Source organism: Mesocricetus auratus, unplaced genomic scaffold (genome assembly GCF_017639785.1).
Source record: "Mesocricetus auratus isolate SY011 unplaced genomic scaffold, BCM_Maur_2.0 Super-Scaffold_100676, whole genome shotgun sequence".
Classification (NCBI taxonomy): Eukaryota; Metazoa; Chordata; class Mammalia; order Rodentia; family Cricetidae; genus Mesocricetus; species Mesocricetus auratus.
In genome coordinates this window covers 27306707-27450885 of record NW_024429266.1, presented here as the reverse complement: position 1 = coordinate 27450885, position 144179 = coordinate 27306707, and the positions used below count along the sequence as shown (strand labels likewise).

General features: G+C 40.3%; 2 long non-coding RNA genes across 2 annotated transcripts; one reads left to right on the top strand and one right to left on the bottom strand.

Moving 5' to 3' along the window:
• The first annotated feature begins 46835 nt into the window (after window positions 1-46835).
• Window positions 46836-143731, top strand: LOC121137050. Its single transcript, XR_005874255.1, has 3 exons — window positions 46836-46883; window positions 64938-65295; window positions 143536-143731. It is a non-coding gene; the product is annotated as an uncharacterized LOC121137050 (long non-coding RNA).
• LOC121137049 lies at window positions 93954-103777 on the bottom strand. The gene is made up of 3 exons (XR_005874254.1): window positions 103629-103777; window positions 99722-99859; window positions 93954-94324 (listed from the first exon to the last, which is right to left on the bottom strand). It is a non-coding gene; the product is annotated as an uncharacterized LOC121137049 (long non-coding RNA).
• Window positions 143732-144179: the final 448 nt, after the last annotated feature.

Genomic DNA, 144179 nt, shown 5'->3' with positions numbered 1-144179 from the left:
AAGGCGTGTCTTCTCTGGGTGCAGTCTTTTCTCTTGGGTCAGCCAATCTGACAGGAAGGGTAGAGAAGCGCTCCAGTGGTTCTTTATCATTATTTGTCTAAGTGTTCCCCAATAAACACCCATTTATCATTTATCTCGGGTGTAGTGAAATCATTACACTCACGTCTTCAGACCTGGTTAAAGCATGAAATGACTTCTGTGAAAAAACGACCCGGAGTTGGCATCCTTAGAGCGCCTTCGAGGTTCTCCATTACATACATTCTGATCACTGCTTGTCAGATGTCACTGTCCCCACTCTTGCCCTTTGCTCACTCTATTCTAGCCCTGGGATTTCTTTCTTTTGGCTTGCCTCTGTTGTTCTTCGGGCTCCCACTCGTCATTCCCTTGGGTACCTGCAGGATTCAAACTTGTCTCCTTGAAGAGTTTGCTAGGACATTACATCATAAGAATGAGTCCATTGTAAGTTATTGTCTCTCACCTTCACTTTGCCTGTCTCCTATGATCTGGCCTGTGCCCTGCCTCTGTGCCGCAAGCACATTTATGCCTCTGCTCCTAATGGGGACACTCTGTGCAGGGACCAGGGAGGAAGCCCTGGAAGGGAAGGTGCACATATTCCACACTTTCCCTCCAGCTGGGCCTACAAACACAGCATTTCCCACACCCATCCTTCCCCTTAGCCAACCTCATTTTGACACCTGGAAAGGAATAAGAAGGGAGGGTGCTGAGAAGTATCCACACAGACCGTTTGGAGGGAGGGAACAATTTGAGTCAGTCCTTTTTAAGCTGTGACCTTCACAACGCCCTTGAACTCTGGATGCCCCAACACATTCTGGGTAGAAAGCGGTTCCCCATCAAATGTGTTATCTGGAGCCTGTGCAGCTTTGACTGAGCTCTGAGAAAGGCAGCAGTGGGAAATCTCTTCAGTGTCAGATCAAAGAAAATTGGCCATAGCCTTCTGGCCCCTGGGAGCAATGCTGTAGAAAACAATCAAATGGCATGTCATATGGCCTTCGGAGAAGCACATACAGGTCCTGCCTCTGCCACCGCTGCACTGCTGGCTGCTGGGGCCCAGGGGAAATTACTGACTGTCTATCTCAGCTCAGAGGTTGCTGAGAGATTTGTGGTGGCCAGCACTGCCTCCATCTCTATGTACAAACCTATCTAGAAAGAAAGATCCCCTTGGAGCCATGTTAGTCACAATGATTTCTGGATGCTTTGAAGCTGGGAGCTCTTTCTCACTCTCCATCAACAGCCATTCCCCTCCCTCCGTCCCTCCCTCCTTCCTCCCCCCTCCCTTCTTTCTTTCCTTCTATCTTCAGTACCATGTATTGAGCCCAGGACCTTGTGCATGCTGCACAAGTGCTCCACCACAGAGCTGTATCCCTCCACATACTTTGATAACTGGTGAATTAAATCCTAACCACAAATAACTTTGTCCTGTATGGGATGGAAGGAATCTTTCTTCTAGCTCCTAAAACCTTGTCATATGAAAGATTCAACCCCCTGGAATACACTGTGTTTACATAGGAAGTGGCCCTAACCATTACTTATATCACACTCCCTAGCCGTGAGTACCCCGTCTTGTAAAGAGAAGCTTTTTCCTGACAGAAACCTTCCCACCAGCCTGGTTCTAGAGCCGCATCAGTCCCAAATAAACACACAGGAGACTATATTAATTATGAAGCTTTTGGCCTTGCTTGTTTCTTACTGGCTAGCTCTGACTTAAGTAATTACCCCATAATTGTTAATCTAAGTATTGCTCTTACCGGAGAATAGTTCCAGGCTTCCTACCCCATGGCGTTACATCTTGACTCTCCTTGTGTTTCTCCTACCCAGAGTCCTTCTGGACTTCTAGTCCCTCCTATCTAGATTCCTATTGGCCAGCAGTGCTTTATTGACAAAGGACTTCCCCAACACCGTCTCTACAATGCGATTAAGTGGTATATGTGTTATGGAGAAGGATGTTTCCAGAAAGCATTAATTGATGGGGGCCTTTAAGCATGGCCAGATACTGGACCAGACTAAGAGACATTTGCCAGAATTTCATCACTGAGGGCACAAAGTGTGGCTTGGCAGGGAGGAGCTATTGTAGCATGTGACTTGAGCAGATGGTAGGTGACTTTCATGAGAACCTCACAAGAGTGAATGATCACTTGCCTTCTTCGGGTGGGGTAGGTTTGGTGAGTTTGAGGCGAGCTTTCTGTAACTCATCTTTGCCTTTTCCACACATGGCAGTCATTAACCCTTCTGAAGAGATACTGAACAAATACAGTGTGTCTGGAAGGATAACGTGTGTGTGTGTGTGTGTGTGTGTGTGTGTGTGTGTGTGTGTGTGTGTGTGTAGGGGGTGGTGCCGACATTTACAGGTGATTTTGAAGCTTTGTGATTCACTCTTTGAACTTCCCCAGGAGAGTAAGTCATTTCTCAAGCCCTGGCTTACGTTATCTGCTTCTTGAGGACAGGACTCATGTTTCATATGCTGATTTATTAAGAACTCCGTGTGCAGTTTATCGGGTATCTTCTGTAGGGAAGGCACTGTGCTTGACTTATTCAGATTGGGAGAAGAAACCCACAAGATAGTAAAGAGGGCTGTGACAGCAATACCAAGCATTAGCAAATGCTATTCACTCATTCTTAAGCACTGCCCAAGTTCATTTACTCCATCACCAGTGCAATCCTGTTTGTCATTACTGCTGTTGTGTGCTCTCATAGACAAGAATGGAGACACATAGGGGCTAAGGAAGAAGTCAGTCTCCCTAACAGACTGGGAGCTGCCTGGATCAAGTACATACACACCAGAGCCCATTCTGTTCTGCTGTTAAGTAGAGGCTGGGCATCACTAGGGGCAGAGGAAGAGAACTGCTTTTAGTAATCAATTGATCATGACAGTTAAAATTAGAAGTTTTAAGGGTTACAGCAATGGACTGGAGTGGTTAACCTTCATTTTAAGCTTGACTGGGTTCTGAATCACCTTAGGGATATAGCTCTGGGTGTGTTCTGTGATGGTGTTTCTAGAGAATTGTAACTGAAGAGGGCAGACTCACATTGAGTGTGGCAGATGCCAACCTGTGGGCTGGGTTCCCAGACTGAATAAAAAGGACAAAAAGAAAGAGTGAGCTAAAGCCGGGTGGTGGCACACGCCTTTAATCCCAGCACTCGGGAGGCAGAGGCAGGTGGATTTCTGTGAGTTCCAGCCTGGTCTACAAGAGCTAGTTCCAGGACAACCTCCAAAGCCACAGAGAAACCCTGTCTCAAAAAAACAAACAAACAAACAAAAAAAGAAAGAGCGAGGTAAACACAACATGCATTTTTCTGTGTTTCCAGACTAGAAGCTGCCTCACACTCCTGCCATGATGGACTGTATCTCCTCACACCACGAACCTAAATAAACACGCACCCTCCCTGAAGTTGCATTGTAGTTTGACACAACAATATGAAAAGTAATTAGTGCATACAGTAAAAATGTAATTGCTATAAATTACAATGATAAGAAGTGTAGCTCCAAATGACGCTGTAACAATAAGCGACACTTACTGAAAGTAAAACTAAGTATTTATTGTAGAAACTACTCACAAGATACCAAACAAGTAACCCAGATGAGCCAAGTAGTTTTCCCGCTGCCGAACCGGAAGCTGAACTCCGGGAAAAGAGAGCGAGACTTCCTGTGTGCTGTCTTTTATGCCTTCCCCCATAATGCCCCCTAGCCATGCCCAAAAGTGGGCCTGGCTAGTGACGTAGTTCACCGCCTACGTACGTATACGTCTTTACGTCCGGCCGTATACGTCTTTAGTCATGCCTAAAGTGGGTGTGGTTAGCGGTGTGGTAAACCGCCCTTTTATTACCTCATCTGTATGCGCCTCTAGTAAGTCACATGTTTAATGGCGGCATACAGACTTCCTCCTACAATTCCCCTTTTAGTCTAAAAAGGACAACTAACTTGTGTCCATGAACAAAATGTATCAAACATCTATTCTATCTAAACCTAAACTTATCTGAAAGAAACACCCAAATATGAACACCTCCTTCCAATCCCAACTCTAAAATAATTGAAAACTAACACTAACAGGTGTAAACTATCTTACAATATCAATAGTAGGGAGAGGGGGCGTGGAATTCTCAAAACTACTTCCTGCTGAGATGGGACGATGATAATCTCATGGGGACCTGTGAGAAGAAAAATGTTAGTATAACAAAATCTCAGTAGATCAGACAGTCTCTGTATGGCAGGAGATGCTTGATTGAAGTTCCTGACTGGGGTTCTAGTGTTGATTGAAGCTCTCATCTGAAGCTCTGGCCAGATTGTAGAAGATGTGCTGTATCAGTTTCTTGGTCCGGAGTTGTGTAGAGTGATGTAGTTTCAAGCCAGTTTCAGGATAGTGCTTGTCAGGTGGAGTCAATGATGTGGGGCAGTTCAGATGCCTCCAGTCGAATCAGGTGAAGTCAAGGAAGTGGATCCTCATTCTCTTTCTGAAGCAGTTGAAGATTGCTGTCAGGAAATCCCTTGTTCTCTGGAAAACTCAAACATTAATGTTAACAAAGAAATATTTTAACCTTTATATGTATGCATCCTGGAAGAGGTGACAATAGGGAAGATGGTAAACCTGAAGGAAATTAGACTTTATAGAAAAAGAAATCCACAGATAACAGTCCCTAATTTTATTTTCTTCTGTCTTATATCAATGGCTCTTTGATATAATACAGAAATTCTGAATTGTATTTAAATAATATGCTTGAGTTTAGAGTAGGAGAGCCAATCCAACTCCAAAGCCAGCTTCAGTTAAATGAATGGGGACTGAGGTATGTGAAGAAATAAAGATAAAAGGGTACTATGAAAAAACAATATAGAGAGATTTAGACTTTGATACCACACAGTGAGTTACTGTTTGTTTGACAGTCCTCAGGGTAGCTATACATTCTTCTACAGGAATCCATATGTCCAGTATTCTTTGCTGAGTTTACCTGTGAAGACAAAAAACAAAACACTTCTCTTTCCTTTTAGGAGGTCACTTTACCCATGGTGGAATATGAATTTGTAGATGGGCTGTTATCTTCCTCCTCCTGAGATGTTTTCTGTTCTGATCGAATTTTTATTAATTTTGATGGAACCCAAACCTTTTCTTCTCCTGTGGAAACAAAAGCATAACTCCTTCCCCAACGTAACACATATCCTGGTTTCCAGACTGAGTTCATAACATCCTTAAAATACACAGGTTGGTTCAGTTCAGAAGTCTTCTCTGTAGTCCAGTGTCTTTCTGCTGCAGTTTGTCCTTTTTCATCAGCATTAAGAAAATTCAATGTTAGTAAAGCATTGTGTAACCTATGTTTAGGTGTCTTTGTTTTCCCTGGCTGTTTATGAAGCATCTCTTTTAAGGTTCGGTTACTGTATGCCGCCATTAAACATGTGACTTACTAGAGGCGCATACAGACTTCCTCCTACAAAGAAGTTCAATCATTCTCAGTCAGTATTCCAGAGGTGAACTGTTCAGATATTGCTAGAAATAGCTTTCCAAACATGTTGTGCTGTGAGCATATAGATACGAGTTTATATAGAGGAGGGAAATCAAGAAACAAACACAAATAGAGAGTCTTGTATAGTTTGTGTGAAGTCTAATTGCATGTGTGAATAAATGACAAGAGAGGTGCACATACCATATGGTGGAAAAATTATAAAATATGCACTTAATAATTATACATGAAGCTGAATGGAAACAATAGTTTGCTTATTACTGTACAAAGGAAGATGTGACAAGAGTAGGCCAAGAACTCCAGAGCTTCACACAGCAGTTAACCTAATAACTACGAAGTCACAGCCCTGAGTAGAGTTCAAAGATGGCCACCCGTGCTGGACTTCACTTTCCATTTTCCCGTCTCGATATAATGACTCTGATATTAGAGCGAGAGGGACAATCAGACATTATCTGCTCTGTTACACTAGTTGGTGTAATCTTCCACAGAGCAGGTTTGGTGGCCTACTTGAGCATCTCCGACATCACTCTACTTCATGCTACATCATGCTCTGTTTTAAGCCACTCAGACTCTTAATGAAGAATTCCTTCACACTGAGGTGAAATGCCTCCCTGTGACTTTTATCTATTGATACTATTTTGTGTCCTCTAAAATAAACTTGATTGCCTTGCATATGACCATCCTCAAGTTTATGGAAACAAGGGTTATGCCCCATTTCAGGGCTAGGGATGTGTTTTAGTGGTAGAATAGTTGCCAAGCAGGAGTGACATCTTGAATTTGATCCCCAACCCTGAAAAAATGTTTTTTTTAAAGTGTATGTGTATGTGTGTGCGTGTGTGTGAACATATCCCCTTTAATAGTCTTATTTCCCAAGTTGGGCCATCATTTTAAACTGAATTAAACTTCATCATTCCTCATGGCTTCTTGGTCATTCTTCATGTGATCTTTTTTTTTTTTTACTTCTAGTTAGTCAGTGTGGCTTCTACAGTGTTCTACTCAGAGTATGCACTACAGTACTCTATGGTTATTAGTATGTTTCTAGCACTTCCCTGGTGAGTAGTATTGAGTACCTTTTAAGGTGGCCATTTGTGTATCTTCTTTGGCAAAAGGTCTATTCAGGCACTTTGCTCAGTTTTATTTGGATAAGACTTATTTTGTTTTTGAGTTGTATAAGTTTTCCATATATTTTGAATGTTGACTCCTTATTAGTATTTGGCTTGCAAATATTTTCTGTCAGTCTATTTACTGCCTAATATTTTGCTGTCATAAATGTTTGTTACACAGAAACTTTGATGCTCTCCAACTTGTTTAGTTTTGCTTCTATTTAAGCAAAATTTGCTGTTATATCAAAAAAGTAATAGGTAAGACCAATTTACCTTATATTTTCTTCAAAGAAATTTTTGCAGTTTCAGCCTTATATTTAAGTATCCAGCCCCTTTGAACCAGTTTTGTGAGTAATATAAAACAGGTCCAATTTCATTCTTCTGCTTGGGGATATCTAGTTTTCTAACACCATCCAAGAAACTGTACTTTATTCATTGTGTGTTCTTGGCTTCCATTAACTATTACTTGACTGTAAAACATCAGTTTATTTCTGGATGCTTTTTTCTTTTTCTATTCAGGTACATGTCTGTTTTTATGCCACTGTCATGGTGTTTTGATTACTATAGTATAATAATATATACTTTTAATTAAGCATTTTTATTAACATGTAATAATTGTGCATAGTAGTAGATTACCTTAATTTTAACACATCCATAGAAGGTGCTGTGATTCAGTCAGGTTAATTATGATTTCCTTCTCTTTGACTTTCTTATGTTTATAGCTTTTGAACTCTTTTATGGACCCATACAAAGTCTATAGTGTGTTACCAAGAACTGTAGTCACCCTGCTGTGTTATGAAATACCATACCACACCTTCTATTTAGCTGTGGTATAGCATTCACTGTTCAAGCCTCTTTCTATCCCTCCTCTCCTTCATCCTTTCCAGATCCTATACTGCACTCAGGGCAACATTTTATAGGTTCCATATAGGAAAAATAATGTCCAGTGTTTATTTTATTGTATCTGGCTAATAGCATTCAATATAATGCCCTCCAATATCATTGTTTTTGCAAATGGCAGAATTTCACTCTTATAGTTGACTAGCACTCATACATACACATACATATGTAATTTTATTTGCCAGTTCATTCATGAGTGCATAATCTGGGTTAATTCTGTATCGTGCCTATTGTAAACAGGTTCTATAGTGAGCACAGGACTTCAGGCATCTATTTGTTATACTGTCTTAATTTTCCTTGGATTTAAATTCATCAATAGGATAGTTGGAGCACATGGTAGATTTGCTCTTAGATTTTTGAGGAACCTACATAATGGCTGTACTAATTTAATTCTCACCAATAGTGTTTAAGAGTTATATTTTCCTCTGTATCCTAACCAGTATTTGTTAGTTTAAAAAAATCTTTTTTAGCTGGCTGGTGGTAGTGCACGTCTTTAATCCCAGCACTTAGGAGGTAGAGGCAAGTGGATCTCTGTGAGTTCAAGATCAGCCTAGTCTACAAGACTAGTTCCAGAACAGCCTACAAAGCCACAGAGAAACCTTGTCTTGAAAGGCCAAAAAAAAAAAAAAACCTTTTTAAATAATTATCAGTCTCGTTAGAGTAAGATGATATTTCATTGTGTTTTTAATTTGTATTTCCTTATAAATTATTTTTTCTATTTCTGTGAAAAATGGAATTTTGTTAGAGATGGCATTGAATCTGTACACCATATTGGGTAGTCTAGACATTCAGCAATAATTATTGGTCTGTGGGGTATCTTTTTCTTAACTAAAGTGAACTGGAGTGAATGAGAATATCTACAAATAGGAAAAGAGTGGTGCTCAAGGACAATGTCTGGGACCCAACCATCATTTAGGAGCTAAAGATAGTTGGAGTGTGTGTGTGTGCGTGTGTGCATGTGCGTGTGTGTGTGTGTGTGTGTGTGTGTGTGTGTGTGCGTGCGTGCAGCTGAGTGTTAAAGTCAGAGGATTCATGGATGATGGAAGTATGGTATAGTACCATGTTGTTTAGGAGAGCTAAGCCAGAGGATTATCCACTACAGTACTTGCTACTGACTGCTGTCTGTATTGTTATCTGTGTGCATTCCCTTGCCAAGGCTGGGTAGCATGCAAACAGCTTTGTGCTAAGCAGTTGGATGATATTGGGGGGGGGCAGGGAGCCCCATGATACTTACAGTAGTTGCACAAACACTCTAGGATTTACACACTCCAGATCAGACCTGATTTGATAGAGAAATGATTTTGGAAAAGCCTCTCTCCCAACCTCCAGTTGGAACTACCTGACAAACATTTGGGGGGACCTCAAAGAGCACAGCATTTACCCTCCTGTGGGATTCTTCCTACAAGGATTCTGGGTTGAGAGTTGCATTTATTTTCTGGAACATTCTAGTCTGGCAATGCATTTCTCAGATTCAGAAGTTAGTATGAGCTTACAGATATGCACAATGAAGAACTTGTAAAAATTGAATCAGGGTGACAGAAACAAGATGCACACATAAAAATAAGTAGATGAAAGGAAGTGACTGCAGTGAGTGGAGGTCATTTGATGATCACAGAGTGCACAGTCATGAGTTCAATGACTGAGAATGGCCTCGAGCCAGGAAAATGGGCCAAAGGTTGGAGACCACGACAGAGAGAGTAGGACAAGGCTGAGCTGGGACTAAGATAGATGGAGGCTGTCATGGCAGGTATATGGTTCTTTTTGACCTCTGTGTGTGTGTGTGTGTGTGTGTGTGTGTGTGTGTGTGTATGTGTGTGTGTGTGTGTGTGTGTGTGATATGACACCATAACGTGTGACACCCACATGGAACTCTGAGCAAGCCTGTGGGGACACCAGACCTTGAGCAGAGACCCACTTCCCTATCAGCCTGGGAGTAGGCAGCTGTAAGACAATGTTTACTAAAAACACGTTTACTAAAAACAATACAATGCCCGGGGCAATAAGTTCCTGAAAAGGGCTGGCCCACAGGAACCGCCCTGACCTCGACCTTTTCCAAAGACTAACTGCCTCTTCTGACACACCCAAGTCAGTTTCTGGTGTCAGAGCAGAACCAGCCAGGGGTAAAGAGGGAGCAGAAGCTTTTCTGGAGGGAGGCCTTTCTTGGAAAGTTTTCTTGAGCCTTTTTGGGGCCTGTTTAAGTTTTCTTTACACCGTTGAACGAGTCTCTGTGTCAATCCCCGACACCCTCCACACATTCTCGGACACAGGCTGCACAGCAGGTGCGGCACAAGCCTGTCTGTAGGGAGCCACATAGATTGGAAAATGGATCAAGCAGGAGACCCGGCTTGATCTTCTGAGTTCCTTGACAGATGGTGTGAGGACAAGCCGGCCATCTCCTCTCAGGTAGGTCACATTTGACCTGAAATGCTACAGCAAACTTGCAACAAACTGCTAGCATTTTCCAGCATGAGTTCTATGGGATTGTCTGATCACCGGGCAGAGCTGGCAGCGGGATTCTATTGGTGAAGTGTCGCACCTGCTGTGCGGCCTGCATCCGAGAATGTAGCGAGGTGGTTGGGATAGATGACATAGAGACCGGTCGGTTGCTTTAAGAAAAACTTTATGCTTCCCAAGTCAGCTTAGGAGAGAGAAGTCTCTCCAAGAAAAAATGCTTCCCCTTTTTAAGGACTTCTGCCATCCATCTACATACAATTCTTTCCAGACTTCTCACCCTCCTGGCTGGTGGTTTAATCTCCGGCCCCAGAATCAAGGAGACACAGCAGGGGAACAGGAAGAGGCATCTAGCCGTAGGGGGTGTCAAAGTCATGGTTTTTCAGTGAGGGAGCCCTTATCTGAGCCCTATCAAGAGCTTTATAGCACTGAATTGTTTTCAGTAAACATCTCACAGCTGCCTGCTCCAAGGCCGAAGGGGAAGTGGGTTTCTGCTCAAGGTCTGGTGTCCCCACAGTGAAGAACAACGCTATACCTGACTGATATACACAGACCTGCATCAGACATCTCCTTTGACTCAGACTCTGACTACATTGCCTTTTGCTCATATCACTCACCATGCCAGAAAGAAACAATGTTTGTGAAATGCAGCCCTCACTAACTGAGGTCCAGTCACCTCCAGATTGACCTTAATTCTCCCAGCTCTGCACGGCCACCTTGGCTGACTTCTGGTGACACGGTCACTTCATGTGAGTGTCCATTTTTTCCAGCAGCAGATTTCTCTCTTTTCTGCTTGGTGATGTTGCTGATGTGCCAGACTATTCTTTACTTGCTGCCTCTCTGCCAGGCAGTTACATATGGGGACTCAGTCATTTTCAGTCCAGAAGGGCAGAGAACAAACAAACAACAAACAATCGGTCCTGATGATAACCATTTGGTCCTGTCTCCTTGAAGATACGAACCGTTTGCCAAGCTTGCTCCACTGTCTCACTGAAGGGTGATTCCATTTCATAGATATACATGGACGGGAGCAAGAAGAGTGGCTTTCTGTGTATTTATTTCTTTTCCCCTGTATCCACACTCAGAATGTAACTGGATTCATAACTGAGACTAATGAAGATAGTAAGAAAAATACAACATATATAGGACTAACTATAATTAGAAATATGAGGGAGGATGTGGATAAAAAGTGTCAAAAGAATAAAAGAAGATTTAACTAAATAAGGATACATATCATGCTAAATAAAATTCAGTTTTCATGTCTCTACTAATTTATAGATTTATCACATTCTAAAACATGCCATTGGTACTGTTTTCAGAAGTTTTGCAGATTTGGGTAAAATGAAAAGTGATACCTGAGAGAAAAAAAAAAGGCTTAGAAGTCTCTAGAACATTTTCAAGATCTGCTTTTGTAGCTTGTTTGAAAAAGCATTCTCCTATATTCCCGCCCAGCAGACCTATAGGTGTCATCCTTTGCATGGACTCTGACTGTACGAGGTCATGTGACTGGCTCTGGCCAGTGGAATAAAAGGAAATATGACGCAGCAGGTTTAAAAAATGCTTGTTCACAGACACTTGCTTCTCTTGCTGCACAGACCTGAAGAGCATCATAGGAACAAGCCCAGGGGCATTGCCCTGAAGATGAAGGACCATGACACCCCATATGGTCTTTCATAGGACTGGTCCATGAATAAAGCAAGCCATCATGAATTTTTCTGCAACGGCTCTTTTGCCCCAAATTACAACAAATGTCTGACTAGCTTATGTGATTATGATGAATAACAGGTAACTGTAGTGTGTGTGTGTGTGTGTGTGTGTGTGTGTGTGCATGTGCACTCATGAATGTTTGTGTGTGAAGGCTAGTGGGCCCTGGATATAATTCCCTAGGTGAAATACATTGTAATTTTTTAAAAAATGAGATGGCCTTTTACTGTCATATAGCTCTCCAAGTAGGCAAGGCTGGCTGACTAGTGAGCCCCAGGGATCCACCTGTCTCTGCATCCTTAGCCCTGGGATTATAAATGCATGGTACTTCGCCTGGCTTTAAAGAAAAATGTAGGTCCTGGGAATTGAACTCAGCTTCTTCTTGCAAGGCAAGCACTTTACAAACTGAGCCGTTTCTCTAATTTCTACCATTTATAATTTTAAGCTACCAAGTACTGAGATGTTTTCTTACATAGAAAAACTTATTGCTCTAAACTGTAATGTATATCAGTGTATATTATCAGTTTATAGTTGTGAAGTTCTTATGAGACTTACACATAAAAAGATGAATCAACATAACAAATCAGATTTTGAATTACACTTAGGAGGTGAGTGAGTCTTGCTCCATGTTGAAGTCACATTGTGAAACACTAGACTTGGTACTACAAACATGCAGCAAAATTTCCATGCAAAGAAAGAAGATGAAGGATTAATATTATATCCATGAATATATTTTTGATTACATTTGTTAGTTGTTTAGAAGATCAGCATGTAATAGCACATAGCAAGACAAATTTCAAGTTATCATTTTGAAGTAAGATAATCTTTAAGAAGACTGGAAGAAGATTGGCTGTGGTGGCACACGCCTTTAATCCCAGCACTAGGGAGGCAGAAGCAGGTGAATCTCTGTGAGTTCAAGACCAGCCTGGTCTACAAGAGCTCCAAAGTCACAGAGAAACCTTGTCTCGAAAAACCAAAAAAAAAAAAAAAAAAAAAAGAAAACTGGAAGATTGGAAACCATATTAGACATTTCTAAACATAAGGCACTGGGAAAAGGAACAGATTTAGCTAATCCCAAATTTGAAACATCTGTAGTTAAAAGAAAGAATGAAAAAAAAAGAAAAGAAGAAGATAAATTTGGAATTCTGTTTTCAAAAATACTATGTATGTTTTAGGAGACTCATAATTAATGTATTTTTTTCTCCTTTCAAGTTAGGAACAAGTTTAGGTGTAGACAGAAATCAGGGCAATATAATTAAAGATGGGTCTTGGTTTAGATTAAGCCTTCAGTGAGTTTCCTAGTACTACATTCCAGGGGTGAGGTTGTCTACTTTGTCATGGGCAGAGCAAGATGACTATAGGCCTCTCCACTGTCAGAGCCTGCCTAAATTAGTTTTCTTAAAGCAGAGAGCAGACAGAAGAGAAGTAGGGAGGAAATGGACTAGGAAGAGGAAACAGAAGATGACACAGCAGATACAAGCTTGCACTAAGCAGATAAAAGGGGATGGGTTGAAAGCATTTTACTCACTCAATAATCTCATGTGTTTCTTTCCCTCCCTCCCTCCCTCCTTCCCTCCCTCCCTGCCTTCCTCCCTCCCTGCCTCCCTCCCTCCCTCCCTCCCATTCTTTTCTTTTTTTCTTTTGTTTGTTTGTTTTTGTTTTGAGATAGGGTCTCTCTATACAGCCTTTGCTATCCTGGAACTCACTATGTAAACCATGCTGGCTTTGAGCTCACATATATCTGCCTGCCTCTGCCTCCCCAGATGCTGGGATTAAAGGTGTGTGTTACCATACCTAGCCACTATTATTTCTTATGCACTAGGTGAGTAGGTTTGTGTGGTGGCTTAAATGAGAAATGTCACCAATAGGCTCATATATTGAAACACTTGGTCCCCAGTTGGTGGCACTGAGCTGGGAGAGTTGATCATCGAGGAGGTGGAACCTTGCTGGAGAAGGTAAGCCACTGGGCTCCAACTTCCTGTGGCCACATGAATTGGGATCAGTCTGCTTCCTGTTTGTCAGGCTGGCCTCACACATCAGCTGCCATGCCTTCTCTGCCATGATGGACTGTGCCCGCTCTGAAACCATAAGCTGAAACAAGCTCTTTCCTCATCTTAGCTGCCTTTAGCCACAGTATCTTGTCATAGCCACAGAAAAGGAGCTAATCAGGTTTGTGTTAGTTACTTGCTGTTTTGCCAGAATACCCGAGAGAAGCATCTGCTGGGAAGGATTTATTTTGCCCACCGTTTCACAGGCTCTCCGTCTGTCATGGTGTGGAAGGTATGAAGCTGGAGCCTGTGTCAAAGGCTTCTTTCTGTATGTCATGGCAGACCACAAAGCAGAGAGCAGGATAGAGACAGAGGCTAGGCTCTAACTTTCACAAGCATCCTCTTAGTGGCTGGGGTCCATAACCTTCCAACACGCCCAAACAATTAGGAACAAGCATTCAAAGGCTGAACCTATGGGACAGACGTTTCTAAACTACAATGGTCTTTCCCCCTAAGGAAGAGTGAGAAAAGGTGCTAAGAGAGGCCTGGGTGTTATTTCAGGGCAGGAAGTTTTAATTTTTTTGCTTGTGTAGAACACGTTGGTAGCCTGGTGAACCTCATAGACTCCTTTCTCAGAATATTAAAAAAAATCACTTAATGAAGTGCATAGAATCACAAAAAAGAAGTTGTTATAAAACTATTTCAATGTTTGGGAGTTTAGAAAAAATAAATCCTTTGTACTTGGGTCCTTAAATTAACTGCCCCACAGTGAGCTCAAAAGGAAATCTAATAACTAGGGCAGCTGTGAAGTTACAATGATCATAAGTTCATTTCAGTGTATGTAATGGGATATAAAAATATCTATCATTTCAATTGGAGTCAGAGTCACAGATACTGTTAATGTAGATGCCTATATTAAGAGATGGAGGAATGACTAATATGTTTTGAACAAATATGAATACAATGAAATTGAATGTGATTTTCTCTACTGAGTTCAAACACAGCCCCATCATATTTGCTCCCAGGTCCAGTGGGTTTTAAGCAAAGACTCAAAGGGAATTCTCTTCACCAAAGATGTGAGATTAGAAGTTCTCCCTAAATACTGGAAATATAAAAGCTTCATTAGAAGTGAACACAAAAGCTTTTAGCAATAGATGGGTCAAGGACAAGTTGAATGTTTGGGCAATGATAAAAATGTGAAGAATAACTCAACTTCAAAGTAATCAAAATGCCAGAATCATTTGTAGAAGTTGCCTCTGAGGAAGTAAAATGTCCCACACAAATACACGAATCATGTGCCTCTCTTATGACTAAATATTACTTGCATTGAAAATTAGGATAATTTTTTTAAAAAAGTAAATCTTAAATTATTCACATTTTGAATCAATAGTGTTTTTACTTTTATGTATAAGTGTGTATGTTTCATGTATGTGTATCTGTGTGTTTGAGTGGTTACGGATGCATGAGTAGGCCAGAGGTCAACATTGTCTTCCTTAGTTGTTCTCTTAGATTTAAGGGAGAATCTTTCACTGAACCTGGCACTCATTTGTTAACTAGATTGTGTGTGTGTGTGTGTGTGTGTGTGTGTGTGTTTAAATGTTTAAAAACTGCATTTTTAGCAATAAGTCATAATTTAGGTAGGTTTTCTTTCCCCAGATACTGAGAAATCAACCCCAAGCCTCATGATTTGAGTCAAGCTCTATACCACTGAGCTAAATTCCAAGCCCTGCTTCTCTTTTTATTTTAATATAGAATTTCATTAAGTTGCCCAGGTTGACCTTGAATTAACACTATAGTTTAGGCAGGTCTTGAACTTGCATCAGAAGGTAGATTTTACTATAATAAGGATTCCTTAAGGAGACAGAAAGATGGCTTAGCAGATAAAGGTGCTTGCCTTCAAGCCTGACAGCCTGAATTGGTTCTGGAACCCACATGAAGGAAAGAACACACACACACACACACACACACACACACACTGACATTTACATAGATGGAACTACAGATTATGTTAGGTGAAATAGCCAGCCTCAGAAAGACAAATGTGTTTTCTTTCTCATGTGAATACATCTCTCTCTCTCTCTCTCTCTCTCTCTCTCTCTGACTCTCTCTCTGTCTCTCTCTCTGTCTCTCTCTCTCTGTCTCTGTCTCTCTCTCTGTCTCTGTCTGTCTCTCTCTCTGTCTCTGTCTCTCTGTCTCTCTGTCTCTCTCTGTCTCTCTGTTCCTACAAAATAAAGGGAGACCATTTGTGAAGAGGAAGACCTGTGGGAAGTGGGTAGATGAAAGGGAGATGAAGAGGAGCAAAGAGCATGATATACACATATGAAAATATTTTTAAACACCACCATTCTGTGAAAGAATATACACTGATAATAAAAATTTAAAAACAAACACAGAGTTTTCAAACACAGTGTAATAAAATATAAAGTGTTATTAGAGACCATACCAACTGGCAGCCACTTTTTCCTCCTGCTTGAAAACTGCAACAAACAGATCCAAAACAGATACCTTTTGTCCTGAAAAAAAAAAAGCCTGCTTGAACATATGGGGAAAGAGATAAAGACCAGATATTAACACTGATTACTAAGCCTTTATGTTCAAGAATCCTGGAGCTGGCGGAGTAATGGAGCCAGAAAGAGTCTGGAGAAGGTCAGGTGCAGGCTGGGAAATACATGTGTGGAGACCAATAAGGAGGGAACTTTCAGGGGAAGATTAGCTTAAAGACTTGGTATGTTCACACATACTTTTTTCTTAACTAAAATATTACATGTATGTATGTATGTATGCATGCATGTATTTATTTATGGTGTGTGTGCATACATGTGTGTGGGCATGCATGTACTATGACATATATAGAGAGAACAGAAGACAATTTTTGGGACTTGGTTATCTCCTTCCAAGAAGTAGGTCATGGGTATTGAACTTAGGCTATCAAGTTTGATGGCAACTGCCTTCCACTGAGGCATCTTGCCACTAACCCCAAACTCTGCTTTGTTGGTAAGGCTGCCACATTAAAACTTCCCACTTTCCCAAACCTTTATCCAAAAGTCGTATACAACACATACTTGGGGTGGTGGCTTTCTGGAGGTAGTTGGGGTGCTGCCTCACAGGTGGAACAGAAATGAGATTGAAGGTAGAGGGTGGGTAGATGATGTACAGTTTGGTGAAAGCAGAAAATCAGAGTCAGGCTTACTATAAAAATAGTCTTCCAAGAAATATGTAAGTTGAATGAAAAACCAAATCTGTCTCCAGTTTCTCAAGTGTCTAAGCAAATGGCCTTAATTGTGAAGTAATTGAGTCAGTGATGCGGATGACAGCCCAAGGCCTTGCTTGGATGGCAACAAGAGTGAGGTCATTTCACCTAGTATTTCACAAACATCTGTGAAAGCCCACCCACCCACTTTTCCTTCATCTATTTCTTGGATGAAGCCTTAAGATGGATTCCTAGTAGAGATGGAGGGGGGCAGACAGAGGGCACAGGTATGTAGAAATATGAGGACACATGGATGAAAATGGCCTGGGTTTCTGGATGCTGCTTTCTTCCAGTTCACCAGACTCAAAGGACTTTTCTTCTTCCTTCTCTCCCAGGTTGCACAGATAAGTGAGATAACCGTCTGGGGTGCAGCTTGAGTATCTGGAGGACCATCTGACTATGAAAGGGAATGTGCCAGACAGCTATCAAAGCTTCAAGTGAAGAAAGTCACAGACTGGGAACAAACTTGCCAAACAGAACCTAACACCTCAAAGTAAAAATCTTCTACAAGTGATTAAGTGGCATAATTCTGAGGTCAAGGGAACTGGTAGTGCCTACACCTCTCACCAAACAATAATAACAACCTCCCGCCCCTGGGTAGAGATTGATAGTTTGCAAAATTCCAGGTACATGGCCTTGTTTCTTAGAAACAAGACTTGACTTGAAGCAAAAGCACTGGAAAATGATGACTATTTTTACATGCACTGAAAGGAAAAGAACCCAAGATGCATGAAGGGAAAATTTTACTCCCCTCAGTTATTAAATGAAATAAGGAACTGAATCCAAATCTTGTGATGGTATCCTATAGGGCGACCAGTCTATGGGATGTTATTCAGGGAATGAATACTGTCCTCTCCTCCAGTCTATGGGATGCCATTCAGAGACTGGATACTGTCCTCCCCTTCCCTTCCCTCCTCTCCCCTCCCCTCCACTCCCCTCCCTATCATCTCATTAGTAAGTACTCCTGATCATGGAGCAGCCCTGAATTACTTATTGGACAGGTAGGTCACATGAAGAATGCTCTGCTCTGCCTTTCCTGGACTTCTTCTTCAGTTGGAAACTCCTTAAAGGGCTTCCTCAGCGAGTTAGCTGCCTTAAAGGGGCTTCCGTTATTGATTTCTTCCCCAGGTGCTTGCTATCCCCAAATACCCTGACCTGTAGCCTATTTTCATTGAGCGCTGGAATTCTGAATAGATTCTAGTCTTTATTGAACTTGACACTCACTCATTCATGTGTTGGCTGCTGGGTGTGTTGGCATCATTTCTACAAGGTGTACTCCAGAAAGCTGCTCCCCCTGTAGGTCCAAGGCTTTATATGGAAACAGAAGGACAGTGCAACTTGGCCCAGACAGCTGGATTGAGTTATAGGAGTCTGAGGCTTCTGTCTTCCAAGGAGTAACTTGATCTAGTCTTCTTCGCCATCAGCTCTCATCAATGAGCAAATTCTAAGGAACTGCTGGGCAACCCTGGAGTTCCAGCATGGGATTACAAACCTAGGCTCAAAGTGCCTTTAGCCCTAGCTATTTTCCAAGTTCATCATAGTCATCATTGCATGGGGAAACCACTTCCTAAGAGAGATCTACCCAGCACAGGTTTGGATAGCAACCTACAGCTGTTGAAAAACAGTCAAATGTGAGTGAGGGATCCAGGGAAAACACACGTCCCACTCTGATAAGCAAGGTAGGGTGCTGCCCCAGGAACCTGTCCCGACAAGTCCTGACCACGCTCTCAGTCATGTGAAAGGTAACTGGGCTTGTGGCTTCCTCTGTATCACAACTTCAGGAGTTCCAAGAAAAAAACCCTCTCTCTTCAAAGTGGCACACCTCTCCTGATTCTTGTTGCCTAATGTTTCTTTCATGTAGACGCAAACAGATGAATATAATTTGAGGTAAAACTGGACAGTATAATTAGCAAGCAAGAACAAGAAACACCGAAGGAGCAGCAGCTTAGTCTGAAGTCACTGTAGGAGCCAGGCAACCCTAATGTCTTCTTAAGATAAGGTTGTTGTGAAGATGGGGCACAGAATTGGTGATTAGGTTTCCTATGACTGATAGAAAAAATACCTCACACTTAATGCCTTCTTTTGAAACGATGGAAATGTATTGTCTCCTAACTCCTTGTGTGTGTATGTTTGTGTGTCTGTGTGCCTGTGTGTACACACAAAGGCCTCCCCTGCTTCCTTCTCTTGCTTCTAATTTTGCCATTTCTCCCTGACTCCAGATGGAGAAACCTCTCTGTGGTTTCAGGTTTATGTGGTTAGATTGAGTCCACTGAATAACTCAGGACCTTTTCCTCTTACTGTTTAAAAGTATCAAAGCTTGCTAAGTTCTCTTTGTCATAGGATTCAACCTATTTAGAAGAACCAGGGAATAGGCATAGATATCTTTGAGAAGGGGGCCTTATATGTCTACACAATTTCCCACAGATATGAAAGGGAAGAGATCAGGATATTACAATACTATTTCTGTTATCTTTACAATTGTGTCAAATCACCAGAAACCCGGAGGTGTTAAGACACAAAACCCAAATAATGAAGGTACAATTTGGCAGTGATGATAACTCAAAGACAAACAGAATGTTAGACCTGGGTGTTGCCTTAGGAACCATCTGTACAGAAACTAGGTATTCTGTATGTCCCATCAGTGGCCTGGAGTCTCTGGGTTCATTTGTGCATGCACAGGGAAACGTGAACAGTGCATGCATGAAGGTTTGAGGACAACCTTGGGTGCTGGTATCCTTCCCACCTTGTTTGAAGTGGGCCTTTCTGACATTCACCACGAACTGGCAAGCTTCTCCACCTGCAGTCTCCTCAGAGGCACACTGGGATTAGAGACACATGATACCTCATACTGGGTTCCAAAGGTCAGAATTCCAGTCCTCACATTCATGGGGCAAATCTTTTATCCACCGACCTACATAATATGAGAGGGTGATTGTTCCCAAAAGTCTTCCAAAGCATGAAGTCTCTGGCTTCATTGATTGATATCCTTCAAACATTTTTAGCAGCCAATTTTGCTGTTGCTATGACAGACAGGAATTTAGGAAGTCTCCCTTACAGATTATACACATCACAAATTTCTAGGTCTATCCTACCTGGATTTCCTGGATTATACGCAATATAGTGTTAGGGGACAGGTAATTCCAAGGTTGATGTAAAGCTGACTAGATAATCATCTCTGCAGGGCTTTTCCATGGTTGTCACTCGTAAGTATTCATAAGCTTTGGGACCCTGGAAACAGTATGCTACATGAGGAAGGCATAGGACCATGGAAAGGCTGTATTGCTACAAAATTAAAGCATAGAGTTTCTCTTTCAAAGTTCAGTAATTTTAACCCTTTTCTCAGCTAAGCATCATTAGCTAACTATCTTTTCAATTTCTTTGATTTTCTGCTTTAGTTCTCTGCAACTCTTTTCCTGTTCCTCTCTTCTTTCCTTCTCTGAATGTTGACACTTACCTGGTTAAGTTGTCTCTGGGTGGGGCTCTTCAATTAACTGTATCAAAACATAGATATGTCTCCTGCCTCTGTAGAGGTTACAAGCAGGGTTTCAGTATAATTACGTGAGTGCGTATTGCTGTGACTTACTTTGGCAACCTCCAATGGAATCTTAGCCTTTTTGAAATTTTGGCTAAGTTTTTAACTCGTATTTATAATATGAGTAATATTCTACTGCAATAAGAATCCAGAAGCAATCAGAGAAAACAAGTAATTAATTAACTTACAGAAAATGCAGAATGCCATTGCTATACTTGTGTGGGAGGGCATTTTAAGGATGATTCCAAGTGCAGAATCTGATGGGATTTGAGATGCTGCAAACCAGCCAGAAGGGGTCATGCCATTGCCTGGTCAGAGCAAGCCTGGGAAAGGTGAGCACCATACTTCACATATGTTTATGGAAAGCAATGCCCGTAGCTTCAAGGCGTAACTCCCAAAAGTGTAACTCTGCAGAAATCCCATTTTGGTCATTACTGTAATCTGGCCACTGGGCTTTGTATGGAGTAGGTTGCAATCAGTATTAGCTGAGTATATGAACATATTGCTGTTCTTTATATTTGTTTTAGAAATAATTGCAGCAATACGAAACAGTTAACTAAACTATGGAGTGGTGTGTGTGTGTGTGTGTGTTTCTGTATCAGTATGTATGTGTCTGTCTGCCTGTCTGTGTGTGTATGTGTGTGGATCATTTGTTGGCTGTAGAGAGCAACGCATCTGCCAGCAAAGGTTTCCATCAATACATATACTGGCCTCTAAGGATCTTACTCCTCAACAAAATCCTTTTGTGAATATAGAGTTTCCCAAGGTAAGAGCCCTTATTCAACAGGGAGTGAAGGGAGAGGGGAGAGGGGAAGACCCAGTAATATCTGGATGAACCAGCACTGTCATTGTAAAAATGACTTAAGTGGTTTCTTTTTCACACGTTAGTTCTCTCTGTCTCTGTCTCTGTCTCTGTCTCTGTCTCTCTCTCTCTCTTCTGAGACAGGGTGTCTCTGTGTAGCTCTGGCTGTCCTGGAACTCACTCTGTAGACTAGGCTGGCTTTGCCCAGAGATCCTCCTGCCTCAGTGTCCTGAGTGCTGGGATTAAAAGTGTTCACTACCACCCAACAAGCCTTTCCCTTTCATGTCTTAACACATCATTAGAAATATCACTGAAGGTCAAATAGAGCTAGTTCTTCAACTTGCCATTTGGGACCTGTGGCATAAGTGAATCTGGATTTTGATGTCTTTATATTAGCACTAGGAATAATCAAGTGTGTCAATAAGAGAAACCCACTGAAATAAGTTATCAGGTGACGTCCCAGCCTGATTCTGTACAGGGAGCTTTCCATCTAAGCAACTCTGTAGCCAATGCCATTGCTGGGAAGGGGTTTGGGAGATTAGGAAATTACAAGGTTCCATTGTCCTTAAGTCTGTCATCTGAAAAAAGAGTTCCAAATACTTAATTTGGATGCATGCAGCCTAGCAGAAATGGTTGGATGGGACCAGAGCAGAATCCCCACAGCAGCTTGGCCTCAGCCTGCTTGGGATGGTATATGCTATCTGCATATAAAACTCACAGGATAGACTCCAGAACAGCAGAGGCACTAGCTGCATGCTTGCTACTAATGGATATTTTTACTATAGTCTTCCTGCTACTAGAATCTCTGTTCCCATGGCTGCATTCCTAATGGCAGTCAGGAAGTTAAATATAAGTTGCAAGATGTGCGAGGAGAATGACTAGGAAGAGGTGGGACTGGGTAAACGGAGCACACCTGTGCCGTAGAGAAGCAGCCATTTAAAATCAAGTGTTTATAAAACATTGCATACTCAAAGTCAAGCCAAAACAAGTCAAAACAAAAGTACATCTGGCTGCTGGACTGTGAGGTGGTTTTGCCAAGACTTACCTTAAGCCTTTTTCCAAATCCCCACACTGTAAGACATTCCAGTCCTAGCAGGAAAGGACTGGATTTGCTGAGTCCTCATAGATGGGTGACTATGCCAGGCTCTCTGGGAAACTATAACAGAAGGTTTTAGGGGTGATTTTTTCCTTGAAAAGACAATGCATTTCTTCTTTTTTTAATTTAAAAATTTCTTTCTCCCTCCCTCCCCTTCTCCCAACTCCCTGCCTCTCCTCTACCCACCACTCCCCATTCACTCCTCATAGGGGGTAAGGCCTTCCTTGGGGAGTCAACAAAGCCTAGTGTTCCAAGTTGAGGCAGGACTAAGCTGCTCCCCTCTGTATCAAGGCTGAGTAAGTTATTCCTCCGTATGGAAGTTAGGGGGGATTTCTAATGGACTGTCTGTCTCTTGTTCTCTACCTACAGGGGCTTCTGCTGCATTCTTTCCTTCTAAAGGCTGTTCCAAACTTAGGAGTCTGTAGGTGCTTAGGTTGACCAAGCTCGAGTGTCCTCTAACTTCAGTTAGATTTGTGATGTAAGTGGTAGCACAATACGGCAGAGACTGGGGGTTTGCTTTTGTTCAGTTCAAGCATGACCAAATTCTATGTCAGGTGCTAAGGAACCCTCTTCTCTCCTTCTGTCCTCTCTCTCCCCCCTCTCTCTCTCCCTCTTTCGCCCCCCCCCTCACACACACACAGACAAAGAGACAGTCACAGAGACAGACATTCAGATAGACATGAGAGATAGAGACAGAGAGAGACACACAAAGAGAGATATAGAGAGAACCTTTTTTTTTCAAATTAAAACATTCTTTCCTCCTAGAGAATGCAAATGCTCTCAGAAACACCCTCCTGCATTTACGTGTCTTCTTAGGCGATTTACCTCATCTCTTTTCCTGTACCTTCAGTGTTCCCTCCTGCCTCACACCGACTCTGGCTCTGCTGGCTAACCATTCAACCCCATACCTACTGTGTGTAGTTCCGTGCTTAGTCACTGAAGGTGGGTGTTTGTGTACAAGAGGGAATTAAGAACAGTCCTGAGGAACAGGACATGCCTCCAGAGAGCTGTCACCTCCCCAGGACAGTACAGAATCAAATGCCGGCCTCTGGAGGTGAGGGTTGGGGTGCTTTGGGTGGAGAGAGGAGATCTGGCAGAAGAGTGTGAGGTCACAGAAAGCCCTGTGGCACTTTCTTTCAAACTGTGGATTGAACTTAAAGCGTTAAGTGTGCCAGGAAGGTGCACTACCATGGAGCCACATGCCAGCCCCGGGGCTTCACTTTGCAGAATTCTTGTTTGTTTTGTGCAATGTGTTCTCTTTATTATTTTTTAAAAATAATTAACATATTGGTACTTTTCTTTCCAGACCCACACTTTTACTCTGCTGGACTAATAAAATTTTTTACTTTCATTTGATACTGTATTCTGGGGGCACAGCTCAGGGGGACAGTATTTGTTGATTCATTCCCATCATTGTAATAATGACAAAATGCTGTATTCTGAACTTTCCTGTGTATCATTATTTTTGTATAACATGTTCAATCCTGGATATATAATATTTTATCATATAAATGTACTATAGTCTAACTAAAGCTGTGTGTATGTGTGTGTGTGTGTAATTTGAAACTCGGTTTTTGTTGCTCCTCCTTTCTTCTCCCTCATATTCTTGCCAGCTGTATACCCATGCATCCCTAATAGCCTCCTTCCTGTTTTCATGACATGTGTTCTGTTATTCACCCATCATCCCCAGTACTTCTCTCTCTCTCATGTTTCCTTTTATAATTTCATGGCTCATACATACATGCATACATTTATCTGCATATGAGAGGGCATATGGTGTTTTTCTTTATTAATATAATTTCCAGATTCATTATTTTTCCTTCAAATTTCATAGTTGGATGCTTTCTATAGCAGAATAAAATTTCATTATGTCATGCACTATACTTTCATTATCTGCTTGTGAGCATCTAGGTGATTCCACCATTTCCTTGCTATTGTGAATGGAGAAGCAATAAGCACAATGCTGAAGGGCCTCTGTGGAAGGATATGAAGTCCTTTATGTATATGCTCGTGACTGGAATAGCAGGGTCATACAATAGCTCCATTTTAAGTGTTTTGAGAAACCTCCGCACTGATTTCCACAATGGCTGCACCAGTTTACACGTCTCCCAGCAGTGAATAAGGTTTTCTGTTTCCCTAGGCATTTGATGCTCTTTATTTTCTTGATAATAGCCATTTGGACTGGGGTGAGACAGAATCTCAAAGCTGATTTAATTTGCATTTCCCTGAAGTCAAGCCAGACTTTTTAAGCAGCTACTGTTGGGTTTCAGATACCAGTAATAGATGTTTCACTCTGTTCATTTTTAAGGATTTAAGAAAATTGAAAGACATTGTCTCTGGAGCTACTGAAGCTGCAGCTTGGGTTAAAGACACCATAGAAGGGGACATAGATTGTAAGAGGGCAAGATGTATGATTAAAGTGTGTCCATGGCCTGCCAGGGAACAACACGAAACCCTTCTCTTACAGGCTGCTTTCAAAAGAGAACCCAACTGAACACTCGGGATTATTTTGAGGCAAATGGCATATTTGAGAACCGAATCGGCCTCCATTTGTTCAAGGGAAGGTGGGTGGCTTTAGCTGCCTAGGAAACTGGCTTTGAATATGTGCTTCCTGGAATTCTCCACGCGTCTGTTCTGAAAAGGTTCCCCATGTTCCTGATGACGGATTCTTATTATTTGGCATTTACAGACCCCATGCTTTTGCTAACATTCCTAGGATTTCTTTTTTTCATAACAGTAAGCTTTTGTAAAGTCCTCTGTCTCTCAACACTAGGCCCACCTCCAGTCTTCCTCCTCCTCCCTCCTGTCTTCCCTTCTTCCACTTACCAGTCTTCTGCGGACTAAAAAAAATCCAGCTTGAAAGTTAAAATTCACCACAGTTAGGTGAAACTAAACCCAGAGCACCTGCTACAGTGTCTCATATTGCTACTTGGGAGAGCACGTGCAGGTCATGGGTGCTGCACTGGGCTATTAGAAAGAAAACATACACAGCTATTTCTGGTTGAACTGGACCCCGATGAAGGCCCAATACAAAGCAAAATTGTACTAAATGAGGCAGACTTGAGAAAATGCTCACTCAGATCTGGGCTTTGGAAAAGAAAGGACGCAGTAGAAGAACGTCTAGAAAGAACCTCATTTTTTTTTATTATTCATTTATCTGTTCCGCAAATCTCGATTATATTTCAGTATGGTTGACCTATAAGATTTATCTTTCTCAGCAAGGAGTACTGAGCACTTCACCAGGCTGGGGGAAGCTGTATTCTGTAGGGATTGCCTGTCTAGTTGAGAAAGATGAGATTGGTAGATACTGTTGAGAGTCTAAAAGAATATTTATTTCAGGATGGTATTCTCATCACAGGCCTTTTGGGTCAATGTGCCTGCTGTGGTGGGTCAGCCAAGGTAAGATGTTACAGGAGCCCTGCCCAGGGAGACTTTCTTTGTGTGGGAATTCTGTCTGTTACATCATATGCACTCACACACGTGCAATGCATGCCCACACAGAGTTTCTATATACGAGAACCCTGAAACCTTCCATGGAGGCAAGTCACAGGTAGGTGAGGAAAAAAATTACAAGATAATGTAAAATAGCTAGATTTATGCTATGCTGTAGGGGAAAAAACCCACAGGCTTTTAGAAGCTGCCTTTTCTAAAAATGCATTGACTTCTCAGACGGCCCACACAATAACTAAAAGGAGGTTGAAAGCCTGGCATCTCTGCCTTCATTTTGTGTCTGGCAATACAAAAGTATAAATATTAGGAAGCATGGGCCATTGCAGGGTCTTACTATTTGGCTTATCACAGAAATAAAATAGGCAATACAAAAATGTAGATCATTATTTCACAAGAACAAGATATATCAAAGCTAAAAAATTATTTGTGATTTGTTTTATGGCAAGCTGAATAATATCTTAAATGTACCCAGCGAGTTTTCTACATGCAGAATCATTATTTTGCAAAATGTATGCCTCCTTTAGTTAGTATTAAATAAAATTTTCTAGATTTTGTATCTGTTTATAAGTAATGCTTCCATATAATTGCCATCTTTCTCTGGTTTCTTCAGATTCTTGAGAACTTTGCAGAAGTAGGTTACAGATGACATTATGAGTTGGGAGTTCTGGGTAACATGTCAATAAAGAATCAGCAAGAGTTAGACTTATATTTGTGCTCCATGCCAAGAAGCTAAGTGCTTTCATCCAGTTACTAATGCTTGACAGGGATGATGCTAATGATCTACCTGATAGGCTTGCGTTGAGCCTTACTGGAAAGAATACGTGTGAGGTACTTTGCTTCAGCAGTGCATGTTAGATTAACAAAGGGCATTTATGTATGTGTTAGTGTTTGTCTATGTGTAGCAGGAAATATGTATATATATAATCTGTAGATTCTACATTGTCCAGTTTGCTATACAACATGATACAATATGGTTTTTGAAAATTAATTATTGTGGCTAGAGAGAAGGCTCAATGGTTAAGAGCTCAAACTGCTCTTGCAGGGGACCTGAATTTGGTTCCCAGAACCTATATTCAGTAGCTCAAAACTGCTTGTAACTCAAGATTAGGGGATGTAATACCCTCTTCTGGCCTCTTTAGTCACCTACACTCGCATGTACATAACCTTTAAAAACACACATACATCTATACAGAGTTAAATAGAATAATATTTTAAAAGGAAAATTAATTATCAAAGATATTTAACAATATTCTAATAAATATATATTTAATAATATGTCATCTATGCAGAAATAAAATTAGCTCCATTTATCATGTATTTGTGCCTAGGCAATATATCAGTGGTACAATAACAAATTAATATAAAACATACTACACTGTGATTATATATTATTGCTGTGCTTTATGCTCGACTTATGAAGCTTCTATATTTGTGATAAGGAATTTCTACAAGTACTAGATGTTGGTAGCAAAATGCAGTTGTTCTTACTTTTGAATTTAAGAAAAGACTAAAATTGCAAAGGATGCTGTTTACAAGACTGATGCTCAAATGCATAGTAAAATACAAATATCTTACTCATGTTTATCATGCAGTTCCACAGGACTTTATCAATTTCAAAGAAGTCAATTTTGAATAAACACATATAGGAAGTCTCAAACACATATCCCAAGTCTTGAGCAAATGAGAGAAGTTAACAGGTTCTAAACTGCTGAGTAGAATCCCTTCTTTTTGTTGTGTGGATAAAGACGTCTGAATCTATTTCTGGTATATTATAGGACTAAGGATATGAATCAATGCATTCATCTTGTGGGGGGCTGAAGTAGCTCATTATGGTCAAAAAACATATATGGAACAGGGTAGGCAAGAAAAAAAATCCCAAAGGGTTGGGTTGTATTCAACAGAGTCTATAGGAATCATGGTTTTGAGACTACATACATGTTTATGTAAAAGTGTGCATCTACATATTTATTCATGTTCATATACATACATGCATACATAATATGTTTCAGCTAGCATACAGGCCACAATTTTTCTTTTTTAAAATGTGTGTGGGTGTTTTGTCCATATGTATATCTGTGTACCATGTGTGTGCAGTGCCCATGGAGGTCAGATGAGGGCTTTTGGTACTAATGTTCCAGATGGTTGTGAGCGGCCATGCAGGTAGTAAGAACTGAACCTGGGTCCTTTGGAACAGAAGCCAGTGCTTTAAAATGCTGAGCTGTGTCTCCAGCACCATAGACCTCAATTTATCAAAGCAAATTTTCAATAAAAGAGATCAGGAATTCATGGAGGATGGCAATTCCAGCATGGAAACAGTATACTCAAAAATGATCCCGTAGCATTTTGCCTCATTAGAGAGGAAGGAAGAAGCGGGGAGAGATAATGAATAAGTTCTTACCAAATCTGACAAATCAGTGAACATCAGTGAGCTTATACTCGTGCCATCCTGGGTAGCTATATGCCTGCGGCTGAGTGAGACGTGTAGTGGAAGTCCAGTGAAACTATAGCCTGTAAGAAAACGGGATAAGCTGGGCAGTGGTGGTGCATGCCTTTAATCCCAGCACTTAGTAAGCAGAGGGAGGCAGATCCCTGTGAGTTCGAGGGCAGTCTGTCTACAGAGTCAGTTCCAGCACAGTCAAGGCTACACAGCGATACCCTGTTTCTAAAAACCAAAAACAAGAAGAAAAGAAAACAAGATGAGTATTATCTTAAGACAGAGAAGTCTACTACACATCACTAAACAACTGGATTCTTGGCATACAGCTACGGTTTTTAATTCCAATTTAAATTTGGTCCATAAATGATTTAGATGTGTGGCTGTTTTTATATGGAAAGTGGAAGAGAAATTTACCACATCTATAAGAAACATTGTAGTTTGGCAAGTACATAAGAGTCACTGTAGAAGCTGGGATTAATGGTGCATGCCTTTAATCCCAGAACTAGGGAGACAGAAGCAGGCAGATCTCTGTGAGTTCAAGTCCAGCCTCATCTACATAGGAGAAAAACACAAAAACAAACAAGAGTCACCATAGTGTAAGAGTAATCACTAAATACTACATTTATAAGAACAATCTAAATACTTGATAAGGTTCTATTAGAATAACTAATGAAGCAAATAAAATATATTAAATTGATTGGTTCTGCACAATGTGTTTATGAACACTAATTCACGGTTATTAAATTAACTGACATGCAAGTTTCCATAAATAGTGCTAGAATTTTCTAGATTCTTAGCTGGAATATCAAAATTCATAAATAGAATAAGACACTTTAGGAACACTAGGCTTTTAACTTTATTTCAAAATCCAATGGGAGAAGATGACTTTACATGTGTGGACATAAGCCCACTTCTCAGGAGCATCAGTGTTCCTTTTTGGTCAAGCCAGGGATGAAATGAATTCATAGACACTCATGTTTCCATGCTTTGATAAAAACATAGATAGTGTTTGCTTTCTCAGAGGAAGACTTTCAGTGCAGGAAAGCCAGGGAGGGGCTTTTTCCACCAAGGCTAAGACTCTACTTGTTAAGGGTTTCTTGGCTCTTAAGCATGTCTTCACTCTAGTTTTTAAAATTAATACTAAAATCAGTTCCAAAGAAGTGTTCTAGAAGGATCTGCTAGTTGTCTGAATTCACAGTGGGGGATTTTGGACTGAAATTCATCAGTAAGTTTCTAAAATATTAACTTTGGCTACAGAAAGTTTGAATCTCTGTTCATACCCCACACACAGAGAGTGACAGAGGCTCTAGATTGTGTTCACGGGTGTACTGGCTGATTTTGTGTGTCAACTTGACACAAGCTCGAGTCATCAGAGAAGAAGGAGCCTCAGTTAAGCAAATGCCTTCATGAGATCCAGCTGTAAGGCATTTTCTCAATTAGTGATCAATGGGGGAGGGCCTAGCCCATGATGGTGGTGCCATCCCTGGACTGGTGGCCCGGGGTTCTATATGAAAGCAGGCTGAGCATGCCATGGGAAGCAAGTCAGTAGGCAGTTCCCCTCCATGACCTCTGTATCAGCTCCTGCCTCCAGGATCCTGACCTGTTTGAGTTGATGCCCTGACTTCCTTCAGTGATTGGCAGCAATTCAGAAGTGTAAGTTGAATAAACCCAGCTCCCCAACTTGCTTTATGGTCATGGTAAGTCGTAGCAGCAATAGAAACCCTAACGAAAACATGGGCTTTCCTTCCCAGTATGTTTCACAATTCATGTGTGGTTACTAGGTGGTCTGGGATGAAACACTGTTGTTCTCTGGTTGTGCCTGGAAGAGTTGTGAGTATATTGTAAATAATTTCTTGTCCTCACAGGCAGAAGGCATTGAGGCAAGAAGGCTGAGAGGAGAGGAGAGAGAAATGTGAGTCCAGAAATACCTTGAAGCCTTTGGCAGGAGAAAGATATAGATAGATGGATGGATGGATGGATGGATGGATGATAGGTAGATAGATAGATGGTAGATACATGATTTGATAGATGGTAGATACATTATTTGATAGATGATATGATAGATAAATAAAATGAGTCTTTTTTGTTTTTTTAAATTTTCTTCTTAACAGAACATAAATACTCTTGAAATAAAGGCTCTATGTAGTTTTATCTTGGGAGCAGTCAAGGGGCTGTGGTCAGAATTTACACATTATAAACATATAGCCTTGTAGAGCCTGAAGAGAAGCCAGTCTTGGAGTCCTCTGATGCAGTTGTTCAGATGGAGAAGCAATGATGTCCAGGAGAGCCGTTCTTACAGATCCATCAGGCTCAGGAAAGAAGAGGCTTGGGAGTGAGGTGGTGGCCAAAGCGGAGGGTCTTGAGCATCTTTGTGGCTCTGCTTCTTCAATAGAGAAGAGGGCACACTGCTTAGGATGAAGCCAAGCAGTGCTAAAAAAGCTCTGATTGATTGTTCAGCAGGGTGCAGATGAGGGGGAAGGAGATGGCATGGGCTGAGGAAGAGAAAGGAGGAACAGGAAAAGGAAGGAGTCTTTAGTTCCGCTGGCATCTAAATCTGGTAGATGTTTAGACAGCCAATAATTTATTTCTAGGCCCACAAAAATCACTTATTCTGCCCTGCTGTCGACGTGAAATCTCATACACATTTCACTGAAGTGGATTAGATCATGGGGGTGGGGTGATCACCCACGCTCCTTGGCATCACCAGTGTGTCTGTGTAGGAGGCACACAGGGGTAGTAATTTAGTTGAAGGAGGCTGATAAGCTAGCAGACCCACGATGAAATTGAGTTTGAATGGCAAGTTCAGATTTCAGGTTTTTTTCTTTCTTTACTTTTTGGAGCCTCCATTGTGCCCTTATCTGTGACAGTTAAAAAGCAGAAACTCTCCCCAGACCTCTCCAATTTGCCTATGGCGCAGCAGACTCTGTTTAGAAGAAGCCACTGCAATGACACCGTTGTGAGTACACAATGTGTCCTAGGCATTGTGGAGAGCAGAACAGTGGCAACCTGTACACTAGCAACCACCAGTTTCTTCGCAGATATTCGCTTTATCTAAGTGTTTATCTAGTCACTTGGATCCACAGCCACCAACTTCAATTCAGGGCTTCCCCTGGTTCTTTAACGATCTTTCCTGCTGCAGGAATATGGAGTCTCAGATGTTTATGTTTCACCTCTGTGAGTTTGTGTGTGCCCATGCAAGCATGTACAGGCCATAGGAGGATGTCAGGTGCCCTTCTCCATTGCTTTCTACTTATTCCCTTGTGGTATGACCTCCCATTGAACTTGCCACTTTGGGGCTAGGCTTGTGGCCACCAAACCCCAGCCATCCTCTTGACTCTTTGCCCCTGTTGACCACCCCCAACTCTTCACTCCCAGCAATGGAGTTGTAGTTGCACAGATCCACACCCATAGTATGTGCTGGGGACTGAATTCACATCCTTATTCTTGAGCAGGAAGGGCTCTTACCCACCTAACCATCTCCTTAGCCCTGCTTACATGGCTCGCACTGGCTTGCCTCTGTCCTCTAACTATGGCAGCTCTGGAACTTGTTAAGAATACAAAATCTCAGACTAGACTCTAAGTGTAGTGATCCAAAGTCTCTGAGTCCAGGACCCAGCCATCTGTGTTCCACCAAGTTTGCCTTCATGCTAACGTTCGAGCAGCATTACTCTATTTTTCCTCATTCCATACTGTTTATTACTGGGTGAAAATTTGTTTCTGAATGCAGAAATAAACAAACAGTTAATTTCATCCCATACAAGGTGTATTTTGAGGTGCTGGAGTTTTACACATTCAAAAATGTTTCCTGAAGCAAAATGCGGCTATGCTCATGAAAAGGGGGTTCATGGAAAGACCTTAAAAGTAATGACAGGAATGGATGGTCATAGAAGAGTTCATTTCCCTTGGAGGTCTGGGTAGGTGACGCTAACAGCTGTATGACCATCAGGAACCCAGACTCCTCCTGCTGTGGTTGTCATCCTCACAGTACACTGAATTTTGTGGTTCAGGATGGTTTCTTCAGTTCTTCCCATCATGGCAGCATTCCACCCAGTGGGAGAAAGGAAAGGAGAGGAAAGGAAAGGTGAAGAACACCTAAGTGAGTGATGTTGTAGTTATGTTTCTGTTGCTGCAGTAAAATGCCCCAGCAAAAGTAAGTTAGGAGAAGAAAGGATTTATTTTGGTTTTCAGTTTCAGACAACTTATCATTCAGTGAAGGCAAAACAGCAGGAGTTGGGAGCCTGCCTGGCAGTTAGGGAACAGAGAGGCCCCACCTCATTCACACAGGGGAAGGAGAGAGAGACAGAGAGAGAGACAGAGAGAGAGACAGAGAGAGAGAGAGAGAGAGAGAGAGGGAGGGAGGGAGGGAGGGAGGGAGGGAGGGAGGGGGAGGGAGAGGGAGAGGGAGAGGGAGAGGGAGAGGGAGAGGGAGAAGACCGGGCAATAAAAACTCATAGCCAGTTCCCAGTGATATACTCACTTCCTCCTACAAAACATGGTCTCCTTGACAGTCCATAACTTCCCCAAACAACCCCCAACTGAAGATGAAGTATACAATCACACATTCTATGGGGGACATTTCTCACTGAAAGCACAATTAATGATGAGACAGTGTGGTTGCAACCACAGAGAAGGTGTGTTCATAACTCAGGGTGTGCTGTTGGCCTTGGGCATCCTAGTCTGTAGATCTACTCCATTTTCTTTTGTTTCTCTGTCAGGAGGCTGGGTCCTGAAGGCCTCATCTCCTAGGTCCCTGTGTCTGCTGATACTTACCAGGATTCACTCCATGGAGAGCACTTAGGGAAGGTGGAGGGCAGGAGGAAGGGGAGGCTGGGGCATTGTCTCCCATCTGCTTTGACTTCACACAGTGACGATAGTGATGGCAATGCCATGTGTGTGGCTCCAGCCTCAATGCCCTATAGGTCCAAGGGACTCTGCCTTTTGCCTTCTCAGTTCATAGGTGGTACCAGCTCCTTGAATGCTATTTGGCCCCTGAGTTGCTTCACCATGCTGCTGTGTTTGTTCCTTTCACCGCCTGAAATCATTTCCTTTTAAACATCCCAGGTGTGAGCAGTTACAGCAGTCAGACCTCAGCTCTGTCTAGAGGTGACATCATAAAGGAAGTGACACTTGTATGGGGTCCTTAAGAGCTGCAGATTTCCAAGGACATTAGTTCCAATATGTACCCTGAGTTTGGAGGAGAGCACAGATAGAGACAAACCAGAACACTTTAGGTTGCAGAGGACAAGGGGACGTGGCTGAGGATCCCTCAGTGAGACAAACGCTTTTGGAAGCAGGGCATGTCCCCATCCTTGAGACATTATGGAATGTTTAGCTAATACTCCTGCTGTGACAACTATCTACTGTACTTTTATAAGAAACGGAATAGTCTTATTCTTAATCTGAAACACTAAAGCGTACTCTGTCAGATGCTTCTCTCGTCTTGCACCCCTCCCCACCCACCCATTCACATGGGCATGTGGACATGTTCCCACCAAGTGAGTCAGTCAGATAGGAACATTAGTCTACTGGAGCAGATGTCACTTAAAAAATGACACTTCACCATTGCACAAAGCTTACCAATAACACCCATCACGCGGCAGTGGTGCTGATCTAAAGACAAGGGGTAATTTTGGTGAATTCAAAGGAGATAAGACGACTATAATTATAGGGCATTGCTTCTAACTAATCCCAGAAAAAAAAGGAAAGGCTGTTTTGTATCATGTTGAGAGGGGAGGGAGGAGGGAGGGACTTGGCAAGGCGGTTGGCTGTCAGAGGGGAGGAGGTGGGAGATGGCAGCGGGTGGGGTGGTATTCTTGTGACTTACTCACACTGTCTCAGACTAAATGCTTCCTGGCTAGTCAGCAGGACTGTTGGAGGTCACCAAGGAGAGCATTCAAAGCATTTGCTCAGTACAAACCACCTCCTTGCATCCTGACAGGTTTCCTAACCATAACCCTTCTTTCTAAGCCTTCTCAGTTTCCCCTGGTGCTGTGGCATCATCTCACTCTGCTCTAGTGAAGATTCTTCACATCTTGAACTCAACCAGTATTAAAGATGGAACAATTCCTTTGTGTGAGCTGTATGACTTCAGTGGTGACAGCGGCCTGCTTCTGTAACTTAACCTTTCATGTGTTCACATATAGATGCCCTAACCAGGTGGACGTCTCTTATCTTAACGTCACACTCAGGTTCTTCACTGTCCCTTGTATAACATAGCTTCTCAAGGCTGTTGATTGATTAGGTATCAGGGCTGTGAGTTTCCCTGAGTGAGGTGGAAGCTGGTGTATTTTGTGGAGGAAGGAAATGAGCATCTGTAGGGAACCTACAATGCTTTGATTATTTTACTTCAAAATTTATAAACACCACGAAGTAAATATACTCAAATTAGTGCTGAGGAAATGGAGATTTTGGGCAATTGGAGGTAGGTTTACTAAGGTCACAAAGCTCCTAAGTTGAGAAGCTAGGATTTAATCATAGGTTCATTTGATTTCAAAATTTATGTTTCTTTAAAACAAAACTTCACTATCAAAGGACAACCTCCTACCCCTTTCTATTTGGCCAACATCAGACATACTTGCAGGCTATTTTAGCAGTTGGAGACTTTTCTATCAGACTAATGTTGAATATACTCTTAGTGATAAGGTGTTTTAGGGCAATTGCCTGCCATATTTACAAGCTGTGAGATGCTGTATTGTTAAGAGTAACTGATGTTGAAAATGAGATTAACTTTGTCAAATTACTGAGTTTAAAATAAGGAGATTATCTGAGGGGCTCCAGCAAAATCACAAGGTTCCTTAAACAATGTGGAAGGGAGACAGTGATTCAAAGGGAGAACTCAATGTGCCAGTGCAGGCTTTGATGATGGAGCAAGTCTACAAGCCGCAGAATATGGTTGCAACTAAGATCTTGAGGAGAAAGGGTATGATCTATCTATCTATCTATCTATCTATCTATCTATCTATCTATCTATCTATCTATCTATCTACCTACCTACCTATCTATCTATCTATCTATCTATCTATCTATCTATCTATCTATCTATCTATCTATCTATCTACCTACCTATTTACCTATCTATCTATCTATCTATCTATCTATCTATCTATCTACCTACCTATTTACCTATCTATCTATCTTTTATTTTAGTCAGTGTCAGCTTTCCCAGATTTCTAACCTTCAAAACTAAGATAATAAAGTTGGTGTTGTTGTTCTAAGCCACTTGTTTTAGCGATGTTAGGGATCTAATATGTGAGATAACAAGTCAACTTCTGGTCCAAGCTCGCACAGGACATGGGAGCAGGTTTGAAGGGTTTAATGTCAGATAACAGCATAAATGGGAAGGAAAGGATAATCCAGGTGATGTCAGAGAGTAGACCAGAAAGAAGTTGGAGGATGGGAATGACAGGGGGCAAGGATGTTTATCTGCTGGCATCTTCTCTGCTGACTGTTGTATGAGTTTTTCTGGGAGACATGAACAAATGCCTACTTAAGCCCACACAGGGAATCAATGACAAACCAAAATAATGATTCTACCAAAATATAGATCAGAAACCAGTGAGTTTATTGTGGTTAATTACTGAGAATGGATGATCTAAAGGCAGCTGTACCACCAAAAAGCCCATGCCAGCATGGGTAACGACTCACAAAAACTGCATCCCAGAGCTCTCTGCAGGACCAGAAGACATCAGGGGTTTGGAGACTCTCCCTCTATTTACAGCAGGGAAGTCTGGCTTATACAATCTGGGGGAAGGAGAGGCCTTGTGAGTCTTGTACATTCCAGTGATTTCCTGAGCTTTGTGTGTTGCTTACTTCCTTACATCCTAAGGAGCTTCCTTTTAGGATGCAGTGTTTCAGTGAGGAAATTATGCAGTCTGAAGGTTCCTCCCTCTAGGATGTAAATGATTTACTTTGGAGCTAATGCTTCACAATAGCCTCACATGGGGCTTCATATACAGCAGCTATTCCCCTAGAAATCCCTGATGTAACAGAGTGAACAAATGGTGGAGCTAATGATGAAGAAAGGAAGAGGCAGCTTGAGGAGAAAAGGAAGACTGTGAAGAAAGAAAGGGAAGAGCCTATCCATGAAGGGTATCATTGAGGAGAAGAATGCAGGCAAACAGCTTGACCCAAGGTTCAGAAATGCATTTATGCCAAGGTTCATCTTCCAGGGTAGTGTGTCACCTTAAGCACACAAGAATGTTCTTTCATCACTAGCTCTATGTTTATCAACTTATAAATGTATTTACAAAAAAGAAACCTAATCCTCCAGTGTAAGAGTCAAAGGGGTGGGGAGTGGCATTGGCTAAGCATAATGACATTCCTGGAACTGAACTTGTAAAACGTTTTTTTCCTGGCTGTTCAAGTTTTTGCACCACAGAAACTTTGTTAAAACTTGGGAGGATTGTGTGATGACCTTTTCACTTAGTTTGTGTTTGGCTAATGTTATTTTTTTCAACTGGAAAGCTTTAGATATGATAGTAGATGCAGAATTCTCATTGCTAATTCATAAACCATCTCATTTTCCATTAACTAGAGCCAAGATCTTCAAATTGGACAAGAGCTAAGCACTAGTGTTAAGTTACCTGCTTCTCAGCGGTTCAGTCAACATTTAAAAAAATGGATAGTATTTAATCACTTGAATTATAATGTAAATGCAGTCTAGAGACTCCTTTTCTCCAAGCACTGGATATTTTCAATATATAAGAGTCATATCGGGAACAGGGCCTCCTCTCAAGAAGCCTGCTCCTGTGTCTTGAGTGTACACTGTCCTTTACTTAAATGCTTCTTTCTACCTTAATGCCTGTGGCAATTCTACATCACAACTTCCTTTGGGCTGGAAAAATGACTCAGCATGTAAAGGCACTTGCTGTCAAGTCCAATGATGTGGGTTAATCCTTAGAATTCACATGGTGCAAAGAGAGAACCAACCAAACTGTCCTTTGACCTTCATACATGTCATGGAATGTGTGCTCTCACACATATACATGCACACACAGATAAATAAGCAAAAGATTGAGTGAATTAAAAGGAACTAGTTCAAATCATACTCCAACTTCATTTCTTTACGAATATGAACCAGAGTATCACTATAAGACAGATGACAAGTTTTTAATAACAAGAAATCCACGTTGCAGGGATCCCTGATTTTCCACAGAACTCTACCTCTATTAAGTGTGATGTGTCTATGAAAATCATGAAACTTCTCTGAGCACTGATGTACTATATACATTCCTCCTTCTCCTCTGCTTAGGTTTTGTTCTTTGCTAAGTCATCAGGTCCATTATCATTTCTCAACACAGATAGGTGGAGAGCAAAAGCTTTGCTATCTGGGAGCCTACATCTAGCCTACTTCACATAGCCATTATAGCCTGGTCTGCATGCATAGACTGGCTTACTTCTTAGAAGGATATTAATGTCTCACCTGACCTTTCTCAGTGGCTGTCTTTGACTTACTCAAAACATAGATTACTTAGGTATGGTTGGTTTCTGGAATTCAACTGATAACAGTACCTAATATTACAATTAAATTCTGCTTCTAAGGTCTGTAAGGTATACAGTCTCAGGAAAACATTTAATGGGGTGGCTTACAGTTTCAGAGGTTTAGTCCATTATCATCATGGCTGGACATGGCAGTGTGGAGGCAGACATGGTGAGGGAGAAGCAGCTGAGAGTCCTACATCTTCATTCATAGGCAACAGGAAGTGAACTGTGACATTGGGCATAGCTTGAGAATAGGATACCTCAAATCCCACTCCCACAGTGACACACTTCCTCAAGCAAGCCCACACCTACTCCAACAATGTCACACCTCCTAATAGTGCCATTCCCTTTTTGTGGCTTTTTCTTTCAATCCACCACACATCATGACCTTTCTCCTAGTTTTACTTGTTGTACTTTCTTATTCTTAGTACAGAACCACAGGATCTCATAGGTCACCTTAAGGCGAATTGTAGATAAGCCAATAAAAGGGAAAGGACCACTGAGGGATCTGTAGGGCAGCAACAGAGTATGTCCATAGGAAGCTTATTCAGCTTCAGCTGAGAACTAGATATACTGTAAGAAGTAATGAGGAATCCCAACAAACAAAGAAAGGTCAGGAAAGGCAATTTTCAGAAAAATATGTAGCCACTGTTGCAGGTTTTTTCCTAGACAGAGAGAGATCATGGAAATCATAAATAATGAATTACACGATTTTCTCTTGTTTCTCATGGCAATGATAATTTGGCTCCCTCCCTTTCAAAATATCTCTCTCCAATAGTGGAATGGTATCTCTGTGAAAGAGATCTTTCTCCCTTTCAAACAATTTGTTCAAGTTTCAGTTGACAGATAATTTATAGATTTTATTTTTCTTCCCTGAGTTGAAATACTGATTTTGACAGCGGTAAATCATTTGACTCTGCTTTATTTGTAGAGGCTTCAGTTTTGAAATTCCTCGACTCTGAAGATACGGTGCTTTTCTGGAATCTTCTTACCCAAATGCATAATTTTCATTTGTCTTTAATAGTCTACTATCAAAACCATCTCCTTTCATGGCTGCTGTGGCAATCTCGACACCCCCAGATCTGTCTTCATGAGCATGTCTGCCTCATATTCACTGCTGGTGTTGTATTATCTTGTTTATATCCTTTATCACATAACTCAAAAGTTACAAATGTTCTACCTTTAAATGACCCACACTTCAGTCTTCAAGGAAAGTGTCATAGTAGAGTTGGTGTTAGTGCCATGGTGTTAATGCCATGGTCTTCTTCTTGGGAATGTTGGTTTCTTTAAGTATTTTTAAAGAGTTTGTTCACACTTGCATTTCTGGAGCCGCTAAGTAATCCTAGCCAGTCCCACTAAATGCTGCTTCTTTGACCCTGCCACCAACTTGTCTGTCTAATTTCATGAGACAACCATATCAGATACCTGGTAGAGCATTAGTATCTAGGAAGAAAATGAAAAAACTAATGATTTTTAGACTGCTTCTAGACTCAGTCAACTCAGCTGCTCAGGCATTCTGGTGAGCATCCATGATGGCTTTATTATAGTCTGCAAACTGCTTCGTCACATTTTTAATAACTGGCTGGTAATCGCTCTCTTGACTCTTGGTTGCTATGACTAATTACATGAGTTAAGGAGGAACAATGTCAGTTAAAACACTGTTCTGTGATTCAGAAAGGAACTAAAGCAGACGGCATTTGTCATAGTGAATGTAGATAATAAAGAAAAAACACAATTAAAATAATTTTAAGATCTAACTTTACTTTAATAAAGCATAAATTGAAGCAAAAAAGACAAAATGAAACTTGTTTTTAAAATTTATCTGCAATATAAAAACTTTTGATTTTTTAATGTCAGGTTGCTCAATCTAATTCTATTCCCAGGACAATCAAACATTTTGGGGAAACCGTCTATTCTCTATAATGTCACATAGAAATTCAGTCAACTGTATAGACTTCTCCTTGTTTCAGTCATGTGGATTTGTGTTGCATATAGCTAGAATGCTGAACTTCTGTCTTTTAAGCTAAGGTTTCTTACACTGCAAATAGAGCTCCCATGGCATCCTATTTGGAAGTAAGCCTAGGGTGTGTGCTGCTCCTGAGGCATAAGTCAAAGAGGACAGTTAACAATTCTGAATGGAAGTTTGTTATGACTCTACAATGCAAGACCTTAGCAACTGCTGCCCCTTAGACAGAGCAACATGAGATATAAGTATAGTCTTGGTATAAATAAGATGCAGTGAATTGAGTATAACACAAATGAACTCAGGTCAAATGTTATGACCCTGACTGTTTATCACCGTTTGCTACTCAGATAGCCAAGTTTTAACATTATAAACAACTAATACCCATAACTATCTAACCTCTTCCAGGAACTCTAAGAAGACAAACTGTTTTGGAGATGAGAAAATTAAGGCCTAAACAAATCAACAGGATTGTCTATAGACTGTAGCTTATCACTGATAGAATCAACCAACATTCAAAATTTAGTCTCTGGATGCCATTGTTATGCCCCTCACCACTACGCTGCATGATGGTTTTATATGCCATGCCTGGCAATTCTCAAAATCGGTTTTCTAATAGCTATTTTGAATAAACAGCCACTAACTACTTCATAGAAGAAAATGATGTTGTCTTTATGACTTCCATACAATTAGCATAGAGTTCTGTACATATTAGGTATTTAGTAAGGATATTAGGTATTTAGTAAGCCAGGTTAAAGGATATATTCTTTCAAAAAAACGAATACCCTCTTTCATGAAATTATTTTGCTTGAGGTGCTGACACTTCCTGTCTAAATTTGTAAACTAGAAACACAAAAGGAAAATGTTAACTGATTCTCATATTCAAAATAATCACACATCCCTTTGAGAGGATATGAAACACACACACACACACACACATGAGTTTACTTGATGTCTTTAAACATACTTTCAAACAAGGTTCAAATGAATTTTCTACATAAATACACAAATATTTTGCTTCCTACTTTAAAATATAGTTTTATTTATCCTTTGATGATTTCATATATGTATGTAATTTATTTTGATCATGTTTACTCTCCCATTCCTCTTTTATCTCCTTCTTACTCTCTTGGGAATGTCTCATCCCCCTTCCTACTACTTTGTGTGTGTGTGTGTGTATGTGTGTGTGTGTGTGTGTGCATGTGTGTGTCCTGTTTAAGGATGAGCACTCACTGTCAATCACATACTTTTACCAATTATGAATCACTGTATTAAACATTACCCACTGCAAGAATAAGTTTCTCTGACCCAAGTTGAGGAGTAGCACTGAGCTATGGGTATAAACACAAATATTTAGAAGACAGTTTGACAACATGTTCATTTAGCAAAACAACAGTAATAGGTTCTCCCCAAAGGGCCTATGGTCTTCCACAAATTAAGTTTTAAAGGAAAATTGGTCAAGATATTGTTGACTATAGTAAAAAGATAGTACAGTGAGAAGAGTGGCAGTTATGTAGTCATAAAGACCTGAGTGCAAACTCTAACTCTATCCCACTATTTGGTCTTACAAGAATTAGATTAAATGACAATGATAAAACAACTGTTATAATCTATGACATTTGGTAGTCGCATAATAGTTGCTACCATCTGCATTAACTTTGTACCACTGTAACAAAATATCTGAAGAGAATCAAATAAAAAAAATAAAGTTTTATTTTGGCTTATGGTTTTGGAGCTTTTGGTCCCATGGATGGTTAACCTGTTGCTTTGGACCTGTGTCAAGGTAGTGTATGAGAGTAGGGACATAAAGCTGAGATAGGTGATCACCTCAGGAAGTAAAAGGAAAGAGGAGACTTATACTCACCTTTGGGGGCACACCCCCTAACAACTTAAAACCTCCCACTTGGCTCCATCTCTCAAAGGTTGAGGCTGAAGACCAATGCTTACAGGCATCCAATCTTTTGACATTGCATGATGTCATCTAAAAAGTTTTATACTTGAGAACTGTGTAATTGAGTTACAAAAAAACATAACAAAAACCCATTGTAATGCTTTAAGTAAGTTTGTGATTTTGCATTGGACTGCATTCATAGTGATCTTCAGCAGTATGTAGTCTGAGAATGGACAGTTGGACTCACATGTTTACCACGTGGGCCTTTGGAGGACTCTCAGATTCAAATGGTAGCACAACCATGCTTCTTTTCCTGGAATAAATCCTAAATTGTTAATTCCTAAAATTCTCAAGGAAGTGCAAAGCAGCAGGTTTTCTTACCTTGACCGGAAATGGGGGAAATGGCATGTTTTGGCTAAGAAACATACCCTGTATCTAACTCAGCTGTCACTATGCATTTTCTCGCAGCATAATTATTGTCTCCAGACCCCTTGGAGAGACTCCTTCCCTGGGAACATTCTCAGGCAGTTTGCTCCACTGCACACTTCACTAGATTCTACTCTTGATAGTCTGAACCAGCGCTACCACGATTCCAGAGGGCAGTGGAATGAACAGGAGGTTGCTTAGCACCTGGCTAACATGGAAGCTGATGAAGTCTTCCTAATGGAGCCCAAGTCAGGACTGGTAAACTCTCCAAGCTCTTATAGGCCCATGCAGCAAGCACACAGTGCTTTCTGATGAAGTAATAAAGTCTGCAGAAAAGGGCAAAACTTTCTTAAAGTAATTCACATAGTATTTTATGGACAAAAGAATTTATTATTTCTCCTATAAAGTGTCTCTCACCTTGTGCTGTCACCTTATAGACACCTTGAAAAATATGGTTAAATGTTCAGCTTTGCCAACATAAAGATTAAGCAAGCTCAAATAAGTAATCTAACATCAACAAAAACTGATATCCAACATGACCAAGACTCATATTAAGTAAGAACTCTTAAATTACCTCTCCTGTAGTGCTGGGCTCAGCGCCAGCTCTTTCTTCCATGCCACATGACTTACTGGTGTAGTTGAGTCAGAGACTTCGGAATCAGGGCTCCTTCAAATTCTGACTTTGTTGAACGACTTTGGGCAAGTGATTGAACTCTTTGTTTCAGTTGCTTCTTCAGTAAAGTTTAATCATACTGCTTACATAACAGTGCCTTCTTATTTTTATGCATTTAACAAATGTTGATAGAATATTCCAGACAGTAGATGATGAAGCAAAGGTTCTGCTGAAATCCTTGAATTTAGGGCTCAGAGTCTGCTTGCTTGTAACTTCCTGTTGGTCCTAGTTTACCATATGGGATAGTATAGAATGCCTTTTTGCCCCCCCCCCCCCGTTCTTGCAGTACTTTAGTTGAACCATTGTTCTAATACTTCATTTTTGCCTTATCTGGTTAAACAGGTATGGTTCCTTCAGCTATCCTTGGTATGGTAGATGATTCCAGTTGCAGTCCTGGGACCCCTCCAGGAGCCATGGATGGAAGAAGTGTGCCAGATAGACTTTAGTTGCAATACCACTGCACAACTAGTCCTGTCCCTGGCAGTCCCCATGTTCTACAGGTCCCATTCTTTTTGTTTGTTTGTTTTGTTTTTCGAGACAGGGTTTCTCTGTATAGCCCTGACTCCTGGAATTTGCTCTGTAGACCAGGCTGGCCTTGAACTCACAGAGATTCTCCTGCCTCTGCCTCCTGAGTGCTGAGTTTAAAGGCATGCACCACCACACCCAGTTTTCCATCCCATTCTTGACCATTTTACTGCTGCTCTGGAATTAGCCTTCTTACTTTGTACCTTCAATATAGTTCAGTTCAAGTCTATGTTCTGCTTCTTTCTCCTCCACGTTGCTCTTAAACATGTACTGTTGCTGAGACTTTGTTCAGACCAGATCCTACCTCTTCTGACTGGACCACCCCTGGGCGGTGGTCCTAGGCTATATAAGGAAGCAGGCTGAACCATCCACAGGGAACAAGGCAGTCAACAGCATCTCTCCATGGCCTCTAGTTCTGCTCCTGCTTCTCTTCCGGCTCCGATTTCTCTCTGTGGTGGACTGCGATCAGGACACATAAGTTAAATGAACTCTATCTTCCTCAGCTTGATTTTTGTCATGATGTTTATTACAGTAACAGAAAGCAAGCTAGGGACACAGAACTTAAGACAGGCTCTTCTCTAGCAGGTTTGAGGTAAATGCTTTGTTTTAGTAATTCTAAATTCTGGAACTCTCAACTGTACTTATTAATAACCAGTAAGGGAACAAAATTAATTGCTTGGATGATACTGCTAAGATCCTGTTAGCTGTACCAAGACTTTATGTGACATATATACTGCAAATATACTACAGCATATTTCTGTATCAAGAATGTTTTCATTCACAGGGAAAGAATTCTTTTAAGCTGTAATGTTCTGATGAATTGATGTTCTTTTCATAGGATGAATTGGTTATTCCTTTGTCTCATTGTTTTAAAATTCTTTTCCTTCATTCTAAGGAATTTGAACATTCTTTTTCTGCCATTGGTGAAGTGTGCTCTCCTCTGGATGTGTTTTTTTTCCCCTGAAGGTTCACGTACTAGGGCTTGATCCTCATCGTGCTGTGTTGAGGTGATGGGACTTTGGAGAGGTGGGGCCCTTGAAATCATTGGGTGGGCTGACCTAAAAGAGAGTAATGTTGGTGAATGGGCTAGTTGAAATCATTGGGTGGGCTGACCTAAAAGAGAGTAATGTTGGTGAATGGGCTAGTTGAAATCATTGGGCGGGCTGACCTAAAAGAGAGTAATGTTGGTGAATGGGCTAGTTCTTTGCAGAGTTGGTAGCCATCCAGCAAAGCAACCTTCCATGCTTGGCTACCTCAAAGGCAATTGTTTCCCTTTTTACTTCCCTGACTTTAGATGGAAATTTCTGTCCCACCTGGTCCCACAGCTGTTTAGTCCCAAATAAATACACAGAAGCTTATATTATTTACAAACTGTTTGACCAATGGCTCAGGCTTCTTATTGGATATCTCTTTTTTAATTATTTAACCCATTTCTATTAATCTATTTATCTCCATGTTGTCTTGATTTATCAGCGATGCCTGGACCTCTTGCTCCCTTGGCAGCTACATGGCATCTTTCCCTCAACTCATTCTCTATGTTCCACTTCCCAGCCCCTCCTAGTCTAGTAGCCTTGCCTATACTCCCTGCCTGCCTATTGGCTGAAACAGCTTTATTCATCAACCAATAAGAAAAACATATATTCACAGCATACAGAAGGCCCTCCTCCATCACCTGACATATGAAGGTATACTGGGGCTTTAGTAGAGACTGTGCCATAAGATTATCTGCCTGTTTCTCTTCACCTTTTCAACTGTTAGCTGTAGCTCCCATTGAATAGCCATGGAATGTTCCTACAAATAATACTAAGACACAAACAAGATGATTATGTGTTTTCTGTGGCTGCTCCTTAGCTACAGTGAAAGCATTGAAATTTTGCAAATGATTGAGTATTCCTTGGGGCCTGAATTATTTACTCTCTGGTCCATACAGAGAGCTTGCCAACTCTTGCTGTTGCAAACTTGATTTTAACAATTGCCTACATAATTAAAATCTAGCTGAGGCATAATTCATTTTCTCTGTACTGCTGTGCTCTGTATTTTATTATTTATGTGTATTTTTCAGTTTTATAGTGTTATTTGTACATTAATAACCTAATTTTAAAAATAAGGTTATGAGATTTATAAAAACAGACAACATAACTTATGTCTTTTTGAAGTGCCAACTGTATAAACTGTATCAAGTAGCATTCTTGTATCCAGTGGCATTTTCAAGTTATTTCAAATATTCTTTCACATTAATTTGCTGAAAAACTTTCCAATTACACCGAGTCCTGATAAAATTCATCATTATGACTCTGACTCCATAGTCTTCTAGTTTTATCTAACACTGTCAACAGATTTGTTTTCTTTAAAGACAGTTCCGCGTTTCTCATCCTTGAATAAAAATGAAACTCAAATGGAAAATGCACCCAACCACTCTGTCATCTAATGAACAAGGTCAGCAGTTCTTAACCTGGGATTTAAGAGTCATTCCGAGCTGGACTCAAGAGAGATGTGAAGATATAAGGGTCCTCTTAAAAGGGTAGAAAGGTTGAAAGCTTTTCCCAGGGGCTATGCTTCTAACCATCCCTTTCCCATTGTCTGTCTTTCAAATCTGTTTCAGAGGGTCTAAACCTTACCTGCCCTGGTGTATATCACACCCCTTTAACAAAGTTCTTCTTGCCATGAGTTTGAACTAAGTGTTCCTTTTTTTTGAACACAGTGTGTGCCTTATCTGTACTTTATTCATGGAATGTGGAATTTTCTATTTTAAATTACATTTCAGAGTGTACATTGCTTATCTGTTCCTCTGCTATATATCTGATTGTTTTAAAGGAGGGTATGTTGATTGTAAATACACTGATGGAAGATAGGGCACAAATGATTAAGTTATTAATTTTTAAAAACATCATTGCACTACATTATTTTAAATTATGAAAAATGAATTAGTCTAATAGAAACTAGCAGATATGAGATACAGAGTGTAGGTGAAGAAGTCTCTAGCAGCTGGAAAAACGTAACTTTGGCATTGAATGACAGTGAGGCAAAGAGATGGAAACTGCTTGATGCGGGTGGGGTTAGGTGAATGGCAAAGTGGGCATTTTCGATTTGTGGTTTTTATTTTTTCCATTGAAATAAAGTGCAAGATTATTTGGTAAGAATGACAAGTGACATGACTGAGGAAGATGATACAATGTATGCTATAGAGGCTGAAGAAAAAGCAGTGCTTGCATGTGTTAATTCTGTCTGTGGCTATATCCAAATGTTAAATTAAAATTATGGAAAGCCAGTTTCACTACGTTCTTTCATTTGGTCCTAAAGAGCTAAAACTAAAAACAGAGTCACCCACATTTTGGTTTTTCCTCATCATCACATAGAAAGCAAGTTACACCTACCCTTCTTTGAGGTCACCATATGGAGAGAACCACACTTCCCTCAACAGTCCACTTTGAGTTGGATGATAACAACACTAAAAATAAAAAATCTTTATGAAGTAACTTGATGTCCAGTCCTCTGTTCTGTCTCCTTGTCCTCATCTCACAAGCAAAGCAGTCTTGGAACTATCCAGTTACCACTCTGTTCTTTTCCCTTCCTTCCTTCCTTCCTTCCTTCCTTCCTTCCTTCCTTCCTTCCTTCCTTCCTTCATTCCTTCCTAAATAAAATGAGGCTTTTCTGCTTGGCTCATCATAACACTTTATGTATTTACAGAACAGAAAGTGCCTCAATTCTAGAACTGAAGACAAAGATGACTGAGATCTTTAAATTAGGTATGTGTTGGTTTTGTCTCTCTACAAAGATAGTGAAGCAAAAAGGCAAAAATTTTCACGAGCTAGTCATATTCGAGTGTTGGGGTATGTGAAAGTATGAAGGCAGGCATGGTCTTTGAAAGAGAGGATGAAAAGGGTCTAGGGAGAATGAGAATATATAAAAAGAGTAACTGAATGAGAGAGCCCGAAGGATGGGAAATTCCACAGTGTGTATCTAAACTGAAGACATCAAGAGTGAGTAGCTGATGTGGAGTGCTGAAGGACTGGTTTGGAAGGATGACTTTGTGGGAAAAAATGTCATTCTGAGCAGTGGAAACTGAATGATGACAAGAGAGGTAACAGCATCAAACCGTGAAAACAGCGGTGTGTGAGCACACCGACGGTTAACACATTATGTGGATTGCTTACACAGATCAAGAATCAACTGGTGCTGGGCATTGGTGGCTCACGCCTTTAATCCCAGCACCCAGGAGGCAGAGGCAGGCAGATCTCTGTGAGTTGAAATCAGTTTGGTCTACAAGAGCTAGTTCCAGGACAACTTCCAAAGCCACAGAGAAACCCTGTCTCGAAACTGCTCCCCCCAAAAAAGAATCAACTGGCATTTTAGCAGAAAGAAAAATGGGTTTGTCAATAGTTCTTTTCACTCCCTCATGCTACCCAATCCCTAACTCACAAGCAATCAAGTATGTACTTACATCCTGTACTTGATTCTAAACTGCTGGTGAGTGCCCATTCTTATGTCTTCTTAACAGGGAAGATAGTTTCCTCTGTGTTTAAAGCTCAAGTTCGCTAGTTGGTACCATTTCCTTTGTGGTTCTTGTGCTTGAAGTATTGGGTTATTGGTTTCTGATTTCTTCTTGTCCTTTAATGTACAATAATATATTTAGTTCTATTGACCACTCGAAGCTTGGGCTGACTGACTTGTGTTTGTTTGACTCTGGTAACAAAATGGCCCCAAACTGTATAAAAAGTGTGGCAGAGCACAGAGTTCAATAAATCTCATAATGGAGAGGAGGGTTTGTAAATGTTTACTGGAATCATTAAACACTGTCCAGAAAGCTCATAATTACTTTATGAATGATGCCTGTGACCTACTCAAGACGGCCTCTTCTCATTACCTTGTGATATTATCTGTCTTTACATGAAGGTCATTTTTAATTTAGTTGCTAGGAATAACAAATAGAAAAATTCCTGGAAGAAACCCTATTCATAACAAGATTTTAAATTACATATTATACCATTGCTGCATCTTTGTAGATTCCCTTTTGCAAAGATCCTGTTCTCACTTTGCTCAATACCCTAAATTCTAAAGAAAAACTGAAGCAACATAATTAAGACTCTAGGTCTTAAGAAATGAACTTTCTCTTATTTACAAAGTCCAGAATATCTTATGATATTGAGATTACATCAGAATGTGTAATGATCTACCTTATCCTTCAGTTTTATATAAAACAGACACACACATACACTATGAGGTTGGATTTGAAGAAAGAATACATTTTTTGCCTAAATTGTTACAGGAACTAGTCTTACCTGATAACAGTATTTCATTAACCTTTTATTCCACAAGTTTACATCATAAATATAATAATGTTATTTTCAATTAACAAATATATTTTAAACATAATTAGGCATTTTTATAGTGTCAATGTTGATTCCTTGTTCCAGTCAGAGACATGCATCTTAGATGGCGAACACCAGTCCAACACACAGCCTTGTGACCTAATGCTCACAGACTCTAGTTTCCTTCCCTATAAAATGCTTTGAAGTTTTTAACTTTTGAGTCTCCTGAGATGGATTGGTTTTTCTTCCTAGTGGGCTTGCTCTCTGTCCCAGCTCCATTTTCCACGGTGCTAGCCTCTGAATAAACCTGGTTTCCTTCATCACCATCTCCCTCTTCTGAGTATTGCCTTTCTAGTGGCCATCAGCTTGCCGTGAGTCTTGCCACAGCAGCCAGTGTTGATTGTCACCATGATAATCAGTTTGCCTTACAGGAATCTACATGCATGTTTTACTTAATGTGACTGTTTCTTCTTGAATAGAATATATTTTTCATACACAACTACTGTTAAAGATGGAAATCAACACCAGCATTTGGGTAGAAGCCTTTCATGATGTTTTAAAATGTGTGTTAATGGTTGAGAGGGTACTTGGGACACTCATGATCATTAAGCACAACACAATGGACCGATTTAAATGCATTTTGTTCCTCTTAAGCACTCCACTTCTGATAGCCCACAAGAGAACTAGATCCATTTTAACCTGTACATTGGCACAAAGGACTAACTCCTATTCTCTTCATTGCAAAGGAGGCATATACACTTATTTGGGGAAATATATACAATACGAAAAAGGCATAATGATGGCTAAAACATATTTAAAAGAAAATTAATTTTTAAGAAGTATACTTGTGAGAGAAAAGACCAGTGAGATAAATCCTTTTGGCCAATCTGGGACACAAGTATCTGTGGTTTTAATGAATAATAGGGAATAAATGGTAGTTTAGTTTTTTATTTTTTACTGTATTTCATTTTCCTTTTACTCTACTTAAGCTTATACATAGATGGGGATTTTACCTGTTTGAACACACCTAACATTAAGCCCCTGTAAATCTATGTGTGGTTATTGTCATTTTTCTATTAATGTTCAGCAGATCCACATTGGATCTAACAAAAGAATAGTGATAGGTGTTGTGTAGCAATTCTTTAAATTAAAATATCCCACCCTGGTGAGATCCTCATTAAGACTCAGCAAATCTTACAAGGCTCAAAATACAAACAACTGGTAAGTCTCAGGAAGTTCCTGAGACTTACACAATTCATAAGTTGCATCCTGCAGGTCATATATATTCATAAGGATAGTTGGAGAGAAGAGACTAACTGACCTCTGGATTTATCTGCAAGTCAAGTAATTCAGGAAACCCCATAGATACAACTTTAATGTGTCACCCCTGACTGGGGTGTGCTTTTCAGTGATGTAGCTGCCTTTTAGTCATCCATTCTCCTGGATATAAGTAATCTCTCACCCAAACTCCTGTAAGTAACTCCAATAAATTTCCTGTTTTACCAAATTAGACTTTGATGGAATTATTTCTTTGGTTTATCATCGGTGCTCTACATAGGATGAGTAGGTTTTTTAAAAATATAATTTCCTGGGAAAACATTTTCAAGTAAGTAATTCCATTCTAGTGAGGTAAAACTGCTTCCCTTTGCATACCAAATGATGTCAATATATTACCAGTTATCTATTTAATCCATAACTGTGGGGTACCATATTGAGTAGCTAGAGTTGACTCTAGTAATTGGAAAGTGAGATGTTCAATTGTTGTAGTAGATGGTTCAAGTTACATATGAAGTCTCTTTTATAGAGGGACTTGTTTATATATTAACAGTCTCTGGAGTGGCTAAAGAAACTGGTTAATACTCTCAGCATGGATTATCTAACTTACTTGGTTTAAAAGACTTTTTCCATAGGGTAATAATTTGTTTCAGTTTTTACATCACATCAGAAACTAAAATTTTATTTTCAGGCACCATTCTAAGAGGTCTCTACATAGGACTCTTCTCCAAGTTACTGTCAGTAATCTCCTTGCTTTGTTTTTCTGAGGAACATGGCCAATAGATTCAGATAGTTATCTAACAGATTTCTGTATTCAGACAAACTACAAGTTAAACCATTAAACAAGCTTGTTTCATTAAAAGGATTTCTATGAGAACAAATACAGAGACCCATAGCCAGACATTATACAAATAAAGAGGCCTTGGTACACACAGCTCTAAATGGGATGTCTCCGTCAAATCCTTCCCTTCAGAGTTCAGGGAACTCCTTAGAAGAGGAGACAGAAAGAGTGGAAGAGCCAGAGGTGATGGAGGACACCAGGAGAACAAGGCCCTCTAAACCTACTGAGCAGTGAACTCACACAGGCTGAGGCAGCAAGCACAGGGCCAACAGGGGTCTGCACCTGGTCTTCTGCGTATATCTTACAGCTTTCAGTTTAGTATTTTAGGGGACTCCTGAATGTGTGAATGAGTAGGCCTCTTAATTATGGGACTTCTCTTGGAGCTCTTTCCCTTCTGTTAATTTGCATTATCCAACTTTGATGTGACGGCTTTGTTTTATCTTATTTAATTCTATTATATTTGTTTCATTAAAACAAATAAAATAGCCTTTATTACAAGAAGTATGTTCCCAGGCTTTTTTTTTGTTTTATAAAGGGAGAGAGAGAGAAAGAGCGAGCATCATGTATGTCATGAAGTTGCCCATAGAAGCCAAAAGGAGGTGGTAGATCTCCTAGAACTGGAATTACAAGTGGCTGTGAGTCCCATCCCCCTTGTGGGTGCTGGGAGCCAAACCAGGGCTCTGCAGCATTACTCTTAAATTCTGAGCTATCTTTCTGACCTCAGACTGGATTTAGACTTTAATAATTTCTCATTTGGTTGCCAAATGTTATATTGTCACTTTTATATTAAAATATAGATGGGCTTTGTATCCTCTCTGGAAGAAAAACTGGCATGTAACTATCAGGCCCTTGTTTTCCAGCATAACTTGAGATCTACATTAAATAGTTCCCTCCTTAACACAGAGGAAAGCTTCTCTAGTTGCCCACAGCTCCTCCCCAGTCTGTCCTTCACCTATGTTACTGCATGGACTCCCTTTTTATCTGAGTTCACAACCTCTGAGATTGACAGTTGGTTTTTAATCTGAAAATTCTATTTAGTTGGACTGGCATTTATTAAGCAAAATATGTTGGCCCACGACTTTACCTGCCATCTCTATCAAGTTAATATTCTAATCAATGTTTGGCTGCTCCAGGAATCTCAAAGGCAAATTAATGTTGAAAGGTTTCAATACTATACCTAAATGTTTTTACAAGAAAATACAGATTAGTGAGGTAGAGGTAAATCCCATTTAAACAAAATATCATATATATATACATATATAACATATATTATATAACATATGTGTGTGCAAATATGTATCAGTCAACCAAAGCAGTAAGATAGAGGGCATGGAGATATACTCCATCAAAAAAGGAGGGGGAAAGATTCTCCCTTTATCTCCCACCACATAAAAAATAATTAAATATAGTTGTATATACTTCACAGTTAAGAGACAATGTGCTTCATTAATAATTATGTCTCTAATATAGTTTTGAATGAGACTTTATATGACCAAGAGGGTCTTATGGCAGTCAATGTCTGTAATAGATTAGAACATTGTGTGTCCTGAGGGGAGCTCTAACTGGAGAATCCAACAAAAGATCCACAGGATTTTGAATCAAAGCTCAGTACCCTTTCTCAGATTATTCTTCTACTGTAAGAAAAAACAGAATCTGTTTTTCTACTAAGCCTTCTTCAGGGATTCTTTAGAAATATTAATCTTTGATCAAGACTGGTAACACCACAAAGGAACCTGACAAAAACAGATGCAAAAACTTCTAATAGAAGATACCTTCACACAAGGGCATCAAGAATCTTACAGCTAAAGTTCTCTTGAATGTGAGGACCCAATCCAAATCCAGAAAAGGCAAGAGGAAAATTCCATCATATGCAGAGAAAGCAAACACACACTATTAGCACTGGACTTCCCACTGGGAAGCTACAACTGAACAATGAGACAGACTGAAAAAAGTTTATAATGATTAAATTAAAATAATAGGAAAATAGCATGCAGAATAAAAAGCAACAGGGAATTTTAGTTGTAAATGCTTACATGTAACATAGATTCATTGAAATTGTATCAGCAAAGCTAAGGTGTGTATACACACACACACATATACATATATATATAGAGAGAGAGATAGAGAGAAAGAAGGTATATATGAAAAAAGTAAAGAGTGTATTATAGACATGTAAAGAAATGGAAACTATGAGTGAAGAGAGAATCGTGGAGGATAAAATTAAATTACTTAAAAAACATATCTTAAAGGGTTTGTGGGAAACACATTAATTGGATGAGATATTTGAAATATTTAATCCTGAAAGACAAAAATCTTGAAGTTTGGGAACCCAATGAGTCCCAAGCATGAGGGTAGAAAAAATCCTCTATGTTGCACCATATTAAAGCCATAAAACACAAAAGGTAAGGAGAAAATATTTAATTATCTGGCATGAAGAGGCACATTATCTACTAAGAAATAATGTGTGGTCCAGGCTAATCAATTCAATTTGAAAAAGTACAATCTTTGGTCCACAGGTACTTATGATGTTAAAAGTAAAGTAGATTTAATGATTTTGAGTTTTAGGTGAAAAAGTAGAATTGCTGAAACAAAATAAATTAGATAGCAGTGGTGTAGATTTTCTGGTAGTTGTGTGTCCATGGTTCTTTATGTGATGTGCATACATACTGTCATACATCCAATGTAAACACTAATACATGAATTTTTCATTCTTTCCCCTATATGAAGTATGACTGACATAATATGTGCATAAATAGCAATACATTTTATAAACATATCAATAAAACACATTATCCTGATGATGGATATGCTCTTCATTCTTCCAGCCTCAGCCACAGGATTTTTTTTTCTCTGTTTTCCCTACGGCCTGGGCATCCATCTGACTATGGCTGACAAGGCTGTGCTCAGGGAGATGACTGCTACATTTGCGTCAACATCCATGACCTTGTTCCTGAATAAAACACTGTTTGCTTGGCAGCTCTGTTTAATTATGTAAAAACCCATCTCAGCTGTATAGTACTTTCCTTGATACTCTAAAGCCATCTGCAATTTACCATGCTCAAAAATGGCATGCATTTGGTGAAACTACTCATTCCTTACGTTTTCCCATATTACTAAGTGCTAATCACATTTTCCAGTTTGGGCCAGAAATTGAACATCCCCCTTTACTTTTTTATTTCATATTAATAACATTGCCAATCTTCTTGGCTCCCTTTTTTAAGTGTATTGAAAGACTTACCATTTCTTATCTTTTTCTAAGCCATTCTTTCTGATCCAAATAATTGCATTACTCTCTTAACTGCTCCTAATGCTTCCAGTGGTGCTTGCTCATAGAACTATCTGAGCCAGAGGAAAGTATAGTTCATAGTATGTCACTCATCACTCTTGCTCAGAACCCTCTACCAGCTCCAGCTGGTATCTCATAGTCTTTAGAAGAAACCCCCAAATCCTTTCCAAGACTGTTACTAGAGTTGTTAGGGTCAGAGTCTGGGTCCTGGCAGCTCTTACAAGCTAATCTTGGCCAACTGTTCTTAAAAGGCCATCTACACAATTAACAGTGGAACTCAGAAAAAAAGATTTGTTTTTTCAACGTGGCTACATTTGGAAGAAGAACAAAAAGTTCCATTGACAAGCCCCTGCCATGCCCTACTTATTTTTGTGATCTTGACATAAGGTTTAGTTTTAAATATAGACCAATAGATTTTCCTAACTAGGTAGACTTGTTCAAGGTATGGTCCTGTGCATCACCATTGTCTCAGCAACATCTCTCCTGCAAGGAGGTCTGTTTTCAGAACAGTGTAATCTCATTCTAGGAGACAAGTTCTTACTCTTCCTGGCACCAGGGCCTTATCCTTTTCCTTCTCCCAGCATGGGACTCCAACAGTCTGACAACCAAAGCAGGAGTTGGGGGTGGGGGAGGTACAGTTCTTCTTTAGATCTCCATTCTTACCATGATGGCTATGATGGCTATGTTCCCTTGTTATCCTTTTGGCCAAATGGCAGACCAAACACATACATTGTGCCTTTGTCTTGGTATGATCTAGTTGGAAATGCCAGACATATCCCTGAACCAAGGAGCATATTCCATCTATGGCCGCAATGAGAGACACTGTTGCCCCAGAGAGAATCACCACCAGCTCCTATATATTATTTCATTTATTTACTTCTCTATTCCCTTCCTCGTCTCACACTTACAGGTATATGCACCCCTAAGACTTTTATCATTGTTGTGTCGTTCATGTGTAAATAGTCTGGAAGTGTTTCATTGAGTGTGGCAATGTGGACCTTCAGTCTAATGGTAAACACATAGTGGTAATGAAGCATGAGCAGAGGAGGCTCAAAATCACACACAGAACAATTTGAACCAACCATAAGTAAAGAAATGCTTGCTATAATTCTAGAATTTTCCTTTCTTATCTCATTAAGTGCAGTGATTATGAATAAGAATGGCCCCCATAGGTCATATATTTGAATGCTTAGGCACTAAGAAGCTGCACTATTTGAGAAGTATTAGGAGGTGGGACCTTGTTGGAGTAAGTGTGGCCTCGATGGAGGAAGTTTGGGTTATGATGCTTCAAAAAAACCATGGCAGGCTCAGTCTTTCCTCTCTTTCTCTGTCTCTGTCTCTGTCTCTCTCTCTCTGTCTCTCTCTGTCTCTCTCTGTCTCTCTCTGTCTCTCTCTGTCTCTGTCTCTGTCTCTGTCTCTGTCTCTCTCTCTCTCTCTCTCTCTCTCTCTCGTGTGTCTATAGATCAATTAGGATGTCCCTCTAACTACTACTCCAGTATCATGTCTTCCAACATTCCACTATGTTCCCTGCCATGTTGATAATGAACTATACTTCTGAAACTGTAATCAAGCTCCCAGTTGAACGCTTTCTCTTATAATAGTTGTTGTGGTCATGGTGTCTCTGGATAGCAATAGGATAGTGATTAAGACAGTGAGCTACTTGGTGTATGGACATATTGGTATTAGAGAAAACTCAGGGATATTTTATGATTGATGCAAAATTTTCTTTTTCTTTTTTTTTTTGAGACAGAGTTTCTCTTGTAGCTTTGGAGCCTATACTGGTGCTCACTCTATAGAACAGGCTGGTCTGCCCTGCCTCTGCCTCCTGAGTGCTGGGATTAAAGGCATGTGCCACCAACGTTCGGATGATGCAAAATTTTCAGTAGCACTGTAGGAAATATGACTGTTGTGCACATTGTCTTGGTGTCAACATTGATATATCATACAATTTGGAAAAACAGGGATTCATCTTTAGTTTCTCTCCAACCCTTCTCTTTGTAGTATCACCTGTTATTCCCTGCACCTATATTGTATTTTCTTGTGGTTTATGATACCATAGGTATTTGCATACTCTTGGATTGAGCCCACTTAACACATACACATAAACAAAAGCTCCCTATGCGGTTGGATAGTTTTTTTTTCTCAAAAAGTCTTTTCTAGGGATGGAGAGATGGCTTGCCATTAAAGGCTAGGCTCACAACCAAAAAATCTTTTCTAGATGGGAAGACAAAATCTGAACATGAAGTTTCAGATACTCTGAGACTGATAGCATTTTAGGTGTCATTCAAAGCAAACACACCTACAGAAATGCATCATATCTGGGTTAGTAGGGTTGCACCCAAGAACTAAGCACAGTCTTAGTGGGCAATGTTGGGTATGTATTTAGTGGTAAGTTGTCATTGTCTTGTAAGTTTGAGTAAAAGACTCAATTACTACTTTCCTGGGAACACAGAGATTGTGTTTGTCTTTCAAATAAGTGTAGGAATATTTCTGAAGGTCCCCTGCAGCTAATCTGACCATTTGGGGGATCTTAGCATATTGTTATGGCATGTTAGTTACATTTTGTTTTTAGGTACTTACATAAGGAAATCTGTTATATGACTGACCTCATGTTTTGTGGTTAGTGATTCACCATCCTACACCATCATCATTCTTATCCTTGGAAGAAGGGATAGGCTGAGAAGGAAGTGGACTTATTTCTAATAAATATCACTTAAACCTTTTAATGAGTCCATTAAAGTATCTATGTCGAACAAAAGAGCTTAGCACACTATTAATTACATCTATGTTGAGACAGATGGTATTTAAGAGTTCAGAATAATGTTTCCTCGTGTACTTTTGGAAACAAAACATTTGGATAGATTATTTCTCTTTTTAAAAAGTTTTATTTATTTTTATTTTATATGAATGTGTGAATGCCTACATGCATGCTTGTGTACCACATGCATGCCTCATCTACAAAGGCCAAAAGAAGGAATCAGATCTATCTGAAATATAGTCACGGTTGTTATGGGTCACTATGTGGGGGCTATCAAACCTGGGTCCTTTGCAAGAACACCTAGTGCTCTTACCATCTGAGCAGTCTTTCGAGCCCCAACATTTCTAGTTTTATTTGAGAATGTGGTAATCATGGTAACTGGTACTACCAGAAAGTGGACACTTCAACAGTCAAAGCAATTTGCATTCTTCATATGACTTTTGGGGAGAGTCTATATTTGTGTGCAATAAGGTAGAAGTTTAATACCATTTTTCACATAGCAAGGAGACTGAGCTCTTGCCTATTTGGCAATGTGACTGCTTTTACTGTGTCTGATACAAATCGGGGTAGATGCATGTTTTTGAAGACTTACAGCATAGTGTGGAGCATGTCAGCATTAATAAAAATGAGGCAAGAATAGAACTTTGGTGAATTTTTTCTCACATATGACCATGTGAACACATTTTCTAAGGCTTTTCTCAAGGCTTAGGGGTGGGACCTGGGCTAATCTAGGCTTTTGGCTTGTAAGATTCATACAAATACTGGTAAATTGTTCAGAAAAAGTCCCGACAATGCTAATTTTTTTTCTTATGGCAGAAAGGAGGCTTTGGCCTCTTGAGCTCCGAAGGTCCTCATCAGGAGCCCACCGCTTTCATATGTTCATGTGGAAGATGTAAAACAGTCACTTACTTAGAGGTCAGCACCATTTTACTCCTCTTTCTGGAATGCTTTGTAGATGGGATCTTCCTTTCCTGACCACCTGTTCCCAAATAACCATTCAGAGTTTTAATATTAATTATAAATGATCGACTGGTAGTTCAACTGGTTACTAGGTAATTCTTTGACGTTATAAACTAACCCATATTTCTTATCAACCCTCTGCCACATGGTGGTACCTTTATTATCATGGCACTTTCATCTCCTGTTCCTTCTGTGTCTGGCTCATGACTCCTCTGACTCAACCCTTCTTCTTCCCAGCATCCTCCCAGTCTAGCTCTCCGGCCCAGTCTCTTCCTGCCCAGCTATAGACCAGTCAGTTCTTTACTAACCAATGAGAGTACTATATATTTACAGTATACAGAAGGATTATTTCACAGCAATGTTTGGTACTCACCTTCGAGGGATGCTTGGTACTTCTCTTCCTGAGATGCTTTGTAGTCTTACTGATTTCATTTCTCTCAACTTTGGTTTCTATTTTTGCTGTTGTTGTTGAGCAAAATATTTAATTTTGATTTCTATTATGACCCTGGGTATCTCACTACTTTGGTGGGGAGAAGTAAGCAAGAAAGTAAAAATGAGATTCTTTATCAAACCCGGGGGAAAGAAACTTCTTGCATTAGAAGAATATTCTCAGGACAAAGCATCCTAATCGACACAAGATCGGACTCTAGGCTCATCTTCTGTCAGGTATAGAAAGAGACAAACAATGCAAAACCTTCTACTGTCAGAGCAAGCGTACCAGATGGGCTCTTAAAGATCATGCAGTGTGGGGGCATCATTCCAGGTCTACTCACTTCAATTTTCTTCATAACACATCACCATTGATATCATATTTTTATGTTCATCGCTGCAGTGTAGGATGAATGAAAGTGTGGGTCTCTTCTGTCATAATGACTGGAGCATAGAACAGGGCCAGCCCTTTGTCCATGTATAGTATTTAAACTGCAATATCCTAATGCTCTCCTAGGCTTCTGAGTGTGCAGGTTTAAGAAGTTCAATGCTAAGGGATGACTTTCCTCCTGCTCTCACTGCTCTGGTTTGTGGTGGCGTCTGGGTCATGCAAAACAGACCAGATCACAGAAGGCTTAGAGAGTTTATCAAGCCCAGGTACACACTTCTACTACATCAAGCCCAATTCTAGAATAAAATTCTCTGAAGCTGATGTATTGTGTGTGTTTCACCAGTTAATACCTTCCTTAGTTTTCCCTGTTGTATCTCTTCTGTTCCTGCAAAATCTTGCATTTCATAATAAGCCCAGTTTTTCTAACTGTGCTCCCTGGAGTAATGGGAGGTATCCTTGGGATTTCCAGGGAGGATGGAGGCACAGAGAAGTAGAGTAAGGTCATTTATTCTCAGTTTTCCTCAGAGTAATTCTTCTTTTATATATTTTATGTATTGTCTGTCTCTTAAATAATAGTAAAAATATGAATGTTGTTATCTTTGGCATCATTATTTTGGTAAAAAATAATCCCAGGTACTGCTATGTAACTTTGAACATCTGAGTGTCCTAATAGACACTTCCATTTTAAATGTTTGACTGATAGTGTTTGGCTCTTGTGCATTAGAATAAAATTAATCATGTAATATTGTTTTACAAATAAAACAAAGATAATAATGTACTTTTGCTTAGTCCTAATGTGATCACAAAGGGTGATATGTGCTAAGAAAAATAATCAGAATGCCTCTATCCTCTTTACTAGAATTTAAAAATCAGTGCAGACTGTAGAATCATATGGGCTGTAGTGACCCAAAGGAACTTGGGGAAGAAGAGTTTAGGTGGCTTATGCACCTGATTGTAGCTCATTATCATGGAGGTCAGGAACTCAAGCAGGAGCAGAAGCAGAGACCATGGAGGAGAGCTGCTTAGTGGCTTGTTCCTAGTGTCTACTCACCCTGCTTTCTTACATAGTGTGGGGCACCCTACCTAGGGATGGCACTGCCTACAGCAGGCTGGATCCTACCATATCAATCATCAATGAAGAAACTGCCTACACACATGCTCATAGGCCAAGTGGTCAAGCCAATGCCCCTACAGAGCTCCCTCATATAGCTCTAGGCTGTGCCAAGCTGAGAGCCAAAGCTAACTAGAAACTAGAAGAATAGACTTTGTATTACTTGTGTTCATCAGGACAGATTTTTGTGGGCATAGAAATCAGGATACTTGACCCATTATAGATGAAGTGGCGTTTATTTGGGGGAAATGAACTTACACAGGAAACAAGTGACTGTCACCGGCTCCCACTCCAAGGATGCAGACCCTGCCACCCAGATGCTCTTTATGACCCAAAGGTGCCCAATCCTTTTTCTTTTAATTGGTCATGTCCACACCTGTGACCATGTCCAAAAAGGCATGGTCAGTGCTATAGGTGCAGAGGCTGATAGGTCCTGATCTTGAGCCATTGAAGTTGGTCTCCCAGCTGAAGTCTGTCTCTCATTAATGTAGCAAAATACTGCAGGCTATGTGATGTATAAAGAAAGAACCTTTTTTTTTGGAGGAAAGGTTTTGGTGTTTGAAAATACAAAATTAGGTAATTCTCTACTCTTCTTGGAAGCTAGTATTGGGAAAACTACGGTTCCACTAGGACCATAGCCAAGGTCAGTACCTTCAGCGGCTCCCCATCAGGGTCTCCAACTCAACAATCCCAACACCTCTTTTCTTATCCTACCGGCGACCAGGATTCTGTTATACAAACCTGTGAGGGAGACTTTCAGACCACACTAGAGGGTAGCAAGGCCACTGCAGTTTTGATTAAGCGTTCCCCTTTGCAGCTTAAGCTAGGGACTGTATACATACTATTTATTGACTGATCCTAAATAAGCAAAGTTGATGTAGTTTCTTAGTTTGTCAATTCAGTTATTTAAATAATACAGCTTTCTTTATTGACCAGTAGCCCTGCTTTGTTTATATCATAGAAATGCTGATATCCAAACTGTTTAACAGTGTGAATTGATTCTACTATTTCTAGAATTTTAAATGTTTGACTTTAAAAATATTGAAAACCTATGGTTTTGCATCTTAAGATGTGTCAGTGTGAATAATTGAATTTTAGAGTGTTAAAGTGCTTGCTATTCTCAAGATAGATAAATAATAAAGAACCACTGAGATTGTTAAAATGTCCTGTAGTTGTACTTTATCCTCTGTGTTGTGCAGTCTCCATTATGGAGGGTGTCTCTGGCCATTTTGATATACTTGGTATACTTGACTTTAGCAAGTCAAAATTTTTTCATTTTAGCAGAACTCTGAAAGTAAATCACAGAATTAACCGTCCTGAGATCATGCATTTCCAGCATGTTTGCATCCAGATAAATACTCTATAATATTATATCCAAATGAAACTTAAATGGCTGGACTTCCCCCCACCCCATCGTTACCATATCTGTGTTCCCCGACAATCCTGTGTAAATTCCTCCATGGTCAACACCTAGGTTTTATACCTGTATAGCTCATGCAGGGTGTAGATCAAGATTTACATTTGAACGTGTCTGTGATAGAGTGAGTGAGTGGTCAGCTTTGTGATACGCAAGCATCATCAAGAGGACATTTTCCTGGTCCTCCTGTTCAAGGTGATAGGAAGCAGGAACGAGCTCTCGACAGACAGAACAGGGACGGGAAGCAAACTGAGTCAGTCTTATGCTGAGGAATCTTTTGAAGACAGGTTATATGAGAAGAAACTGGGGGTCAAATTGGTTCAGACATAAAGGGGGGATTCTGGGGCTGGACAAAGAGAGGATTTGAAATGACTCCGCACCAGGGATCAAAGTTCATGTAACTGGTTATGGAGGGGGCGCAGGGATCGTGGATTCAGGAGCTGGAGAGGGAGTTAAAGAGAAGTGGGTGTGGACAAGAGGAGTGAAACAGAGAAAAGCAGACATGTAGGAGCCTTTCCAACTGTATTTATCACTTACTACCACCATGGCTGTCTGGGTAGACCAGGACCTCTATCACATGCTTATAATCAAATATGGTTTTATATCTGCTTCTGGGATTTGCTTGTCCTCATTTACTCTCTGTTCTTCCAGTGCACGTTCTCCCCCCTATCTCTTCCCCTTGTTTTCAGAGACTGAATGCACAATTACTCTGATTCAAACTATTACAGTCACAGATACGTTAAAGTCAAAAGAATGGTACTACTGATTAAAGCAAAATATACGAGTTGGTGGTACAAATAAATGATACAAAATTGGTTCATTTCTGTAACAGAGATAGAAGTGCAGGGTCAAGACAATTTGTAGAAAAATGCCCAGTAGAATGAACGAATGAACTGCCTGTGGGCAGGTGCAGGTTGGAGTCTTCCTCATATGGCTTTTGTCTTGCAGTAGTGCTGGAAGGCAGGCATGCTATTGTCTTCATTTCTAAAATTGGGGAGCAGAGACTTAGAGAGGTGGAGAGATTCCTCCAAGGCTATTCAGCTCAGTAGAAGCCAGAAGTCAAGGAAGCTCACTGACTCAGCATTCCTTTTGCTTCTGTCTCAGGAAACCCTAGACTTTGCATGGCTCCGGTGGTGACTTCCGGCTCCCTTGTGCTTCCTAGTGTCCTTCTGAATGTTGATGAAAAGCTCGGTCGTCAGGGTGGCTTTACAGATTGACTCTAGGGAATTCTGTGTGCCCCATTTTTTTCTGGACACATTTCCCTCATTATTTTAATACTACAAATGGGATGAAGGAAATGAACAGACTATTTTTGGATTAATGCTAAGACCCAACCTAATTATTTAAATGTTCTCACATGCATCTCACTGCTGCTGGATTTAATTCTCAAGTCCGTGTTCTTGGGCTCTGTAGCACTTCTCCGCGTGATTCTGGATGCCCATTTTCAGCAGGAGGTCGTTTTCAGAAACGCTGAGGGGATAGAAACAGCATTCAAGTGCTCAAGTTGAGTTGGTAAGGCCAGAGGTTGTAACCTGCTAGGATGTTGCCAAGCGTTGAGGTTTCTGTGTCTTATCCAACAGGCTGTTTACTCATGAGGTCCAAATCTTTCCAGTCTCGGGAAATACAAGTGATCCTTGGCTGAAGTCAACAACCCACCTCCCCACCCCCACTTCCCCGCCATCCCCATCTTCTCACAGGAAGTTATTAAGAATATCATTTTGAAAGTTTATCACGCTTATAAACTAAAAAAAGCTAAACACAGAGACCACATTATTATATGTGGAAGATAAGGCTATTTCAAACTCATAGACTGACACTATCTGGTTCACCCTTTGAGCAACACTGTTAGGAAATGGGTACCCACTAGGAAAGGCTCTCAATGGCTAGGCTGGCTTGCTTTTTTTGTTTCTTTTTTTTCCTTTTTTAAAATTTAAGTTAGAAACAAGTTTGTTTCGCATGTCAATCCCAGCTCCCTCTCCCTCCCCTTCTCCCTCACTCACTTTCTTTGTTTCTTATGGGATAGTTTTGTTACTTTTGGATATATATGCTTGGGGTACATTCATTTAGCCAACACATATTAACTGGGTACCTACTATGGTGCCAGGCTCCATGTAGAAACAGAGAACACACTGCTGACCAGAAGCATATTTTTTTAAATAGTAAGAATATTGCAGTCTAATAAAGGGGAAATAGAAAGGAAGAAGGATAGAAATATGTAGCTTCTAATGGTAAGTGATTTGAAGAAAATGTGAGCAAAGCTTCAAGAGATTGTAACATGAATTAAATCTAGTCTGCAGATCTGGGGTGGGTGTACCTGAGCAGCAATGTTTTGGCTGAGATTTGGAAAACATGGACCTCTTTGGGTTTGGTGGTGGATTAGTATCTGGGAGTGAGCATATACTAACAAAATCATGCTGAGCAATTTTTGCAGTTTTGACTGAAGACAGCAGAGCTCTCTGGCTAAGAGAGAGAAAATCCCATGTTTGCATAGATGCATCCTCATTTGAGTTCGACAACAGTCCCGGTGTCTTCTATGCCGTACATTATCACTTCCTTCCGTGCTCCAGCCTTAACCACCAGGCGATTTCCTTCTTCCTCCCTTTCCCACATGGTCTCTCCTCTCTCAGTGCTACTCAGACTCCGAATGGTTTGTCCCAGTCCTCTGTGCTCTGTTGCTGGCTCCTGCACATAGCTTACACGTTCTAACAGAGAATTCTGAGTTCAACTGTGGCCACTGGAAATGGAGATGAGAAATTTCCGAGGCCAGTACTTCCATGGTTATGGTGAGAAGTACACTGGAGGGTGTCATCCAATGGCAATCCTGCCACCCCCATAGTACACACTAAGTCTGGGTGGATGAGAGCTACCCAAATCTATTCTCATTGGATTATCTTTACCTGGGAAATACATGCTCTGAGAACTTTTAATAAAAATGTCCCCAGCTCCCTTCCTTTATTATGTTTCAGCCCAGCTTTGAGAGGTATAACAGGTAAGCTGAAAGTGAATTTAATAGGAAACTGAGATTTTGTTTCCCTGGCAACGTTAATTCAGTCTTCTTAGAAATGGAAATGATACTGGAAGCCTTTGTTTTTGCATTCCCAACTTTGCAGGGCAATGTGACATGTTGAGGGCCCTGGAAACAGTCCTGAAGAATAGAGTTTGCTTTAGAGTCTTGCCTCATGAAGTTTCACATAACCCCATGGGCACTGTGCACTAGTTGGCATTTACCTTCTTTGCAGAAAACAATGGAAACAGGTAAATCCTCAGTGTTGTGGCAGAGTACACCAACTACACACGCCCAAAGGGTGAGTGACAGAGTATACCAACTACACATGTCCACAGGGTGGGTGAGCAGTTTGTTGATTCAGTAACGAATATGGCTAAGAGGATCATGTGTTGTTCAAGACCAGTGGTCCAGTAGCCCTGATATTCAGGGGCGGGACAGGCATTGGTGTATAGGAATAGTAATCAAGCCACTCATATGGATGCATGCTCTCACCTTGCACACTTGAGTTGGGCGTTTCATTCATACTAGGGTGGATTTCAGTAATTACCCTTAAAGATACAATAATAAGTTTGAATAATACATCCTCAAGAAGTTTTGGTAAAAAGTAATCTATCCCATAGGTAGAGATTTATGGTCACCTTTCTTCTGTGCGGCTTTCTAATGTGGTGTTAGAGATGTAGACTTCTCTTGAGAGAGAGTCAGGATTTAAATCTTGACTGTCATTTATTCGTTTGGAGTCTTGGAGATGGCTTTTGCTTTGTTCTACCCCAGTGATTTCATTTATCGTGTGGCTGTGGAAATGGTTAAATCACACTCAGTGTGAAACACTGAGTCAAGGTCTAGAACCTTGTAGTTGTGTATAGTTTGGGTTAGACATTCAGTTGCATCTCTCTCTCTCCTTCCTTCTTTCTTTTTCCCTTTCTTTTTTTGGCAACTGGGAAATATTGCATATGTACAGACAGCTTTGAAAATTTCCCCAACTAATTGCACAAAAATTTGATGCTCCCATTTTATAGATACTTATTTTACAATATGATGGAGCAGTAACTTATGACTCTGAAGAAGTAGGAGTAGGAGACATGGAGGAGAAACAGGAAGAGGAGGAACGGAGAAATCCAGCAGCTTCCAGTTGGGCACCCCCGCCCCTTCATCTTCCTCAACAAGTTTGATTCATTCCCAGTAACTGGAGACCCTGCATGGGACTATGAACTGCTTTCATTCTGGATGCTCCTGAGTCGGCTCTGAAACATGAGTCCTCAGTGTGAAGTTACTCACAGGTGATTATGCTGCCTTGCATCCTGTGAAAGGAAAACGAGATTACCACCACAGCCCTGGCAACAGTGTGAGTTCAGGACTCTGTGTGGGCGTGGAGAGGTGAGTGACATTTTCTTTTTCAGCCTTAAGGTTATCAAGGGTGGGGAGCAAGAAATGCCTTGCTTTTTACCTGTCTTCCTTAAACATTTGCCATGCACTTCTAGAAAATCAGAGGGCCTTGTATTCACTGAAGACTGTAACACTTACAGCCAGCATCAGCTAAGAGAGCAAATGTTGTGCCTTACCTCTTTGTTAACAACTGACAACCAATTTTACTTGATTGAAGTCATAATTGTTGGGCATTCTTTCCCCTCCTATTCATCTATATACTTCTGCTATTAGTTATTAGTGCACAAAAAGTTTTCTGGCCAAATGTTGCTTGTTCTTGTAGAAAGTCTTCCCTAAAAACAGATACTTGGAAGGACATACTCAGTGTTTGTGATTTGACTTGTGGCATCTCCCAACATCTCTTTTCATATGACTGTTTCCCTGTTATCCCTCTGGTCTCTGACGCTCAGCTATGCTTGTCATCACATCACAGCACCTTCCCTCTTCCTGTGTCCTCACCTAAACTGGTGGCTTTGCAAGCTCTTGCTCCCTTCTTCAGACAAAAATACCATAGTATACAACGTATGCACCCGTGTAGCCTCAGTTTCCCCTCTGGCCTTCTGTACTCTGGAATCCATAGACATTGTTTGTGCCTCACATTTAGCAATTGCACGTGTCATTCTGTAGTGCAGAAATGTGTTTGCACGCATGTGTGCTATTGGTTTCCCTATGCCTCACTATTGTTTCATGATGGTACCTTAGCAAGTTTTACTTTTTTTGGCATGTTTAGTTCCTAGAACAATGTTTATGCAGGATAAATAATGAAAGCCTGCTGTATTCATGAAAAGATAAGCAGTGTCCTGCCCTGGTTATTTTCCTGCTAGAGATTTCTTCTAGAGGGAGCCTTAGTTGAGTTATTGCATTCATCAGACTGACCTATTGCCATGTTTGTGGGGTTATTTTATTGATTAATGGTTGATGTGGTGGTATCACTCATAGACAGGTAGTTCTGAGTTGTGTAAGAAAGCAAGCAGAGAAAGCCAGTGAGCAGCATTCATCTCTGGCCTTAAGGTCCTGTCTTGAGTTCTTGTTTTGGCCTTTCCCAATGATAGACTGCAACCTTTAAAACAAATGAACATATTATCACAACTTTGTGTTTATTGCAGCAACAGGAAAGCAACTAGGATGTGCTCATAGGCTGAAGCAATGTTATCTCAAAAACTAACCAGCTAGGGAATAAGGGAGTTAGTTCTTCCACTATCTTCTCTTCCACATTAAGTAGAGTTTAGAGCAGTGGTTCTTAACCTTCCTAATACTGTGACCCTTTAATACAGTTCCTCATGCTGTGGTGACCTCTAATCCTAAAATTACTTTTGTTAATACTTAATAACTGTAATTTTGTTATTGCTATGAATCATATTGTAAACATTTGTTTTGTCCAGTAATCTTAGGTGACCACTGTGAGAGGTTGACAACTGCTGGTTTAGTAGGATGTAAGGATTTTTGTAGAAGGCAAGACCAGAGAGAACTTCCAGTTCTTTATCATATGTTATTTCTACAACTTTGAATCTTTGCTGTTTTCATATTTTTGTGGGAAGTTCTTGCCAATAGCTTTTCATGGCCTCATCTACTACATACCTCCAGTGTCACAGAGTCATCATCAAGCCTGACTTCTTCATGTGGAAGATCACAATTGAGAAATCCAAATATTGTTAGCATTTAGTGGTCACAATAGTTTGAGATTAAGTTCTACTCTATTAAGAAGATAAGAGTAGCATTTCATTGGCCCTAAGCAAAGCCAACCAATCAGATCTCTTACTTTCTGCTTTTTTCTGGTACCTGTGATATCTGTATGAGATGACTCTTCTATAGGTTCCGAATTTGTAGAAATAAGTGATGGTAAGTCTGTTGAGATGATTCAGGGATATTGAAGACTAATGACCTGAGTTTGATCCCTGGAACCCATCCTGTGAAGGAGAGGACTGACTCCTAAGTTGTTGCTGTGGAATAATCTTTGTACACTATAAATATGTATTGCTCTCATTGTTCATAAAAAGCTGATTGGCTGATAGCTGGGCAGGAAGAGATTGGGCAAGAGAGCCTGACACAGAATGTTGGGATGAGGAAGGGTGGAATCTGGAGTCTGGAGCAGATGCAGGAAGAAGTAAGATGGGCATGCCATACTGAGAAAAGGTACAAAGCCATGTGGCAAAGTATAGATAAAAAATATGGGTAAATTTAAATGTCAGAGTTTCTTCTAGTGCCATACATTTACCTGCAAATTTTAAGATCCCATTTTTTTCCCACTGGATAGTACACCATTGTATAAATGTACCACATTTTACTAGAAGATGTTGGGGAAGTCCTGTGTATATGTCAATAAATTACTGCTGGCCAATAGGAATCTAGATAGGTGGGGCTAGGAGTCCAGGAGGATTCTGGGAAGGAGAAACACAAGAGAGTCAACATGTAACGCCATGGGGGTAGGAAGCCTGGAACTATTCTCCGGTAAGAAACATACTTAGATTAACAATTATGGGGTAATTGCTTAAGTCAGAGCTAGCCAGTTAGAAACAAGCAAGGCCAACAGCTTCATAATTAATATAGCCTCCTGTGTGCTTATTTGGGACTGATGCGGATCTGGAACCAGGCGGGCGGAAAGGCTTCTCTCAAAGAAAAAGCTTCTCTTAACAAGAAGAAACCATCCTGAGTGAGGTAACCCAGTCACAAATAGACAAACATGGTATGTACTCACTAATATATGAATTTTAGACATGGATCAGGGGAGTGCCAGGCTACAATCCCATTGTCAGAGAATCTGGGAAACAGAACCTTCAACCAATTTTAAATTTTGTTTGTATATGTGTATGGGTGGATACGTGCATGTAAGTGTAGCACCTATAGATTCCAGAAGAGGGCATCAGATCTCCTGGACCTGGAGTCACAGGTAGTTGTGAGTTGACTGACTTAAGAGCTGGGAACCAAACCCAGGTTCCCTGGAAGTGGAGTTCATGCTCTTAGCCACTGAGCCATCTCTCCAGTCCCAGCTCTTCCTTTCTTAAGCTGCTTTTGTCACAACAAAGAGAAAAGTAACCAACACATCTGTTGTTCTCAGTGATTCACAGGCATTATCTCATCTTAGCAGTGAACTGTTAGGTTTAATTGTTATTCCCATTTGACAAAGAGGCAGAGTCTTGTAATGGCTGAGGCATTTGTCCATTCTGGTGCAGCTATTGGATGTCAAACCTGAGTCTCAAATCCAGGGCTAACAAGTCTGGGAGCCTGGCTTTTCACCAAGACTCTATCCTGGACCAGGTTTAGGATGATAACCCTACCTTCCTCTGGGGTTTTCTGAGTAACTGTTGGTGGGGGTGGTCTGCAGGCCATCAGATGAGTTCTAAAAGGGATAATACTAATAATAATTTGTATGGAAGGTTTTATCATAGCTTTACTTAATGGAACAAACCTTCAGCAGCATGTAATGTGAATTGTACAATCTCAATGACATACATCTCTTGCAAACATATAGTGAAGTTTGAACCTTGAATAAATCTTGAAATTTTTAGCATATATATTAAATGTTTTGATTTTCTGTGGCAATTCAATTAAATAATTTTAGCATTCTTTTAGATTTTTTCCTATAGTTTCTATAGTTTGAATTTTTTGGGGTGGTTTCCAGATGGGGTTTCTCTGTATTGTTTTGGAGGCTGTCCTGGAACTCACTCTGTAGACCAGGCTGGTCTCGAACTCACATAGATCTACCTGCCTCTGCCTCCTGAGTGCTGGAATTAAAGGCATGTGCTACCAATGCCTGGCTATATAGTTTGGATTTTTAAAAACACTCATCTGGATCTTATAATTGCAAATAATTTAAATTTCTCTTTCTAAAAACCAAAAAGTGCATTGTGACCCCTTTAATGATGAGACTTGAAGTTTTCCCTAACTAGGACATTGATATTTTCTGCGTATCTCTGTGTAACTTGTTGGTATTTTCTGTATATCTTTATTCAATTCTATGATTCAGTTGCCGGGATTCCATCTCTGTAACAGCCATCTTGATTGTTCCAATTCCAGTTTAAAATATAATTGTGGAGTCCAGTAGTCCATGTGCTTAGCCCATCTCTTGTATTTTTATTATTTCACCCTCACAGCATTTTGTGGATGGAATTTGATGGACAGAAACTCTGAAGCTCAGCGGGATGTAGCTCAGTAGTACAGTATATACTTTGCAGGCATGAGGCCTAGGAGTGACTCCTAGCAGTACAAATTAAAAAGAAGAAAAGAAAGAAGGGAGGGAGGCAGGTAGGCAGGGAGGCAGGGAGGGAGAGAGAGAAGGTAGGCAGGGAGGCAGGGAGGGAGGGAGGGAAGCAGGTAGGCAGGCAGAGAGGGAGGGAGGGAGAACAGAGGCTCACATGGTTGTGGTGCCCAGCACAAGTGATGACAACCTGGATTCTGACTCGAGTTGCCCTTTATTTCAAGAGAGCTCAGTTTCTAGTTTTCTTGGGATATGTCTCTTATTTCCCATTAAACATTCCAGTGAACTGCTTAGGAGAGCTTTCATAAATAGTTTCACGAACTCAAATCAACCTTCTCTTTTCAAGTTGCTGATATTTCCAGCCTTTGCCTTCAGCCTGGTGCTGGGCCTCCCCTGCATATCCTTTGTGTTTGGCAGTTGGGAGCATACTGGTTTGCTGTGATAGCGGGAGATTTTGGAATTGGAAGTACTGGTCCTCAGTTCCTCTGATCCCCACAATTATCTCTCTGAGTAATTGCTTTGTGCTTTTTGGTAGAGGGAGACAATAACCAAATTGAAATAAGCTATTTGTGTAAATAATGGGATATTTTTAGAAGTTTATTTTTAACATTTAAAAAAAAAGAACACTTCCAAAAAGACACACCAAACTATAGCCTATATTTTTAACCAAACAGAAAAGTTACCCAACAAGATTGTAGGTTTTAAAACATCATGCCAACACAAACTTGCCCCCTCTTTCTGCTTTCAGAGTCCTGCTGAATTCAAAGGGTACTGGCAACTGCCCCAACTCAGGGTGGGAGGGAGGAGCCAAGAGCAGCAAAGGAAGCCAGCTCCTTCCAGGCTCTCCATGGGTCCTCAGCTTGTCCCCAGGGTTTTCTTTCAATATGGAAGCAATTTGATACCTTGGTAAACAATAAAGAAACAAGCAAACAAAAAATACCAACAGCAGAACCAACAAAAATGAACAAAAGACTAGCAATGAGGGTTGTTGAATAACTATTTTTTTCATATAAACTTGATTTCAATGCAGCTTTTAGGAGATAGCTCATCCAATTAATAATGTACATTAACAGAACAAAATTTATGCATTTAAGCCTTACATAGGTGACTTTTTTAAATTGACTGATTCAGTTCATGAATCTCATACATCTAGGTTCTCTGACTCAACTAGCCAGTTGCGACTCTCAGATTCTTTCCCTTCTGCAGCTCTGACTGTTTCTAGGACAACGTGGCTTCTCTGTCAGTGGTTTGTGGCTACTGAGAATGAAGAGCACACACCTTCAAACACAGACCCAGTACTACTCCAACACACATTGACATTGTCATACTAGTGGAAAAATAAAAAGTGTGTGATGTTCTGTGCTGGAAACCTTGTCCAAAATTGCACTCATACCCTTGACACGACAAGGATTATAGAGGCTGCTGGAAGTTCTCTTGGAACTCTGTCCCAAGGCTGGGGTATTGGGGAAGGACCCCAAGTTTCAAGATCAAGGCAGTTTGACTGTGAAATGCTTTGGTTTGAATTCTGACTCCAACTCTTCATTAACTGGCACAGATTGGGTAAGCCTCTAAAGTTTGTACTTCACCTAGAAAACATGGATAATGTATCAGCCTCTGCTCTACACACATGTTTCTAAGGACAAAGGAGATAATCTAGATAGAGCACCCAGAAAAATGCCTTGTCAATGATAAATACAAAAATAAACGTTAATGATGATTAATATGTTAATTTCCATCTTCTGGAAAAGAAAATGAAGATGTAATAGATGAAGTAATTTATAAAGCCATCTTTTAGTATTGCTTTTGGAATGGTAATTTATTAAAATAGATTCTACATAAAGCTTAACTTTCTGCTGTGGAGAGGCAGTTTGAGATAATTGGTTAAATGAAAATATTTAATGTATGAGGAATAAATGGAAAAGTCAGATCTGTTAAATTTTCAGCTTTATTTTAAACTCTTTGGCAGGAACTACCATATCAACCCACCTTCATGACTTTCTTCGGCTAGAGAAGAAATTTGAGCCTTGGTTTGTAACAGCTTGTTGATCAAGTAGAGGCTCAGCTTATCTGGTCACCACTTATTTCATCAAAGGCCTCTCACTCAAGAAACCATGTAAGAATTCTTAATTCCCCAGTTCTCATGAAGGCCAAGTGCATATAGAAACACCTTCTAATCCACACAATGCTTTCAAAATAAATATTTTCAAATTATTTTATGCAGGTGAACGGTGAAAGTTAAAGATGCTCTTTAGTTCATTGAACACAATCTTGGGAGATCACATGACAGGTTGTAATGGGCCTGGCTCCCCGGTCCTGGATCCATGTTGTTAATCGGCTGCTGGACTGATGGCACTGGAATGAGGTGGCCTGCTCTGAAACCTTCCTGACGACACTCCCATTGTGTACTGTCTTCATGACTGCATCACACCCAAACTCATAGCCCAAAGAGGCTATCATTTATCCCTGTGGGCAGCTTAGTTCTTTTCTTTTTTCTTTCTTTCAGGAAATGAACTCTTTTCCTCAATAAACTATAATAAAATTTTGGGAGTTATAGACCCTTTAGAAAAAAATATTTTCAAAGAAATTCTTACAAAGCAAACACTGAATCAAATAACCATCATTCTCCATAACATTTGACTAAAACAACTTTCTCTGGATCAGTCCTTTGGGGTGGAGGTTCTCAGAAAGCATGTGAATTTAGGAGGAGGTCCCATTTCACTCAGTTAAACTGGAGTGGAGTTTATGTTCACTGTTAGAACTTCCTATTTTAGAAATGGGAAAACTAAGGCTTGGAGCATGTCATCCAACTTTTATTGAGTAGGACTGTATATAAACATGCGCACGCGCGTGTGCACACACACACAGGCACACACACACTCCAGCACACATGCTCATACTCACATGCACACGCACAAATGTCTTGTCTGTCTGTGCTTGCATATTCTCATATCCGCAAATCAAGTCTGAAAGAAAGGCACCACTAATATTCATGTATATAGGCAAAGAAATATCAGAGCTATTAAATAACAAATCCATTTTGAGATAGTGACAGAGCAAGGGTTTGAATATCTTTCTAAGTTTGCTCTGTGACTTCCTTGTTTTCTAGTGTTTCCTTGCTACCTGTATTACTGGTTTGAGAAGGGGTGGGGCGGGGCAGGACAGGGTGTGTTCTGTCAGAGGCACTGATTGCTTTATGCTCTACACTAGGCTTTTAGGCGCCCAGCCACACTGCCGTGCTGCTGAAGGACATTCCCCTACTTAAGTGGCCTTTAGTGTCGTCATTCACAGGGCCTAGGAATTGCATTTAATTCAATGATTTCAGAAAGTTTTTGTTGTTGCTGTTTCTCTGTGGGTTGGAGTCTATGCTAGAACTTGCTTTGTAGATCAAGCTGACCTCGAACTCACAGAAAGTCATCTGTCTCTGCCTCCCGAGTGCTAGGATTAAAGGTGTGCACCACCTCCCCAGAAAGATATTGAATGGAAGGGAAATAAAGTCATAAAAGAAAAGAGACATAAAGACATCTTAGGCTCGGATTTACTCTGTGTATTATGATCTCAGGTATGGCCCATAAAATGACATTATCCTTTTGTATTTAAGGTGTTCCCTCAAGGTGTATTTTGTCACAATACACTTTTCTTGGCAAAAACAGAGCCATAGTTAAGAATGACTTTTCAATTAGAAAAAGTTTCTATTAGTGAAATATTGAGAAACAGGGAGGAAAAAGGAAAGACTCGGCAAAATGGGTTTCATATGGGGTGCTGTGTTAATTTTTAATTCACCAAATATAAGCATATTGATTAGTGTGCTGACATTCATCTATTTTCAGAGTCTCTTTGATTTGGGTCACAACCCTGAAAAAGGAGGTGACCATGCCAAAAGGGGGGGCAAAAGCTAAATTTAGGCCCTCATCAAAGTAGTCCGACGAGTAATATTTCCTTACTGCTCTGCACTATCAAAGGAGATAATGAAATGGAGGAGAGAATAGTTAGGACAGTATACAAACCAGGCAACTGGAGAGCAAGGCTTAAAGGTAAAAACAAACAAAACCCCCAAACTTGTAAGTTATTGAGAAAGGGTCTCATGCTCTAAGGCAAGCACTGCATTTTCCTTATTAGCAGTACGTCAATATTCAAGCTCAAGGTTCTGAGACAAGACAATTAGTGGTATATGAACTCATTATTACTGACACTGAATCCCCAGATGCTGAGTGTGATAAACAAGCAGCTCAACCGAGACATCGTAGCTCATTAACACAAGAGCACCTCCTTCATCATGGGTGCTGATCACTGTAAGCTTGTACAGCAAAGGGCCATCTCTATGTAGCACACTTCTTATTAAAGCTGATGGGTTTGAGTATTGCAGAGTTAGAAAGTTTGGGTATCATAAATTCCATTTGTTGATGGAAGAACTAGACTCGGGCTCCAAGACTCAGAAGCAGCATCATGTCTCCACTCTCCATGTCTAGCCTTATCCCACCAGCCAGTGACTACGGGACACTTTTACTTTGGGGATGAACAGACTGATCTCTAATAGGACTCATCTTCTAAGTGACAGGCAGACCACCTTCTGCTAGACTTTCTGTTATTTGGGGTCATCCCAGGGAGGGAGTCACAGGTAGTCACAACACTTGTTTTGATGCATGTGGGAATTGCTGAGTATACAATAAGTGAGCAATTGCTAGAACTATGCTCAGAATTTTCATGAATGGCTGTCACTCATGATGCTCTAAGGAATCTAAGTACTATATTTCCTACATTATAGATGAAACTATAGAGACAGACAGGAAGAAAGTTTCTAAGTTTGTATAGAGTGGTCAAATCTGAACTAGAACTTACTAGAGTCCTAAGAAATGTGGACATATGTGGACAGGTCACAGTAAGTCACTTGAACCCTGTTTTTCCAATCCCCTTCAATATTTCTTCCCTTGAATGAAGTTTGTCAGACAGAGTGACAGCTCCATGGTTAAGAGGACCCACGTTCAGTTCTCACTCATCACACATATGGTAGGACACAACCATTTGTAACTTCATCCTGGGCATCTGATGCTATCTTGTTTGTACTCTAACAAATAAAGCTTTCCTGAAGATCAGAGGGTGGAGCTAGCCACTAGTTAACCATAAGGTCTGGAGTCTGTACAGACAGACAGGAAGCGATATGGCTGGGCAGAGAGAAGAATATAAAGTGGGAGGAGACAGGAACTCTGCTTCTTTTCAGTCTGGAGATTTCGTAGAGGTAAGAACTCTAGTGGCTGGCTGCTCTGCTTCTCTGATCTTCAGGCAAGCTTTATTTGTTAGAGTACAAAGTACCACCACACACACAGGCAAATATAATATAATACATATACATAGTACAATAATTTTTAAGAGAAGAAATGAATCTTGTTCACTGGCAAAGAAGGTATTCACTAAATGTATTACAAACTTGATTTTTCTTTATTTGCAGAGTATTTTACAAAGAATACTTTGGAGAAGGTGTTTGGATAGCTTTAAAAGAATGCTTGTTCCTGGCCAGTCACTAGCCCCGCTGTCTCTGTGGAAGCCAACACTGCTGCAAGTTTCACGTGGAGACTGGGTCTTGGGTTTCCTCTGGCTTCAGCTATCTCCACTGAGCCAACAAAAGGAAGCTGTGTTCCCATCCTGGAAATCCAGGATACTAAACTCTTGACCTCAGCTCATGTTTTCTCCCTGGTGTTTCAGGAGCCAAGGTCTTCATCAGTAGTATATATGGAGTGCCTTCCTAGACTTACTTTTAATCTTTACAAACTAGTATCTTCAAGTTCAAAAAATTGCTTTATAGAGTCAAATCTTTAGTTATTCAGTGAACAAACTTCTTCTGTCTTTCCTACTTCTCTTCCTTCCTCTCCCCTCCCTCCCTTCCATCCTCAATATTTGGCACACATAAACATTTTAGCAAGCAAAGTACAGAGAACAAGACAATTACCTCCAAGTTTCTGCTTTCAAAGGATGCAAAAGCTAAGATTATTAGACCCAGATAGTTGTAAACCCACATAGTTTAGTTGCTCTGCAGTCAAGATTGCAGTGAGTCGTGGGATTCTTGATGCCCTTCTAGTCTTCCCAAAGGAGCATTTAGGAGATGGTTAAGGAGTCATGATGACTAGCATGGCACTCACCTTGTCCCCTGTGCTACATTTTGCTGTTCTCTTTCTATAGCACAATATCTAGTTTTGGGTCACAGTCCCTTTATTCCCTGACAGCTTCCCTCCTACAAGACATGTGTGTGGTGGTTGCATGCTGTACCTTCTACTTTTCCATCACACAAGTCCTTACTTTCTTATAGAGAATGGAAAAGTTTAAGAGGATTTTTGAAGAGGGAGGGAGGATATGAGACATGAAGGATGATTGGTGCTAGCTGGATTGTCAGGCACTCGGCAGCCATGAGGGAGCCCTCTTGTATGACTGTGTAGAGTCACCTGCTTTCTCTGTAGGCTGTCCTGTCTGCCCTCTCGGATTCTGTTCCCCCGAGTCACAAGTTCTCACTTCTCGATTCAGTGGTACCCAATGACCACAGAGGTGAAAGCTTTTCTTTCTCATCTTTGAGCCCTTTACTGTTAAGGCAAGGGAAGACTCTACAGATTCCATATTGAGATCATGCCACATCTCTTACTAGATCAGAAGCACTGGTTCAGATGTTATAGTGCCCTCCTTACATTTGCGACACACTCTGACCTAGTCCAACACTATTTCTGGGTGCTAACAGGCTCATCCAATGGTTGAGAGACTCTTTACTTTCGAAACCATGACTTTAAAAGTTGGGCAGTAGCCATGTTACATAGGAAGGAAAGTTTTTGGAGTTACCAAAGAGCTCATCCCTAAGTGAAAAATAAATGATGATGGAGACACAACCTACTTACTGCTACAGTGCTCCATCATTGTACTGAGTCATAGCCAACTAACACTCATTCACTTTTTAGCAGTAGAGAAGGTCACTTTCAAGTTTAATTTAAAAAAGAAAGACAGGAAGGATGAAAGAAAGAGAGAGAGAGAGAGAGAGAGAGAGAGAGAGAGAGAGAGAGAGAGAGAGAAAGAAAGAAAGAAAGAAAGAAAGAAAGAAAGGAAGGGTTGTTTCCAGAAATTAGCATTCTAAAACAAACTTGGCTTCTGAAGTTACTCTTAGAGATCAACACTTGAGGGGGCAAAATCGAAGAGTGGAGAAAGATTGGGCAGTTTGAGTTATTTTCTGTTCTCACTCATTCAAAGTGTAAGGGCCACCTGGGAGGGAAACGCTAATGGAAACACAAAATTTGTTTCTTATCTTAGCATTCATGGTAATCTTTTCCCATATAGATTGAAGAACTAGTTATTTCACTGACAGCTATCCTTTCCTATAATCCTATTTGCCTTGTAAATGGAAATTTACAAGAGTGAAATAGCCAAGAAAAATGATGAAACAGTGAAGGTTTTGGATAATCACAGGTTTTAATACATTCTTAAAATTATAGTTTCAAATTATGGTAGTTTTCTTCTGAAGGCAGCCACCATCAGCTCCTTCCTTATCTACACCGAATTTTACACCAAGAATGTCTAAATTGGGCTTTCAAGGATCAACAGGAATTCTCTAAGCAAATGAAGAAGGCAGCAGAGAACATCTTAGTTAAAATCAGTAATACTTCTCAAGGACTACAGCCATTCCAATTCTCCTCTAGCATAATGTTATGCAGGAGATATAACCCATATGCACATTCTGAATTTTCTTCCTTTCTCCAGATTTTAAGCTTTCTGGAAGTGCAACTTTCCAGTAAGATGATATCTGACCAGCTTTGTTTTAATTCTTGTCTGAGTTGATTGGTTGCTCTGTAAGCCAACCTATTCCAGTTGTTTTCAAAAGAAAATTGCCAGGGTTAATCATAATTCTGCAGAGTTCTTGGTATATTTGAAGAGGTGAAATCTACAGGACATCATCAAAATTGATATCTCAGTATCCATCATTTCTCATGATCCATTTCATCTTTCCATTTTTCTTTGAAGCTAGTGTGATTTTACAAAGAGCTGGTGCTGAGTCTTGCTAATAACACAGACCAGCCAGGTGACATTTAGAAATTTACTTAACCTTTCTGCATTTCTATTTCCTCTTTTGTGAACCAGGGATAATAAGCCTGTCTCTCAGAATTAAAAGGATGACATAAAACCACATCAATTGGGAATGACACAGAATAATGCTAAGAGATTCCTCCCCTCAGTCTTCCTTGTTTCTCCCAACTCTGCCTTACTATGCTATTTTTTGCAAGCACTTGGATGATAGTTTTTTATTCCTTTGAATGTAGTGGTCATCATTCTGCATAAACACACCACAGTCCCTGACTACAGTCTGATTTCCTAGAATCCTGGCTGGATTCTAGCAGTCTGGGTCAGAAAGATTCAAGAAGAATACAAGCAGGGAAGATGATCTCTATTTCCCTGGAAGTTTTTAAGAATAGCAACCTTAGACAAGAGCAAGAGATGACCAAGGGAATGCATGTGAGGAGATGTACATGAACTTAAGTTACAAACCGAAGTCAGCGAAGATCCTCTCATGTTTGGCTAAACCCAAGCGTGTACAATTTCCTTGGGCTTTTACTGCTTTTCTAAAGACAAGAGATCAAGTTTTCCTGTCTGCAAATATCCCTGACATTTTGTTGAATATTTTTATGTTTTTTCCATTATAGAATAATGCACAATATTCTTCCCAAACTTGTTTTCTATTCATCTCCTACTGAGGTTTATAGCCAAGAAAAACTAGGAGTCCCCTGCTGCTTCCTTGTTTATACTTTCAGAGCAGAGTGGCACATTGTGTCTAGGCAGATAATGCTCTCTGCCATGAGCACCAGGGATGCTGGATCTTCAAGGATTCAGATTACTGAAATCCTCACAACTGCAGAGCCCCAGTAAGGTTCCTTCAATGTCTGGTTAATGCTTGCAACATATCATCTGTGCAAATTCCCCTGTGCTTGGGCAGCAACCATAGGAAGGGAAGGTTGTCATAATGACAAAATCTACAAATCAAGAAATACATAAAGGAGGACATGTAAGTGTCCAGGGAACAGATGACAAGATGTGACCAGAGCAAGGATGAGTTATTTCTACCATTTGGAAACGGATAGCACAAAGCAATGGCTGTTGCTGGTGGATATGAGGAACTAAGGCCTGGGAGAGAATGATCTAGATAACAATGATTAGGTAGTAACATCCGCATGACCCTGGATGACTATCTGTGTTCTTTAAAAAATGTTTATTCACTTTTATTTCATATGTATGAGTGTTTTGTTTGCATGTATTTATGTCCATCATTTTCATGCCTGGGGGCTACAGAGGCTATTTCTCATATTATCTTCTATGTGGTGCAGTGTATCTTGTTTTATGTTGAGGCTTTTGGTCCCCTTGGAATTGAATTTTGTTCAGGGTAATAAGCATGATCTATTTGGATTCTTCTACATTTATCTATGTAGTTCCACAAGCACCATTTGTTGAAGATGCTGCATTTTTTTCAGCGTGAATTTCTGGCATCTTTACCAAACAATCGAATGTCCATAGGTGTGTGGATTATTATCTGGATCTTCAATTTGATTCCATTGGTCAATGCCTCTTTTTTGTGCCATACCATTTTGTTTCTATTACTATAGCTCTGTAGTACCACTTCAGGGTGGTGATGCCTCCAGCATGTTTTTCTTACTCAGCATTGTTTTAGATAATCTGGTTTTGCTTATTTGGTGTGTGTGTGTGTGTGTGTGTGTGTGTGTGTGTGTGTGTGTGTGTGTATGTGTTTCCATATGAAGCTGAAATTTGTCCTTTCAATATCTATGATGAATTATATTGGAGTTTTGATGGGGATTGCATTGAATCTGAAACTTGTTTTTGGTAAGACAGCCATTTTTACTACATTAATCCTACCAATCCATGAACATGGGAGGTCTTTCTATCTTCTGATATATTCTTCTATTTCTTTCTTCAATGTCTTAAAGATTTTATAATACAGATCTTTCACTTGTGTGGTTAGAGTTCCCCCAAGATGTTTTATATATTTAAGACTATAATGAAAGGTGTTATTCCCTGGTTTTTTTCTCAGTCCATTTGTTATTTGTATATAAGAGGGCTACTGAGTATTGTGAGTTAATTTTGTATCCAGCTATTTTGCCTAAAGTGCTTATCAGCTGTACAAGTTTCCCCGTGTAATTTTTAAGGTCATTTATGTATGCTAGCATAAAATCTACAAATAAAGATACTTTGACTTTTCTTTTTCAATTTGTATCCCCTTGATCTCTTTTAGTTGTCTTACTGCTCTGCCTAGACTTCAAGTACTTTATTGAACAGTATGGTGAAAACAAATAATTTTGTCTTGGTACTGATTTTAGTACAATTACTTTGAGTTTTCTCCATTTAAGCTGATATTGGCTGTGGGATAGCTGTGAATGGTCTTTATTATGTTGAGGTATGTCCCTTATATTCCTAATCTCTCCAGGACTTTAATCATGAAGGAATTTTAGATTTTGGCTATGGACTTTTCTTCACCAAATGAGATGATTATACGTTTTTTGTCTTTCAGTCAATTTATATGGTGGGCTCCATTTATCGATCTGTGTATGTTGAACAGTCCCCGCATCTTTGGGACGAAGTCTACTTGATCATAATAATCTTTTTGGCATGTTCTTAGATTTGGTTTGCAAGTATTTTGTTGAGAACTTTTGAATTTATGTTCATAAGGAAAATTGGCTTGTAATTCTTTCTTGTTGGGTCTTTATGTGATTTGGGTATCAGAATGACTGTGGCCTTGTAAAAAACAAATTGTACAGTGTTTCTTCTATTTCTATTTTGTGGAGTAATTTGAGGAGTATTGGCATTAATTCTTATTTGAAAGTCTGGTAGAATTCTACATTGAAACCATCTGTCCCTGGACTTTCTTTGGTTTATAGACTTTCAATGACTGCTTCTATTTCTCTAGGGGTTATAAGGCTATCTAAATTGCTTCTCTGATCTTGTTTTAACTTTGGTAAGTGGTATTTATTGAGAAAATTATTGATTTATTTTAGATTTTCCAGTTTGGTAGAATGCAGGTTTTAAAAATATGTCATTTGTGATTCTCTAGATTTCCTTAGTGTCTGTTGTTATGCCCTCCCTTTTATTTCCAATTTTAATTTTGACACTCTTTCTATGCCTTTTAGTTAATTTGGATATAGGTTTGTCAATCTGATTGATTTTTTAAAAATAGCCGACTCTTTGTTTCATTGATTCTTTGTATTTTTTGTTGTTGTTTTCTTTATAATTATTGATTTCAGTCCCGAGTATGATAGTTTCTTGCCATCTACCAATTTCTTTTGTTCTAGAGCTTTCAGATGTGCTATTACTACTACAAAATTTGTCTATTTTTGATTTTTAAAAAATCCTATTTTGCATACTAATCTCAGTTCCCTGTCCCTCCCATCTTCCTGCTTCCCCCACCTTCTCCCCACCCAATTCCCCCATCCACTTCTCAGAGAGGGTGGGGCCTTCCATGGGGAATCAACAAAGTCTGTTACATCACTTGAGGCAGGAACAAGGCCCTCTCCTCTGTATGTAACTTGCCTCTTAGAACCACTTTCACTATATCCCATAAGTTTGGGTATGTTATGGATTCAGTTTCCTTTAATTCTAGAAAGTTTTTAATTTCTATCCTGACCCCCTTTTTCATTAAGTAGTGAGTTAATCTGTTTCGATGAGTTTGTAACCTTTCTGTTGTTAATATCCAGCTTTGATCTGTGGTGGTCTGGTAGGGTGTAGGCTGTTCTTTCAATTTTATTGAGTCTCAATATCTTTTGAGACTTGCTTTGTGTTTGGAGAGAGTTCTGTGATGTTCTGAGAAGAAGGTATATTATTTTTTATTGGGATGAAATGTTCTGTAAATATCTGTTATGTCCTTTTGGTTTATAATGTCAATAGCTCCAGCATGTCTCTGTTTAGTTTTTGTCTAGATGACCTGTGTAGTAGTGAGAATGGGATATTGGACTTTTCCACTATCCATGTGTGAGCATAAATATGATTTAATATATAGTAGTGCTTCTTTTATGAACTTGGGTGTCCTTGTGTTTGAACATAGTTGTTAAGAATTGCAATGTCCTCCTAGTGGGGTTTTCCTTTAATCAATATGTAATGTTCTTAGCTATCTCTTCTGATTCATTTTGGTTTAGTCTATTTTTTCCAGATATTAAAATGTTTCTTATGTTCATTTGCTTGGAATATATTTTTCTATCCTTTTGCCCTGGGTTGATGTCTATCCTTGATGTTAAAGTCTGTTTCTTGTATGCAGCAGAAGGATGGTCCTGTTTTGCAACTATTCTATTAGACTATATCTTTTTATTGGGGAATTGAGACCACTGATTTTGAGAGATGTGACTGAGAAGTATTTGTTGATTCCTATTATTTTATTGTTATTATTATTATTGTTGTTGCTATTATGGTGGTGGTATATATGTGTGTTTCCTGTCTTTTGATTTCTTGGTCTTGGAAAATTTGTTGCCTACTTTTTCTTGGGTGTGGTTAACCTCTTTAGGTTGGAATTTTCCTTCTAGCTTCTTCTGTAGGACTGGATTTGTAGATAAATTTTGCTTAATTTTTTTGGTGTTTTTTTCTTTTTTTTTTAAATTTAAATTAGAAGCAAGCTTGCTTCACGTGTCAATTCCAGATCCCTCTCCCTCCCCTCTTCTCCCACCCCCCACCAACCCTCCCAATCCCCCACAAACCCTGCCAACCTTCCACCCAATCCACACTCCATTCCTCAGGGAGTGTGAGGCCCTCCATGAGGGATCTCCAGAGTCTGTCATTTCATCCAGTGAAGGGCTTAGGCCCTCCCCCCATATGTCCAGGCTGAGAGAATATCCCTTGATGTGGGATGGGCTCCCAAAGTCTATTTGTATGCCAGGGACAAATACTGATCTACTACCCAAGGCCCCATAGATTGCCAAGGGCTTTTAGCTGACACCCAAATTTATGGGGTCTGGATCAGTCCCTTGCTGGTCTCTCAGTTGTCAGTCTGGGGTCCAAGAGCTCCTCCTTGTTCAGGTCAGCTATCTCTGTGGGCTTCACCAGCCAGGTCTTTACCCCTTTGCTCATCACTCCTCCCTCTCTGCATCTGGGTCTCCAAGACCTTTATCATGAAGAAGTGTTGGATTTTGTCAAAGGCTTTTTCAGCATCTAGTGAGATGATAATGTGATTTTTGTTTCTCAGTTTGATTATATGGTGGATTACATTGATGGATTTTCATATGTTGAACCATTCCTTCATCTCTGGGATAAAGCCTACTTCATCATGGCGGATGATTTTTCTGATGTGTTCTTGGATCCGATTTGCCAGTATTTTATTGAGTATTTTTGCATTAATGTTCATGAGGGATATTGGTCTGACATTCTCTTTCTTATTTTTGTCTTAGGTATCAAGTTAACTTTGGTTTTTTATAATGGAATATCTTATTATTTTTTCCACCTACTGTGATTTAAGTTTTGCTTGGTAGAGTAGTCTGAATTGGCATCTGTGGTATCTTAAGAGTTTGTGGACTATCTGTTCAGGCCCTTCTGAATTTTAGAATCTCTTTTGAAAAGTCAGGTGTTATTTTAGTAGGTCTGCCTGTACATATTATTTGATCTTTTTACCTTGAAGTTTTTAAAGTTCTTTCTTTGTTCTGTATGTTTAGTGTTTTGGCCATTATGTACCAAGGATACTTTCTTTTCTGGTCCAGTTTATAGGTTATTGTGTATGCTTCTTGTACCTTGATAGGCATCTCCTTCTTTAGGTTATTCTATGATTTCCTTGAAAATATTTTCTGTACTTTTGGACTGTGTTTCTTCTCCTTCCTCTATTCCTATTCTTACACTTGATCTTTTCATAGTGTCCTGTATTTCCTGGATGTTTTGTGGCAGGATTTTTGTTTTTTGTTTTTAGATTTAATATTTATCTGACCGAAGTATCCATATCTTATATCTTGTCTTCAATGCCTGAGACAATGTCTTCCAACTCTTGTATTGTGTTGGTGAGGCTTGCCTCTGAAGTTTCTGTTAGAGTTACTAAATTTTTATTTTCCAGATTTCCCTCACTTTGAATTTTCTTTTTTTATTCTATTTCCACTTTCAAGTCTTAATTTATTTTACTCATTTTCCCCCACCCTTCAATTGTGTTTTCATAGATTTCTTAAGGGAATTATTCATTTCCCTTTCACATAACTCCTATCATATTCACCACAGGTCCTCTACATATATACTATAGTTATGTGTATGTAGTTTTATGGGACTCTTGACTATGAGAATGGGTGGGTCTCTGACTCTTTGGTCTGCTCTTGGGATTCTTTTCCTCCTATTAAGTTGTCATGTTCAATTTCAATATGAACGTTTTTTCTTCATCTTATTATATTCCATTTTATCATGTTTAGCTGTTATCTCTTAGAAGCCTGTTCTTTTCTAATGAGATACATAAAAGGGGTGGATCCCAATGGGAGGGATAGAAAGGAGAAACTGGGAGGCCTAAAGGGAGGGGAAACTATAATCAGGATATATTGTATGAGAAAGGAATGTATTTTCAATAAAAAAGAATCCTTATACTCATAAAGGCTATTTTAATGTCTTTTTCTTGTGCTTCAGCTGTGTTACAATCCTCAGGGCCTGCTGTGATTGGATTGCTGGGCTCTAATGGAGACATTGGTTATTGATTGTGTTTTTACACTGGCATTTAGGCACCTCGATTTAGGAAGATTGTATTTCTAGGTGCAAATATCTGGCCTTGTCTTTGTAAGGTGGGTGTTTGTTCCTTGGTTTCTGTTGTCTTCTCTGATTCTTAGGAGAGAGAGTATATTTGCTTTGTGTTGCCTAGTAGGAAACAGGAATATTGTTCTTTTGGAATCCCGATAGATGTAGTCACTAGAGATTATAGGTAGAATGTCTTTCTAGGTGTTGGGAACTGACATTTAGGAATGGGAATGTGGAAGGCCTGGGAGTTGCTGAGGGGTCCATAGAAGGAAGAAAACAGGACATCCATCAGGGTCTGCTTAGTCTGCTGGGAATGGGGCAGAGAGTGAGAAGAGGGCAGAGCAGAAGGCCTGCTACAGGGATGGGATGAGCCTGAGGGTATGTATGAGGGGGGATGGAGGGAAAGGTGAAGATCTGCAGTTAAGTTAGCTTCCCTTCTTCCCTGGCCAGAGGGGCCGGAGAGTTCCCATAGAATCCCTGCTGGAGTTGGGAACTGGGATAAAGCAATGAGGGAGGACACGAATATCTGAGTTGTAGGATGAAGCCTTTTCCTTGCCAGCCACTTTGGTTTTTCCCTAGCAGTCGCCTGGGCTCTGCCACATTGCAGTCCCCAAATAACACACAAGACACTGTATTAATTATGAAGCTGATGACTGTTTGCTTGGTTTCTTACTGGCTATCTCTGACTTAAGTATTTACCCCATAATTGTTAATCTAAGTATTTCTCTTACCAGAGAAAGGGTCCAGACCTTTTACTCTTCTGGAGGCTACATCGTGACTCCCTGTGTTTCTCTATCCCCGAATCCTCCTCGACTCCTAGTCCCACCTATCTTGCTTCCTTATTGGCCAACAGTGCTTTATTAACATATACACAGGACTTCCCCATTTCTGTGTGGTCCACTAGAGGTGGGGGTAGGAGGAAAAGAAGGCTTCAACGGGTGTTCTGCTGCAGAGCTGGGGATAAGACTGGTAGGATGCTGTTGGAGTAGTTGCGTGGTAAAGATCTAAATTTATCCTGCATGCTTCCTTGGATGGAGTCAATAGTACCTAACTTCAGGCCACCTACACACTTGACCAGCTATTCACAAAAGACTTTTGCAACTGATTTATTTAAGTGAGGATCAAAGCAAGATCCAATTATTTCATTTACTTGTAAGGTTTTGAAATCTTTTCCTTTAGAACATACTTGACCTGTTGAAGAAACTGGGATTGTGGCTCTTCAAATGTTCCAAATGCTGCATTTGTTTCTTTTCTCTCTGTCTGCTCTGCACACGAAAAAATTGGTCAAATTGTTAATTACATTTAATGCTTTTTTTCACAAGGAGCATTTCCTAAGCAGTGGTGTGTATGTTTTAGTGCATTACATCGTGTGGCAAATAGTGTCTGGTATCTCACTTCTGTGACTTTTAAAATGGATAAGTGAGTTCCATCATGAAGATCTCCAGTGTCCCTCCTCACCCATAGTCTCAGCATCAGTTGATGTTCATTCTCTCAATTGATGATATCATTGATAGTTATAAGTAGCATTATTCATTCTTCTACATGCAATAACAATCACTTCTTTTAAAGGAACATTGTTCTTGTTGACTTTGGGGTTTTTAAAGTTTTCATTAAAACTCTTTTGGATCATACAGAAGAGCAAAATATTGCACGGTTTTTATTTCTGCTAACCTGAAGTTCTAGGAGCAATGCCAAAATGTCAAAACAAGGTCATGAAATATTCCTGGTAGTCAGATTGCAAAATTTGAGTAACATATATACCAAAGGAGCTTGGGTTTCTTGGAAAGAGGACTGATTCCAAGTCTTGCCTTGAAAATAGCAAGATGAACCTGGGAAACTTTGTAGTGCCCATAAGCAAAGAACTTACAAAAAAAATTTAGGGGTATGTCAAAAGGTTCCCTTAGGGCAAGTCTGAAGGACCTGTAGCCATTCCAAGGCAGAACAGTTTGAGCACCCGAAATAAAGTGACTGCAATTGACTGCTTCATTGAAAGTGTCTTTAAAGCCCATGATTCTTAAGTGCAACAGACAACAACAGTAACAACAAATGAAGCAGGTAGAGGACCATGCATCCATCAGCCAAAACAAAAACACATCATCCATAGCCCCGAAGGGAAGAAGGACACAGACATCTTACTATAAAAATATATAAATTGCAGGAAAAATTATTAATGATTTGAAAAGGTCTTGTGACCGCCATCTGAAGAGTATGTTGTAGGAAATAAGAGTGGAAACAAATCCAGGGGCTATGCACATTTCTGCTTGTATGTAGAGGAAAGAGCTAGCTTCTGACACACAGATGGCAGATTAGCCTCTGACCTCCTGAGGTGCTTATCACTGGTAGGGAAGATTGTTGACATTACACAATTAGGTAGGATGTGCATAATGAGGAATGCACACAGATGACCCCACTGAAGAGGATGTGAAGAGCAACAGACTGTCCTGGGAGCAACAGAGCAGAGAGGATGCTCACACTGAGTCTCTCAGGTAACTAGGAGTCTGTTGTTGTTCTACCTCAAGGCAGCTTCAGATCCAGCTGGAGCATTATGGAGCCAAAGCAACTGTGGTCAAAACTGACTCAAGACTAGGACAAGATTAAGCAGACGGGAGAAAGGGAACATTTAGTCTAGAATGGAAGAGACAAGCGATGATAGGCTGAAAGTTGACCAGCCTAGGCCCAAGCAGGAGAGAGCCCAGATGTCTTTTGAATGATGACCATGTAATTATTTGTGTGATCATTGCTTATTACTAGCTGCTAAGTGTCAGTTTAGGGAGATTAGAGCCATGAGTTATAAGATAGGATAAAGAGGCGAACATCAATGAATGACAAGCCACAACTGTGTTATGGTGGCTGAATTATGGTAGACTGCTGAGATATACATCATAGAAAAAGAAGTGCAGTGACAGCTTAGATATGTTATCTAGTATTACATAGAAGTCACACCAGATATAAGCACTAGAGATGTTATAAATGCCAGGGACTCAAAAACATATTAAGACATAACTAGGCAGGCCAAAGTAAACAATGGAAAATCACCCTTAATTGCTGAATATTAGGAAGATGGCCTCAGAGTAGACTTTCACACAACCCAAGGGTTCTGCAAATGCCCCAGTTTCTGTAAATTCTGATAACAGGCAAAGTACTGTGAATGCTGTGGACTGTGCCTTTAAGCTTAGATGTATAGAGAAAGCTACCACTTATGGTGGGACTGAAGTGTAAAGATCTGGAAGAGGTGTCTGCAAATACTTAACAAAATGATGGAATTCTTTCCATACTCTATTTGTGATAGCAAAATCAGTATGACCTTCTGATAAAAACATTTAATAGCATTTTTAAAGGTCTTTAACATCTGCTTGCATTTTGATGTAGTAACTGTATCTTTTAAACAGAAAGTTATCAAAAAGAAATATTTTAAAATATGTAAGAATATACACACCGTATATATAATTATATATTTTATATATATATAATTTAAGGAAAATTTGAAAACAACAGAAATTTCTAAAAGTTAGGGAATGGTTATGCAGGGTTTGACCCATTTACATGGTCCGTCATGTAGGAATTGAAGGATTATAAAGTTTTCAGCACTGTGGTAAATATTTATTATTTATGATTAAGTTAAAAATAGGAACTAAAATGTATATATAGAAAAAGAATAGCTAAGGCAGGGAAATCCAGAAAATACTCCTGTAACCAATCACTATATATTATTCACCAAAGTTTTCTTAAAGAACAAGTTATATACAGTGAAATTTGCTGACTTAGGCACAGAGCCAGATAGATTTTGACAACAGTTTTTATTTGTGTCACTATACCCCAAATTAAGAGAAAAGCTGTTTCTTACATCCCATTTGTATTCCTTTCTTCCAATTTCCTGACCCTAGTAAAAACCCATGGTCTGCTTTCTATCGATCTGTAGTTTGCCCTTTCCTAACATTTCATGTAGATCGAATCTTTACTGTTGATAGAGTCTATGCTAGTGTTATGTTTCTGAGTGTCTCCCATGACACCGGGTGTGTGAATAGCTTGCCCTTTTGTGCTTCCTTTGGCATTCCAGTATACAGATGCAGGGCAATTTGGTCCTCTTTTCACTAGTTGCTGGGTGTTTCAAATTTCTCACTGTCACGAGTGAAACTGCACTCACCATTATAGTGCAGGACTGTGTCACCACACTTGTCCCTTCTCTTGGGTAAAGAAGTAAAATGGAGTTATTAGAAACTAGAAACTTGGCTCAGTAGAATGCTTGCTGCTCTTGCAGTAAGTTCTGTAGAATACTTCTGCTCTTGCAGAGGACTCTGGTTCAGTTTCCAACACCCACATGGCTGGTTCCAGTGAATCTGAGCCCTCCTTCTGGCCTCTTAGGGTCTCAGGAATACATGAGGTACACATGCAAATAAAGCACTCATACACAAAATAAAACTAATAAACACGTAAATACAAAACAAAACAAAATGGAGTTATTGGATTACTTCTTGGTTATAAGGCATTTCCAGAGTCAATTTCAAGACAGATATCTTCAGTGTTTGTGTTACAGTTTTCCTAGGTCCTGGAAGGGGACATTGTTGATGCTGCATCTTAACCACTGTAGTGGGTTATATGTAGTGATACTTACATATGGATTTAATACATGTTTCCATAGTGACTAGCAATGCTGGGCATCTGTGGTGATTTGAAAGAAAATGACCTCCAAATGGAGTGGCACTATTAGAAGGTATGGACTTGTTTGAGGAAGTATGTCACTATGGTGGCAGGCTTTGAGATCTCTTTTGTTCAAGCTTCCCTCAGTGTGACTGTCAATCAACTTCCTGCTGCCTGAGTCAAAATGTAAGGACTATCAGCTCCAGAACCACATCTGCCTGCATGCCTCCATCGTCCCCTCCATGGTGATACAGGACTGAACCTCTGAAAAGTAAGAGAGCCACCTCAATTAAATACTTCCTTTATAAGAGTTGCCATGGTCATGATGTCTTTTCACAGCAACAGAAACCTAAGACAGGATCTTTCTATGTTCTTATTTGCAATACACATATCATTGATGACAAGTCTACTGAAAGCCTTCCTTACCACACCCATATTTATAGGACTGTTTTTTATTCTTAAATTCTATTTTTTCTGTATCCTAAATACATAAAGCTACTCATTAGATATGTATTTTCAATTTTTTTCCTAATCCATGACTTTTCTTTACCCTATCAGCTGTGTCATCTTGAGGAGTAAAATTTAAATTTGTGTTACACCTTGCCATTATTTTTCTTTCATAGATTGCATTGTTTGTATTTCATTTCAGAAATCTTTGTCTAACTTCTTATTGCCAAATTTTTTGTCTATCTTCTAGCAATTTCATTGTTTTATCACTGAAGTGTACCATCAGCAGCAGCAGCAGCAGCATTTTGGTTTTTCAAGACAAGGTTTCCCTTTGTAGTCCTAGCTGACCTGGAACTCTGCTCTGTAGGCTAGGCTGCTCTCAAACTCAAAGACCTGCCTGCCTCTGCCTTCAGAGTGCTGGGATTAAAGGCACCACCCACCGGCTTATCTCTGATATTTAAATCTATGATTCATTTCAAGTTTTTGGGGTTTTGTTTTTTTAAATATGGAAAGTGAAGTAAGAGGGTTTTAGATTGTTTTTGGAAATTCTCTCCTATTTCTGAACTTTTGAGAATCTTTTATCATGTATGGTATTGAATTTTCTCAATATCTTATTCTTCAACCATTGAAACTAATTCATCTGGCTTTTCATTTTTTGACAACTAACATGATAAAGTATTTTGACTATTTTTTGAGAGATAAAGCAACTTTTATTCTTGGTCTACACTGTGTTTGTCAATGTCTCAACTTCTGCATGTTGAGAATTTTGATTTGCTAAGTGGTTACTAAGGATGTATGAGGCTGTTGATAATGTAGTTTTCTTTCCACAATATATATATATATATATATATATATGATATATATATATTTGACTTGGGCCTAGTGTTCCCCCTCTTTGCATTCCTTCTGATATTTTCTGTAACAACCTCTCAAGAATTGACATAATGTCTCAGCAAGTTTTGGTACAATTCAGCTATGAATTCATCCTGAGTAGAGCTTTGTTGAAGGGAGGATTTTTAATTTTAAATTCAATTCATCATTTGGTAGTTTTCATGTCACAGGTAGTTTGAATTTTTCCAATTTCTTAATTGCTTTTCAATTTTATCCAAACTGTTCAACCTATTAGCATAAAGCTTCCCTGGCATTTCCTTATCATCCTTTAATGCGTACAGGGACACTAATGGAGTCTCTTTCTCTCTGTTCACATTGTCAACTCTATTTTCCTTTGTTGCTACATCATTTTGGCTACAGGTTTGTCAGTTTATTCTTTTCATCATTTCAAAAATCTCTTTTGCTAATTCCTATTTTACTGTTTCTGGTCTTTTGTTATTTCTCTCCCTCGACTTTCTTTAGATTTTTTTGCATTATTTTAATCAGAAAAAGTCAATAAATAAAACCAAATATGACGGTTGGGACACTATAAAGTAATTTTCCTTTTCAGGTTCCACCAGGGGAAATCTGGGTTTGAACAGAGGACCAGGGACTGCCCTGGTTTCCCAGGACTACAATCAGGAGCAGAACTGATAAGATACTATTTGCTTCTTTTTGAATAAAAACATTTCTCAGTGAAGCAGTGCTACTGTCTGTGAGATTCAAAACAATATATTACTTTCCCACATTAATTTTGATATTAAGTATCTTCAGTTCAGGCCTTAAAATGCCTTACTTTGCTTTCCTCAGCTGGGAAAGTGAAAGAATAACAGAGAATAATCTCTATGTCTAACCTCCAGAGACTATCTTGATAAAAACTATAAAGTGCCCCCAGGAAAACAGCTGTGCCGTGTGATTGCCAAGTATGCTAAGTAGGAGTTTTTCATGAATATCAGCATATTGTCACTAAGTCCCCCGTTTACTTAAGGATGATGATGCTTCATAACTGAAAAGATGTCATCCTTCTCAACAAAGCCACACATGGATGTTTCCTTGGCTACTGAACTGGGCTACCAAAGAGAGCTGACAGTTTCAGTGGGTCTGAAGCCATTATGGTATAGATGTGAAATAGTTCCTACAATGCCTGCACACATGGGCCCCAGCTGGTGGCACTATTTCAGGAAATCCTGGGGCTTTGGGAGAAGGGACCTTGCTCGAGGAAGTGGGTTCTTGGGAGAGTAGGCACTGGTGGATATAGCCGAGTTCTTATTCCAGCCCAAGTTTCCTGTTGATGTGTGAACAACCTATAACCACAAGCTCCTGCCACCAAAGGTCCCAGGACCTCTGAGTGCAAGGGAAAATATAAACACAGTGGAGTTCCAGAAAACTTGTAGGCAGAGGCTTGGAGACAGGGAGAAGGTTGGATCACAAGCCACCTAGGTCAACAGGGACTCAACACAAAACAGTTTCAATCACTCCTACAAGTGACTTTGAAAAGGACGATTTCAATGCACTGAAATAAATTTTAATTGTCTTAAAAGGATAAAATTTTGTAAAATATTTTGTAAAAACGTTAAGAAGAAACTATGACTTAAGTACATGTTAATACTGAGTAATTGAGCCTGAATAAGCAGACATAAGGTGACCTGGGGAGAACAAAAACATACTACATTTGGGCTGAGTTGAGTTTGAGGATAGGGAGGTTTCAAGGTAGAGATGTCCATCAGGGCACAGAACTCCAGCCCACTTCTGGAATTTATGAGCGACTGTAGAAGGGATGTCTAAATAGGTATCAAGGCTAAGAATCTGGAATTCCCCGCTATAGCTGCTTCTACCTAGAAGTCTGTCTCTTTACATGTCTGTCATGAAAGAGAAGTCATGTACAATGATCTGAAAGAGCAATGAAAACTCTAGGGAAATCAGCGCAATGAACAAGAGCTTTACAACAGCTGCAGTGAATACCGCCATTGCTTAAATCTCTGTCTACGAATAAATCACATTTGTGAGTGTTTGTGCTAGTTTCCTGTATTCAGCCTCATGTAACAAAACTGCGAAACTAAAGAAAAAAAGAGAGAAGATTCTTCTGGTAGAAGCACAGACATGAAAAGAACCTAGACTAGGTCAAGGGCTGGCTCAGTGGAGAAAGCGCTTGCTGTTCATGTGAGAGGAGTGCAGATCCCCAGAGCTCACATGGAAGCCTGGAAGGTGTGGCGGCTGCCTGTAACACCAGCACTAGGAAAACAGAGGAGGGCTAGCTCACCTAGCCTGCCACTGAGCTCTGGGTTCAAGTGAGAGAGCCTGCCTCAGTAAGTGAAGTGGGAAACTGATGGGGAAAACACCTTACATTTACTGGTCTCTACATGCTTGTGTTCACACATGCATGGGTACCCACACCCAGCTATGCCCATACATAATGAACACACACACACACACACACACACACACACACACACACACACACAGAGAGAGAGAGAGGGGGGGAGGGAGACAGAGAGAGAGATCTTGAAGAATTTGAAAAGAGAAAATCTGTGTTCGTGCTATTTTATTGTCCTCAAATTCTTTTTGAAGCCATGAAGGACTGTGAGGACTTGCATGATCAGGTCTGGATGTGAGATGAGTTCAGCTTTGCATTTATCAAGGACAACAGCCTAAGTTCAGTTTGGATTCTGGCCCTGTGTCTGCTTCCGTGAGTGAGCAGGCATGAACAAACACAGAGACTTCTCTTAGTACCTTGCATGCAACGGCAACCAAACGTTCCTTTATTCTAAAAAAATGAGCAGTTCTCTCCAGAGAATGTAAAAGGTCAGTGTATGGAGCCTATTTCGAGCTATTTACATGGTTTAAGCTTCCTTCCTTCTACAGATTAGCATTTCTCAGTCTTGATTTCAGCCTTGAAGAAAAATCTTTATTTGGGGTAAGTTCTAAAGAAAATATGCTCATCTATTTCTGAGTTGCTAGAGTGAAGAAAAATCCATGTTTTATGGTACTGAAGAAGTTTCAAGTCCTTTGATATCTTGGATACACACATAATTAGTGGGAGTTTCTCAACTTTACTTCAATCTACCTACTTAATGCTTCCATCAACATATTTGAAAGGCACCTTGATCTCCATCAAGTTGTTGACATATTGGAACATGGAATTAGGAGAAATGTAAATCTTTGTTCAGAACTATGGTCATTCACAATTTGCTCTAGAACAACCCACCCCTTACCCTCTTCGAGGTGAGATTTGTGGGTTTTTTGTGTCGATTCCAATGAAGCAAAATACATCCACAATCTCAAAGTCTTCATGGGATGAGGGACTTTGATAACATTTAGCTGGGTCATCTGCTCAGGCCACATAGGATGGTGACCAAGGTATTGGTTGGGACCACAGTTGTTCTTCATGCAGGCTGCTGGAAGAACTTACTTGTTGGTGCTTATGTGACTGGGGCCAGTGTTTTCTTTCTAACTGCTTCTGGAGACTGCCCTTCTGCACAAACAGAAGGTTCATGACATGGTCATCAGCTTTCTTGCTCCAAAGTAATGCAGAGAAATGTCTGTGTTAAGGGCTTACCTGACTGTCTAGGGCAGTGATTCTCAACCTGTGGTCACGAATGACACTTTCACAGGGGTTGTCTCACATCATGGGAAAACACAGATATTTACATTATGATTCAGAACAGTAACAAAATCACAGTTGTGGTGTAGCAATGGAGATAATTTTATATTTGGTGGTCACCACAACACAAGGAACTGTATTAAAGAGTTGAAGCATTAGTAAGGTTAAGAACCTCTGCTGTAGGATAAGTTGTTACCATGACAGCATCAGTAAGTTTATTTGCCATATAAGGTAATATAATCAAGGAGCGATCTTTCATCCTGGTCACAGGATTCTGCCAGATCCAGGAAGGACAAGGAGTAGGTCATTGGGCATTATGTCATCTTAGAATCCTTGTTTCTGTCAATCCTGAAGCATACTTGCTTCAAATGAGTGAAGCTGTGATATCTGTCACTCTCTCCATCAAGAGAGTAGAATCGGATTTAGCTGGGTAGCTGAGCAAGCCACACATTCTTCAGGCCTTGAACTTTGTACTTGATTTTTTCACCAAAGGCATTAAAATCTTCATCACCCATGGAGCTATTAAGAGACTAAAGGCAAAACAAGAGGTTAAAACTTGAAGAAGTGGGGTCTAATGGGGAGTGTCAGAGATCATTATACATTGAAGTGTTAGTATATTGATCTCTCTTGTTTTTCTTCCTTTCACTTCCTGGCCACCATGAAGTAGGTAACATTGTTCCATCACACTCTACACACTGAGATGCCACCACATGCCACAAAGCAATGGGGCAATTGATGCTGGATGGAAACTTATGAAACAACAAGCCCAGATAAATCTTTCTCTATTCCTTCTTTCCGTCCTTCCCTCTCTTCCTCCCTCTCTCCCTCCTTCCTTTCTTTCCTTCCTTCCTTCCTTTCTTTCTTTTTTTGCAATAAGGGAAAGTTGATTAACATAGGAATTCAGTAAAGCACATGAAAGGTAAATAGAAATTAGGTGTTAACAGAGGATACAGAGACAAATTAACAGTGCAGCCTTGTCTTCCAGTCACTCATCAATAGACTCCAGGGTTGTACCTGATAGAGTCTCCTCGAGTCAAGCCTTCTGCTCCCCAGGTTCCATCTCCTTAGATGCTCTAGTGAAGCCAGGGATGCTGTTTTTCTGCTTAGAATTTCACTCACTATCATGTTTATAAGAAATGTGAAGCAGGGCAATCCAGAAGCATTCTGCTCATGAACAAGCAACGACACCCACAACTGTGTTAAAATTTAGTTGTTTGTTAGTCTCTAGGCTCTGAGACTGAAGAAAATTGAGCAGGATTGAGTTCACTGTCAAATGCCGGGGAGTTGATGTTAGCTCTTATTATCATTATTTCTTCCGAACATAAGTTCCAAGTTCACCATGTAGTGACTTTCCTTACAGCTCCAAGGGATCATTTGAAATAAGGGAGGGCCTTTTCAATTTTTCTCTCCTATTTTGATTATCACATCCTTAGCTCTCATGGAATTTTGTACCAGAGTATCACAGAACCTGGGAGAATGTAGACCTGGCTTCATCCTGCCCTCTTTCCCCACATCTCCCCTTCTTCTTACCTGCCTGTTTTGAATACAGTTCCATGGAAGAACTATGCACATTTGATTCAGCTGTTTTCATTTTGTCTAAGGCAACATTTCTCTTAGATACGTTTCTTACTATGCTGTGTAGTTTATTTCATTTTACCATAATTGGTGGAAATAACTATACAAAGTACTAACTGAATGTTAACATTTGTATTTCTTTGTTTTCCTTATTTAAAAAAAATACCCATCACAACATTTTCTTAACACAACATGTTGATATGAAATTCTAGGGACTTACCTTATTTCACCACCTCACTGTATATTAACCACCCCTGAATCCTTCTGAAGGATTTCCTCATAGGGGCTCTCTAAAGTACATTCATTTAATCCAGCAAAAATCATGTAATTTCTAATATGAGACTTGGGGTTAGACCCTGGGGTGTTAAGATGAGTTAGACATTGTACCAAAGAGTATGATGGACAATGCCACATGTTCTTCTTAGTCTTAAACACACTTAGCTTTCCTGAGCTCATCTTCCCACCCAAAAACGTTCATATATTTATGGCATTGTATTGATCATTTCAAAATAATGGGAACCTGTTAATTTATTTCCCTGGGAATAGGTTTAGCTATAAATCTGTGCAATACATATTATTATTAATATTTTGAAACTTACTTTAGTTTTCTTATTCTATGTACCATGCACATTTGAGCTATAAAGGATTTTGAGGCAAAAGAGCATTGAATGGGGAAAGTAGCCTCATACTCTAGTGTTCGATACTTCCTCTCCAGTCAACAGTGCTGGCGGCTGGACCTTAAAAAGAGGAACTTGGGTCTTGGGTATCCTGGCCTCTCATGTGGACTAATGTTCTTTTCATCAGGATGTAGTTATCTCAGGAGTGGGTTTGATAAAAAAAAAAGGCAAATACACCTCCTTGTTTGCTGATCTGAAGCTTTCTCTACAGTCAGGCTGGCCTGGCTCAAACTCAAGTTTCCTCCTGCCTCTGCCTTCCAAGCACTTGGCTTACAAGCCCATACCACCACACTCCACACTCAACTGTTTTTTTTCTTGTTTCTGTTTTAAAATTCTTTTAAATAGAGTATTGTTGTTGTTGTTGTTGTTGTTGTTGTTGTTGTGTGTGTGTAAGTCAAGTAATCTAACAGGGCCTATAATCTACCCTAGTAAATGAAGACAAAATGTCACTTGTTTTCAAAGAGGCATTTTAGAATTTAATGTACATGTAGAGTAGGTCAAAACTTGCCACTAGATCAGCCCCATATTTTAGTAGTCTAACATAATAAAAGGATATCTTCCTTCTGCCCCACTTCAGTAAGAGATAGCAGAGTAGAGGGCCAGGAAGGATGGTGTCTGAAGGTATGAGGTAGATAGGAGGCCTCCAAATCCTCCACTAGATCCTCTCACTTTGCTGGAAGATGAGGGAGAAGGGAAAGTTGTCCATAGGGCCACTCTTGGATGTCAGTTTGCTGCATATTACATCGTCTAGGACTTGGTCATGTTTTACCTCTACAGGGGAGCCAGGAAAGCTATTTCAGCTTTATACCAGGATGAATTGGAAATGAGTTTGATAATCTCGGTTAGCTTGTCTGGCTGTGGCAGATATAGGCAGAGTGAAAAGTTATGCAATATGGTAGCTACATGGAAAAATAGTACTGGGTATAGACTGAAAACACTAATGAGATTAAGTGGCCACAAAGAGGGGTCAGGTGAAGTCAGAGAAGAAACTCAGAATTCTGTTTCAAAGGCCAGTCAACAGTGAGCCAGGTAAGGAATGTGGCCACACAGTCATCCATTATCAACTGCTTATCTGAAGCTAGAACTCTCTGCTCAGTGCACTTCCTGGCATTCATACAATAGTATCACAGGACCACATTCTTTGGAGAAAAGCCGACTTGGCTCTGGTTTAAGAGCAAAGTTAAAGATATCAACTTAATATTTTAAATGGAACTGATAAAACAAAACATGGAAGAACTTAGAGTTCCGAGGAACTATTGAATACTACTGAATGTCTACAAGCACACATTTAATGAGAGAATAGAAAATCCAAAGAGACCTACTAGGAAGGTAAAGCAGTCAGGCATGGCTCACAACCATAATTCCAGTACCTGGTAGGCTGAGGTGGGATGGTCACCACATATTTGAAGCTAATCTGGGCTACATGGTAAATCCAGGCCAATGTGAGTTACAGAGTATGAGACTCTTCCCTGCTGTGGAACAATCTTTTTGTATGCTGTGAATATGCTTTACTCTCATTGGTTAGTAAAGAGCTGATTGGCCAATAGCTAGGCAAGAAAAGGTTAGGCAGGACTTGTGGGCATAAAGAGAGCATGGGGTAGAAGAGGGTGGAGTCACCAGGAGACTCAGAGAGAAGCAAGTTGAATATGCCATGCTGAAAAAGATATCTCTACGTGTAGAGTGTAAATAAGAAATATGGGCTAATTTAAATTGTAAGGGATAGTTAGTAACAAGTATAAGCTATTGGTTGAACTTTTATAATTAATAGTAACTCTCTGTGTAATTATTTGGGAGCTGGTTGTCAGGAAAGAAAACTTCTGTCTACACTTTCCTACCCACCCCTCACATCAAAACAACAACAGCATTAAAAATCTCCCGGAGTTAATCTGGGTTGCTGTTTTTGACAGTCTAGATGTTTACTACATAGCTTTTATTTCCTGTTTTCTAGTTTTTAAAAATTTATTTACATTTAAAAAATTTTTATGGCCAACCCCAGTTCCCCCTCCCCACTTTCTCCTGGTCCCCACACCTCCCCATCCTACCTCCTTACACTCATCAGAACTGGCAAGGCCTCCCTTGGGGAGTCAACAAAGTCTGACATACCAAGTTGGGTGGAACTAAGCCTCTCCCCACTGAGTCAAGAATGAGCAAGGTATCCCACCATAGAGAATGGGCTCCCAAAAGCCAGTTCATGCATAGGCAAGCACTAAGCTGAGCTCCAGGACTTCAGTTGAAGAGAGGGAGGAGGGATCATATCAGCAAGGGGGATGAAGATCATGATGGGAAGAACCACAGAGACAGATGACGTGAGCTAGTGCAAGCTCACTATCCTGGACTATTTTACAGTTTTAAGGACAGCTAGCATCTGGAAAAATATCAAAGAAACAGGTTGATCTGGGGTCCTTTGCCCTTGTCTTTACACATTTTTTAACATCCAGGGTTGTAATGGTACCTCCTAACCTCCTTCAAAAAGCAGTGCCTATATCCCATTCCCTGATCAGTCCAGTCATTCCATTTCTGTTCCTAGATAGACCAGAGCATAATGTGTAACGTGTTGAAAGAGTACATTCCCTGTCTCTGTTAGTATACATGGACCAGATGAGCTAAGCTTTCTTGTATCAGTTTTGCAGGAGAGCAACAAACCAACAGTATGCATCAATATACATAATCGCATTTCATACAACCTTGAAAAAATACATTTGTATCATTTACTCTTAAACTCTAATGCAGGAGTACCATAGAAGTTAAATAATTGTTTCAAGATTACTGAATCATCCCAATGAAGACATGAGTTTAAATTTACATTTATCTTATTCCCAGATCTCTGTTTTTTGTAAAGCTCAATGATCATGATAATGACTCTATTTTATGAATTATCTTTCTCTTATTTTTTAATTTCATAGTCTTCATAAACAAATTCACATTTTGTGATATGATTCTTGGAGAATCAATGTTCTATGAATAAATGTGTGGTAGCTCAATTTATCTGTTAGGATGCTTTTATATGTTAAAAAACAACAAGCAAGCAGCAAGGCTGCCTGTTTCTCTCATGAGAGGAAGCTGAGATAGAGAAGTTCAGAAGCTGGTTAGTTTAGTAGTCAGTGATGTCACCAGGGCTCCAATATCCATCCTTTATTCTACTTTAAACCACAGTAATTCCAATTGTCCTCCTACAATGGCACCCGGTAGCTTTCTCCTTGCAGGTGTCATAAGCAGATTGCAAAGTTCAAAGGCAAGAAATGAAACTGCTAGACTAGTATCTTGTTTTAGGAATGAGAAAAGCCTTCCCAGAGCCTGAACATACTGCCTTTGATATGTCTTTGCTAAAATGGTAATACATACCCATGCTTAAACTAACTGCTTTCTAAGGAGAAGGAAGTTACTATGCTTGTCACAAGCTATACAGGCTTTGTGGTTACTTAGATTATCAACATGTGAACAAAATTAGAATAAAGATCAAGATAAAATGCATTGCCTTACGATATTTTGAAATCACAAAGATTCCAAATTAATTGATTAGAAACTATATGGGAAAATGTCAAACTAAGACTTGTTCTGTTATTGTGTTGGGGGACTTGTGGATCTCAACTCACAGGAGTAATTTAACACAATACCTGTTTGACATCTTTCTGAAATGGCTTTTCTAATTGCTGTATGACCTCCATTTCAACACACCTGAGGAAGGGACTTGCTGCTTGCAATCTGTTTCCTTTGAGGGCAATTGTTTTTCTCGACATTATTTCTCATGTCAAATAAGTTGCTGTGATAAAATAACCTTGTTGTTTGCTTGTTTAATTGTCAGCCGCAGATGTGCTGTGTAGAAAGAAAAATGGGTTTTAGAGTCAGACAAAGTAAGATATTTCAGTCTGGCCAGTGACTGGTGTCCTGATTGATTTTTGTCAACTTGAGAGAAGTAAACTTCATCTGAGAAAATTCCCCCACAAGATGGACCTATAGGCAAGCCCATGGTGTATTTTCTTGGTTAATGAATGATGGGAGAAGTCCTTCTATGTATATGTTTTTCTGAATGGTTGATAAATAAAGCACTGTTGGCCAATAGGGAAGCAAGATAGTTGGGACTAGGAGTCAAGGAGGATTCTGGGAAATGTAGTCAAGGGTGGAGAGTCACCGTGTGATCCTGGGAAGAGAGGACATATCAGGATGGTGTCCTCGGAAAGATAAGTCCTTATAGAAATATACATATATTAGTAGTCATGGGTTAACACTTAAGACAGAACTAGCCAATGAGAAGCCCTGGACATTGGCTGACAGCATTGTAACTAATAGAGTCTCTGTGTGTTATTTGGGGCTGATGTGGCTCTGGGACTAGGCTGGTGGGAAGAATCCAGTAACAAATGAGTATATGGGTGGGTCCAATTCACTGAGGGCAATGCTACCCTGGGAAAGGTGGTCCTGGGCTGTATAAGAAAACAGGACAAGCAAGCCATGAAGATCAAGACAGTAGCAGCACCCCTTCATGGCCCTTCATCAGCTCCTGCCTCTAGTTCCTGCTTTGAGCTCCTGCACTGACTTCCCTGGTATGGACTGTGACTATAAGCTGAAACAAACCCTTTCCTTGAGAGTTGCTTTTGGTCATGATGTTTTATCAAAACAATAGAAAGCCTAACAGACAACCAGTAGGAAGTTAATGATTTCAGCTTCAAACATGTCCTCTATCGGCTGTATAAGGAAAGCACTTGATTTCTCCCCCTCCCTTCGCAGGCCTTAATTTTCCTAACTGTACAGTGAGTCCTACAGTGGAATCCACTTAGTGAAACTAAGTGAATCAGTATATGCATAGTCTTAACATTTAATATCATTAAAATTAATGATGACCTAAGGAAATGAGTTGAATTCTCTGCAGCTCAGTAAAACTGACAAAGCATCCTTACTTATAAAGTTTATTATAATGACTAAATGAGGCCAAAATACAGAACACAGTCTCTCTCTCTCTCTCTCTCTCTCTCTCTCTCTCTCTCTCTCTCTCTCTCTCTCTCTCTCACCTCTAGCTTTACTTGCCCAATGGCTGCTACTATGCTTCAAATGCTTTATTTCCTTTCCAAATTCATGTTGAAACAAACCTTGTGGAATATCATAGAGTGGTGTGGCCTCTGGGAGGTGATTAAGTCTCATTCTTACTGAACATGTGAACTGCCCGTCCCCTCCAGAGGAAGCAGTAGCAAAATGCTGTTTAGAGAATAGAATGTAGTTCTCCCCAGACACCAATTCCAGCTCTGTGTGCTTGGGTCTAGCTGCCGTGGATTCTCCTCTACTCTTCACGAAACACTCCTTGTAGACGCCATGTGTCTGTGTGGTGCTTGTCTGAAGCTCCCAGAGCTTGACTGCTTTGCACAGTTCCCTGTTTATTGGACCATAATCCTTTCCAGGACAGAGACAAATCTTACTCATTCTACTTTCTGTAATTACAATTCCTGGCACAAAAATTGGTGCTCAACATCTACTTATAACTGAATTCACTTTTCTCCCCTGCTTTCCGTAAAACACAAGTACAGTATAAGGGTTCAATATGTGCAGTTATTGCTATCTTCAGCATTATGTGAAAAATATAATTATTTGCATAGCTAGTTGGATGGAAAATGTAGGGAATGCAAGTATTTGAGACGTCTGTAAAGCTCGGTTCATCTCTTCCCTAACCATAACATCAAATGTCTTCATCTACTATGTCATTCAGTCTGTCCTAGTTTAATGTCCAATTGCTGTAATAAACACAATAACCAAAAGCAACTTGGGTAGGAAAGGACTTATTTGTCTTACATGTCCTCATCATAGTCCATCACCAAGAGAAGTCAGGGCAGGAACTCAAGCAGGAGGCAGAGATAGAAACCATCGAATAAACTGCTTGCTGGCTTCCTCTCCCTAGATTGAAGTTTACTTTCCTATACACCCAGGATGTGCCCAGGCAGCGCCCACAGTGGGTTGGGCCTTCCTACACTAATCATTAATCAAGAAAATGCCACACAGACTTGCCCACAGTCCAGTCTGATGGAGGCTATCCCTCACCTGAGGGTGAGGGTCTTTCTTCCCAGATGATGACTCCAGCTTGTGTCAAGTAGAAAAAAAAAGCGGCAGTGGGCACCTGGAGTTTTATCTACAAAGACAAGCCAATCACTGAAAGGGCTTTATGCCATGTGGACCAGTTTCCTGGTTTTCTCTGCTCTAGCTGGGGCCACATTCTCTGTCTCTGTCTGTGTCTCTGTCTGTGTCTCTGTCTGTGTCTCTGTCTGTGTCTCTGTCTGTCTCTGTCTCTGTCTCTGTCTCTGTCTCTCTCTCTCTCTCTCTCTCTCTCTCTCTTTCTTTCTTTCTTTCTCGAGACAGGGTTTCTCTGTATTGTTTTGGATTCTGTCCTAGAACTCGCTCTGTAGACCAGGCTGGCCTCAAACTCACAGAGATCTGCCAGCCTCTGCCTTCCGAGTGCGGATTAAAGGCATGCGCCACCAACGTCTGGCTGAGGCCACATTTGGAATCCATCATATGTACTGCGGGTAGAAGAATGGTTATGATTTTGCTTTGTCCTTGAAAAGCTTATGGTGCAATGGGAAATGAGGACTGTGGTTTATAAAGCCAGAGCTCCGAGAGCTGCAGACGCGTTCGCTACTTATACAACCAAGCTTGTTCGGGTTAACTGTACTTTCCGTGATTGCCTAAAGTACAAGCTTGATAATTGCTAAACTGCAAAGCATGCTTTGCCCAAATCATTTATTACTGCCCTTCAAATGGTTGCTTGCATCTCTAATAAAACACGATCGGTGTCACATTAAATCAAAACATTGACCCATTCAACTAAGCCCCCTCTCTCTAATGACCTCTTAAGGTAGAGCTTGGGGCAGACCATAATTGAAAGATTCAGGCATTACTCTGGCCTGCCCTGTTACCTGGCAGGATTCACTCAGGCAGCTCTCTGGCCAGGCCAGAGTTCCATGAGACCCAGTCTGCACCCAGGTGCAAAGGACCCCTTTAAAGATCAGACCCCTACGCACTTATGCTCTCTCATCTTCCCTTACTCTCATCCCCTCTCCTATCGCTTACTCCCCTTACCTTCTCTGTCACGTCTGTCTCCCCCTTTCAGTCTCGCTGTAATAGACTATAGTTAACGTGCTCTCCATGGCTGGTGCTGCATCCATCAGGTCGGTTCTGGTTCTGTACCCGCTCGTGTTCCTCCCTCCGCCTCTTCTAATTTCTAACTTTAAACTAATTAACAACATATACAACAATAATGACTTCTAATTTTATGCCATAGATTTAAAGCTTACAACTAGACAACTCTTATGACTTCATGGATTTCCCAGCACAGATTAATTTTAATGTTGCTTAGTGTTCTCTGGGGGAACATCTTACTCTTGCTTATGGATCCTGACATGGGTCTAGCCTCCATATTAGCAGTCCTAAGAAGCTGCTCCACACAATGGTGGCGATTCCTTCCTTTAAGATCTGGGACACTCAATAACTTTTCAGACCCTGCCTACACCTTGCTGGGACAGGGGTGTGAAACTTTGGCTTTGCACTCACTAAGAACCTGCCCGGAAGAACCTTTTTTTCCCCCCAGGAATGAAGTAAAACGAACCATTTCTTCAGGAATGAAGTAAAACGACCCGGAGAGCTGACTGCTTGGACATCAGCTGGGCTGGGCTGTTTGCATACACAGCCTCTCTTATGACACTCTGGCAAGACTTGGTCAGGAAGAGGAGACACACACCAGTGTTTTGATTTCTCAGTCTGCACCCACACCGGCCCTCCCTTCCTGACCTTTCTCTGAACTCTTCCTGAGGTCAGTATTTGATTGGGTCTTTGTTTTATGTTTTGGGCAAGAGTTTTGGGTCAGTTGAGGTCACCTCTCATTTTATCTAAAGCAGTGTGCCCTCCCTCATTCTCAATGGAAACACTTGAACAAAAATACATCTACACATAGTCTTAGTTTTCATTAAGTTTTTGCTCACCAAAGAGGCCACGTTCTTATCCCTGGAGGTGCTTAATGTCTTAAGCAATGTTTTATTAATTTTCTTCCCAAATAATTTCTTAGTCAAACATAAGTTGGCTCAGGTCCTCCAGATTCTGAATCTTGAAGCCCATGGATGTCTTCTGCTTCCTGGAATTTTAACCCAGACATTGTCCTAAAAGATATAATAGAAAGGCAGCATCAAAGAATAGGAAATCCGAATTGAAAAAAAAACAAAACAACAACAAAAAGTTCACATTAATTTCAGTCCTGGTTGTGCTTATTTCTCTACCAATTTTTTTGCAATTTAGTTGAGATAAACTAGCTATCAAAAAAACCCTAAGATGCCAAACTAAATGAAATGATACTGGATTGATTTTAGAACCCACAGTTTTCAACATGGCTAAGCAACACACTTTAAGATTTACCAGGATGAAGCAGGGAGACAAAGTCAGAGGACTGACACACTCCCTTACCTCAATATTAGTACAGTGCAACTATTCACAAAAGAATCAATAGCAAATTAGAGTGATATAAAGAAGGAATATATATTAAACTATATATAGTTTAATAGTAAATTGTGCTCAAAGAAGGGAAATGCAGGTTCAAAAGGCCTTCGAGTACAGCAGGTAGGAGTAATCCCAGTGTTTGACCATGATGTGAGTGGAGGGAATGCTGCCTGAGAACACACTGAAGAAGTTGCCGTGTTAAAACCACTGCAGAGGAACTGAAAGAAACCCAGATTAGAAGGATTCACAAGCAACAACTTGCCCAAAGGAGGAGAGTACAGTGTGATCCCACCAGGTGTGCTACAGAAGGACCCCCAGACGGGGGAGAGCGAGTGAGAGAGTTAGGGCTGAAGAGAATTAAGTTAGGCTGAAAGGCAACTTGGGCTCATGATTTCAGGGCGGCCTTTAAGTTCATTGTGGTGGGGAACTCATGGCGGAAAGCAAGCCACAAACAGCAGTTCATGATGACGGGGCTGTGTGGTGGAGGGAGCTGTTGTTTTCTTTGAATTGGGCTTATTCACCTTCTTCTATACCCATTATTCTTAGGTTTGTTCTTTTCACAGTGTCCCATATTTTCTGGATATTTTGTGTTACGGATTTGTTGGATTTAAGATTCTCTTTGGTAGATGAATCTATTTTCTCTAGTTTATCTTCAGCACCTGAGATTCTCCCTTCCATTTCTTGTATTCTGTCTGTTGTGTTTGCATCTGTAGTTCCTGATCGTTTACCCAGCTTTTCTATTCCAGTAGTCCCCCAGTTTGTGTTTTCTTATTGTCTCTACTCTTTCAGTTTTCAGGTCTTGAACTGTCTGGATTGTTTCCTTCATCTGTTTGATTGTTTTGTTTTTTTGTTTTTCTTGGCTTGTTATCTTTAAGAGATTTGTTGATTTCTTGCATTTTGTTTTGTTTTATTTTTCTTCCATTTCTTTAAGGGATTTTCTCATATCCTCTTTGAGGGCCCCTATCATTTTCATGAAGTTGTTTTTAAGGTCATTGTCTTCTGCTTCATCTGCATTGGGATGTTCAGGTCTTGCTAGTGTTGAATCCCTAGATTCTTGTGGTGTCATAAAAGTCTTTCTGTGTTGAGTGTGTTCTTATACTGTTGTCTTCCCATCTCTTCTTCCAGTGCATACAAGTGGGGTCTCTCCCTCTCCTGGTGGGTGTTGGTTCAAGGCTCTATCCTCTCCTCTCTCCTGGAGGGTGGAGGGGCAAGACAGGAATGACGGCAGATGCTTGATGCTTTGCTCGGCCTCCAGGTCCCTCTGGGGGATTCGTCGGCAGGAAGGGTGTGGTGGTCGCAGGTCAGGGGACTCTAACAGGGAAAAGTGGCCTGGAAGAGCCCCCCATACTCACCTTTCTACTGGAGGGTGGAGGGGCAAGACAAGAATGTCCCTAATAGACTTTTTAACATTTGGTAGTGCCATTCTTTTCCCAATTTCAATCAACTACTACCTAGATTTGAATACTGATGGCTATGTCATTATCAATAGAAGACTTTCTAGATGATGGTCACTCTCAGTAAATTCTTATAAACAACCTAAAAAAATGAGAAAATAAAATTTTTACCATGCTTAGATATACCAAAAAATCTCTGAGTTAATCAATATTCCTGAGGCATGATGCGATTAGAATGGGCTAGGTAACTTAACACTATGCAATTTAATTTCTCTTCAAGATCTAGGTGTGAATTAGACTCTCAGAAACAGGACTATTCTCGGCGATTTGTATTTATGTGAATCTTTCAGCCTGCTCATTGAACACAGCATGCATATTCTATAGACACAAGGAAACTCCAGTATGTTAAGCATGGTAGTCTCCATTTTCTAGCAGGATATTAAGGACCAAAGAATTGCACACAAGTTCACTGTGATATGAGGGGCTTAAAGAACCTTCTAGAAGAGATTAACTTGTGATGAAAGTGCCAAGTAGCCCCATGAGGCTGCTAAACCTCAGGGTATCATATCCTCCCTCTCAATATCTCTCAGCAACTTCCTGTGCACTGCGCCAAAGATCCCATCACTTTAGAATGTGGGGATGACATGCCTGATCCTGGGAGGCAGACACTCTGTTCTAGGGTAGTCTTTTGGAGGCAGCTTCATCTTGTTGCCTGGAAACATATTTCTTAGCTTTCCTGCCAAGAATGTGGGGAGGAAGGTAGGAGGAGCTGTTGGATGCCACCCTTTATCTTCAAAGGATATTCCTTCAATGTCCAATTCCTTTCAGTTGCAGCAGCAGACTGCCTGGAGTATCACGTTCCTCAAAGGGCAGGGAAGAACAGTACAGGTGGGACTTGTTGCCTCTGGTGAGAAGAGAGGGTTTTATATACAGTAGCTGCTATGAAAATCCAAAACATCATTACATCATACATTATCTCTCCTGTGATGGGAGGGGCAAATGCTGAGTTGCAACTAAATCACTCATAGCTGCCAGAACAATGCCTGTGATGGAATAAGCTCTGAAAATTGCTTCTCTTAATTTAATTCGAGTTAAGAGAATTTGGAAACCTAGACTTAACCTAGGGAAATAAGAATAAAAACAGGCTTAGGAGATTAAAGGGAATGACTTTGGTGATTTATTTAGTAGAAAGAATTAACTCATGGTGTTGTCTATTAGTTTTCAAAATGCACTAATACTCTCAGCTAATGTAATCGTCTGAGTAACCCTTTAGTCCAAGTGAAGAAGTTAGGTATCTACACTTGGGCCCATTGTCCATTATGTGTTGTCCATGGAAGACAGTGTGAACTAGAAACTAAGAGCCACCCATCTGGCTCCAAATCCTGAAACATAGAATTATGGGTGTGCTTGGAATAGGATATTATTATTACATCATTTCTAGCATGCTACTTCTTAGACCAAACCACTGGGAGTACAATGACATTTGTGTGTGTTTCAGGGCTTTTGTACTGGGCTTGGCATTCATGTATGAAAGAATTGGGCAGAGCTATCCCTAGGACAGTAGTTATTCATGAAATTCCTATTGTGTGTACACCCATCACCCTGACCTCTCCACCTATCACAGGATCCTGTCACTCAGCCTTCTTCTTCCCTCCCTTGGGAGCAGGAAGATTTTGTCAACAAGTGTGTTTTGGGTTCAGCACTGGGCACCATGGGGAACAAAATAGAGGTTTATTGCAAAGCTCTGGCTCCCAGGAGCCTGAGATGGAGACTAATAAATGTGCACATAGGAAATTCACGGTGCCAGTTGTCTTGGCAGGGGCATTTCCAAGAAAGAAGCGCCAGAGAGCAAGAGAAGTCACAGTAAGCGGGGACCTTTACAGTGGACATCAATGAGAGGCTAAGTAGACCAAAGGGGGCAGGCATGCATCTCCAGCTGGAGGGACATTAGTCAAAGCTTGTCAGACAGTGAAGACTGGAGCAAGAGGGAAAACTGCTCATCTGATTTCTCTTTTGTTAAAAATATGTGCAAGTGCATGTGTGTTCATGTGGTGTGTGTGTGTGTGTGTGTGTGTGTGTGTGTGTGTGAGTGCACAGGTACACATACTTTTTCTCCATACATGCAAGTGGAAGCTAGAGGGTAACTTCAGTTGTTTTTACTTTGTTTTATGAGGCAGAGACTCTCATTGGCCTGCAGGTCACCAAACAGGTTAGACGGAATCATGTAAGCTCCCAGGATCTGTCTATCTCTACCTTCCCAGCACTGGAATTAGAAGCATGAGCCACCCTGTCAGGCTTCCCCCTCTTCCTTTCATGTGAGTTCTGGGAAATAAACTCAGGTACTCATGCCTGCAAGACAAGCACATTACTATCAACCCAGACCCTCAAGCAATTTCTACACAGGAGGGTACAGGAGCAATGGGCAGAGGCTTATCTTTGTTTGATCATATTGCAGGAATGCCATCCTTGCTAGATATGTCTATATGATTGACCATTATACTCTTGGAGATGTGGACTGCTCACACTTAGTGTATTCAATTCTGGGGGAAGAGAAAGTTGTAGGGAGATAGGAGAGAAGGAGTGAGAAGGATGTAGGTTTCTGCTAAACATATTGCCTCATGGGAAAAAGCAGTTCACAAGACACATGTCCTCCCTTATCTTCAGAGGCTGATTTCTGCCACTGACTTTCCACTGGGAGATTTCCCATTTTCTTCTGTCTCTCCTGCTCAGTACATGCTTTTTCTTCTTATGGAATATTTGGTATTTTTAGTCCAAGCAGTTGCTGTGGCAACCACTAGAGCTGAACATTTTGTTTCCCAAGAACAAATGCTTGCTTAAATATAAAAGCTATTTGCTGTTGTTCAAAAGAACTGAAATTTCTAGCATGTAATTCAGATCATGTGAATGAAATTGACATTTCTCTCCTTGTATGGGTTCCCAGCATGGTAATATTCTCCAGGGCCAGGTGAGATATGATTAGTGTTTACACCAGATGTGGTGATACTTTTCAAAATGGAGAAGAAGAAAATATTTTTATGATGCTTTCTTCATGCTCCACCATTTTGGAAGATCTTACCAAGGAGTATTCCAGACAAGGATGCTGGGGAGCACTTCTTCACTTCTTCCTCCTTTAAGGGGGAAGGTGCATTCATAGGCAACCTTGTCTGGCCTTTCAATGCAGAGATGCCATCTCGTTTGTGCTTAGCTTACCTGAAGACAGTACTATCATTGAAGAAAAATGACTTTATGTTCAGTATTTTAACTTTTCTTTACTTTCTAGAAAGTTCCTTGACCATGTCTGAGTATTCTTTTGATTTTTTTTTACCCCAAGAACACTGCATACACACATTATGGACTGTAGACTGCAAATATCTCTATTTTGGTATCCAAGATTCTAGAGTTTATTCTGGCTTCCAGGTTTTTTTCAAGTACATTGGAGTGTAAGAAACGACCTCCTACACATTGAAATGAGAAATTCTTAACACTGGCTCTGTGAACTTGGGTGAAAAATTTTCACAACATTATTTTTGCTAACCTCAAATAGAGATTCATCATTCTCTTTCTCTATAAATATAGATAACAGAATTCTGATGGTCATTTTGTCACTACTTTAAGCCTTATTGCATTATCTTTGTAAGAATTACACCAAAATTTTGTGCCTTTGTATCATTATGTTGAATACACACACACACACACACACACACACACACACACACACACCCTGGGTGGGGTGTCCTAAAAAGTTCTTTTCATGTTGGGAATCATATTTGAATAAAATTGTTTTCTATTATAATGTTATATTTTATATACTTAAATTTTGTTTTGAGAAAATGGTCTACAGGTTTTCCAGACTGCCAGAAGGAGCCCACAATGCACCAGTCACTTCCTAAGGCCTTGTCCATGCAACAGCATGCTGCCGTTTCTGCATTGCTGGCAAGCCAGGTCTGAAGGAATCAGTTCACTGAAGTTTGAGTCACGTTACTCTCTAGCATGATTTGGGTTATTTTTGGTTTTATGAGACAGAGTTTCTCTGTATTGTTTTGGAGGCTGTCGGTCCAGCCCGGCCTCCAACTCACAGAGATCCACCTGCCTCTGCCTCCCGAGTGCTGGGATTAAAGGCGTGCGCCACCAACGGATTTTGTTAAAGATGTGGTGCTTTGGATGAGATGTCTCCTATAAGTCTGTACATTTGAGTATCTGGTCCCCAGTCATTGGCCCTGTGTGCGTAGGTTGAGGAGGTGTGGCTTAGCCAGAGGAAGTACATCACTGGGGGTAAGTTTTGAGAGCTTAAAGACTTGGCCATTTTGCATTTCCTCTCCTTGATTCCTGTTTGTTTTTTTGAGATGTGAATCCTCAGTTCTCAGCTTCTAGCTTTAGTCACCATGCCTGACAGCTGCCATACTTTCCAGCTGTGATGGCCAAGGACTCATCCCTCTGAAATTATAAGCCCTAAATAAAACCCTTTCTATGAGTTATCTTAGTTATGGTGTTTTTTCTCAGCAATAGAAAAATAACTAATACAAGAATCTTGCCTTCATTAGTTGGGAAGATCAAGATATTTTTCTTTGCTGAAGAACCTGTTGGTAACAGTTAACTATAACCCCAGTCCTGCTGTACACTATATTCATAATCTTTGAAAGCTACAAATCTTATTGACATTCAGAGACAATCCCAAGGCAGATGTGGCATCAGGGTATCATCAAAATGCAGAGATCAAATGGAGTATTTGAAGCAGGAAAAGACTTGTGGTGGTTTGAAAGCAATTGGTCCCAAAAGGAGTGGCACTAATAGGAGGTGTGGCTTTGTTGGAGTAGGTACGGCCTTGTTGGAGGAAATGTGTCACTGTGGAGGCAGGCCACTTCCTGTTGCCTGCTGGTCATGATGTAGGTAGGACTCTCAGTTACTTTTCCAGCACCATGTCTGCCTGCATGCCACCATATCCCACCATAATGATAATGGATTCAACTTCTGAAAATGTAGGCCACTCAATCAAATGTTGTCTTTTCTTTATAAAAGTTGTCATGGTCATGGTGTCTCTTCACAGCCATAGAAACTCTAACTAAGACAAGCCTTACTAGGGAAATTACAGTGTTGGCTCAGGGAAAGATGAGGGCAAGTTACCAGAGGTTGTCTAGAAATCAGGGAATTTACAGACCCTTGGGTTATTGTCACTGATATCCTTGTCTGTGGTTACACCAGATAATGTGATTCACCGATGGATACCTGGAAGCCATAGAACAATGTCATACCACCTGTCTCCCAGGCCCACACAATTCACACCACTGCTCATCGCTGCTGTGGGAATCTTTCTGTTTCCTTCCTGCTTTTCAGATCCAGCACTTTGTTTTCCTGGTTCTAACCTTGCTGGTTGGACTCAGGAAAACAGGTCCAGTAACATAACTGGGTACTGCCTTAGCTAGGGTTTCTGTTGCTGTGAGAAAAACCATGACCATAACAACTTGGGGAGGAAAGTTTTTTTTTTCATAATACAACTCTCAAGTCACACCCCATCACTAATGGAAATCAGGGCAGGAACTGAAGGGAGAATCCATGGGGAGTGCTGCTTACTGACTTGCTATCCTGCTTTCTTATATACCCCAGGACCATCAGCCCAGGGGTGGCACTGCTCATAATGGATTGAATCTTCTTTCAACAGTCATTAATCAATAAAACTCCCCCACAGACTTGTTCATTGGTCAATATGGTGGAGGCATTATTGTAATTGAGGTTCTGTCTTCTCAAATGACAAAAACTAACTAGGACATGAATACAGATCAGCCGATGAGCATAAAGCCAGCATACAAGGTGACATACGTGGTTGGTACAATAGATCTTTTGAGGAAAACTTGCAATTTTGTTTTTGTTATCTTGTTGACTTGTATCTATAGAGAATCCATACATGTCTCCTCTGAAGTATAATCTTTACACTTGCAAAGAGTTAAGTTTTTAAACTGACTGTGGTCAGTTTTAAACAGATTGTGGCCTCTTAAGTTCTGAATTTCAATAACTCTGAAGGTGTGGTTTCTTGGAATTCAGTCACTGGAAGTGAAGGTTGAAGTCTCTCTTCATGAATGTTGATAAATGAGCATGTCCTTGGAAAGTAGAGCTTGTTTGCCATTATAGAAGATTTTACTTGAGTTTCCCAGAAAGCTTGTCAATCTCCTCATTTTTTACATGGCATCACATGACAGTGCCTTAGACATAAGTCCTGATTAACACGAAGCATCAAAGTGCGATACGATTAACTACTCTGAAAAATCTGCTAATCTTTTCCATATCCCCTTTTACCACTTCCTCTACTCACTCCATCTCCACATCATCATGTCAAGTGGAGGAAAAACAGGCCAAGAGTGCAAATGTGTCAGGTAGACTCGATAAGTCAAGGCAGTTCAGAGTAGACAAGAGGTACTTTGTTGCTGCCCATAATGACCTGTTAGCCTTCTGGGGGTCATACCACATACCTTCCGAAGAAGGTCAGCTTTCTTCTTGTAGCAAAAGAAACATGGAGGCTAGGGTCACTATGTTCACAAGGATAAGGTCACCATCGCAATGCACCTGGGAGTGTTGTGTTATCATTCATCAATAGGAAGCATGAGAAAAGAATTTTTGAGTAGTCATCAGTGACTTGAGAGATTATTCATTCCAAAGTGAATGGGTTGTGTCCGGATGATGGATCTGGTTGACTAGGACTTTCCAATAAGACAGGAGTTTAATGTGCAACTTCAGATTTTACAGAGGGGAAGTCCCACCTACTCCTTACAGATGAGAGTGAGAAAGTATGGAATTATGACATGTTGGAGGAGGATGCAACAGAAGGACTAATCTAGAGAGGAACGGTTATTCTCTCATGTACAGGGGACAGGAAGGCACAGAATGACAAAGTAACTTGTCCCAGATTCCCTCTTCCCACCGGGTACAACTGCTTCTGGGGGTGGAAAAAATGTTAGGAGGTTGGAAGGCAGGAGTGATGAGTAATCTCAGTCTAAAAGGAGTCTTGATTTTATTGAGATTTACTTTAAATACTGGGGTAGAGAAATGCAGAGTGTCAGCAGCCCCTGCCAGTGGAGACAGATAACGAGCCTGCCTTCCATCAGAGGCAGAAACAGAGATGCACAAGTGCATTTCCTAAGCTCACCACCATTTGCAGCTTTTCAGTAAATCTGCAAATAAACCAAGAGAGTGCAATGTAAACCCGTTTTAGTCTCTAAAATAAGGAATCCTATAGAGAGGCACTGTCCTTATTCCTTCTGTGCTTACTTCAGCTCTGCTGCTTTCTCACCAGGACCGTGGTTTCTCAACTGAGCTGTATTCAATTTTATGATGAGGTTTAGTGTCGTTGCTGTTTTAGTTAATGAGAGTAAGAGACGATGTGGGAGAAAGGCAAGCTACAAATGTTCTTCCCTTATTTCACTCTTGTGTTCTAAAGATTCACTTTGTTCTCAGTGATGGATAACAAGTCCTCAGGGATCTTGGCCACATGTGCACTAGAAATGGAAGAATCGATAGAAAACACACACTTTCCTTACTCATATAAGCCCAACAACACCTCCCTTTGGCTGGAAGGAAGCGGTATTTTCCAAGGCCAAAATGGAAGCTACAAGCAAAGAAAGAAATCAAGAGTTCTTCTGGCTTGGGGGGAAAGGAGAGGGGCATTTGTTGGGTGGGACCTTAGTGAGCAACCTACAAAACAGCCCTGTTTCCACACCAAGAAGGACCACTTGAAGATCCTTGACAAGTGTTCTCAACAGCCCTCTTCTGGTGGCACATGGCTCAGCTCTGTTTTTTGTTCTTTGGAAAACCTTGTTGTTTCTGCTGTGTTCCTGCAGAATCATCCATTGTGTGTACAATGCTGGCCTTACCCCCTGCACTCCTTCATGGTACAGAAGTGCCTGGAGTGGATGGAAATGCATAACTGTAGGTTTTCTGACAGGAAATAGACTCTTGGGAAAGAAAATGATTTGTTCAAGGCTCTCCATCCAGTGAGTAACATGATTGTGACTTAAGTAACTATTAAAAGGTGATAGAAAAGATAGAAAACACAGACAAGAAAATGTTTGGCTTTTTCCCCTCAATCACTGATGTCCCAACTTCCATGTACTGAAGGATTGGTCACTATGCATTTAAGAGCAAAGTTTAAAACTCACTTGAAGTGTCTAAAAATTCAAACACAGCTAATTAAATCCAAAGGAAAGAGCAAATGAAAATAAGTGTTAGAATTCAATGATAGGATTGAGACATTTGATTAAAAACAAACCCTACTTATATTTTCCTAAATCAATTTTCCTAAACTTATATTCTGCTTATCTTTGTACCCACAGGTAAGTAAAGTTCTCACCCATAATCAAGTATGTTTCTTTTTGGAACAGATGGAGATGATTATAGAGATCTATGACTAGTCAAAACTCAGAGAATAAGTCCTACTGGGTGCCCACCCCAGTAGATACATCCACAACCCAACCTCTACACCTTATGTCAAGGTGAAATCATGAGAGAAGGAGCAGAAAGACTGTAAGAACAGAGGACCAGGACACCTGCTGCTAGAGAGTGTCCTGGATATGACAGGAAAACTGCACCCATGAGATCCCAACAGTTTGCTTACCTAAACAAGACACACATAATGACAACAGCAGTTGACATGCTAATGCGAGACTGTAGACCTGGATGAAAATAAATGGCTGTGGGAAAAGGCAGAGTTCATTTGCTCCAGGATGAGCTCTTTGGTGGCTTACTGAATCCCAAGAATTCAGTCCTAAATGAATGTATATACAAGGAACACTAATTGTATGCAGTGGGATACATTTGTACACACACACACACACACACACACACACACACACACACATACACACAATTAAGAAGAGGTCATGAATTTGAGATGGAACTGGTGGTACATAAGAGGATTTGGAAGGTTAGTGGAGGAAATGGTGTAAATACAGTCCTCATGCATGAAATTCTCAAAATATTAGAAAAACACATCAAAAGAAACAATAGCAACAAACCCCTTTATGTCTCAGTAATAAATTATGTATGAAAATATGGCAGAGATGTGGTTAATAATTTTAAAAACTATGTTAGCAAAAGGAAACACATGTGTGGAAATGGCTATTATTGTTCATATTAAAATAGGTGGATCCAGGTTAGATTTGTCAGCTAATATGTAGATTGCTCAGTTAAGTTTAAATAGCAGATAAACAATGATATTTCCTTAGTATGGAGAAAGTATTCTGAATATTGCATGGTGCACACAGTAAAAACCCACCTATTATTTACTCACAATTCTGATTTTATTGATTGTCCTGTGTTTTTATTTGCTAAATCTGACACCTTAAATCATGTGCTTTAAACTAAACATCTGGTCCTGTACATAAGAAATGCAATTATCATTTTAAACCCAACCCTGTTCTAAAGCATAGGCTCACTAAGCAATCATATAAGCTGATCAAAGAGGAATGTTTTTTTATACAGAATACATATCCACTCTATAAGGAAATTTGTTTTTCCTATGGTTCTCAGGGTTAAATCCTAGACAGGCACTCAGACACTGGGCCAGATCCTCAGAGCCCACAAATATATTTTTTCTTTTAATGCATAATCTGAAGAAACAAATTCAAAAGATGTAGCTTAAGTTTCCAGTTTTACATCATTGGTAGGTACCATTAGTGACAAAATACTAAAGGTGCTCTGATATAAAAATCACATTATTTCTATATAACATGTGAAGGTTTCACAATGTCTCCTGACCTTAAACTGAAAGGGTGTAAGACAAAACAGTGAGTAGGGATTGGGGGAGAGGAGTATGGACCATTCTGGAAACTGATTAAATCATCAATTTGCACAGCTGAAACAGCAGTCTTCGGGTAGTATTTATTTAGATATAATAAAACCGACAAACATTGCACCACAGTAGTGTGTTGACAAAGTTAGCTTTGAAGACAATGGAAATATAATGGGAGGAAGTAGGAGAATGTATGAGAATATTAAACGTTATTAAAGTAAGGAGAAATTCATAGGTGGCAGAAATAAACAGCCTCCAAATCAAGAGGAGGGACAATCTGAGGCCACAGAGGCTCAGGGAACAAACAACTCTAGATATGAGTTCTGTGGAATGAATGTTGGGCTTTTCATGCTTGTGAGGTCCAAACCCCTTTAAATAGTTATGAGCAGCAACAGTGAAGTCTCCAATGTATTGCAAAGATGTTCGAAAACAGATTAGAAGAGCACATATGTACTTCAGGGACCTGGGATAGAAAAGAGTCAACCATAAGAATCCTACTTCTCAAAATCACTGGAGAAGTTTCTATGTAATTTAAACATTCTTTATTCAGCTATAAAGGAAAATGAAATTTTCAGGAAAATGGAAGGATCTGGAAAGTATAATATTAAGTGAGATGACTCAAACTTGGAAAGACAAAAAAAATCCACATGTTCTCCTTCATTTATGTTCAAATGAGTAGATGAGAAAAGGGAAAGAAAGAAAATTGAGTAGTACATGAAAAAGGAGCTGACAAAAGCATGGAAAATAGGAAGATCACATAAAGTTAAAAGTAAGTCTACTAAGCAAGGGGGAGCTCTTAGACCCCAGACTGATGGCTGTGTGGAAATCTTGGAACTGATCCAGACCCCCTGAATATGGGTGTCAGTGAGGAGGCCTACGTAATCTATGGGGCCTTGGGTAGTATTTATCCCTGGCATACAAATGGACTTTGGCTGCCCACCCCATGATGTTCTCTCAGCCTGAACTACTGGGGGAGGACCTAGGCCCTGCCCTGGATGAAATGACAGACTCTGGAGATCCTCCATGAAGGGCCTCACCCTCCCTGGGGAATGGTGTGGGGATTGGGTGGGGGGCTGGGAGGCCTGATATGGGTGGGGATGGTGGGGGAGGAGGGAAGGGAGCTGGGATTGACATGTGAAGCAAGCTTGTTTCTAATTTAAATTAAAAAATGAGAAAAAGTAAGTCTAGACATGACAAATAATTATAATAAGTAAGTGATGTGATGAAACTCTACTAAAAGAAATAGTAAAATTAATTTGAAAGACTCCATTATTTATATACCTAAAACAAAAACAGGAAGTTTAAAGCAAATGCATTTTAAAACTATGAATTAGAAAAAAGAAAGCAAATAATACAATGTTTATATCTGGCATCTCTAAAAGTTTAAGGTACAACTATGGATAGTTACAAGGGAATCAAGTTTGTGATTAAAAGAATAATTCTTTAGGAACATATAACAATAGTTACTCATTATAAAGACAGACTGAAAATTGGAAATTCTTAGGGGTAGATTTTCAATTCTTTTTCATAAATTGACAGATGAAGCACTATTAAACTTATAAGCTGTAGATGCTTAGCTGGGCATGGTGGTGGTTGTCCGTAATATGAGATTCTCAGAGGCTGAGGAGGATTCAAAGTTCTGCCTTCATTACAGAGCTAGCTCAAGCCAATTTTGGAAAACTTAAGTAGGTCTATGGTAGTCAATCTGTCAATGTAACTGGATCTGGATTCAACTAACAGGCGAACGAATAGACACACTTGGGAGGGGTTTTCTTGACCAGACAATCTTATCCTAAACACGAGCACAGACTTTCTGTGGCAGCTTAAATAAAAGGAAGTGGAGGATGAGGGTGGGGTGGGAGATTTGCCTCTTTTCTTTTTTGTTCTTGTTGGCAAGTTCATCTACCCAATCGCTCCCAACAGCAACATTGCTTCATTGATGCCAGAGCCCAGCTTCCTCCATCTTTCAATGTAAACAGAAGACCATTGACTCTCCAGGAAACTTCTAGGCCATAAGCACCATATTGGGACTGTTGAGGAACCAGCTTTATGGACTGAGAATGATGGGTTCTTGCCCTCTCCAGTGAGTCAACCTTCCTCTGACTACAAAGACTATATCATGTAAGCCAATCCAATAAATTCTGTTTTTAGGCTATATTCATTCTGTCAATTCTGTGCCTGTTGAATAATACCAGACATTATCTCAAAAGGAAAAGCCAAAAGATGTGTGAATGTTTATGGGCTCAAATCCTGATACCACACAGTGTTTAATGTTAGTATTATTAAGCCTGATTTCATAACATATTTAAAAATGCTTTACTCATAAATAGGGAATTTAGCAGTTATTCTTAATCTTATAAGCACTTTTCCTGAGAAAGAAAGCAAAGGAAATGCTCCCTAATTAATTCATAGATCTATCCTAAAAATCAAAAGAAAATGAGACACAACAATACAAGAGGTAATAGCTGTGCTATACAAACATGAATACAGATTTCATAAAATATAAAGGAACTGAATATGGTCAGTTACTACTTTTAAGTGCATCATGGTCATGGAGGATCTTTTCCAGACATTAGGAAATATGTAAAGTAAATTCAACAACTGATTCAAGGAGAAAAAAATCAGATAAGCCAATTAATAGATTAATAAATTCATTGCTACAATTTAAAACCACAATTCAGTGACCAGAAAAGAAGCAGATGCCTTCACTGGCTGAAGAACTGAACACACATCTAGAGTAAACACCACATTCACAGCCTTAGAGTCTTTCTAAATTTAGAGGTGCCTGCTGCAGATCCCCTCCAGCACTGTGCTGAAGGTCTCATACAACATGGAAGGCAGGAATGGATCCAGGGAGTGTAAAGATCAGACTGGGAAAAATGATATTTACCATCTACAGACATGCTGTTTAAACAAACCTTTCAGAAACTTTGGAAATCTTAGAAGCAGCAGTATCAAAAAATCTACCTATAGCTGAGGAGAAGGGAACTATTTTGAGGCTTGCGTTTCATGGAGTCATACTGCAATGGTCCTCATATACCAGCCATTCCTGCATCAGATTTGGGCTTAGTTTCAAACTCTGTGGGGACTGCCATTTTCTGTGATTGATTCTCTCTCTAGTCAGAATTCCCACATTGATTATTGGGTTGTTGAATGTCTTCCTGGACTATTGCCCATCTCTTCCTGCACTTTCAGATCTGTATGATTGCAGCAGAGGCTTTTAGAAGTATTTTTGAGACAGTATCAATTCTATAGCTGGATGTCATATTAACCAGTACACACTTATGGTTGACACATATTATTTAGTAAAAATAAATCTTACCAACATTAATGGCACAGTGAGTACTTTATCCTTCTCTTTCATTGACTAGAGATAGCAGCAGTTACATTTCTGAAATAATTTTGTAGAAAAGTTCGGGACTTAGGGCTGGAAAACCCATTGCATGCTCAGAGCTTACCGACCTGTTATGAGAGTTTACAAGGTAGAAATGTTGAGGGAAGTGCATCGCCAGTTGCTGTAGAAATCCCAGAATTGAAGAGGTCATGGAGAGAAGCCAAGGGCTGACACTGTGAGAGGCCAGGAGAGGTCATGGGTGAAGGTGCAGCTTTAGTTTCAGTGGAGACTCTAGGATATTAGAGAAGGCAGGATTGTGGAACATTTACAAAGAGCAGAGGCAACTGTGGAACGGAGCCAGCCTGAACTTACCAGACAGACTGTGTGTGCTGTGTTTGGCAGAACCGGAAAAGAGGAGCTACCCAAGTCCATTGGAGCCCAGAAGATTGTGAATGAGTCTAGATGCTAGCCATTGAACGATACTGCTTGACTTTGGTTTTGCTTCAGTGTGATCATTTTTTGTGCCCTGGTTTTTCCTTCTTGCTCTATAAAGGTATTCAACTTATTTTTGATCTTACAGGAGCCTACAGTTAAGAGTCTTTGGGCATTTTAAAGAGACATTGAATTTTTAAACCATTCAAAATCTTAAGAACTGGGGACTTTTAAGTTGTATTTTACAAGAAAGGAAGGCCATGATATAAAATAATGTGTCTGACCATCAGGCTGAAAGGGATAGACTTGTGGCGTCTATTCTTGGTGGTCAACCTGACATGTATACGTGGGAAGAAGGAACTTCAGTTGAGGAATTGTTTCCATCAGGTTGGCCTATGGGCATGTCTGTGTTGCATTTTTTGTTTCTTTTTTGTAATTTAAATTAGAAACAAACTTGTTTTACATGTCAATCCCAGTTCCCTCTCCCTCCCCTCCTCTCCTGCCTCATACTACCCCCTATCTCATCCCCTTTCTGTTCTCCAGGGAGGGTGAGGCCTTCCATGGGGGCATCTTCAAAGTCTGTCATATCATTTGGAGCAGGGCTTAGGTCCTCCCCTATGTGTCTAGGCTGAGAGAGTATCCCTCTATGTGTAATGGGCTCCCAAAGTCCATTCCTATTCCAGGAATAGATACTGATACACTACCAGAGGCCCCATAGAATTCCCAGGCTTGCTGACACCCACATTCAGAGAGTCTGGGTTAGTCCTATGCTGGTTTCCCAGCTATCACTCTGGGGTCCCTGAACTCCCCTTGTTCAGGTGAGCTGTTTCTGTGGGTTTCTCCTGCCTGATCTTGACCCCTTTGCTCATCACTCCTCCCTCTCTGCAACTGGATTCCAGAAGCTTGACTCAGTGTTTAGCTGTGAGTATCAGCTTCTGCTTCCATCAGCTACTGGATAAAGGCTCTAGGATGGCATATAAGGTAATCATCAGTCTCATTATAGGGGAAGGGCATTTAAGGCAGCCTTTCCACTATTGCTTAGATTGTTAGTTGGGGGTCAAACTTGTAGATCTCTGGACATTTCCCTAGAGCCAGATTTCTCTTTAAACCTATAATGGCTCCCTCTATTATGGTATCTTTTTTCTTGCTCTCCTCTTCCTCCCTGACTCAATCTTCCTGCTCCCTCATGTCCTCCTCTCCACTCCTCTTTTCCCTTTCTCTTTCTCCTAACTCACTGTCTCCCCTCCATGCTCCCAATTAGCTCAGGAGATCTTGTCCTTTCCCCTTCTCTGAGGGACCATGTATGTCTCTCTTAGGGTCCTCCTTGTTTCCTAGCTTCTCTAGCAGTGTGAAGTATAGGCTGACAATTCTTTTCTCTATGTCTAATATCCATATATGAGTGTGTACATACCATGTTTGTCTTTTTGTGACAGGATACCTCACTCAGGATGGTTTCTTCTAGTTCCATCCTTTTGCCTATGAAGATCAAGATTCCATTGTTTTTTTTCTGCTGAGTAGTACTCCATTGTCTAAACGTACCACATTTTCCTTACCCATTTTTCAGTTGAGGGACATCTAGGTTGCTTCCAGGTTCTGGCTATTACAAATAATGCTGCTATGAACATGGTTGATCAGATGTCCTTGTTGTATGAATGTGTATCTTTTGGGTATATGCCTAAGAGTAGAATTGCTGGATCTTGTGGTAGACTTATTCCCATTTTCCTGAGGAACTACCATACGGATTTCCAAAGTAGCTGTATGAGTTGACACTCCTACCAGCAGTGGAGGGCTGGATTAATGGATATGTATTGTTTAAATCTGGTTTTGTCATGGAATATCTTGTTTTCTCCATCTATAGTGATTGAAGACTTTGCTGGGTAATGCAGTCTGAGCTGGCATCCGTGGTGTCTTAGTGTTGGTAGAATATCTATCCAGGACCTTCTGGCTTTCAGAGTTTCCATGGAGAAATCAGGTACAATTCTGATAGGTTTGTCTTTGTATGTTATTTGACCTTTTTCCTTATCTGCTCTTAATATTCTTTCTTTATTCTGTATGTTTGTGGTCTTGATTATTATGTGGCAATGTGATTTTTTTTTGTGGTCCACTCTAGTTGGTGTTCTGTAAGCTTCTTATACCTTCAGTGGCATATCTTACTTTATGTTGGGAAAGTTTTCTTCTGTGATTTTGTTGAATATGTTTTCTGCACCTTTGAGTTGGGTTTATTCACCTTCTTCTGTACCTATTATTCTTAGATTTGGTCTTTTCACGGTGTCCCATATTTCCTGGATATTTTGTGTTAGGGATTTGTTGGACTTAAGCATTTCTTTGGTCGATGAATCTATTTCCCCTAGTGTATCTTCAACACCTGAGATTCTCTCTTCCATCTCTTGTATTCTGTTGGTTATGCTTACATCTGTAGTACCTGACTGTTTGCCCAACTTTTCTATTTCCAGCATTCCTTCAGACTGTGTTTTATTTATTATTTCTACTTCAGTTTTCAACCCTTGCACTGTTTGAATTGTTTCTTGCAATTTTTGCTTTGTCTTTTCCTCTTTCTTGCATTTGTTGGATTTTTTGGTTTGTTTTTTTTTCCATTTCATTAAGGGATTTTCTCATGTCCTCTTTGAGGCTCTCTATCAGTTTCATTAAGTTGTTTTTAAGGTGTTTCTCATCTGTTTCATCTGCATTGGACTGTTCAGGTTTTGCCTGTGTAGAGTCTCTAGACTCTGACGGTGTCATATTGGTTTTTCTGTTGTTGGGTGTGTTTTAATATTGCATCCTTCCCATCATTTCTTCCAGTGGGTGCAGAAGGAGTCTCTTCCTCTCCTGGTGGGTATGTGACCATGGCTCTTTTCGAGTGGGTGCGAGCAGGTTCGATACTGTGGTGGCTTTCCTCTTGTGTGGATAGAGGCGGTATTAGTACTAGGGCCTTGGCAGTCTTTGGGTAGGCTGGCCCTTGTCAGGATGGGATCCACAGTGTGCAGTCCCCAGGTCTCCAGCTGGTTCCTGCCAGGGTGGGAGCTGCAGTGCAGAGTACCCTGGTCTTGGCTAGTTGTGCGCAGATCACCAGAAGGCAGGCTGTAAACAGGCCCAGGCCCACCTAGCCCCGTGGGTGGAGAAAGGAACTTGGATGCTGGCATTCTCTGGGTGGGCTGGCTTCTGTTGGGGAAGAATCGGCAGTGTGCAGTACCCTGGCCTTGGCTATTTGTTGTCTGAGTGCTTTTTGTTTTTGTTTTTACTTTTTTTTGGCTTGTAGAGAAAGGAATGGCTTAATGAGATTTCACTACAAGTAGTTACAAAGATCATTCGACAGTGTTCATTGATTTTCTGTTATGTGTCAGCACTATATTGAGCCCCGTAAAGAGCAGTAAATACAATACAAGCAGCATCTGCCCATGTTGGTTACCATGTCATATGAAGACCCAGGAATAAAAGGGCTATTATAGAGACAGGCAAACACTGGCAAAACTTTGACTTTTCTAGCAAAAACTGCCCTCTGACACTCACTTTGTCCTTTTCCCTCTTGGTCATGAAGTTATTCATTAAGTGGTCATTTTGGAGGACCCTGGAGCTCTTGACCTCTGAATAATTGTGTTTCTCAGATGAAACTAACAGGACATGTTCAAGGACAAACCTTGTCCTAGTTTCTGGACCCATATTGACTTCTTGAAGCTACATTTCTGGCAGTTAGTGCTGTCCCCTGCAACCTGCCAGCTATCCACCACTTTGACATCCTGAAGAGGAGGAAAGCCAGAGGTGGCCCTTTCCAAGTCCCTGCCATGGGGTTGAAAAGAACTAAAGTGGCAGAAGCACCATGTGCCATTTGGGGCTTAGCAAACAAAATGGTCACTACTCCATCCCCACCCAAACAGCCAGTCACCACCAGCAGGACAATCAGTCAGCAAGAAAGCTAGTCAGAACCACTATTACGCCACACTGACTGGAGCAGCTGGTTCCTAAGCCTCCACTGACAAACAGGCTGAATCCTCTCTCAGGCAGCAGAACACTTCCAATTCTGATTTAGAGCTCTCCTTTATGAATTAAAGGACTGCAGTTTTCATGAACCCTGTGCCTAAATGGACTAGAATTTACCTACTTTGAGCCACTTTGAAGACTTATGACTTACACACCACATCTTAGTAACATGCTTGTTCCAGATCCCTGTGACCTGATAAGTATCCTTGTGAGACAGTGGCAATATTGATTATTCTGCCACAGTGGGCTCAGAAAAGCTGGAACTTTCTGGAAGTTCCTAGTGACATGTAGGAAAACCTCTTCATAGGAGTCCATCCTGATAACACAAGGTTATTGTTACAGGTGCTGGTGACCCATGAGTTTTAGAGCTATTTAGCAATCACGTGTCTCTGTCACCTGTACTAAAAGCTTTTGGAGCTGGGAAAGTCATTTGACTATGGTTGAACATTACACAATCTGTGCCTGCTTTGAGTAGACAAACCATAAAAGATACAGCAAAGGGTGAGAGAAAAAACTTGAACTTAGAACCGAAGGTTATGAATTAAAGTCCTTTCTGCTGGTCTGCCTTTGAGTACGTATAGCTTCTTTGGATTTCATACCATTTAACATGTTTTCTGATGCTCTCCCATGTAAAATATGCCATAGCTGCTTTCTCTCTGTCACAGCCAGACGAAAGGCTGTGTGTATGCATATGTATATGTGTCTCTGTGTGTATGACCATTCCCATGTTCATGCACATGTGTAATTTTTTTTTTTGGTTTTACGAGACAGGGTTTCTCTGTATTGTTTTGGAGGCTGTCGGTCCAGCCTGGCCTCGAACTCACAGAGATCTGCCTGCCTCTGCTTTTTATCTTTTTTTTATTTAAGATAGAAACAAGTTTGTTTTACATGTCAATTCCAGCTCCCTCTCCCTCCCCTCCTCCCCTGTCCTCCCCCCAGGTTCCCCAGTCCCCCACCCAATCTCTAATCTGATCCCCAGGGAGGGTGAGGCCCTCCATGGTGGATCTCCAGTGACTGTCATTTCATCCAGGGCAGGGCCTAGGCCCTCCCCCAAGAGTTCCAGCTGAGAGAGCCTCCCATATTGTGGCATGGGCACTCAAAGTCTATTTGTACGCCAGGGATAAATACTACCCAAGGCCCTATAGATTACCTAGGCCTCCTCACTGACACCCACATTCAGGGGGGCTGGGTCAGTTCCATGCTTTCCACACAGCCATCAATCTGGGGTGCAAGAGCTCCCCCCTTGCTCAGGTCAACTGTTTCTGTGGGTTAGACCAGCCCAGTCTTAACTCCTTTGCCCATCAGTTCTCTCTTTCTGACACTGGGTTCCAGGAGTTCCGTTCAGTGTTTGTCTGTGGGTATCTGCCTCTGCTTTCATCAGTTGCTGGATGAAGTTTCTGTTTCCCAGAATCAATTTTTACCCTCCTTACCAAACTGATTCTTGCAAAACTCAAGACTCTGAGCACATAAATTCCTATGATGCTAGCCTGACCACTATAGAGTGAGGCAGTAGTCAGTTTCCTACAAAGAATCTTAGTAGCTCAAAGGAGATGTGTTTCATAAAATATAAAGCTCTGGGTGACCATAAAGTATGGTCAGAAAAATGCATAAACTATGTCATGTAAACCACAAAGCTAAGAGGAAAGAAATAAGCCATTGACTCAGGAGATGGGGCTGAGATGAGAAAGAGATATGAATGGCCACTATAGTGACATGTCTTAGTAACAACTCAAGTTAGGAGAATTAGTACACACAATGCCAGTCAGCTCCTTAGGATTTACCCAAGAGGCCCACAGACTATGTCAAAGGTCAACTGCAACTGAAGCTTTAACCTACTGTTTATTACACTGCTGTTCATATGAAGTACAATGAGGCCTTTCCTACTTTTATGTAGCACCTACATTTTCAAGGATGCTTTTATTGGTAATTTTAGTCCAGAGCCTGCTAACACCTGTGGGAAGAGGAGAGCCATCAGAATACTGGACTTGCTTGCAACCTCTGGAAGAGAACCTTGGACCCATACCCGCCAGGAGAGGGAGAGACCCCACCAGTACCCACTGGAAGAAGGGATGGGAAGACAAGAGTGTAAGAACATAGTCAACAACAGAAGGATGCCACAAGAGTTTAGGGACTCTACACCAGCAAGACCTGAACAGCCCAACACAGATGAGGCAGAAGAGAATGACCCTAAAAACAACTTTATGAAGATGATAAGAACCCTCAAAGAGGTAAAGAGAAAAATCCTTAAAGACATGGAAGAAAAAACAAACAAAAAATTCAAGAAATTGAGGAAAAGATAAACCAAAAGTTGCAAGAAATAAACAAATTTCTTAAAGAAAACAAGGAAAGCCAAGAAAAAACAATTAAGTGAAGGAAACAATTCAAACAGTGCAAGCCTTGAAAGCTGAAATAGAGATAATAAAAAACACACAGTCTGAGAGAATGCTGGAAATAGAAAAGTTGGGTAAATGATCAGGAACTACAGATGCAAGCATAACCAACAAAATACAAGAGATGGAAAAGAGAATCTCAGGTGTTGAAGACACACTAGGAGAAATAGATTCATTCATCAAAGAAAATCTTAAGTCCAACAAATCCCTAACACAAAATATCCAGGAAGTATAGGACACCATGAAAAGACCAAACCTAAGAATAATAGGTATAGAAGAAGGTGAATAAACCCAACTCAAAGGTGCAGAAAACATATTCAACAAAATCATGGAAGAAAACTTTCCCAACCTAAGAAAGACATACCAATGAAAGTACACCGCATAGAGTGGACCATAGAAAATTTCCCTTACCACATAAAAATCAAAACATCAAAGATACAGAATAAAGAAAGAATATTAAGAGCAGATAAGGAAAAAGGCCAATTAACATATAAAGACAGGCCTGTCACCTGACTTCTCCATGGAAACTCTGGGGTAAACCTAACAAAACAAGTGAAAGACCTGTATCACAAGAACTTTGGGTCTTTAAAGAAATAAATTAAAGAAGACACCAGAAAATGGAAAGATCTCCCATGCTCTTGAATAGGTAGGATCAACATAGTAAAAGTGGCAATCTAGCTCACAACAATCTACAGATTCAATACAATCCCCATTAAAATCCCAGCACAATTCTTAACAGACCTTAAAAGAACAATTCTCAACTATATATGGAAAAACCAAAAGACCCAGGATAGCCAAAACAACCCTGTTCAACAAGGCAATGTCCAGAGCTATCACTATCCCTGACTTCAAGCTGTATTACAGAGCTATAGTCCTGAAAACAGCATGGTATAGGCACAAAAATAGACAGATAGACCAATGGAATCAAATTGAACACCCCGACATTAACCCATACGCATATGAACACCTGATCTTTGACAAAGAAGCTAAAATTATACAATGGAAAAAGGAAAGCATCTTCAACAAATGGTGCTGGCATTACTGGAGGCTGACATGCAGAAGACTGCAGATATATCCATGTTTATCGCCACGCACAAAACTTAAGTCCAAGTGGATAAAAGATTTCAGTATAAATCCAGCCACACTGAATCTGTTAGAAGAGAAAGTGGGAGATACCCTTGAACAAATTGGTACAGGAGACTGCTTCCTGAACATAACACCAGAAGCACAGACACTAAAATCGACAATTAATAAATGGGACCTCCTGAAACTGAAAAGCTTCTGTAAGGCAAAGGACACAGTCAGCAAGAAAAAAAGATTGGGAAAAGATATTCACTAACCCCACATCTGACAGAGGGCTGATTTCCCAAATTTACAAATAACTCAAGAAGCAAGTCTCCAAAATACCAAAGGATGCAATTAAAAAGTGGGCTACAGAACTAAATAGAGAATTTTCAGTAGAGGAGTCTAAAATGGCTAAGAGACACTTGAGAAAGTGCTCACCATCTGTAGCCCTCTGGAAAATGCAAATCAAAACAACTCTGAGATACCATCTTATTCCTGTCAGAATGGCTAAAGTCAAAAACTCCAATAGCAGTTTATACTGGAGAGGATATGGAGAAAGGGGAACACTCCTCCACTGCTGATGGGAGTGCCAACTCATATAGCCACTTTGGAAATCAATATGGAGATTCCTCAGGAAAATGAGAATCAGTCTACCACAAGACCCAGCATTCCACTCCTAGGCATATACCCAAAAGATGCACATTCATGCAACAAGGACATCTGTTCCACTATGCTCATAGAAGCATTATTTGTGATAGCCAGAACCTGGAAGTAACCTAGATGCCCCTCAACTTAAGAGTGGATAAAGAAAATGTGGTACATTTAGACAATGGATTACTATTCAGTAGAAAAAAATCAATGGAATCTTGAAATTTGCAGGTAAATGGACAGCACTAGAAGAAGCCATCCTGAGTGAGTTAACCCAGTCAAAAGAGAAACATGGTATGTACTCACTCATTTATGGATTTTAGACATTAATCAGGGGAGTGCCAGCATACAATCCCACTGCCAGAGAGTCTGGGACAGCGAGGAGGGAAGGGAGAGGGAGCTGGGATTGACATGTGAGGCAAGCTTGTTTCTAACTTAAATAAGAAAAGGAAGAAAAAACCAATCAGACTTAATACTTGGCTAAACAAGCAAATAATTTACAAGCGAAAGAACTGATCAAAATCCCAAAAACTTTTGAGAAAAAGCATATGTTTATTTCTCTCTGTTATGCTATTGTTTAACTTGCTGTCATTTATAAATTTCTTTTGTTCATTTTTCTTTCCTTTCATGTGAGACAAATTCTCACTATGTAGTTTAAGCTGGCCTAGGACTTACTATGTAGCCCAGGCTGACCCTAAATCAAAACTTTCCTGTATTAATCTCTCTAGTTCTGGAATTAAGGTCATGTGCCTCTGTGCTCGTCATTCCTTAACTTCCTATAAGTAAAATGTGCATGGATGTGTATAGGGAAAAATACCCTTATCAAACTTTCCAGATATGTACAATCCTTTTATTTTTTGAAAAATCATGTTTTTGGAAAGAAAACCAACTAGCCACTGATTCTGTAATGTTTACTTGCATGGTAGGTAGGGGTAGACTTACATATGTGTGTATGTGTCTAACTGAGAAATTGTGTTGTTCTTTAACAAACAGAGCGTGTATTTGATAAGTTTTTCCAATATAAAAATCACGATGCAGTTCTTACACGAACATCTACAGGAGTGATTTTCCATCTGATTAATTCCATAGCCTCATCCCTATCTGGGCTCATTTCCTCACCTCCATTGTGCCTTAGCCCATTTTCTGTTACTATAACTGAATATTCCTGGTTGATAGCTTTCTAAAGTGTAGAGGTTTTCTTTGCTCTGGTTCCAAGGGCTAGGAAATCCAAGGTGAGGGAGGGCCTTCTCATTCGGACATCATCTCATGATCAAGGGCAGCCAGTGGTTAGACAGAGGCAGGACCCTATCTGGCCTTGTTCTCTTCTTAAACATCTGTTAGAGCCATCACAGCGATGTCAGTCTATGACCTCATCTAATTTTAATTACCTCCACAAAGGCTTTGCCTTCAGATACTATTAACATGAACTTGGGAACTGAGTTTTCAACACCTAATCTTTGGGAGAAGATACAAAGGACAACATCCCTCATCTTCCATGTTAACTGCTTGATGAGAGGGATTTTTGTCCATCGCAGTGTCTTTGTCATTACACAACTGTCTCTGGCTTGCTCTTTTACTACCTGAGGATGAACAACCAACTCAAGTGCCAGTGCCAACCACTTGTTGGCACCTTGAAAGACCTCAAAAGGTATTTGATGAATGAATCAAAGAAGAAAACTGATGACTTTTGGTCAGTTCTAGTAACATGCTCGTGGCAACTGCTGACACATTGGGCAATATGTACTTAAAATTGTAATGGAAGTCAGGGAAAATGAGAACTTACTAAGCCAACATTTAGAGATATACACTACTTCAGCATTTCCTTGGTGTGTTTGGGAGCTTTTCTTTGTTGTTTTTGTCTTGAAATCTCATCTGAGGTGATGCTGTTTGTGTCTTATCTATCATATTTATTTTTGCTTCAATAGCAAGAACACATAAACCAGGTTCTATGCTGCTTTTGAATTTTTAATTGCAAAACACAAAGTGGGACAAATTTTTCCATTAATTTATATAATAATAATAATAATAATAATAATAATAATAATAAAACAGCTTTGAGATGCTGCCTAATTTAGGTGTGAGAATTCACTCCAAAGTCCCCAAGATACTTAGGGTAATGACCACAGCACAGAGTCAGGGGAAGACACAAAGGTAAGCAGAGAGAACAAAGAGGATCGAGTGAGGGGGAAGTGAGACAAAAGATAGCAACAATGGAAACTGAAGAAAAAAGAGACAGAGGCAAGGAATGTATCCAAAGGAAGAAATAGAGGAAAGTAGGGGGAAGAAAGTGTACAGAAGAGAATGGTCAAGGACCAGGGAGTGGGAGACCCTGAATTGGAGTGAGTATAGTGGAGAAGGTTCTGGGCTATCCATTTCTGTGGGGAACCTAGTCACTTTTCTTGGTGTTCAGTCCCTCCAGGACAGACCATGGTTTAGAAGAAAGGTTTATCAGCTTTTCCTTATCCCGGTCTTTTATAGAAATAAGAGGGAAAAGTTCACCTGGGTGTGATGGTGCATACCTTTAATCCCAGCACTTGGGAGACAGAGACAGGAGGATCTCTGTGAGTTTGAGGCCAGCCTGATCTGTAGAGCAAGTTCCAAGATAGTCAGAGCTACATATACTACCTCTTTCTTCTCTCTCTGTCTCTGTCTCTCTGTCTCTGTCTCTGTTTCTCTCTCTTTCACTTTCTCCCCCCCCTCTCACACACACAAGTTCAATCATTTGGTTAATTCACTCCCTAAATGCAACCTATCTACCTAAATTTGAAGAAAATTCTTTCCTTGGAATCCCAGAGCCTCTCTGGGTTGGGAGCATCATCTGGCTCCTACCTTGTTCTCCAACTTCATTCTGTTTATCCTCCAGCTCACTCTGTACAAGGAGTCTTGTTTATTGCTTGAGTATATCCAGCATTTTTCTCTAGCATTTGAACTTAACACAATTTGTTCTTTCACTATAGGATGCTGTTCAGCAAATACTTCTTTGGGTCTATTCTTTAGTTTGCTCAGGTCTCTCCATGTTCAAATGTTATTTTTTTCCCAAAAGACAAGTCAAGCAAGGATTTTGAAATCTTTCAGTCTTTATACTGCTATTCTGATTGTTTTGGCGTATCATCAACTTCTGTCTAATCAATTGCTGTCTAATTCCATGCATCCTTTATCCATCTATCCACCCATGAAATTTACTAGAGTTGCTGGCCAGAGAGTCCCCAGGAACGTTTTGTCTCTGCTTCCCTATACTGGGGTTACAGCCACATGCTGGCATGCTTGTTGTTCTCTGTGGGTGCCAGGGATCTGAACTTGTGCAGTAAATATTCACCAGCCCCTACCTGTAGCCACTTTCAAAGAGTTAACACTCAATTATGTGTCATATCTTCTCTCAGCGAACATCCCAAGGTCTAATCAAGACTCAGTGTATCATAGCCGATCATAGCCGATCATAGCCGATCATAGCCGAGGGAATTCCCAACCACTGGATCTGCTCTCCAATCTCCCTCATCCCTAGTTCTGCGCACAGAAAGTCAGTTCAGGTAGTTCTCCGACTTTCTCAAGCCCTGCTGAGCTTGGATTTTTGTCTGTAGCAATTATTTATAGATCTCTCTCTCTCTCTCTCTCTCTCTCTCTCTCTCTCTCTGTGTGTGTGTGTGTGTGTGTGTGTGTGTGTGTGCACGTGAGTGTGTGTTCATGTACAAGCAAGGCTGAGAATTTACAAGGCTGCTTTTGGTATCTCCCTGATTCTCAGCTGTCTTGAGAATCTTTGATTTATAGGGCAGTGTTGTGACTAATGCTATTGGATCAGTTTGTGTGCTTGGGTTGCTAATTTGCTTCACTTATCCTATGTTTTTAAAGAGATAAAATTATTTATTCACAATCATAATAGAGGCACAGGGAGCAAACATTATCCCCAAAGGTCTTATGTAATTGAATCTTTATAGAGATCAATTTTATTTTTTTCATTCAATTACATTATGATTTTAGAGATAATAGTATTTATTATTGCTTAATGGCCAACAATTGGAAGCAGTTAGTGCATCTATTGTCATTCTCTACATATTCATTATGCACCTATTATGTCCAAAGGCTTGTAATATAACAGGAAAACAAGTGTACCCTAATTACACTGGAGCATAATGAAATGCCTTAAGTATAAACACGATGTTAAGTATTAGCATAGAAAAAATGTCATGATGATTTTAGAAAATAGACTGACTGGGAGTGAGATGAGTTTGTGCAGCATCACTCATGAGTCTGAATTCACACCAAGTCATAAGTTAGTTCTTGGTTAATCAAATGCAAGAGAAACAGCAAGGAAAGGCCTTGTTGGGATTATTAATGATTTTATGAAATAAGTTATTTCATCTAGAGCTTGAAAAGCAGGTTGGTAACTGCATACACTCTGAAAAAGAATGTAATGGTTTAGAAATGTGAACAGTAAAGAGATAGCTGGGCATGGTGTTACATGTCAGTAATTCAAACACTCGGGAAGTGGAAGTAAGAGATTTGGGAGTTCTGTGTCAGCCTTACTGAGATACACAGAAAAACCAGGTCTCAGAGACAAACAGACAGACAGACAGACAGACAGACACACACACACAGACACATACACACACACACACACATTTTTCTGCTTTTGTGTTCTTTTTTTAAAAACCAACTTTTAACTGTCCTGCTCCTTGCTTCATTCCTAAACAGCATTGGGAATTATATTTGGTGATTATGATCAGTAGCAATTTACTAACCAGTGAGATTTCCTCGTCAATGCATACTAATCTATACTGTCTCCTCTATTCCAAAGAAATAATGTTCTTGGCAAAGAATCTTGAGATTCTCAAAGTAAGTCTAAACCAGGACACAGTCTTAGAGCCCATTGCTAGTCTTCTGCTACTTTTCTGGACACAAATGACCAAAAAGTTTCATTGTAATGACCTGATTTTCTCTGATTATGAATTAAGACATGGTAACAAGGGGTCCATATGAAACTCATGGTCTTAGGGTAACTATTCAAGCACTAGGGGTTGTGCTTACCATTACAACCTGGGCTCAAAATATACAACACAGTGCTATATTCATAGGGACTCCTTTATGACTACAGACTTTTGGAACTACAAAGGCCTTGGCAATCCCCCTCTGCAATAACAAAACTGAATACCCAAGAGAAAAACACAGATAGGTGAGCCATCAAATAAACAAATATGTAGGGAGAGATATTAGATATCTGTGCCGCTGATCACGCCTACTTTGGGAATGGCTACAGGTGCATATGAACATGGGAAATAAAGAACTGGGAGGAGAGATACTCTTTCTCTTTTTCGGGATTCCAGTCGGGTCTCAGAAGCCACTGAGACAAATCTGGGTTGCCGGTTCCTCTTGTAAGACCTTCCACAATAGTCATCTTTATCCTTCTCAAAGTGTGCGGTTTATATTGCAGTGATATCTGGTTGCAGTGACACAACTATAATTTACCCAAAGTCATAACCAATGATGTAAACTGGATGTGATTAAAAACTCAAGCCTTTTAATGTATAATCTGAGTCTTAGTAATTTTAAGAGCCTTTGTTTATCAACTGTTACAATTTAATTTTACTGCAGAGCTGGCAACAAACTGACAGTTCATTAATCCTCATTATATGAAGAAAAACATAAGTATTAATTATGATATATATTGCACACTACTTTCAAGTTGTATCAAGCAGAATTAATACAACTTCTATTATGGGGAAATTAGGAGGTTTTTTGTTGTTGTTGTTTTAGTCAAAGCAATGGCTTCATTGAACCAGACTGGCCTTTGCCTGAGGCCCACATACCTCTTCCCACACTATCCCCACCTGAATGTGTGGTTGAAATTAGAAAATTAATGTATGTTTGAGTGTTTATTAATGTAGCACGGAAACTACCCACTGTCCAGTGAAGCAGGCACTCTTCCATCATGGAGGGTTCAGTGGTTTAAGTTAGAAGCATCTAGACGGCATTAAGGACTGCATGACCTTTTGTCTTGAAAGTTCTGATTGGTGATTTTTCTGCCAGAAGCAAACAAGTACAAAGTGAACACACTAGAGCAAAGCTTTGGAGCAAAGGGTTGGAACTCATAGATTTCCTGTCGGGCGTGTTTACTCTTCTCAAGCCATACATTAATGGGGCTGACCTTTTTAGTAATTTGATTCCAACAATGAATGGTACGGCCGCAGCAATGCTCAAAGTCTGTCTACCTGATGTGAGTCAGAGAAATGATTGCAACTTTAAATCAGAGAGCATACCTGCATCTAGAACAGGGAAATTCCACAACCTATAAGAACTCCTCCATCCTCCAGAAGGTACCATGACCAGAAACCCTCAGGTCTCAGAGAAACTGGCTGTCCCCGTGCACTTCCATTACACATGGCGTGCAGGTCTGTGGCTCTTTAATTCTTTTGTTGCATCTTAGGTTTGAAGAGTTCCTTACCAATCGCCCCCTTTAGCTTCTTTCTCAAAGAAGTTAAGCCTCAAAAAGGGCATCCCTACATCTTGTGTTTCCTTTGGTGAAACATATGCCCTCCCTCAGCCAAGTGAGAATCCTATCTTGACATCTACATTTGGCCATGTACCTGTGTGCATGTGTGTGTGTGTGTGTGTAGGTCAGGGGCAACTTTTAATATCGTTCTTCAGGCATCAACTATCTTCCATTTTCTTTTCTTTTCTTTTTTCTCACTGACCTGGAGATTACTAACTAGGAAGGCTAGGCTGCCAGTCTCAACCCCCTGGGTTTACAAACTTCACCACCACAAGAAGCTTCACCTTAAGTCGTTGCACTTGCAATGCTAACACTTAACTGACTGAGAAGTTCTCCTAGCCCAGGCATCTTCAGCAGAGAATTCAAGATAACCTTGATGATAAAACCACAACTGGCCAAAATGCAGGAACTAAGTGATCATGGAGTGCCCAACCAATCAATAAATTGCAACTTTTAAAAGTATACATTGAGCATCTAACAGGTAGGTCCAAAAGTAAATGTAGGCTCTTGTGGCTAAACAACCACCTAGTTACACTTTCAGATTGGAAGGGAAAGGACAAGATTAGATTATTTTTATCTTACAACTATAAGCCAACTCATTTTGAAAAGGCTTATTCTCTTCTCTTCTTGGCCATTTCCCTAGGTCATTGAACTTTTTCCTGGAACAATTAGATCAGGCTGGACAGTTTAGCTCTTGGTATGAAACCAGATTCATTTCCTGACTCTCATGTGTTTTTTTTAATCAGAGTTTGCTTTTAAAATAGAGGGCAGACACCAACTTTCTCACAGTGACAGCCAAGATTTCAAACTATTTTTTTAATCATTGACTTGTCTAATGATCAAATCCATTTCTCAAGCTCTGTACGAGGCCATTTAAAACTGTCCATCTGATTTCTCTTGATAGGTCGGAAAAACAGAGTTGAGATGTGGACACATCACACATATTTACTGAACTTCCTCGTTCTTGGTAATGACTTACATTCAATTTCCATCAGTGTAGGGCAATTATTAACTTGTAGGTAACTTTGCCTTTTGGGAAAATACCCCAACAGAACACAGTGGTATAATGTGAATGACAAAGGGGTATTTTATGAGAAGCAAAAATATCCTGTGACCTTTGAGTGATCATTACCTTAATCTGGTACTCTGACTTTGTACCATAAACACTGTAGTGGTGGCTGAACTGTTCTAACAAAAACTCTAAGTGGAGAAATCACCTGGTAGCTCACATTGCAGTTAATCATCAACTTCTAGTAAGCATGCAAGAGGTGGATGTTTCTCAAGGATGTAATTAGATTCAGATTTCTGCACGACCATGCTCAAATATTGTTACTTAGCATCGAAGTTCCTATGTATTTAATTTGCTTCACATTTTAAAACTGTGCATCAAAATAATCTCTCCATGTAATCTTAAATTCAGATATGTAAATATTATATTGCTGTGCTTCTTTTTCTTTTTTTGAGACAGGGTCTTTTTTTTTTTTTTTTTTTTTTTTTTAGACAATGTAGTCCAGGCTGCCATTCAGTCTTTAATAGTCCTCCTGATTGCTAACATTTATATGTGAGTCACACCACCTGGTTTATTCTACTGTCACTTGACTTTTAGACTTTTGACACCTGGTTTCCTATGGCAGAAAACGAAAGTTTAGCTCTGCTAATCCATCCTTTTCATACATTGAAAAAGTTGTATCACACACACACACACACACATGTTAACTTTTGTTACTATGATGAAATACTTGCTCACACCTCAGAATGTTTTAGTTCATGGTTGGTTAGCTCCACTGACTTTGAGCCTTGGTCAAGGCAGTGTGACATGGAAGTAGTGTAAGTCAGAGGAGGCCTGTTTTCCTCACAGCAACCTGAGGCAAAGAGAGAGACTGACAGGAAGGGGTCAAGGTCTCAGTGCTTTGTCAAGGGCATGCCCCCACTGACCTAGATTCCTTCAAGTAGACCCCCAAATTCTAAAAGTTACAGTAGCTCCCAAAAGTGCTGTAGGTGTGGGAACTTACTTTTGACACACGTGCCTTTGTGGGAAAATGAGGAATAGATTATAGCAGTGTTCGTAGTTTACCAGTGCCAGCATCAGGCCTTACATGACTCTGCTGTATTAGAAGATCTTGCAGCTAGACCACACCGAATTGTCACTGCATCAACTCACCTGGATTTTCTAACTCCATGGAATTAATAATAGTGCCATGGTCATCTGCTTCATTTTCATGTCCTGTCACTTATTCTCTTCCAAACTCTCTACAGAGCTGTGAGTTTCCTCTCATTATCATCAAGTATATCACAAAGCTATGCTTCTTTGCATTTTTTATAATTTTTATTTACTTTAAATATAATTACGTTATTTCTCCTGTTCTCTTTCCTACCTCTAACCTGACCCATGCCCTCCCACTCCCTCTCAAATTCGTGAACTCTTTTTCTTAATTGTTTTGTTACATATACATATAAACACTTAAATACTTATTAATACAACCCTCTGAATCTGCTTAGTGTTTCTTGTATATATGATTTCAGGGCTGACCACTTGGTATTGGATAAGGAATGAGGGGGCTTATCTCTGGGGTAGATTAAGTCTCACACCCTGAGGATTCCTTAGTTGTCTGCAGCTCTTTGTCTAGGGATGGGACCCAGTGAGATGTTCCTCTTCTCATTGTCTGTTGGTGTTGGATTATTCTCTTCATATTATTTTGGTATCATGGATAGAGCTTTCGTGTCATTTTTAGGAGACACGATTCTCAGCAGACTTTCTAGTCACCCGAGTCTCTTTATTCCTGAGCCCTTTACATAGGGGTTGTGTTGTAGAGGTGTCTTACAGAGGTTGGGCATCTCATGGTCAGTTGTTCTTTGCATTTTGACCAACTGTGGCTTTTCTGTAATCATCTCCATCTGCTGTAAAGTGAGGCTACACTTACCTGGAGCTTTCAGGATAAGTATTCAGAATGCAGTTAGAAATTATGCTGGTTTAGAAATGTGGTGATAGTAGGCTTTCCGCTAAGATCCATGATATCACTAGCCCCAGGGTGTTGGCTAGGTTTCCAGTTCCAGGCATGATTTCCCTTCTGTGGAGTAGGCTCTAAGTTCAATCAGACAGCTATCAGATACCAAGATATAAGTGCACCCCTAGGAATATCATGCCATGCTTGTCATTTTTGTGGTTCATGGGCATAATATACACATATATTATCATATATATGTGCTTAGATAAATATTATATGTGATTTTTGGTAAATAAAAAGAATATAGTTCCTTATGTCTCTTTCAAACATAGTTAGTGCTATTCTTTTCTTATAGACATCCTCTCCAGAACCTTCCAGTCTCTTTACTGGATGTAAAATTGCTGAATAGCAGTATTCTTTTTTTTCCCAGATTTTCATGTTAATCCCAGTTCCCCCTCTCTCTCATCCTTCCCTTCCTCTTATTGACCCCCATCCCATCCCCTTTCTGCTCCCAGGGAGGGTGAGGCCTTTCATGGGGGATCTCCATTTGGAGCAGGGCCTAGACCCTCCCCTGTGTGTCTAGGCTGAGAGAGCATCCCTCTATGTGAAATGGGCTCCCGAAGTCCATTTGTACATTAGGGATAAATACTGATCCACTACCAGAGGCCCCATAGACTGACCAGGCCTCCGAACCGACATCCATGTTCATGGGACCTGGGTGGGTCCTATGCTGGTTTCCCAGCTATCAGTCTGGGGTCCATGAGCTCCCCCTTGTTGAGGTAAACAGCTGTATTCTTGAGCCTCTTTTCTACCATGGTTCTAAAACTATCCTTTGCCTTTTTTTCTGATCTGAACATTGCCTCTTGAATTTTAAACCATTGCCATTCATTTTTAAATATTAATTCTTTTCCTTTACAGAAAACAATTTTTAATAGTTTTCTAAGAAAGGATAGAATGGGATTAGCTATCTTTGAGATTGTGTATGTTAATGGAAACCTCCACTTTGATGTTTAAATGGTAACACACACACACACTCAAGTGTAGGTAGAATTTCAGTCTCACTCAGTATTTTAAAAGCATTTTTCAATTATCTTCGGAATTCTAGCTTCAAAGTTAATAAATTCAGCACCTTTCTGATTTTAATTCATTTGTGTTTGACCTCATTTTGGTTTCATTTGTTTTTTCATCATCTCATGATACACTGAGTGTATCTCACAGTATTTTGAAGTTCCCTAAAGTCGTGCTATGATATGTGTCCTCTTTCATCCTTCCTAATGAACTTACCTCTAGAAAGTTCTTATGCCGCTCTTCACACTCCCACTGCATCCCCTGCTGTCACTGCCTTCACTGCCTGAATCTCTGCTGACTCCTCCAGCATCTTATTACTCTACAGTACATTAGTCACCTAACCTCAGATGATTCTCTAATTTTTCTGCCTTTTGACTACTTTCTACTTTAAATCTTAAAAAAAGAAACATTTTAGGATATACTTATGTGAATCATTACCACAAATATTATTTTTTAAAAAATAAACTTACATAGTTTAAGAACAAAGTAAGGAGATACTAAAATATATATAGTCGCTCCCACAGTGGTGTGTCATGAATCCAGTTTTCATTCTCTGCACCTGCCTCTCTTTGTGTTAAATATTACTGTTAATAACCTGTATTTTATCAGAGTTTCTTTATGTGGATACAACAAAAATATGAACATATCTACTTTTCCAAACAATACATTCTTTCCCTTTGAACTTCTCCCTACCTATTGTGACTTTCCCCACCCAAAATTATTATGTCTATTCCCTGCCCCCTTTCAGGGTTTCTTTATGTAGCCATGCCTGATCTGGAATTCACTTTGTAAACCTGGTTGGTCTTGAACTCACAGAGGTTCATCTGTCTCTGTTTCTATGTGTTGTCTATATGTGCACAGGTGTGGGGCCTCCACTGGAGCACAGAAAACCTACCAGAGGGAACACGTTAAAAAGACAATGATTGTTCCTCCCCCAGCAGGTATAAGTTGCAGTAGTTCCTCATTAAGGAGAGGGGCTAGGAGAGTGCCTCACCAGGTGTGTTGGAATTTTGGCTCATTTGATCTGGTATTGATAACCCCAGCTTTTGTGATCTTGTGAGTGCCTGTCAACTTGTACTTAAATATGCAACATGTAACTGAATTCCATTTAGGGAGAATGGGGCACAAACTTGACAATCTGGGCTCTGACGATCAGAATGGAGAAGAATACAATGATCTGTACAGTTCAGCCTCTCAGATTCAGTCTAGAGCCCACTCCCTGCCCCCGGTCCTTGGAGTAGTTCCCCTAATCCACAGTTGCTTTTTAGTTCAGCTTCTTTTACAGAGGCAATGGTTATTGTTTTCAAGAGTGTATTAAGGGTTTCAGCTGCCTGTGAAGGATGAGTAGGGACTCTGTGGGTCTAAATTCTGTTTACAAACGTAACTCCTCCTTTTCAGCCTTCCCAACCTATATCTCCCACAAAAAGTCTGCCATTTCCAAGCCTGTGTGAGGACCTATGGCTTAAATTGGCCTGGTCTTCTCTTGGATTTCCCCTTTCATGCTTAGTTCTCAACCTTTTCAGTTTTGTTTGGCCAGTTGCCATCTGTGTTTTCCTTGCCCATCTTCCAAAATTTTGTTGGTATTGCTTATTATCTCCATTTTCCATCCCCTTATCATCTTCCTTACTTTTACAAATCCTTTTATATAACCTTTGTGTGGTTCCAGAGGAACAGTCTGATCTACTGAATTTAACCTCAGGTCCATAGTCATCTTATTCCCACTTACCATGGAAGAGAAACAGGACTTGCCACAAGAAGACCTGGGTGTGATACTTACTTCTCTGTTTCCTTGGCTGCAGACATGCAGTACCACCACCCCAACAAAACACTTTCAATAACTGTGTGATGCAGCTGTTAATACAAGGTGTTCATATTCCACCCCAGCCATGCATTCTTTTTTTCATTCATTTGTCCATCCATCTAATCATTTATTCACCACTATCTTTTCTTTCTTTTTTGAGAGTCTCACTTTGTGTCCCAGACTGGTTTCAAACTCATATATAACCAAGGTTGGATAAAAACTATCAGCAGTCCTCCTGTCTCAGTCTCCCAGGCATGAGATTACATGCATTTACCATTATGCCCAGCCATCTAGTCATGATTTTAAACCATAGACACAAAGATGAATACATAATAATCCTTTTTAAATAACCTTCATAGGCTAAGAGAAGGAGACATATAACTACTCATAGCTGTAATAATGGGAGACATATATCAGGATTTATAGGAAGAAGCCCTCCCCAACCCAGACCAAGAAGAGTCAAGAAAGAATTCTCTGAAAGAATTGATGTCTAAACCATATCTTCAAGGAAGAACTGCAGTTCAACAAGCAGAAGAGAGGCAAAGATGAGAGAAGGAATATGCCTTGCTGAAGTAAAATGCTCAGTTTCTAAGAATGGAAGCCAGAGAAATTGGCAAGCACCTTGGAATTTAAATGTGACATAGTGAGTATTGGATTAATTCTCCATCATGGAGGCATTCCAGCCTCTGTTGCCAGGCCTGGGGTCCAGCAGCTCACCCTTCAGGGAACCAGTCTTCAGCAGTTGGAAGTTGAACATCTCCTTTGTGTTGCATTTTCTAGGCAAATAGTTTGTTTCCTAGCCTTCAGCCTGTCCAAGACTGACATGCACAATGCATACAAATCGCATGCCTTTTAATAGTACCTGATGGAACTTCTTACTCAATTGTTACATCAGTAGACAGTTCCATGCTCACAGCACCTCACGTTGAATGCCATTTTCCTCTTATTTCAAAAATTAGTAAAGCAGTCCATCACATCTTATGTGCCCCTTGCCTGAGTTTTCTACTTATTTTTGCAATTTTAACAGTTGTCCAACTAATAACCAGTATATTAATCTATTCAATGAACCAAGCAATGATGGTGTGCCAGTGTTAACTCTGCCCAAGAAATATTTGTGCATTTGCTCAGCCTCTTGAGGTACAAGTGTAGAATTGTGAAATTGTGAAGGCCATGAGGAATGATTCCATAATACCAAAATACTATTTGCTCTTTCTGCATGTTGTATCCTTTACAGACCTTGCCTTGGGAAAGCATCCATCCAAGTGGGGTGTACCACCTATCTTGTACATCTAAGGCCATCTTGAACCTTGAATATGTTTTCTTTTCTGCAAAGATCGGCTTAGTGATTTTTCTTTACAAGATCAAAGTGAAAAGAAATGTCTCAGGGTTGTTGACCCTGCCCTCCCTATTGTACTAACCCCTATGTGTCATCTACTACTTGGAAAAACAAATCTACTTGATTTTCCTAGACTTCCTGAAGCCTGGTGATTTTGTTTTAGGCATACCCTGCACTCAGTTTTCATATCACCCAGTGAAAACAACAGAATGAAGTATAAGGAAAATGTCCCCAAGTGTGATTCAGCAGCTGTCATTGGTTGAACTGTGTTCCTCCAAATAAACCAGATGATTGAATTTCAAATCTGCACTACAGGGGGCCTTGAAGTCCAATATGAATGATGTCCTTATAGGAGGGGAGAAAATTGAGCACAGAGACAGATAAAAAAAAAAACAGAAGTAAAGTGAAGTAAAGCTCTATCAAGATGTCAGCTATCTACAAAGCAAAGCAGAGCCTGGAGGCCTGAGACATCCTTCTTACAGCCCCAGGAAGGAAGTAATCTGCTGACATTTGACTTGAGACTCTGACCTTCAGGACTGAGACAATACATTTCTGTTGTTTGAGGCATCCAGGGCCTGACACTTTGTGAAGGACATTCAGCGTGGCTGTCACAGTGGGTGAGTGAAGGCCAGCAGCCTGCAGGAGAGCATCCTGAAGCAGCCAGTGCTGTCTTACACCATGCTGGGGAAGCACACAGCAGGCAGGGAGGGCCTCCAGGGAGCCACCCACAGAGCTGTGTATGCTCTGGAACTCTCTCTGGGATCTCAGAAGGAAAGATGCTGAGCTGCCAGTATCTGGTTCTTTACCCAGCCTAGGGGTGCCTAGTCTCTCTGTTGTCATGCCAACAGAGGATGTCAGAGAACTTGAGTGTTTTTTTTTTATCTCCTGCTAAAAGGCCATCAGGTTTAAGGCTTTTAATCCAGCACTCATGAACAGGCTTACCTTCTTGAAATGTTCACTCTAATGTGGGTTAGTCGGAGTGTTCTTTTTTCCCATACTTTCAGGCAATAACCTGTTTCTACCAGCAAGAACATCCTTACGGATCGTGAAATATTTGTCACAGTGTATAAGCTCAGTAACTACTATGTTTTTGTTCTTCCTTGAGCCAGGAATGGTGCAACTCCTTCAGGTTCTGAGTCAAGACTGTCCCCTGCCTACACCTCCCTCCTTGTCACCTGGACACCATCACAGACAGCCCATGGGAGCTCTGGTAGTTATTTCATCATCAGTGGTTTTTACCAAAGATGAAGTAATCACTTATTTGTCACTGGCTGCCTGAGGGACGGGAACACACAGAGACTCTTTGTTGCCATTTATAAAGCAAAGAACATTAGAGAGAAGCTTCCATAGGGGCCATGATTGAAGCTTCCCCAGGCCCCACTACTGAGGAGATGGAATACGATTGATAAACACACACTGACTATGAATACAGATCATGTTTAGAAAGCTCTCACAGAAGGATGCATTTATAAGATGTCTTTAACCAAAGGCCTGGTGGGAGACAGGCAGCCAGCCGAAGGCTAACAACAGTGTCACCGCTGACAGAACATTGAAGGTGGTGGTGGTGACTCCCTCTCCTCCCCGCCTCTTGAAACTGCTGACAGGAATTGCAACCACTGTGGCCTTGATTGAGGAGCAAATCAAGCTCTGATCAAACCTTTTTCAAAGTAATTAGACGTTTATGCTAAATGCAGTAGAGGTCGTTTTCCCCCAATTATTCTCCGTGCTTAGTTCAGTTACTGTTGGAAGAGTGAAATGACAGGGACACTCCCAAGAACACTGCACGGTGCCAAAAAAGGGGACTTCACAGCCCAGGAGTGAATCTTGGTCTGCCACTTTGCTTATTAGCTCCTGTGGACTTGGGCACCTTCACCCGCACCTTTTTAATTGAGAATTTTATACATGTATGCAATGTGTTTGTGAAATCCATGCCCCATTCCCTCCCTCTCCTCTAATTCCTCCCCATCTCCTCCACTACTTTTCTTCCCAACTTGATGCTCTCTCTCTCTCTCTCTTTCTCTCTCTCTCTGAGTGTGTGTGTGTGTGTGTGTGTGTGTGTGTGTGTGTGTGTGTCCATCCACCCTACTCCAGGCTACTTAGTCCTGCCTATATGTGCCTGGGTATAGGACAATCTACTCACAGTCATTCAGGGTCCGCTTCTCTGAAGAAAATTGGCTCTCCGCCAACAGCCACTAATAGCTAATAGCTCCTCAGTTAGGGGTAAAGCTCCTTTCTCATCCATGCTGGCTTGATCTTGTTTAGATCCTGGGTATACAGTCACAGCTTGCTTTCCTAGTGTTTTGTGAAAGGGAATACATAGGTGCACTAATAGATTTGTAAATTGTCAAGGGAAACCTCCATTTCCTCTTTGTTTTCCAGGCTTCCTCGCCACACCCCCCAGCGTGTGCATGCTGCCTGATGACACAGCCAAACCAAGCAGATAATGTTCTGTAAAAACAAATATCTTCAGTAGAAGATTCAGTAACTTTCTCAAACCAAGCTGGCTGACAGATGCAATGTCCAACAGTGCTGCTGTTGTCTCCCCGTTCTTTCTTTCCCTCAGTATGCATTATCTTCAAATACACCAGATGACAGATGTAAGTTACTCATTTCTATCATCTCATGTTTTATCCCAGTCTCCATGCAAATAAGAGTGGGAAGGCTAGTGCTGGTTATCAACCTGACAGAATCTATAACTACCTAGGAAATGGGCCTCTGGGCAAGCCTATGAGGGATTATCCTGATTATGCTAATTGGTGTGGGAGGACACTTCTCAATTTTGGGTGGAACCATTCCCTGGGTGTGTATAAAATGGACTGTGTCAAATGAAGAAAATGCACTAGCATGCATTCATGTTTCTGTTTCCTGGTTGTAGATGACATGCCTCCAACTACTTAAAGCTCTTGTTGCCTTGACTTTTCCACGAGGACAGACTTTACCTTAGAACTGTGGGCCAGAAAAAGCCCTTTCTCCCTTAAATTGCTTTTGTCAGAGCATTTTCTCATAGCAACAGGAAAAGAAAT